This window comes from Lepeophtheirus salmonis, chromosome 7 (genome assembly GCF_016086655.4).
Source record: "Lepeophtheirus salmonis chromosome 7, UVic_Lsal_1.4, whole genome shotgun sequence".
Classification (NCBI taxonomy): Eukaryota; Metazoa; Arthropoda; class Copepoda; order Siphonostomatoida; family Caligidae; genus Lepeophtheirus; species Lepeophtheirus salmonis.
The window spans coordinates 33,340,103-33,484,281 of record NC_052137.2 but is presented as its reverse complement, the minus strand read 5'-3'; the positions used below and the strand labels follow the sequence as shown (position 1 = coordinate 33,484,281).

The following is a 144,179-nucleotide window of genomic DNA, read 5'->3' as shown; positions in this document are numbered from 1 at the left end:
AAACTTGATTAACATTGAACTGAACTTAATTTACAAGCGCTAAGGCGACTTAGACATTTAATTTTTTGTAAACTTTCTTGGAGTTCTTTTAAATTCTTATTATAAAAGAAATCTTACGCATATCGCATTAACTTTTTATATGAGTTATAAGATACGTAGCATGAAAAACGAAGTCTCTAGAGTCTAATAATAACTAATTAATTAAGTTATCTATGTAGATCTAGGCCAAAACAGAGTGTTTCATCATAAAATATAAGGTATCTACTGACGAGTCAATGGTTTTTTTACCATTCTCCAAAGAGCGTTTATATAATCAAGACTTTTGGTGGAATTTATTTTCGACATAATCTTACTGCACTTTTAAATATATAAGATTTATATAGTAAAAACTATTTGATAATTTTAATTTTTTCATATATCATTTTACGGGCAAAGTTAAGCTAGTTTTTACTTATGCAAATAATTATTTTTTCTTAAATACTATGTCATTGTCGAATTTATAACTTCATATATTTAACTATTGATATTGTCCAATGTAAAGTGTATTACACGTGATTGATAGAATTTATGAGAATATATGAAGTGTAAAGAAATACATCCTCAATGTACTTTATATTTCTATACTAAAAATATTTTAATGTTAAATGATTACTTTGGATTTGTTATTCTTTGAAATGATCTGATGCAAAGTTTCAAGGGTTTGGTTTCAGGGTTTTGAAAATATAATAGCAAGGTAAATACTGTCAGTAAAAATTTATGATTACAAGTAAAACGTTGGGCAAGAAGAAGGCTTTAATAAATTCATCACATATTTTAAGCAACTGTGCTAAAAATTGACTCACATGCATGCCTTTAAGATAGTAGTTTTTATACCCAAAAATTTACAATATTAATATTGACGTCCATTTACAAAATTAACATTAGAGATTTTAATCTAAAAAAAATTTTGTTATTAGATTTCGAGAAAAGACGTGTGATTATTTTTTTATATAGTTTTGTAACATTTTAATTAATCTTTTAAAGTAGTGGTTCCCGAAGTGGTGATCGTGGGATACAACGGAGGAATTATTTCCTAAGCAGAAGAATATAATTGAAATTAATTTGCATCTTAACTTAATTAATGTATATATTTTTTGTAAGTCTCTTTTGGATTATTTTAAAGAGTATTTCCCAGAAGATAGTGCTCTACAAAAACATAACTGGATATGCCCCTCTTTCCACCACAGCTAATCATCTTTTGTCTGACATGGAAGATGCTCTTATCGAACTTTCATGTTAGAAACTGTAAAAACAAATTTTGATACTAAAATACTTTATGAATTCTGTAATTATTTGACGAATAAGTACCTTCTGCTAGCCACAACAGCTTTTGATTTACTTATGGTCTTTTGCTAGACTTATTTATGTGAGAAGACCTTGAACATCCACATCCTATTATGTTATTTGTATGTGATCCTCAATTTTGATTTGATTTACCGCAAAAAGATAATCGATAGTAGAGAAATTATTCCAATCAGTACATATATCGCTGATATTATATTTACAATACCTTTAATTATTTATTTGTAGTAGTTCTTATATTTTTCAATATATATGTATAATGAAAATCTTTATTTTTGATCATTGTAGTTAAAAAAAAAATATATTTTTTGCCTCTAGGTTGAACTTTATAGAGTTGGTATGGCGTTTAAGTCATATATTTGCCTAAAATACACTTCAAATATTAAATTCAACTTTCATTGAGAAGTGTAGGGGTCGCACATTTTCTTGCCAAATATTTTATGTGTCCGGACTCAAAAAAGTTTGGGAACCACTGCTCTAAAGAACTATACACTACTTCTATCTTATATAAATCTAATTATTTTACACAGAGTTGTAAATCCTCAGCATTTTTGTTATGTAAAAAAAAAACGAAATTGACATAGTAATCCTGATAATTTGAAGAATTTTTAGAAGGTGAGCAGTTTAGCTGTCATGACGTTTCATTTGATTAACTACAAGAAGTTATGAGCTGAAGGGAATAAACACAAATCCAACTTCGTATCAAGCAATAACATAGGCAGGAATTACTCCGTTGTCAAGCCCCAATTCTACTCTAAGTCCAACAAGGACATACATTAATAATTCCCTAAAAATCATAATTGTTATTCTACGCATTTAATGAGTACAAACACTTTATACTTTGATATAGAATAATCCAAATGTTATTGGTATATTATAAATGTTGTCTTATACTGCGTATTTTATTTGCTCTTACTCTTAGTTTTTAATAATGGTTATTAACATACTATAAATCAATCAAATATTACATGTACATTATTTTTTTAAATATATATTTGTATTTACGGATCTTAAATTAACCATTTATATTATTCTGTATATAAGTACTTTCATACATATATATGAAAAGTACATAGTAAGTGGACATGGCATAGATGTATAATGTGATATATTTATTAGGACGGTTTGTTTGTTAACTTTTTTCGAATTTCGATTAAGGCTAGTGTGGAAAATTTACACCATGCAACAGAATTTTAGCCCATAACTTGAAACCCCCATTTATTATTGTTATTTAAGCCGTAGAATACGAATATGAACATTAAAACTTTCAAAGGATATTGGTTTGGCCTTTATGGTCTTTTCAATACAACCCAGTTTTTAGCGTATAACTACGATTCAGTGCTATATTTCTACATGAAAGAACTATATAGATGAACATCAAAGAAAAAAACAAATTGATACAAACATTTCAGTAATTGAAAAATGAGTAATTTTTTACTTTATCTTCATTACAAATAGATAAAACTGTATATAATAACCAAAAAATCGAGTAAAATGAAGGACCTTACTTAGAAGCTAATATATTTTTTATTTATTTTTCCTGTACTGTATATCCCAGGTAAGGTTATAGAATATACATATATATATATTTCAATTTAAAAATAAATTGCCCTTAAAAAATATCGATTTTGATCGATTTTCATTCCATTTAGTTTTGAATATTTATTTAGAAATTTAAATATAATTTTTAAATTTTTCAACAAAATAATTTAATATTTCATTTTATTTCCCAATAATTTTATATATAATTCTTGAAATTTATTTTTATTTTTGAGAACAACCGGGGTTTTTTTAACTTTTCTCCAAAAATTTAATATTTAAATTTTTATTTCAAAAATTTAATATACATATGTATTTTAATTTTTGATTTTTTTTTCCATATAATTTATAGTTCTGGAATCTGGAATGACATTGGTGTTAAATCATGGAAGAGCTTAGACGGTTGGAAAGAAAAAAGTAGATTCTAAATTTTCTCAGGGCAAAAAAAAAAATCGGCCAAAGTTTTGCTCCTCTCTGATGAAAAAGTTATGAGCTCCTATTTTTGTTGAGAGGAAGGAGCGGCTCAATGCAGATACTTACATTGAACTTCTGGATAAGAAAGTGCTACCTTGTGCCAGAGAAAGGATCGAAATCAACTTTGTTTGTACTCAGGACAGAGCTCCGTGTCATCGCTCCGCAAATACCCAATCTTTTCTGAGAGACAACTTTCCGGTCTTTTGGGACCTCAACATGTGGTCACCCTTCTCTCCAGACGCAAACCCCTTGAACTACTTTATATAGGCGCATCTGGAGGAAAGGTTATTAAGGGGTGGACCAAGCTAGAGTTTGACTAGATAGTCATGGTCTACAAAGGGTTTAGGTCTCGTATTGAGGCAATTAAAGGGTGATTCAAAACGAGCGGTTTTTTCCACTATGGATTTTTTGACAGGCGTGCACGAGTTCTGTCAAATTCATACGTCATTTTTACTCAGTATTGTTTTACAATTCTTCGTGGAAAGATATACGCCACAACAACGTGTACAAATTGTTCAATTGTACTATGAAAATCAGCGTTCTGTGAAAGAAGTTTTTCGCAAATTACGCCCAACTTATGGTCCACATAATCCACCTTCAGAATCCACTATTCGCAGAATAATCGGAAAATTTGAAGTGGGCAGCAACTTGCTGGGATGTCCGGTTGTCTGGTAGGCCACGTAGAGCTCGCAGCGTAGAAAATATTGCGGCCGTAGCCGAAAGTGTAGCCAAAGATCGTGAAGAATCGTGAAGAGACGTTATCGCGCCATGGTAACATACTTTTTGGTACCTCAAATTGAAGCACATGGTCTCCACAATATTGGGGTCCAACCAGATGGTGCCACTTGCCATACAGCGCGCGTAAAAAGCAATTGGTGAGCAATTAATTTCACGTTTTGACCCGGTGAATTGGCCACCAAGATCGTGTTGTATCACGCCTTTGGACTTTTTTCTTTGGGGCTACGTAAAAGTAAAAGTCTAAGTGGATAAACCAGCGACGATTGAAGCATTGGAAGCAAATATTGAGTAAGTTGTTCGTGAGATTCTGGTCACAATGCTCGAACGCGTAATTGAAAATTGCCACGAAAGAATGGACCATTTAAAGGCCAGTTGCGGCCAACATATGAAGGGGATTATTTTCTCAAAATAATTGTAAAGGATTGTTTTTTCGGTTCATAATAAAGAAAGTTCTGACCATAATATAATATTTTATGTGTTTTATTTCAACAATCCAAAAACCGCTCGTTTTGAATCACCCTTTATTAGAGCTGAGGACTCACATATTATATAAAAGTTGTGCAATCACTATTTTCAGATGATTTTATAGAATAAATGTCCTCACAAAAGCTCTTGTTTAAATTTTACCCTTGAAAATTGAAGATAATAAAATGTGTAGCACAAGATACTTATAGTACTCTAAAAAAATAAACAGTGTTATTAATTAAATTGTACAGACACTTTTTTGCAAAAGATATTTACTATAATGTTCTGGAAATTGTAAATACCCTTGTTCAATGTTGGAGTCTATAATTATATTTACAAAGAGCATCGTTTTGTGGCATTTTTTCTAAAAAATTGAAAATTGACGTTTGATGAAAAAAAAAAAAGACAAAAAATGAAAAAAAAAAAAAAATTATTCGGAAAAGGACAGGTATTTGAGTTAAACATCAATTTTTATATGCTAACGAATCTCCAGACAAATTTCTATAACTCAATTATTTTTTTAACAAATCTAATATTTTATTAGAAGGTCATTTTTTCCCCCACCTAAAACAAAAAACAAAATTGGAATTATCACCGATTTCTTATGTTGTCCATGGCTTTTTTGACTTAGAATAAATTTAGAAAATGTAGTTAATCGTATAGTTATTTTCGAGACGCCAATCACTTTTTGATTTTTAACTCAACATCCTATCGAGTAAGGTGGGTCTTACTTTTCATTTTTTCGAAAATCAAAAACCAGTATTGTTTTTTTTTACTATGTTTTTCACGTAGATTTCAAAAATATAATTTTCTAAAAGATAGAACAACCGTATGCTATATCAATTTAACTTTGAAAATTAGAGAAAATGCTCTTTTTTCTATATTTTCCAGTGCGGGCTTTCTTTATATAATTTACAGATATTCATATTTTAGGAATATATATCTATTGTCCTTGATGTGAAGAAATTTTAATCATTAAATCATTCCAGAGAAGATAAGATAAGATATATAGATAAATAAGTAGTAATTTCAATACTATTTTGTTTGGAGAATAATTAAAACCTTTACTTTTATTTATTAACCTTATGATGCATATCTGTTTATGTTATATTTTATTGGTTTGTTTATTTTGATTCTAAATATATAATAAGAGAAAATTTGTACTACAATCCAGGATCATTTATTCATAAAAAGTTTTTGCATAACTTCAGTATTTACAGTAGTGTACACACTTCTTGAGTCTCCTCCAATGGCCATGACTGTTTTATCCAAACTCCTCTCCTCTAACTATTTAAAAACAACCTTTGCAATTTGTGCAGTGTTTGATTCTTCTTTGTTTGTTTTCTCTGATATAAAGTGGAACAAGTAATTACTCCCAGGCCCAATAAAAACACTATAGTGCTCTTGCTTGATCCAACCGTAAATGACTGTTCACTGCCCATTGCTTCCATCACCAAATTAGCCATGTCGATTCTTACATCAAAGAGAATACAAGTGAAAGGGTCCTCCTCTCTACACCTTTTCTCCAACTCGTCTGTTATCTCTTTCATCAACTTCTCCTGCACTCTAACCTTATTTTTGTTCATGATTTACGTTAACCTTTCATTAATTTAAGTCATGACTCTGTTATTATGTGTGCTAACTAATATAAAGTGGATGTAAATTATGTAAAAATAGATTTTGGCTATGGTTTTATAAAATATTTAAAAATTAACTTTAACTACCAGTCATTTGACTTTGATATTTACAATAAGTATAGCAAGATCAAATCGTAAAATTACTTCACTTAAAGTTAAGTTAGGATTTAAAAAAAATATTTTGAAGCTCTTCCAATCCAGCACAATTAATATGCATTACCTTAATATGAATATTTATAAATTACATAAAGAAAACCAGGACTGGAAAATATAGAAAAAAAAACTGCATTTTCTTTAATTTTCCAAGTGAAATTGATGTAGCTTCGAGTTATCTTATCTTTTTGAAAAATATAGTAAACAACACTACCGGTTTTTGATTGGCGAAAAAATGAAACATACGACCCTGCCAGTATCTAGTTTCCTTGAGTTCCAAAATACGGTTTTTGTGTTTTGGTTAGGATACCCCCCCCTCCTAAAAAAAAGAAAAAAAAATTCCGTTTTAGCTTGACCAGGTTTGAAAGAGGTACATTGCAAAATTTTAGCGTCCTAGGTTCAATGGTGGGGTACGCACAAACAAACTCCAATTTTTTTTTATAGGTACAACATTTATTGGAGTCGTAATACAATTTATTTATTTATGCATGGCCTATATTATTATCGATAATGACTTTTTTTTATGTTTTTTTTTTTTCGCTCATGTTTTTACGTGGAGATTGATTGATCATCATCACTTTCCATAGTTTGACACCAATTATAATCTTAATATGAGTTTTACTGCAAAAAATGCTCAATGCCAGCATTCGTTCGTGTATGTAACGAACATAAGCCAATACCAACATATTTTTTATCTTATAAAGTTTCTATCATCCTATATTTACTATTAAGTAACTCTCAAAAAAGTAAACTTATATATTTTCTTTTCAAATAAAATCTAAAATTGTAACAAATATACATTTTTATCAACTTCCTATCAACTTTTATGACAAGTATTTTGTGGTCAACTAACGTTTTTGTTTGTTCATATAAATATCGTACGTACAAGAACATGTAATTATGCATCTAGTATTTATTTGACAGCTGTAAAGCTGTTGACTCCTGTCTCTTATTACTATTCCGTTGAATTCAAATTATTCCATGTTAAGCTGTCAACATACTTCTACATTTTTCATTAACAAATTTTATAGAATGAAATAAATATGCTCACTTCTTTATTATATTACTAGCGGTAGTACCCGGCCTTGCCCAGAGTAATTAGGGGTCAGCTAAAAGGCAAATGTTTCTTTAATAATGAAGAAGATAACTCCATCAGAAATATCCACTGTCACTCTTCGTTTTTTATGAGCATACTCACACGTAACTAATCAATACAATAATACTTATATCTAGTGATGAAAATCCTGTGTATTTATTAGCCGCCCCATTATTTTTGAATTTTTAATCTGAAGAATGAATTTTCTGTTTCTTGCACTTGTGAATATTATTTAATTCCTGAGGAGTTAATTTCCTTTTCTAAAACATCCAATCATAATCAAAACTTGATTGAACATTTCGTCTGTGCTCATAAAAGACGGAGTGTAAGCCTAACGATTTGTTGTGGAGTTATAATTATAAGTACTTGTTGGACTCAGGGTATAATTGGGCTTTGACATTGGAGGTATTCTAACGAATGTCCTTGTTTATATCATTTCCTCCTTCTACCCTTCTCACAGCTGATTGTAGCTGATCCAATGACACGTCATAAGCACTATTGTTTCTCTCCTCCAAAACATTCATAAAATTGTCAGGGTTACCATATTGATTTCCGATTTTTTTCCCATTCTGCACTGGATTTTCATCTCTACTAATATAAATTCAATTGACATGTTCTCTCTTCTAGAATGAAATAATAAGAATAAGAGTTCGAAAAAAATATCCTGGGATGACTGATGAGTACTTTAGTCTATAAGAGCACTCACTAATTTAAAAAAAAACCAACCATTTTAATTATACCAGCATTTATATTTTATTCAAATCTTAGCATATACGCACTTGAGTTATGATTTATGATACACATAAGAGACCAATAACAAACAGAAACAGTGCTCTTGTTATACGGACATGCCTTAAATATTTCATTAATACGACTACATTATTATTTCTTATAGGAAAAATATGAATGTGATATACATCAGGAAGGACTAAATACATTGCACCTTATATTCATGTTTGATGCTTTATGCGCATACCTGCAATATTTCATTAATACAACTACATTGTTATTTCTTGGATCCAAATATGTTTATAATGTACATCATAAACACAATCAACATTGCACCCGGTAACTTTTCGTAATATTTAATACATACTGAAAGACAAAATTCAGTTTAATAATATATTACATAAATATATGTTGTGTGTAAGTATTAAATTGTATAAGCTAATTCTATAGGTGTGTTACAAAAAACTTCGAATTCTATATTTTTTCTTTTTAAACTTGTTTTAATTAATAGATAATGGTAAAAAAGACATTTGATAGCAAAATCATGTCTCTAGCTTCAATATTAAGGAAGTTTTGACGAATTTATCATCGAAATTTCACTCATTTTTCAGTACTGTTTATATTATTACCAAAATCAGTGATCTAATAAAATATGATATTTTTCTATAAAAAAACACAACTTTCTTAAAAATCAAGAGAATTGAATGAAATTTTCATGAATTACAGAATAGAGTATTGTGCAAATACTATAGTTTTAATTGAATTATATAATATGAAATACGAGTATATGAATATCTTCCCACGCTCTCCAGACAATAAATGATAGTTATTAAAAAAAGGAGAGAAATAAATCTTGCTGAGGATAAAATATATTCAAATTTCCTTATCAACGTAACTTTGTACTTTTAGCGTACTTCAGTGTAGCTGGAGTTTTTCAATAATGAAGCTTATGTGGTCGTTATCCTCCAATCCTTCCTCTTCAGTTTTAGACTTTGTACAGTAGTTATTTTACCATTTTTTTTACTGGTGAGATATGCCAGATTTGTTCTTCACGGCATTAAGGATATTGCTAACATTAGAGAATCTTTGAATAGTTTCTGAACTACACATATGACGCATTTCACACTGTAAAACTGGCTTGCCGTGGAAAAACACATTAAAGGACAAATTTCATTGAATTTGAAGACAATAGAAGAGTTCAGGTATGACACAGACAGTGGAAATCGCAAAAAGTATGGCACAGTCCTCGTTGAACGTCTTCTGATGCATGCATAATTTATCAAAATCTTTTTTGATTGTTCCAAAATTGTGAATTATATCCTCCTCAAGAAAATGAGACATCCATTTATCATTCATTTGTTTTCTTTCTCAGCTCTTGAAATACAATACAAAATATTATACTCATACATAAATGAAATCATGTGGGGGTAGCTATTAAAATATATGTATGTTTTGAACATTCACCTTTTTTGAAAAGTGGCTTATGAGGTTGATCCCTCAGCAGCTGGTAACTTTGATAAGTATGCCGTCGCCTCAGGGAATACTGTTGGTATTGCATCTAGTTTGAGCCTTGAAACTTTAAAAGTTGGGCATTTTTAGCTCCTGTAGAGTTCGAGTCCTTTTGAATGACTCGTAGAAATATTTGCTATAGACACGAGAATGCTTCGAGGGAACAAAATCCACAGTTGTTATATATTGATGTCATTTCTTTTTCAATTCCTCGTTCTTCGGAAATAGAAGCCAATAGCCAAAGGAACAGCATTTGCATGTATTTTTAAAGCAGGATAACCATTTCCATAGCTTAGGCAACAACACGTAAGCATTACTGGACAAATTCACCAAACTTTGGGACTAAATAGATCGCAAACGATGAGATGAACAACACTTCAAGGCAGAAAAATTTAATCTAAAATTCGCCTTTATTCGTACTTTAATGGACTCATATTGACGTGAAATAGTACAACAACGTGTTAATTAGAATAAAATTTAATATTTATCATAGTGTCTAACATTCCACTTATATTTTTCACCACCCAAAAAATTCGTTTTTTAATAATATACGGTCTTGTTTCGATTTTCAGTTTTCAGATAGTAGTTTTCTTTACTGTGTGAAAAGGTTTTGTTATTATTTATTTTTGTTAGTCCATAAAAATATTGTCCCCTTCGACAGAAAAAAGAAAGAAGCACAGTAAAGGAATATTTTTATTCCTTTAGTAGGTCAACGTATAAAAAGTACCGGATCCCATATAATATAGTATTCCCTCGATTAATCAACTATGTTAATATCCCTATACAGGACTTTCCTCAAGCCTTAGATATTTTTTTAGCAACACTTAAGTTTTCTGACGGAAATATATTAACTTATTCTTTAAATATTATTAAAGTTTAATTTTTTAAGTATGCAAGGAATTTCAAAAACATATTTTATTTACGAAAGATTTTCCGGGAATTCACTCTAACTATTCACAAATATGTTGTACTGGGTGATCATCAGAAAAGACCATTGTGTTTATTTTGGACATGTTGAAAAAAAAAATATAGAATCAACATGGTAATCCTGATCATTTAAAGAATGTTTTGGATGACATTAGCTTAGCTGTTATGACGTTTCATTGGATCAGAAGCAATCGGCTGTGACGAGGATGAGGAGAAAAAAGAAAGAAACAAAGACATTGCCAAGAACTATTCTAATTTCGATCCCTAAATCCCTAAATATTAGGTTTGGACACGTTCATTCTTTCGTTCATTTTCTGAAAAGTTTCCGTTCTTCGTTCACTTTTTTTCCTTTCATTTTTGAAATATAAAAAAATAAATATATGGAAAATAAAGTTATATTGGAACGATAAAAACTACTGTTCCCCTGACAGGGCAACAAATCCAGTAAAATCAGAGTGTGTCCATATTAGTGTACTAGAGGGGCTACCCTGTATTGGTCGGAGCTATTAAGCATCGATAATCTTTGCTTTTAAAATATAGATATGTACGAGTACTCTCCTTTTTGATAAATTTAAGATGATGAGCTGAGCTTCAGCTACACCTGCTTGTTGCCAACCCTCATATAAAGTCGCATTTATGATTTTTTTAATGATATATTTACAAATTATAATTGTAATCTTTGGGGAAAAAATATTAACTAGAAACAATAAAAATGAACCCTGTTCATTTTTTTACCGTTCATTCGTTCAAAAATGAACGGAAGGTGTGAACACTGTTCATTTTTCCGTACAATCTCTAACTCTGTTAATTCTACTCGAACTCCGACAAGGACTTACAATTATAACCTTGCAACAAATCCTCAAGGTTATTCTTGAATTTTTATTTGCACACACGAATATTACACTAGTATTTAAGAAATAAATGTAAATTGATCTTAAAAGTAATTTATGTATGACATATTTCTTTTATTCGAGTCAAATCAAAAAAAAAAATATGTGACATAGTCAAAAATTCATGCATTGTCATAACAGAAAAGCAATTTTTTAAAAGTAATTTCCCCTAATATACTTATACCTACATACAAATGCATATTCCAAATTAAAAAAAGGGAAACATTGCATTACATTAAAGGATTTAAAAACATTTGTATGAAACATAAATTTAAAGTATTTTTCTTTCTTAAAAGAAGGAAATAATACTACAAAAGTAAGTAAAAATAAAAGTTTATTATTATTTAATGATAAAATTTGTTATTGTTCTTTGTGGTAATTATTATATGTGTTGTTTAGTATTGATCTATTGTAAAAGTTGGTGTTTCTGATGTGTATTATATAGTAGTGATGTAATTGCGATTATTATTTTGCTGATAATCTATGAGAGTATTTAATGTACTTTCTCCTTAGGAGTAAGTTGGGTTTTAGTTGTAGTCAACGATAGTCTAATAAAGCCATTTTCTAATTTACTACAATTTATTAGACTATCTTTTTAAAATTACAAAGTCAAAATAGAAATTGAAAAGTTACTTCGTCCAGACCGATTTGAAGGGGATCATGACTACGATTTAAATTATTGGAAGTTTATTTTCAAGAGTTTTCTTAAGTCCTTACCAGATGGCAAAAAGAGAACAAAGTAAGATGTATGAAACACTATGTGAATTGGTCAAATTAGGAATTTATTAAAGCAACTGGAAGCTATGAAGACGTCATTAGAACTATGGATTGTATGTAATTAAAAAAAAAGAATGAAATAGCAGAAAATCTATTTTTGAAAGTAATTACTCTAATGTACATATGCCTTTCACATAAAAAAAGAAAATGGTGCATTATATTAAAAGATTTAAAAACATTTGCAAGAAATATAGATTTAAAGTATAACAAAACTGTGCCGTATATTCGATGCTACATGAGCAGAACAGGCATGCAATATTTAATTAATACTACTACATTGTTTTTTTGTATTAAAAATATTTATATGATATATATCAGGGATCATTACATACAGTGCACCCTGTATACACGTTTGATGCTATATGCACCAAACCTGTAATAGTTTAGAAATACGACTGTATTGTTATTTCTTCAACGAAAATATGCTTATGATATACATAGGGGCACTATCTATAGTGTATCCGGCGACTGTTTTTCATACTGACAAAAGAAAATTAACTTTTCTTCATTAATATAGGATGATATAAATATGCTGATGCTTCAAAAACTAATAACAACGCTCATGGAATCCAGTATATGCACTGACCAATATCCTAGGGTTCGAAATATGTACAGAATTATTTGTTGTAATGAAGAAAATTGCATGAAAAAAAAGCTGTTATAAATTAAAAAAGTAATTACTTTAATGTCCTAAGTTTATTAGATCCTGAATTCGTCTTTATAATGACAAGTTTCTTATTCATAAAAGAGGAAAGCCAAATATTTACTATTAAAAATAATTAATAATGTAAATAACTTTGAACATAACCAAAAGCTTTATAGATATTAAAATGTTTCATTTGCTTAAAGAAATTCACCTTGGAAAATATTTATGTATCATTTAAACCAGAAATATTTAAATAGTAGGTAGGTTAAAAAGTCTGAAAAAAGTCATAATCTGAATTTGAAAAGGGGTTCTTACGTTTTGCATGGAGTGTATCATCCCATTTAGTACCTCAATTATTAAAATCCATTTCGATTCATTGTGAAATCTGGATAATCGTGATTGAAAAATAAATCCGTCTTTTCCTTGAATCGCACGTACTAAGAACTGGTTTCTTAAGACTGGTGTATTAAATATGACGCACGGAGTTTGATTACACTATGAAACAAAATGAAGGTCTTGGAATGCCTGCTGGCTGAAACCCACAATAATCAATTTTATTTAAGCCGTAGAACACACAAATAACTATTAAAACTTTCTAATTCTAAAGGTCTTTTTCTTAAGTCTTTTTTTTTTTAATCAATGAAAATCATGAAAGAACTATTTAGATGAAAATCAAAGTAAAAAACAAATTGATACAAACATTGAGTATTTGAAAATGAATTACTTATTGCTTTATTTATTATTTATTGAATAAGGTTCGATTTTGATTCATTTATTGTCAATTTAGTTTTTAATATGTATTAAGATATTTAATAAAATATACTAGTTAGGCTACGGTGAATACAAATAACAGAAATATTCCATAGAAAAAAATTAAATCGTTTAAACCTATCAACAGTATAACATCCATAAACTTGTTTTAAGCACCTTACATTCAGATTATTTTTCATATTCGCATATATTATTAATAAAAAAATCAAATTTTTATTCTGGAAATATTATTGTAATTTGTATTCCACGCTTATTTTCTACAAATTCTTCAATAAATATTAAAAACTTAATTGACCAAAAATCAATTAAATTCGACCTTTTTTGAAGGCATTTTTTTGTAAAATTTAAATGTAAGGTATATTCTAAAACTTCAGCTAGGATATAAAGCACTCTAAAAAGAAGAAAAAAAGATATTTCCTTCTAAGTAAAGTCCTTCATTTTATTCGATTTTTTAGTTGTTATTGTCATTTTTATTAATTGCAATCAAGATAAAGTAATAAATAATTCATTTTACAAAATGCTGAATGTTTGAACAAATTTGTTATTTACTATGATTTTTCATGTCAAAATAGGACACTGAATCGTAGCATTACCTTAAAAGTTGATTTTTTTTAAAAGTCTTTAAAGGCCAAACTTGTAGAAGTCGAAAGTTTTAATGATTATTTTCATGTTCTACGGTTTTAATAACAATAATCAATGTAGGCTTCATCCTGCACGTAAAAATACTGTTAATTGGTGTTATTATCATTACAGTCAAATAATGTATCTTTTCATTTAGAACTATCGTTGTTTCAACCACGGAATCTACAATTTCCTAGATGTGAATTGTACGAGGTTTAGAGACCGGATATGAATGAGCATAACACATACATGACATTCCTCTCATAATTTATGATCGTTTACAAACTTCTTCATTTCATCAAAACTGATTCCATTTATCATTTTTGTATAACTTTTTCACTAATGAATAGAAAAATATTTCAGCTTTCTTAAGTTTAAAAAAAATATTTCACTATTAATTACACCAGTCATTTTTGGCCCGAAACATAGAAAACAATTTGAAGATAAAAAATAGTCCTTATATTTATTAGCAACTATAAACTTTTTCATGCCATAGAAACTGATTCCGTGAATCAAATTATATATTTTTACACCAATGAATAGTAAAATATTTAAGCTTTCTTACGTGTTTTTAAAATTTTATCTGTGGACTGGAAGGGGGGATTTTTTGGCCAAAACTGTCATTCAAATCTGCAGTTCATTATATCTTCTATCTATTGGCGATTACAAACGGCTTCATCTCATAAAAACTGATTTTGTCTATCAATTTATATTTTTTTTCTCTAATGAATAAAAAATGTTCAAGCTTCCTTAGGTCCTTAAAAAAATATCTATTAATTAGAAGTGTCATTTTTGGTCCAAAACTTTGAACCAAACTCAGAGGTTATTTAATTATATATTATATCGTATATTGCGACTTTTTCTTGAATTTTTGCAATGACAAAACAGTTTAAACACAACTAGAACATTATTACGCTAATTCTTTTGTAATATCTTTCAGAAAAAGTCAACGAATTTATGATTCAGAAAATATATATATTTATGGCATTTTATGGGTCACAAAACTTCTTATCTATCATATGTTTAAGCAACTTAATACGTAGGGAAGAAAAAAGATTCGAGCACACCATCTTTTGTCACATTCCTATAAATAGTGTTATTGTTAGTGGGACCTGATATATTCAAGGTACACCTAATTGATTATCATTCACCTCTAGCTATAGAGTCAATAATATTTAAATGGAATTAACTTTTAACAAATAAGGAGCGTACCTATTTTCCAAAATATATAATAGGTTTAGTGAAAAGAAATCAATTATTTTTCCAATAGATGGCCATAGTAATTTGTATCTGGCATTCTTATAAGTGCGATCGATTTGCAATAGATGGCGTTAGAAAGATAAGATTTCATTCTAAAAACTTCTCAGACAGTTTTATGATTGTTTGGTTCAGTATTTTTTGAGTGCGCGTCAAAGATAGACACATGCTAGGAGAAAATAGGCCGTATTTTAAAGTTTTTCTTCGAACAAGTCGAAAATACAAGCCAGGTGGCCGAAATTGTTAATGGGGGGGTATGGTTTTGATATTGTTACATTCAAAGTTTCCGTTTGGGTGGTTTTGAGGTCAAAGATGCACCACGATCTGGAAGTTGAGTTGTCGAAAATGTATTTAAGAGTTTAGAGTTTTATGGATTTAAACTGTTCTTAAAGGTTTCATCAGTTGAAAAGCATAGTGTTGTGTTGATTCTTACTGTGGACCACAGACCCCAGCCTAGTTCACTCTGTTCCCACTTTTTGGTCCTTAAAGTAGGTCAAATCTATCCTTCATGGTGTCATTGAGGGTGTGTTTCCTTTTGTTAATTATTCTGCTACACGAATAAATATAATAGAATCAATTATATAACTAAGAATAAATAATACATGTTTGTATTATATTTGGAATTTGAATATTTTTTGCAATATATTTGCAATACTCTTGATAAATATATAATATATTTTATTTGGCTTCATAAGTCATCGACATTTATAAGAAAAATTCCAAGGAACAACATGCCTAACAGGATTAAATTTGGGGAAAAATTGATCATGTGGTTTTAGTTTTGGTCTTGTAGTAATTAAGTTTTTGGAGAACAATTTTTTTCTATTAGTTATTAAATTAACTCAATTTATATTGTATTAGCAGGGGTATCGACAGGGTGTGGGTTGGAAGGGCTGATTTTTTTTTTTTTTTCGTTTGATTTTTGAAATTTTGGGATTTTTTTTTCTAAAAAATTCCAACAAACATATCCCCCATCCCCCTAAAATGTGATATGTGTATAATCCTTCGGACGCCTTTCAGTAAGATATTAACATATTCTTACTATTAAGTACATAGATAATGGCCCAATAGTTGGAAATAATGATTTAATTGGCTTTCTTTTTCTCTTTTTGAAAGAAAGGTTGAGATATTCGATTAAGTCTGATATGTGATGCAGGTTATTTGCACTAAAGGGGTCATTAATCGCATTATAATAATTATTTTGGCTGCTATATGGTATTTGTGAATTTAAAAAAAAAGTAAGAGTCATGTTTCTCCTCTTGAAGGACCCCTGTGATGACTTTTAGCACGACAAGCTTTTTGTTCCCTCGAGACCTCGACTTTCAAAAAGAAAAGAAAAAATAGATAAAAACTTATTGTAGCAATCGGACGTTTTGATATCCTAACGTATATAAGAGGCATTTGAAGATGTAATAATCACATTTTAAAATCATAAATACGAAGAGTCAGCTGCTGAAAAATATAAATAGTCATTAACGAAGCAAGATGAAGAGAAAATCCTTGATATTTCTGTTTATCATGTTAAGATAAGTCGTATAGAAAACAATTATAATGTTCTGTCAAAAAAAATAGTTTCATACAAAAAAAATTGCTCACGTGAACACTTCAATTACTTTCCTTTTCATATATCAGCTGTTACAAAAGTACTTTTAATTATTTAAAAACATAATTACCTGTGTTATTGAAAGGATTATCAAAAGAGATCTTATTAAGATATACTTCATTATAGAAAAATACTCTACAAAATGAGGTTCAAAAAATTTCAATTGAGCAAAATATATAATTTTTTAATTTCTGCAAAAGAATTCCAAATTTTTAGTTCAAAAATTGAATAAATAAGATTAAATGAAGATTTTTATACTATAAATACTACATTACATTTTTTTGGATAAATTGTATTAAAAATCGATCGTTTATTCAGTAAGTGAGCTTGCTTAATTGAATTTTTCCTATACCAAAGTTATGTTTTTCACATAAAAAATAATGTTTTGATATTTTCCTTACTACGTAATTACCAATATCCTTTATACCGGGTAATCCATTGAAATGCAAAAAACACTTATTAATTCAATAACTAATGAAGGTTGAGTGATTAAAATTAATTCATTTTTCGAAATATAAATGACTGAACAGTTAATTACACAACTTACGTACAAGTCGAGAAAATGACACTTGATCGTGATTTCTATTGGTGCACTCCAAGCAGTTCGGCGCCTCTAAGACCACCTTTTACACCTTCAGCAAGTCCGAAACGTTGAAGAGGAAGAACGGCTCTGTCAAATAGGCCAACTGGATTCGAAGGAGTTAAAGAAAAAAGCACAGCTATTTTGGAAACAAAAAAGTTAAGGACTTTTATTTTCAGGTGAGTTACAATTTTAATGGTTCTAGGACACTTTACTGAGCACAACTTTGCCAAAGGACACATTTACAAACAGACAATTTGCCTAAAAAAATAAGAAATATATTTTATAAAGAATATTGGTACATAGCTATCTAATTATCTACTAGACTACTCGAATGAAAAGGACAATGAACTAATTATTAATTTACCAACATTTAATTACTGTAATTTGTGGTAAAAAAATTAAACATTTTATTCTCAACTTCGAGTAGCATAGTTAAATTACAAAAAATGATATTTCTTTGGAGTCAATACAAACAACTCACACTAAGGGTGTATCAATTCCTTGGAATTGGAAAGGATGGGCCTTTTTTGAAGTCTCGGAATTGGCTCAATACTGTCATTTCCACTGATATCTATGCATAATTGCTTATACAGATTACTGGCAGGGGAATGCTCGCATTGCAAGGCTGAATAGAGGTAAATAGAAACAAAAAATGTAGCTAGAAGAAAAGAGACAGATAAAAAGATGTAGAAGGAGATAGCAGGAGGAGAGAAGAGAGTAGGGACAAATAAAAAGAGGTTTTACTTCAGTCAAAAACAGTCCCTTATTGACTTCGGAAGCCCACAAAAATATCATTGGAACATGCTTGGTTATTTGATATGTCTACTTTCTAAATTTAAGGGAGGTTTATTTGACTGGTTTAGATTCCATATTTGATCACAACAAAAACAGACTAATAAATATATATCAAAGATTAAGCAAGAATTTTTTTTTTAATTTAGCTTCCAGTTAGATGAGTCCATTTTATTAGGAAATGAATTTGCAATTCTTGTTTGTGTTTGTCTTGTCAAAGATGGAAAGTTGGTTCAAGAAATGATATTTGTCATAAATATTTTAATGAATACTGAAAGAGAGTCAGTACTTTAAATCATTGATAATTTTTTCCAAGAGAAAAATAACCCATTTACTAACATTCTTCCACTGCAATAGATAGTACACCATCTATGAAAGGTCGTCATTGTTCCTTCACCAGTTTCTTAAAAAGCTGTACCTAGTGTACTTGTAGTAATTTGTACGGACAGCATTTGGTAGGATAAAAATCTAAGTGGTCGACTTCACAAATCAATTCATACTGTTATCATAGCAGTAAAGAAGATATAGGCACATTCCTTCAATGCAAGACTGTTTCGAAAGTCTTGAAGATTTTTAATGTTTGTTGCATCACACAAAAGTAAGTTATTGAAAAGAAATTTAGTCCGCTATGAACTTTAACAGTTTCCAAGCCATATGAATTAGATAAAGAAAATAACTTCTCAAATTATCACCTTCAAGTGTATTGTCCTCTCCTGGAAGGGTTGTAAAGATACATGTCTGAACGATATCAGGATTTTTATAGCTAATAGTACCAAGCTGAGTTGCTAATCCATTTTTAGAAGTCAATGGGGCAGAAAAAAGAGTAGTAGAGTAAGAATTATTTTTAATCAAGAACGATGGGTACATTGTTTAAGTTTCCCTGCACATCATACCCTCCAGATATTCGGTAAAGTTATAATTAAAGGCTACTACAAGTTTTGGGTTCCACTCTGTATATACCTACCGAGTGGTTTATTAAAATATGAACACTTTGAATTTTAAACTCCAACAAGATAAAATTTATTCTTTAACAATAGAATTTCAACAAAATTAATACTATAGATAGATGTGTGTATGAGCTATCTTAATCATAAATATAGCCACCCTCAATAGTAATGATAGCTTCTAGGCGACGACTGAGGAAGGTCTGAACCCACTGCAGTCATGTTGTCCCAGTGCTGACTGACAGTGGCTTTGAGGGCCTTGGTGTTTGTGTGACGGACACTACAGGCTTTCCCCTCGTCATGCACCCAAAAAGAGTAGTCGACGGTATTGGCGTTAGGGCTACGGGGGGTGGGAGTGTCAAAAGAGAGTCAAATCAAAATACTCTTTCAAAACTAATTCAAAAAACTCTTACAACGGAGGAGATGGGTTTCTTCCAACCTAGTGTCAAAAGTAGCCACACTATTCTGCCAAGGCTCTTTCCACCAACTTTTTTGATAGCTCTCTGAAAAGTCTGGCGTGGTCCTGGAGACCCCCGACTGCTTGGAGTACGACAATAGAAATCTGGTAATCGCGTTCAAGTGTCATTTTCTTGAATTATACATAAGCTCGAGAACTCAAGTAATGTTAAGTAACTACCTGGTTATGCTTTAATACATCAAAATATGAATGAATTTAAATCACTCAACCTTCATTAATTATTGAATTAGTAAGTGCTCATATTTCAATGAACCTCCCGATACATACTCATCTATGTACGAATATATGCCTTTTATATACATTTTGTTCAAAATAATATTTATTTATCTGTTGAGTACTTTGAGTTAAAACAGCATACATACTGCATCAAAGAATATTTTAATAAATAAACATGGGGCTTGTAATAATCCTTTATATATGTAGTTATGTTACATAGTAAATGTTATATGTATTTGTGTTAATGTGTTGCATCCTTTCAATGCTATAGCTGCACAAAACTATTGATTTAATTGAATGTGATTTGCAGTTAAATTTCGGTAGTACTCGTATTCAAATGAGAAGGGAGTTTTGTATGCATTTAATGCTTACTGTAAAATAAATGTGAAAGTAAAAGACATTCTTAGTTTTCTTACATAGAGAACATACTAATTGAAATATATACATAGTATAGGACAGTGGTTCTTAACCCTTTTACAACCATTATTACTCAATTTTAGGATCACAATAGAGTTTTTTTAATTAAAGTTAAAATAATTAAACGGCTTCTTTTTGAAAATAAATATTTGGAATAAAAAAAACATTATAATATTTAATCAAGGAAATTATAACTACATTGTTTTTATTGAAAAAATAATAGTATCTTATTTTTAATATAGATGGCGTTAAATATTGGTTATAAATAAGTGGCTTTTTCTAGTTAGCTATAGAAATTTAATTCTAGAGAAGGGAATATTTAATTATTCAGTTATAAGTGTAAGTCCTTCTTGAACTCGGATTAGAATTGAAGATTTAAATCCTTTGTAATTCAATTTGTGTTTATTTCCTATCCCTCACGCTGCTTGCAGCTGATCTAATACAACATTATGACATTCAAGCTGTTCTCCTCCCAAATATTCTTCAAATTGTGAGGATTATCACGTTCATTTTCGTTCTATTTTACTTCTTCATACTAACAGAACATGTTTTATGAATTATGCATCAGTTAAGGTTTTATTAGAACAAGATTTTTTATTCTCCAAAGCTGTTCTTATTAATGTTTAACTCTTGAAGACAGAACATCCTTGTAATGATTAATAATTAGTGTTTGTGCTCATGAAAGATGGAAAGTAAAAATGATGGTCTGCTTGGGATTTATAATTGTAAGTCCATGCTGGAATTGAGGATCAATATCAGAGTAAATTCACCGTAAAAGTCCTCGCTTACGAAGTGTGAATTTGTGTTTATTTCCTTTATCTCAAGGCTGCTTGCAGCTGATCTAATAAAACATCATGAAGACCATGCTGTTCTCTTCCGAAACATTCTTCAAATTGTCAGGACTACACTGTTAATTATAAGGTTTCTTTTATTTTTAAACAGCAGGAGAACATGTTTAATGCATCACTAATTTAGCCAATTTCGGGAATAAATTTGCCATGTTAGAGCTGTAATTTGTTTAACATATTTAAAAAAAGTCTTAAAAAAACAATAATATTTCATAAAAAAACAAAAACCCTTCATTATAGCTTCAAGGCAAGGGTAAAATTGTATTTAATATAAAAATTAGTTAAATATAATAATAAAAAGTCATGAAATTGTACTTGGAAGTAGCTTTTTCACAAAGTATCTTGACCAGTGGAATTATAATAAATCTGACTTTGACATATTTTACAGTTCTTATGAAGCTATATTGTATCTAGGTACGTAAACAGCAGAAGGGTGCATCAAATGTTTTTCCTGTTGAAGGGTAGGGAAGTTTTTTTCTATAAACTTCAAGATTGAAATAGTATCACCATACAACAACATTTTGCTCCGCAGGCTAAAACCGACATTTATTATTGTTATTTAAGCCGTAGAATACAAGTGTGACCATTAAAACTTTCAACAGATATTGGTTTGGCCTTTAATACCTTTTTCAAGAAATCAAGTTTTGGGGTATAACAACGATTCAGTACCATATTTCGACATGAAAGACCATGAACATAAAAAGCAAAAGTAAATATAAATTGATACACACATTTCAGCATTTAAAAAATAAATTATTTATTCTTTATCTTGATTACAATTCATAAAAAAGTATATAACCATCAAAAAATCAAGTGAAATGAAGGGCCTTACATAGAAGCTAATATCTTTATTAGTTATTTTTCTTGTGATGTATGGACCTTATATTTCAATTTAAAAAAATGCCTTAAAAAAGGTTGATCTTTATTTATTTTTGGTCAATTTAGTTTATAATATTTATTTAGAAATTTAAAAATAATAAGTTGGTTAGGTTGCGTGAATAAATATGACAATAATATTCCGGGTGGAAATGAATCACTTATGAGTTACATTAATAAATTATTTTGAATAAGACGCATCTATAAACTTGTTTGAATCCCCTTACATTAATTATTTTTGTAAAAATTATAACAAATGGTTCAATTTTTGTCATTAGAATATTTGTAAAATCTGTAAATATTACATCTATTCTATGAAAAAGATATTATGTTCTTTATTGTGAATCATTGTGGAATTTTGAAATTTCCTTCCAAAAATTAAATTGTTTGTGAATAAAGTGAAAAAAGAAATAAAGATTTTCCTTTCTTTCATTTTCTGTACTGAAGTTAAATTATATGTAAATTATATTTAATAAACGGTTTCGGCGAGATCACTTATTGTTCTCTACAATCCAGGAAATTAAAGTCACAAAATAATTTAGCAAATATCATAATCTTTTTTGTTCATATAAATATTTTATTGTAAAACATGTTTTTAAAATAACTTACTTTTTTTTTTCTTGATTCCTGTTAAGAAATTGCAATTCTGATAGAGGTAACTATTAACCAAATTTGCTAAAATTTGGTATTTTTGTTCTACTTACCTAGCTGCAGTAACAAAATTTGGTTCTACTGATTCTACCACGGATTATTAATTTCGGGGACAACTGCATCACCCTAGCCTACAGCCCCTCCAGACCACCACTTGCGGAAGCTTCTGATAATGTATTTATTTTTATTATGAAATGATTTCCCGAGAGTTATTTGATTATGTCATTTTATATAAATAGTCACCTAAATAAAATTCCTTTTAACTTATCTGTTTTGATTTTGCAGAATTTTATTTTGATTGTTATCAAATGTTATCTTAATCCTTCCATTTGCAAAATTGCTACCTTTTAATTTGATTTAAAAACCAACATTATGACCCTATTTGCTGACACATTTTTATATGACTAATCCAGTCTTATGTTATCATTTTATAAAATCAATTTTATACGGTCTCTGCAGCAATCTTGAATACACAATCGTTCTACTCAAATATCTGAAGAAACTTTGATCCAGACCACTAATTTATTAAAAATGAACATTAATTGAAGTTAATTATGATGTTTTTCAACAAAGAAAATATTGCTTTGTTGGCGTAATACGATATTTTATCTGGTTTACAATTTAAGCTTGATTAAATACAATCAAGGTTTAGAGAACGATTATATTTATGCCCAGTCAGAGACGAATTCTTGACCGAAATTTCGTCAAGAAAATAAATCATTTAAGCTTGAACCAAAGAAAAAATTGGTATTGGGCCAAGTCTCAACACCAGCATGAAAATATGTAGAGAGGGAAGAGAACCAAAAATTGCAATAGCGTATATAAGTTATGAAAACCCTAATTTTTATGGTATCAAGAACAGAGAAAAATCAAAACCCATTTGTGATATGTTTAAGTACTATATAAGACTATATATCTTTTCTTTTTTTTTGATGTGTTCTACTTCAGAAGTAATAAATGCATTGACACTCCACAGAACAGATTTTCAACTATCTGACGTTGAAGTATGTATCCATGGCGTACTATTCATAATGGAAGCTCAGAGCCAATTTAAATTTCGATGAGAGATGCAACATACATTTTTCTCCAAGACACCAGAAATTTTAACCTTTGTTTGAGCCTAAGTATGACTAGGACATTTCATACTTAAATGCAAATGACATAAAAGCATATGGGTTAAAAATGCCCGGGCTTCATACATAAATGTAGCTTTTTTCTTTAAATTCCCCGCATTTTTAGTTAGGACCAACCTTTAAAAAACAGCTGTCAAATTTAATGACAATCTGTTCTTTAAATTGTGAATTATTGAGCTAAGTGTGACGCTACTTTTGTTATTTTCATAACAAAAACAATGGATCAACAAAAATTTTGTAGCTTAATTTTACTTTGCTTCTTGAATAGGGGAACCCCCGTTCAAGCTAAGCAATAATTTGAAAAGTGTTAAGCGGATTCCGCTCCATAAAGTGAATAAAAAAATTTCCAAAATTAAAACCCCCTATTTTGAACGAAAAAAATGTGTTTTTCTTTGTAAAGCCCCGCACTTTTCAGCCAATGTCTTATCGTCAGTCATATTTTGTTAACTCGCCTTAAAGTAAATATATGTTAATTTGCTGTATAAAAATTTGGGTATGTTTAATCCAAATTATCTCTGAAATATATACATATAAACGGTGCACTTAGGAGCCAAAACACTAAAATGGAGTAAATAACAGAATATTTCAATCCTATTAAATTATCAAAGGTATAACCAAGGTGCTCTTTTCTGATGATTCGGTAGGCAAGGATCTAGATAATAGCAATCGTGAAGTCTTAAAGATGACAAGGGTGAACTAGAGAAGGGTTGCAGAGTGGTCCAAGGCCCAAGTGGAAACAAAGGACCCAAGAGGAGGGATTACAAGGAAAGAAGGATTGCTCTCCTGATTTGAATGTTACGGATTATTTTGTCAAAGATCAATAGAGGTCCTGAACCCACCTTGAAGTCCTTGATCGACTCCATCGTTCTGGAATGTAATAATATAGAAGTCTAGTTTCTAGGGCCTGAAGGCAATTCAAGACCGGAATAGAGGTGGTTATTGAGGTCAATGGAGGTTACATTGAGCGAAATATATTTTCAATGACTGTATCTACAGCTCAGTTTTTGTTTTTTTGAGTAAGTCTTCAAAATGACCATTTATGTTAGTTTAAAGTAGATAGATCAAAAGCACTGGATTTCGTTGTTATACCCTGTAAATGGCTAATTAATTAAATAACACTTAGAATAAGTACTATTAATTTAATATGCATTTAATTATGAAATATCCCTACGCAAATATCACAGTTAAAGATAAATCATCTTTTATGCTTGTACTAAAGGGGTCTTTTTGTAGCTGAAATCAAATAGAAGCAAAATAGAGGCCTGACATTCATTCAAATGGATGAAATTCAAGATTTAAACATAAAAAAGTTCATAAAAATAAATTTGGCTTCAGTCGAAGAAAACGAGATGACTTATGAGCTAGAAAAAAGTGACGAAGCTTTTCTTTATGTAATTTCTGGCTATATTGCACGGTCACAAATTTCAAGGCTGAAATGCAATAATTATTTCCACTTTTTTGTATTTTCAAAAAATTTCCCCTTGGTTACTTTCAGTGAATCAGGTCTTGAAGAGTCTAAACATCTAGTATAGGCACAAATAAATAGAGGAAGTCTCTATTCTCCAACATACTTTTATTTTAATATGATCACCAGAGGATTTGTGGTGTATCAAGTTATAATAAGAAATAAAAAATCCACGTCTTAATTTTTTCCTTGTCAAAATTTAGGAAAACTATTTTTTACTCTATGTTGTGAACTTGCTCATGACTTTGGTAACTACATATGCTATAATTGTTCTTTCAATCATTCATTACAAAGTTGGTTTTTTTTCTCATTGTTCGATTCAATTACTTAATATTATGACAAAAAATTATAGTAGAAATCTTAATAGGTACATTATATGAAAAGATCAGCTACACACACCCAAAAAGCTTTAATAAAATTATAAAAATTGTTAAGTTATCGTCCAATCAACAATAATAGTCAAGAATAATAATTCATCCTCATATATTTAAAAAAATTATCTCAGATAAAAAGAAAATGATTACACATTATTTACGACCTATACGTGGTAAATTGATATATCTTTCAACAAAAGAGTATAAAAAGAGGATCTGACCTTCCCCTGAAGCGGTAACAAAAGGTAGTGGGGAGACAGAATCCCAGCCTTCTCTGGGGCTCAAGTAAGCTTCATCCTACTCCGGGGGACTCACGTCTGTTGGATTGACGTTTTGTGAAAGTTAGACTCCATCAATCCAGCAAAGCGTTTACAGAAAGCCCAAGGGATAAAATCCTATTCTCCTCCGGAGGAGTCACGTTATTTCGTTATTTGCTCTGTGAGAGTCCAACTCCGTCTGTTATAATACGAAGAGGCTCAAGTGAGCTGTGAGAGTTCGACTCAGTCAATCAAGGAAACGGTCAAAGAGTGCCTCTGGTATTGAATACCAATGATCCAATATTTTTTTTAATGTAATGTCCTCTAGCACAACATGGAAGCCAGTGGTCCAGGAGAATACAAGGATCCTTGGGTGTAAAGACACACATCACTGATAATAAACAATAAGCATAGGGAAACAAGTAGGAGAGGAACCGTAAGTCTAGAATTCCATGCGTATTGTTTATGCTTTAATATATCGAAATAAGAATTAGTTTCCATAATTAATTATTGAATTAGTAAGGGCTCAGATTTCAATGGACCAGACTGTATTTCTCCATAAATCAAAATATTTACCCCTTAGAAAAAAAATATATAATAATTAACTGAATACCCTGTAAAATCAGCCATGAATAATACTAAACAATTGAATGGCTTGCACATTACAACATTGAACATAATCCCTCTAATTAACTATCCGAGCCTTGATGGATCATTCTCACTTGGGTTGCCAAAAATATATTTTCACTTCTTTGTATTTCAACGATTGATATATATGTTATTTACAATATATTTCTCTATCCCCAGCTACATTTATTTCCGTTCTAGTTAGACATATATTTTCTTACATTATATAATCTACACTTACATGTATAAGTATAATCTTCTTTCATTAAATAAAGTAGCTCCAGATTGAATACTAAAAAATAAAATAATAAAAAAATGAAAAGGAAAGTTACAAAGTTTATAAATTATTTCAATTAATGTTTTCTTTAGAAAAAAGCTTTGAATTATTATTTGTCTTTTGTGTATGTAGAACTTGACTTTTCCTTTCCTTTACATGTTTGTACTCCATAATTAAAGTATATACCTACATAATTTCATTTAAAGGGTCCATAAATAACAGTATATTAAAACGATGCACGCCTTCTCTCATAAACTACAATAAAAAAATTTAAAGGAGATATAAAAATTGAAAATGACATTTTATAGTCATTTTGGTTCATTTTTAATTACTCCCATATGTGAATACAGTCACTAAAAAGAATTAAAAAATATGAGAAAGTAAAAAAAAACCTATTTTGAAATGTGCACGGAAAATATTATTATTATTGTAATTTTGCTTAGATGTCATTACGGGTATTTTTTTTTTTTTTTTTTTTTTTTGAGGGAGGTCTTGGTTTTTCGTTTTTGTTTTTTTTAATCGAAACTGGGGGCCGTGAGGGGAGGCTAAGGGCATAGGAAGATGGAGAATTGAGGATTGCATTCATTCTACACATGTTTCTTATAAAGGGGCCTCAGCTAAAAATGTAATATTGTAGGGGGGGGCATAGTAAAGTTTGAAAAACCTTGGTTTAATGAATATTATAGTGATCATATCATAGGACCCGACAAGTTTAGTAGCGGACCTGGATCAATAATCTACCCCACCCCTTCCCTCTTTTATTTACACCGTGTGGTGCCTAAAACCACTTTTCCAGATGCATAAGAAGCATTTAGCTATTTGGAACTCGAATACAACTGTATCACCCTGTCGACGTTAAAAAATCATTGGAAAATACTGCAATTGAAAAAAAAAAAAACTCGGAAAATTGACTTATTGATTAAAGTTAATTTATTTGTTATAATATATATATTATATTTTATTTTTATATTCGATATAGGAACAAAAGTAGAAGAACCAAGATCGATAACCAATATATATTGTGGTCTCGGTTTGAACTTTGTAGGTTCCAGTTCCAACAGTTAAATAACGGGGACTGCTAGACCGATAAGGGCACAACCTTGATCCTTAGTAGATAAGGAATGAGATTTGGGGTTTTTTCCTTCATCTCACAACAGCTTTTAGCTGATCTAATGTAAACATTTTAACAACCACACTGTTCTCCTTCCAAACGTTTTTCAAAGGGTCAGGGTGAGCACATTTATTTCATGTTTCTTTTTTGAACGTATCGGACGATAATATTATTTGAATCTATGAAGATGAGCAGTGATGCTATTCAGGAGTTTTTGAGCCTGTTAAAAAAAGAAACCGAAAATTAACATGGTAATTCTGACAATTTGAAGAATGATTTGTAGCGGTGTAGCTTAGCAGTCATGATATTGCATTAGATCAGCTACACGCAGCTGTAACGACAGGGAGATGGAAATAAACAAAGGCATTGGCAAGAATTACTACAATGTCGGTCCTCAATTCTACTCTCCGTCCAACAAGGACTTACAATTATAACTCCACAACAAATCTTCAGGGTTACTCTCCATTTTTTTATGAAACACACAAAAGTTTTGTATAAATAAATAATTTGTTCACTCACCAGGAATTAAATAAGAAAATTCACTCTTTGCTTTAGCTAATCTGAAAAAAAAATGGGTTAACTAAAAAATTCAACTAATTTTCATCACTAAGGATGAAACTCTAGCCTGGTGGAGAAAAACAATTGCAAAATCTACAAGAGCCCTACAATGAAAAAGATCCGAAGAGAGAAGGTCTAAACTGTTCAACTAGTACCTGTCCCTCAATCTACTAAATGTATTACTAATAATAATCCCAACAAAGGTATAAGAAATTAAAATCTTTATTATTTAAAGGAAGAAAAATTATTTCTTTATAAATTTGTTAATTTGGAATTTAGAGTTATACTATCCTTCCTATCAATGCAATGTGTATATCCAAATAATCATAGACTCGCCATCAGATATAATGATTAAGATATTATGTTGATCTTAGGCATGTATGTACTCGTATTTTTATTTTCAACGAAGTTAATAAAACTGCTTATTTCTTATTTTCCATCGAGCAAATATATGTAACTTAAAAAAATATATATATATAAAATATATCACAAAACAAACACACTTGTTCACTACAAAAGATAGGAATCAGTAACAAATATAAATGATACAAAAATATATATTAAAATAAATGCATTGGAGATGCGAAGATTTATCTGTCAAATAATGTCTTTACTTTACTTTCCATCATCGTCATCCTATCCACGATTGAAGTAAGAGGAGAAAAATGACTAAACAGGATGTACTCATTATTCAGGAACTGCCAGAAAGAGCTTTTGGAAGAATCGATCAATGCGATCTAAAAAAGAAAAGGCGAAAAAAATATTATTATCGTTGTAAATGTTTAAAAAAATCATTTTAAGATGAAATATGTGCAGTACGTCTCTGCGAATCGTGAATGAAACTCTATAAAAAAAGACTTTACAAAGCTATTTTTTGCTACTATATACAAAAAATTCCATTTCAAAGTGGCCCTGTGGCCTCCATCATGGATTTGATCTAAGGCCTGAAGTCATTGCATTCCTTCTTCACATTTTCCTCCGCTATGTCAGCCCACTCCTTTCCATAGCAGCCTTTAAGGCATCCACATGGGAGATGACACAGGCCCTTTTCTTGCTAAAGATATCATAGTCAAGGTTGTAGTCTGGTGAGAACAGAAGCCACATTGACAGGGCTAGAAATTCGCCAAATTGTATTCATACCACTTTTTTTTTTTTTTTTTTTTTTTGTGGCCTAGTGGCCGGGGTGGAGTTTAGCTGGAAAACATATCTGTCGTAGATGTATTTGTCCTTTAACCAGGGAAAGGCCACTATCTCCATGACCCCCAGGTGCACGCCCACACAAATCTTAAAGCCCTTCGGAACCCAAAAAGTATTGTAAGTCCGCTATCTTTATCTGGTTTTGCCCACACCTCCCAGCCGGCATCTCAAAGGTCTTGTTGTCCCCCGTCAGCTTTTTATTCTTGGTTTCACAAGACTTGTTTGTCTTTATTGTTCCATCAGTTGATATAGGGGGGTGAATGGGTAAATTATTTAGTAAGTCAATGAAACCTCTCCAAAGTTTCCTTCACGATTCGTTGAGACACGCTGTCGATCTCATAGATGAAAAGAATAACAACATTAGAGAATGAAGTCAGCATTAATAAAAGAAAAACCACTTGACTACATACTAATAAGTAATATTATTTATCTATAGACCCAGATGTGTATATTACTCTTAATAATCTTGAAATATAATAAGGGAAGGACCAAATAATTTAATTGAAGTAGGACTTATCTTTGCAAATACATTAACCATTTCCCTCATTATTAGTTTTAGAAAGCAAATATTTATAATAGATTATGTAAGTTGCATACAAAATGTTCTTAGTATAATTTTTTTCTTTAGAGGCCTATTACTAACGACTGCAGTATAATTAAGAGCCTTTTATTCCCTATACACTTTGCCCAAAAAGAAAAGTTTAAAATTATGTATCTATATCAGAAACGTTTATTGATTGGTATGAAAGATTTATTAATATAATACAAAGGTGATCATTTTATGACTACATCATTATAACAGGAACTATATTTCTTTTCTGTTTGAGAAATATTCTCAAAAGGAGGTAAAGTCAAATTTCAGCCCCCAAAAAATTAAAACTTATGCTCTATGTTAAAAAAGAATGAATCTATTCAAACACTTGTATGCCTCGTTCATAAGTTATTAAAAGCTTAGAAATAAGCTTATTCTTTTAAATAGCTTAGCTATTTGAAGCTAAAATTTATGTGGAACCAACATTGATGAATTATTTTTAAGATTTTTTATGCTATTTTACTACTTTTTGAATTCCTATTTATAAATCTAGGACTAGTCTTATTTTTAAGGTAGATTATAGTGTTTATTGGATATTAATTTTTCGATTATTTTTCAACTCTCTGAAGAGTCATTACAAAATTTGGAATGACGCAAGATTAAAAAATATACCTTAAAACAGGGATTCACAACCTTTTTTTAGTGATGTAGCACTTGTAAAATATTTATTTAACCTAAGTACCCCCTTACCAGCACAAAAAATATTTACTACTTGGTGGGACAAGGGCGTTTGCTTGATTAGATATATAAAAATCATAAATATTAAATTTTTTGGAAAAAAAATTATAAATATTAAATTTTTTCTAGAAATATTTAAAAATTCATAGTTATTTACAGAAAATTAAATTAAATTTCAAATATTAAATTTCCTAGTGAAAATCAAAAATTCCTTAATTTGGGGGCTACAGCCCCTCCAACCCTCTGCCTGCAGACGCCCTTATGTTATGTACCATTTGAAAATATCCTTTCAAAATCTAAAGTACCCCAAGGGTTACACGTACTCTAAATTTGAGAACCACTGCCTTAAATCATCGTTATAATTCAATTATAATTTTAGACCCATATTAGACTTAGATTAAGATACCTGACAGGCGATTATAAAAACTATAGCGCCTCGGCGTTTTTGGAATTTTATAGGATCCTATAGGTTGCCAATTGAGCGTTCCTGTGACGTCATGATTGCGTAGGTCGGTCATTTTGGGGGCCTAAACAACCAAGCTTTATAACAATCAAAACCATTTTTTCATTTATATGAAGAAAAATAGTGAATTATTGGATGTGAAAAGGGGACCAAGAAATCGAAGGTCAGATATCTTACTATCTATTATAAATTTATCCCTCTATTGCTTAGTTTTATAGCATATCTGTCCCTAAAATGTATTATAAATATGATTTTACATCGTTATACAACTTTATTTCTATTTTGTATATAACAAATAACTATTTTAATGGAAAGAGTATGATATTTATCTCAAATTATCCTACTTTTGTTGTATCTAATCGATCAAAAAAAGTACACAATCTAGTCATTTTTTAGTAGATATTACTTCGATTTAATTCAAATATCATTGTATATCATTGGAATTAAGTAGTATTTAATGCAGGTCTTTCTTTATTCTTAAAGCCATTTTATGAAGATTCATTATGCTTTATTAGAAATTTTTCAATTTTATGTTGTAAAATATCAACTGTGAGGCCCCAAGATGGCGTTTATTTTTACTATGATGTAATTTATGATGTCAGTGCTTATATATTATGAGCAATGAACAAATTTATAAAATATATATTATCTGCAAGGTGGCGTGACAGTCAGTTGCTATGGAACCTAACATAATTTTTTCAAAGAGCACTTAATGTAAGTAACACCCCTATATTTTATATTAAATAAAATTATATTTAAAGGCATCGGCGCCAGAATGGATTTACAAGTAGGAAGGACAAATTATATCGTGGTGACGTAATCAGCAGGATTTTTCTATTGATACTGGATAGATTTTTTTAATCACAATTTTGACAGATTTTTTTAAACTGCCAAATTTGATTAAATTACTTTTCTTATAGGGTTTTTTAGACAATTTTTATAGTTACATTTTTTTGGAAGGGCCTAAATTCGAACGAATAATATTTTCTTTAAGAAAAGGCAATGAAATTTTTAATTTTATATAAAATGTAACGTTGATATTTTAAAAATTTATGGGGAAGACGATAATTTTATGAGACGATGACGATAAAAATTTTGCAAAAGGGGGCAATAGCCCTATAGTTCCGGTGACACGGATTCAGAGAATTGTATTATTTTGCCGCAGGACAACACCAATCTGTACAGCATTGTTTACAAACTAATATAAGTGAACAACGCTCATGTTCCATTGGTTATAAACCAGTGGTATACCTGGGGCGTTGCTAACTTTCATCATTTTGGGGGGAGTTGGTGTTTAGGCCATAAATTAATAACACCACAATACAAATACTTATATCAATTAGTTTATTATATATGTTGTGTAGAAGTTGCGTTTTTAAACAAATTGCAACCCAAAAAATGAGATGAATAATTTTAAATGAAAAATTACCAGTACCTGGGATGAAGATCATGTAATGTATGTCTCGGATGTCTCTTTAGAAATTTAAACACAGATTATATTTAAAATCACTTAGGAATATTGCAAGGAAACAAAAAAATCATTGAAGAGGCTTCGGTTTTATTGTTTTTTTCTTAATTTGAATTTGACTCACCATTTGAGCTGAGTCCAAAAATCATTGCATCGCATTGATACAACATTACAACTAGTTTTAATATTAAAACACGGATATCTTGTCATTCAAAAGAGTCAAACTGTCTAGTTTAATAGAAATATTGATTAAATTAGAACTTTAAAATGAATATCAATATTTTCAGCTTTGTGACTCAATATTAAAAGCAGAAATCAAACTATTCAACTGATATCATTTACTCTTCATAGTTGTTGTTGCTTTTTTAATTACAAACTTTGCTCTTCAAAAATTTGAGATTTTCATACCAAATCCATTTGTTTTGAATGTATTCTTTAAAAGTAAGTAAATATGTACTCAGAAAAATTGAGGATTAAAACTTATTCATGATGTAGAATATTGTGAGAAGCTTCATTTGAAGGAGACAATGTATTTGCATCACTCTCCTCCATTTCTCATCTCAGATCCTCCTTATATCATTTACGCGTCTTGGGTGATAAAACGCCTATTTGAAGAGAGCATTTTCCTTTACGATTTTGAATATTATGTACACATAAATTTTATACACTTTTTATGAATACAAGGGATCACTTTTTTTTGTATTACACCCTCAGGATATATGTATGTATATGTGTATACATACAAATTACAAAAATAAGATATAAAAACCCCTTCAAGCACCCTTAAGATGTCAAATAGTATTAAACGAGAGGAGGGGAAATCTTATTGATAATTCAAATATTATTATTATCATTTAAAAAGGCTAATAAAGAAATGTGAAGTGGGGATCTTAGAGCCATTTGAGAGGGGGTAAGTAAATAAATAGTAGCAGTCCCGTAACCAGAGGTTAAAAAAATAGGAAATCACACTTCTTTTGTAACTATCTGAAAATAATTTATTATTTTTCAAAGTTGTTAACATTGTTCTTTTATTATTGAAGAGAGAACATATAAGTAATCACTAATAAGTTACAGAAAAATAATAACTCTTAGGATTTGTTGTCGAGTAATAAGTCCTTGTTAGACTAGGAGCCGAAATGAGGGAGTATGTAACTCCTCCTTACCGTATCATTGCCAGATTCGAAGTGGGTGTTTGTCTTTATTTCTCTCACAGCTGCTTATAGCTGATTGAATGAAAAGTCATGACAGCTAAACTACTCTCTTTCAAAACATTCTTCAAATTGTCAGGGTTAAATGTTCATTTTCTGTTCCTTATTTTTAACATGTTGGTGTCTCATACTATACTAATTGAATCTTTGGATATAAGCCATAAATAAACAAAGATCACGTGATCAATATTCGTCCAAATATAGTTGTCTAGAAGACTACTTTTTTGTCCACCAGGGGTGTATTTGAATACTACTCTTACGTTAAAAGTGTAAATCCTTCTAGTACTCTGAGTAGAATTGAATATGTCATTGCAAGGTACGGAGTGGGTGTTTGTGTTTAATGATCTACATATTCTCATAGCTGCTCGCAGCTAATTAAATGAAAACTCATGAAAGCTAAATACCTCTCTTCCCAAACAGTACTCAAATTGTCAAGGTGATTGACCACGGGTATTTTTGGTTTTTTTAACATACCAGTGAATAGCATTTTTTTTAAATATCTGCCTGTAACCAGATCTTTATTTAGGGTTGGTATCTGAACAAAAAAGAAAGCAAAAATTAACATGATAACACTGCCAATTTGAAGAAAATTTGAGAGGAGTGCCGCATAGCTGACATGACGTATCATTAAATTATCTACAAGCAGCTGTGAGATGAAATAAATAAACGCAAGTATATGTTATTTTGACTATAACTTTAGAAAATAAAAATAAAACACTTGTCAAGTTGACAACAACAAAAATTGCACGCTAAAAATGCTTAAGATTTGCAATACTACTTATACTACTATAGACTGAGAAAGTGGAAGGCGGGCAATTGTCATTTTACCTTCATTTAGGAAAAACTAGCAATAATAATGTACATTTAAACAATAATCCATGGTTTTATTTTTTTAAATGTCATCAAAAAATGTCCTTTATAAATTTAAAAAAATCTTAGTCCTAAATATTTTGGAAAAATGTGTTGCTCCCTAATAACTTATCATAATTTATTACCACATTAAAGTTACCAACTGTCTTTTTTTTACATCCAGTCCAGGGATTTTTTTAATATTAAATTGTGAAATATCTGAAAATCGACTTCAATAAAAAGTAAATTTAAATTAAATATTAAAAAAATTCAAAGTCCAAAATATATTTTGTTAAAAGTAAGATACAAAATATTTTTTAACCAAGCAAGAATCATTAACAGTTTATTTTTCAGTTAATTAATATAAAAATATTTACCCCTCCCCCTCCCCCTTTTCATAGACTAAAAAAGACATGGATGTGTCTTCTTTTTGAAAAATCATCAAAAAATCAACCTAGCTCTCCATATCTAAGGAGAGGCACCCCAAACTATAGGAGGGGCCAGCTCTATGATTTTTATTTGCGTGTTAAGAATCTTAGACTACATTTTTTTTTTAAAAGCTAAAATCGCATTTTTTTTTTTTTTTTAAATATATAAGCGAAAACAAAGTCAAATTTGGAATTAAGACATTCGTATATAATAAAAATAGGCGTATAGTCAATGTTCTCTCGTATACCAATCTTTTATTGCATAAAATACTTTGCATAGAAAAACATGAAGTAGGTAAAAAAACCTGCATCAAGTCACTTTTTTTCCTTTCTTTTTTTTTTTTTGTACTAACTGCATGGGACTTTTTCGCGAGAATGAAGAATTTCCATGAGGATTTTTACTTTTAATAGGTACAAATCGTTAGCTTGCGCCCAAAATTTGTGTTCTAAGTTTCTTTTTAAGTTAATTTCACATTACTTTTCAATCAATATGGATACATATTATGAGTGCCACTTGAAAAACACTTTTGCTGAAAGATATACTAAAAATTCTGATGATTTATTAGGATCAGGATCATATCAAACGTTGGTTGCCTCTAAATGGGAAGTTTCAAAAGTTAGTTAATCAATTACATACATATCCAAAAAATTGTGGTTTTTTATATACTTTTTATCTGAAAAACAGCAGTTTCCTTTATCCGGATTGGAATGTATATTGATAGCTAAGCCTCTAACATGGTGCCACTTTCTGTTTATATTTGTTTCGTCATTGAAAACACTATAAAGAGCTATAAGTTATGGCTAAAATTTGGGCTGCAGAATCGGAGTCAGGAGTCGAAAAATAATAGAAACTCCGACAATGGCTATTAGGTAGGTACTATTAATTTATCAAAATTGAAAGTGGAAACTAATTTATAAGTTTACTTCACAAATTTCAATTAGAATAATCAATGGTATCATGGTGAAGTGTAACTTTGCAGTGAGAAGTTATTTAAATTGTCGTTCCTAGGTTACGAGTGCATAAGTTATGTTCAGAAACTTACGAAGAAACTAGAAATATATATATAAGTATTTTGATACATTTAATTTGTTGTTAATCATGTTAAATATTTTATATTCAAAATATTTTTTCAATACCTGTAACAATTATTTACTATACATATAAATTTAAAAAAATTAAATTAAATCTATAATTATAATTTTTACACTCAAATGACTTAATACTGCTTATATATACTATAAAATATATTATTAGCCCTGATTTAAACATCCATGTTATCTTTTAAACTCTTCAGTAGTCGAAGATCATAGGATACATTTGCAATTCTATGATTGTTAAGCCCAAAAATTTAGTATGTAGTCACATACCTGCAGTTATAGTAGAATATAATGTGAATTACGTTCAGTCGGTGGGGACACAAAAATTGTTTTTAAGAGGACACGGCTCTTTAGCTACGTACCTTCCATCGCTTTGATCCATTTAGGCCGATTTTTCCAATAGATGAAAAGGAAGTAAAAGGGAGTTCCGAGGAATACGATCCCTAATGCACCTCCAACAAGGAGTGGATCCACAAATATGGGAAGAATGATGAGAAAGATACAAGTAATTAAAAATATGATTGGAAGGAGTATATTATTCTGAAAAAAAGACAAAATAAGCAGAAATTATGTTAAACAAAATATTAATTAATTCCTTTTATAAATGAAAAATTTTATATTTAAACTATTTATTTTCCAATGAATTTATTTTGAAATTTAATTTTTGATTTTCTAAAAAAATAATTTTTTGAAATTTTTTTCAAAAAATTTAATATTATAATTTTTTCTTTAAATAATTCAATATTTGAAATTAAATTTTTTATTGTCAAAAATAATTTAATTTTTGATATCCCAAAAAATCTAAATTTTTCAAAAAATCTAATTTTTGAATGTATTTTTTCAAAAAAATAATATTTGAATTTCTTTTCAAGTAAATTAATATTTGAAATTCAATTCTTGATTTTCTAAAAAATTTAATACGTGAAATTTAATTTTTGATTTTTTTTTCCAAAAAAAATAATTTACTATAAATGGTTGAGACTTTCTGACATTTTTTTCCTAAAAATTTAATTTCCTGTGAATCGCTACAGGATTTGTGAGTTTTTTTTTCAGAAAAAAGTTAATATTTTGTATATAGCTATAGATTTTTTTAATTTTTTCAAAAAACCTAGTTATATTATCCGGCCGACACCCCAGTAATATGCATGTACATAAATAAAAGAATGACATAAATAGAATTAAATGCACTCTTCAAAAAAGGAAAAATTTCTCGAACAAGGAGGTGAAAAAATATAGATTTTTTTTTTTTTTAAATATATAAAACGTCTCTTCAATGAAATTTGAGCAAACACACATGTACTACTACAAAAGGATAAAATAAAAGAAAGAATTATTTCTTCGAAAGGCTCTTATAAGGAAACAATGGCCTTTTAATGCAAAAACTTTTACCTCCTTGTCTATATATTTTTCTTTCTCTACATAAATAGATTAAGAATAAATAAATCAATCAATTTGTGCAATTACTCAAAAACAAAGTTACTATACATGCAGAATATCTTTAAACCTTCGTTAGTGACCTGGGATATTATACACCCCAGGATTTAAAAAAATGCGTCTTATTCCTTCAACAAAGTATTACCACGCTAACACAAGAATACCCCATGTATTGTGCTATCAGCTGTTGATTCACTCATTTCACTTGATACGTTAGGCTATTCCATAATGTACGACAGGAATACGATTTCTTATTGGTCCTTCTTTATATATATATATAATGCAATTTTTAATTGAGGTTTAGTGAGTTGAATTAATTTTCTTTTTAAAAGTCGTTCATTTGTTTTTACTCTTGATTTCTTGGATTTTTGTTTTTTCTTTTTATTACGAGGAAATGTAATAATATAGTTATTATTTTACATAATACACCCAAGGCTACCAATTTGAATCACCAAATTCGTATCAAATAATACATATTTAAAAGAAACTTATATCAAAAATAAAAATACAATGTTTTTACTCGTGTTATGACAGTCCAATATATTCTTAGGACCGGTCCTTGTGACTGTCGGTCGTAAGGACTGTCAGTACTAGAACTGACTAAAAAAAGAAGAAACAAAGTTGTTCTACGTCAAGGACCAAACAGTTAAAGAGTTAGCACTGATATGTAGGACAAAATTGGCCGGGAATGCAGTTTTCAGTACTAAATAACAAATTACACCGTGTAATTAATTAATTGTTATTTTTGGTGTTTAATTCTTGCCCATTTCACTAAGCTCATTATTTATAAAATGTTAAAACAACCAATATATAAGTAATAAGTATGTACCTTAATGGGCCTCTCTCTGTCTGGTTGAGTGTACCTCAATTTGAGTAGACCAGTTACAGAGATGGCAATGAATGCGGACTCGATGAAAGATGCATAGTTAATGAGCTGATAGACATCAGAAGTCCAACAAAGAGCAACAGTTGTCATTCCTAGAAAAACAAGGCATGGCATGGGAGTTAAGTGACTGTAGTTGATGAGAGCCATGAACTTGGGGAAATGTCCGTTTCGGGCTCCGACAAAGAAGAGGCGACTGCTGGAAAATATTCCTCCATTCACTGCTCCAAAGGTGGAGCATGCGACGAAAACAGGGATGATCCAAGACATGACTCCAAGGATTCTGTTTCCATAGGTCTAGAAATGAAATAAATAAAAATTGGAATAGAAGTTTATTCATGTGTACACTTAAATATTAGTTTTGCAACTCGGTCCAACACCGATTTTTTTTTTTTTTTTTTTTTTTTGGTTTGGGTCTTAGGTTGGTTCTACCAATATATCATTATTGGCAAAAATCGTTCTACCAATGTCTGTGCTTACTTATATACATTATTAAGCAAAAAAAAATATTGTTTTATTATTTCAAAAGGTCAACAACCAGTCAAAGGAAATCAAATCAGGATTTTAGTATAGACTAACCTAGATTTAAGACTAGGGGCTCCTACCTGAAGGGCCCTGGATAAATTTAATTTTTCTTTCATTTATAATTTTAACCTATAATAAATGTTATACTAATGGGCATACATATCAAAATTTAGGTACATCCATTGAAAATGAAATTCTGCTCACTTAGGCAGGCAATATATTTGAGCCTAACAGGAATAAATTGACTCTTGAGTATGGAGAAGAAATAACTTATTTAATCATTCTAATTTATTATTTATTTTATATTTATTATTTACAATAATTTGTAATCATAATTATACAGGATATATTTATGTCTTTTCTCGTCAAGTCCTAATTAATAAATAGTTAAGCATGAAACAAAGTAAATCATTTTCTTATTTATTTTATACATAATATTAATAATGAATCGTTCATAAAGATGGAATCAAAATTAGCTAAAATTTTGTTGTCGACACATTTGTAGTATTAAATAATTTTTTCTAGACTGATGTTTTGGTCCACATTTTGGATCATTTTTTTTCAGTAACACTTATGGATCGATTTTTTAACTGTTACATATATTATAAGGGACCGAAGTTTTTCTTTTCTAGATCAACTTTCATTGATTTTTCCATTATATTATAAAAATATGTTACATAGATTATATATTTAGATATCCTTGAAACTTTAAAAAGTATACGATATGTTCCAGAATAAATGCTGTATACATGTAAAATATATATTAATAATACAACGTAGCACTCTTGGGTACTAATAACAACACAAACTAATGGTTCCTTCAATCTAAAAGTATATTTTAGTAAAGAAATTAGGAATTTCAATATGGGACCCTTATAAACAATTAGAGTAATCAGTTAGTTGATACAATTTGACTGCTCTTTTGCAAAATTGTCGTGCAAAACTCTTTAAAAAGTAACATTGATTCATTTTAAGAGTCATCTAGCGCCTAAAAAATAAGTTGGGATGTTATTTTATATATTATTAAAGCAAAATTTGTATGTTTTTCGACGCCTAATAACTACGTGTAATCCCCGAATAATTTAGAATCTATCCATCCATATATTACAATATGAAATTATAAAAAATAATATATTCAATCATTTGAAATATAGAAATGCTATTAATTCGAGAATTGCTAAGGCCTGTGATCATTATTCATTCAATAAGATTGGATAAAGTGGACTTTTGTGTTCTCCAAGAGTTGAGACCAGCAGACGATAAAGGGAATCGAACGAATATATGTTTAACATGATCATCCATCTCAAGAGATTCCCAAATTCGGAGTGCCATATTTTAGGCGAAACGACGGGAGGAAAGTTCCGCGGAGCTATCTCTGTTCAAACTTCGTATAACGTCATTACACCATGTTCACAATTTGAAAACACATCTTTTTTTCTTTGGACTGATCTAAAGGGAACTTTTTTAAAGGACCGAATGTCTTTGGTCCGCTTAAAGATCTCAGACCGAAACTTAACACTAATAATTAGTTGTGTCATTTATAATTTAAACTTGACTATTTGAAATAATAAAAAGAAAAAGCCATGACTGATTGTTGTTATTGCTTTCTTCGTGAGACTCTCTCTCTCTTGAAACTTTAAGAAAACAAAAAGAATAAAGAAGCTATTTGTTTTGCTTTTTTCAAAGATATTTGTATATTTATATGTATGTAAAATGTAAGTCTACATTTGTTGGAATTTTACAAATTAGAATAATAAATTGGGGAATAAGGGGAAACAACTTGATTAAAGATTTGATGAAGAATATACCATATATAGACAGGGTTGATCTTATCTTGTGATATACATTTTATTATTTTGGATCTGGAATGACATTTGTACAAAATTACAAAAGGAGGAGCACAATACATCTTATATTTGAGAAGAGGAAGCTGAGACAGTTGGAAAAAGCAATGAAGATTCTAAATTTTCTGAGGGCCAAGATCAATTCAGGCAAAGTTTATCTCTTGCCCGAGGATTTTTTGTTTTTTTCATCGTTGATGTCACTCTGAATAAGCAGAACATCCGCTACATCACAACCAAACATCCAGAATATGTCTCAGCTTCACTGAGACATATCTTCAGAACACAAAATTCAGTCAGAACCATTGTCTTGGGCGTTGAGGAGTTTACCCTCCCATTTTTGTGGAAGGAAGGAGTGGCTCAATGCAGATGTTAACATTGTACTTCTGGATTAGAAAGTGCTAACTTGGGCCATATAAAATTTCAGGGACAACTATGTTTTTACTCAATACGAAGCTCTGTGGCTATCCGTATTTATATCTGCAGTCCAGTTCAGTCTCGTTCTGGTATAGATCAGTTCTGCATATCAGTCTTAAAATTCATTAAATTACGTCCTTGGTAACTTCACTCACCTTTATTCTTTTTTCTTTTTTTAATCAGTTCTAGTACTGATAATCTGAAGGACCAACGGTCTTGAGAAACGATTTAAAGGACTGATGGGACCGGTCCTAAGACTAGACCGGACCAAATCAATAAGGACTGGCACAACAATGTTCAGAACTTAATTTATACATAGTTTGAGAATAAACAAATAAGAAAGACCTCTACGTGGTACAACAATACTTTGATGGATCGGTCTAACAAAAATAACACGACTGCAGTCCCTCCAGTCCGCTCCTGATTAATTTTGTTAGTCCTAGAACTGGTTCTTATCGGTTTTTATCGGTCTTTTATGTTAACCACAACTGCTGAAATACGTAGTTACTAGCTATGTAATTTCAGCTGTTTATAATTATCTTTTTCAAAAAATCAAGATACCTAAAGTTTAAAATAGGATATGTATGGCTAGAAAGCATTATACTCAAGTAGTATATGTTCTAGGTATCATTAATTATTTTTATTTTCTTTAATCCTAGCTAGAAATGATGAAAAAAAAAGTTAGCTAGGACTGAAGGACCGACAAATCGGTAGAATTGTTGGAATCGATAAAAAAACGAATTTGATTGATTGAAAGGGATTATATAAAAAAAGGAATAAAACACGTTGGTTGCATCTACTAAACAACTTTTCCTCAGTATTGTACTAATCATCAACAAAGCAACTTCCCCGCACTACTCTCTCCCGTACATCATCACCATGCCGAAGAAAATGTGCCTTTTTTCATGGGTTTCTAACAACGGAGGTACTGATATGTGAAATTATGATTTAGGAAATAAAAGTATATCTTGCCGTTTTTGCGGTTTCTCGTGCCCATCTCGTTCTTTATGGCAAGTAATCTGCAACTCGAAAACCTCCCATCACATCAACAACTTAAAAGTCTTGAATAAACACAACATTCAAGGAGACGAAAGAGAATTAAACGGTGCATCATTCAATTTGGACGTAGCACAGTTAAATGTGTCGTGTAACATCCCTTTAAATGGTCTGGATCATCCCAATTTCTCCAAGTTTATTGAAAAATATAATGAAAAAACTTCTCCAGGTCGATGGGTCGTTAGCAACTTGGTTGGTGAAGTATGTCAAGGAGTTTTGAATAGAATAAAAGAAGAGGTTGAAGAAAAAGATATTTTCGTTGCACTAGTTGGTTCAAGAGATCATCAAGGGAGGTCAATTACTGCAATTTTGATTGGCCCTTTGGACAGACATTTCTTTGGGAGGCCTTACCTTATTGACTTGATTGATATTGAGATTGTAAATGCAAACAATTTAAAGCACATCGTCAGAAGCTCCGTTTAGAAGTTATTGGGAGAAGATTTTGTCCTGTGTAGACTTAAAGTTTTCATCACTGATGCCGCCTCGTATTGTCTCAAAGCAGGAGAAGATCTTCGAAAAAAAAAATCTCGGAATTGATTCACATTACATGTATTGCTCATGGATTACATAGAGTTGCAGATATAGTTCAACAAAAGTTTCCTTTATCGAACGAACTTGTTTCCAATGTGAAGAAGGTGTCTTTGAATTCTGGAAGAAGAAAGAGAGTATTTACTGCTTCGTACGAAATTCCCCTCCCTCCATCACCAATTATAACAAGGTAGGGAGCTAGGTTAAAAGCAGTGGAGTACTACTAATGTTACTTTGACGTCTTCAGAGAATATTTAAACAGCCTTGAGGAAGATTTGGCAGCAACGAGAAGAGCACAAGAAGTAATTAATAGTAGAAAATCTGACTCAAGATTTTTAGGAAGAGCCATTCAAAACCATGTTAAAAGAAGTGCTTCAAAAGAATCCTGGCTACACAAAACTAAATCAACTCTCAACAAGTGAAAACCTTGTATACAAAAATACTCCAATTGTCAATTGTGATACTGAGAGAGTCTTTAGTATGATGAATATCATCAATACGAAAAGGAGGTCCAAACTAAGAACTAAGAAATTTGGGGAATTATTGATCACCAAATGGAATGAATGTTTTGTACTCATTTAATTGTCAATGCGTAAATATTATCAATATTTTTTAAATAATTTGTTACTTTATTGCCTCATTTTTATTCTTTAGATTTCGTGCCAAAGTTATCTATTCATCCTTTGGTGGTCACTAAGAAGTTATAAGTACACTTCCTGTAATGATGGGTTTGATGTTCTCTAACTATCAATATATTTTGTCTTTCATAAATTTACAGAATATAATATACATTTATAAAGTTATTTATAGGGAAGTTAATTATTAATAATATACAACAATCTCTCTTCCTTCATGTGTGAATAAATAAATAATTTAAGTTAAAGATCTATTCTAAACGATACTCTTTTAATTGGGCTGGAATCGATATTTACTTTGAACTCTTGATCCGGCGACAGATAGAATTGCACCACACTCATATGCAGCTATTATATTTTTGAAGTAATTTTCATGGACATTCAACGCATCGATGGGTAATTTATTCAGTTCAAATTTTTGAATAGAGTTGATGATCATAATAGAGTTTTCTTTTAGACACCTGCATACTCTTGCATAGTGGCCTCTCTTATCACATCTTGTGCATTCGATGCTTCTTGCAAGCAAACTTTCCCATTCTTATGTGGAAATTGGAATCCTCACTGTCTACACAATCTTTCTTAGCTCTTGTTCCACGATCTCATAGAGCTTTGACTTCCTCGATATATATTGAATCCCCATGACTGTATTTGCGTTAACACTCTTTGATATTAAATCATTTAGACTATTTTGATTATTCGTTGCCATTTCTACTATTCTCCATTAATATATACTTCACATATTTTATTTGCATCATCAAATAATCTTAATTGCGCTTCACTAAGCTTCCGGACTCCGGTTAATTTGTTAGACGTCATCCTTGAATGTTCTTTCAAATAGAAGTTATATGTATACTTGTATCTCAGGTCTAATGATGATTAGATCCACCTTGTATATTGATATTCTTAACAAAAGTTTTATATTATGGCAATTAATATTTAATACTATTTGTATCATACAATAAATTATAACTAACATTTAGACATTTTCTTGATAATATTATTTTGGTTAAATAGTACCAAGTAAAGCTGTATTTTGGAGAAGGGAAGCTTCTATATGTAGTAATCTTTCAGATAAGCTGTAATGTTATAAAGATATATCAATTATGATTTTTTTTAAGTATGTTCGAAATTACCCATCGGCCATCAAGTATGACTTATGAATAAAGGTTTGTTTATGTCCGAAAGAAAACAGAGGAACCAGATAGTTGAAGTTGTATTCGATTCCAACAACCCTACTGATCGGTCCTTAAGACTGATAAATGGTGAAAAAGACTGAACCAATTTAGAAAAAAACTACCAGTAGTTATGTATCAATTTTTGAATTCAAGTCGGGGTTAAAAAGGAATGGTTATTAATCAAACCTCGAATCTGTTGTGTATTAATTCCCTTTCATTCAAAATTATAATTATATATTCACAAGTCGAAATCAAGACTTAATTCACGCCCAACATTGTTCGTAGAATAATCATAATAATTTATGCATCTAAGAAAACAATGGAATATAATACATATGTATACATACGACTGAGAAAAACTTTGTTGAATGTGAGAAATGTAATTTTTGCAAAATTCCTTAGGGTTTTCTTTTGAAAAAAAAAAGATGATGAAAATAAGGGGGAAGAGGGGAAGGAAGAAAGAAAGAAAGAAGAAAACACGACTCTTCTAGAGTAACAAACACAAATAATACACATCATCCATATATGTACAAAGATGCATCCCTTGAGTGTCTTGATTGTATTGATATTTCATCAAGATAAAAAGGAATGGAACTACTACATAGATATATAATAATACACAAAATGATAAAGGAAAAATAAATAAATAAATAATTTGTCAAAAGTCAAAGAACATATTATTATTATATTCAAAAGAAGTATATTAAGATAAATTAATGATTATCATTCTCCTCCCCTTATGGTTTCATATTAATGGTTTTACTCGAGTACATATATATCTATATTGTACAGATATTGTACTTATTAATCTGCTATACCGTAAATAGTGTTGGATCAGTCTTTAAAAAAATACTAAAAAGACTGCAGTCCAATCAGTTTGGTCCTGATTGATTTTGTCAGTCCTAGGATCGGGATTTATCTGTCTTTTTATGTTAACTACAAGAGTTTAAATGACATAGTTACTAACTACGTCATATGAACTCTTGAAGTTTTATCCTTAACCTCTTTTAAAGAGGCAGAATACCTGAAGTTAAATTAAAGAAGGAATAGAACGTACATATAAACAGAGTTGTTCATTGGGAGCATTTTGGGGGATGTTAAAAAAAGGAACCGTAAATCAACATGATAACCTTTACAATTTGAAGAATTTTTTTGGGTAAAGCAGCTTAGCTGTCAGGTTGCTTCATTAGATCGGTTTAAAGCAACTATGACGAAAGGGAGAGGAAAATAATCAAGAAAAAAGGCAAGAATTACTCCGATGTCTTCCAATAAGACGTGTTATTTTGATATTCAAAGGCAAAATTCTAATCTTTTGAGATGAATGATCAGATGTGTATTTCAATGTAAAGAGAACGGTATGCCGATGATAATGGAAAACAATATAAACCAAATGACCGCCACTGCTACGCTTACAGGACCGTATCCTTTTTGTGAAATATTCTATCACCAAGAGATGATTAATTATTTTTTATGGGCGGAATTCGATGGTTTTGATCTGAACAACATTTACTTTCAACAAGATGGCGCTATGTGCCACAGAAGTAACAAAATCATTGTTTTTTTTACAAAAAGTTTCCGGCCGTAATATCTCTTCAAGAGGTGGTCGCAATTGGCCATCGAAATGTTGTGATTTAACTCCTTGCGACTTCTTCCTTATAGGCCACATGAAAGATAAGCTCTACACCAACTGCCCAGCGTTGATTCAAAATCTCAAAGATGGAATTCATGAAGATGAGAAATTTCATAAAAAGGATACGGACCTGTAAGCGTATGTATAACTCATTATTTTCTCGAATCCCAGCCTAGAGTGAAGAAAATAAAAAGATAACTAGGAACGACTTATTGGCCCTTAGGACTGATGAATTGTGAAAATAGCTACGCCGATGAGGAAAAAAAAGAAAGGGGGAGAAGAAAAAGACCGATAATGAATCAAATCTAACTCCAAGGTATGTTTCCTTTAGAACATTGGATCTATGGCTTACATAAATGGATCCTTCGAATTATTTGTATATTTTAATTAGGGTGTTGGGCTTAAGAATACAGTCGAACCTTTTCCAAAGGTCACTTGTTTTAAGTGTATCACGGGACCAAACAACCATATCCAGTTTACGAATTTAGAAAAATTATAAAACAGGAAATAAGGCGCTTTCCCAGCTTTCCTTATCTGACAGCTTAATACATGTTTAACTGTATTTATGTTAGTGCAAGAAACACTATATACATGGAAAGGGCCCAATCTTTTTTCCTTTCATTTTTTTTTTTAACCATCGAAATGCTATTTTTTATTTATTTTACTATTCGTAGAATAGTTTTGAGATGAAAGAGAAAATTGAATTAAAATAACTCTATTTATTAACTAGCGGGAGTAACCTGCATTCCCAGGAGTTATTAGGGGTCGACCAACAGACACATATTGACCTAATTTAATAGATTTGTTTTATTAATATTTAAGAAAATTTCCCAAAAAATCCTCACTGTTACTTTTTGTTTTTCATGGACAATCCTTACAATTTATACATATATGTTTTTTCATCAAGGCCCAAATAATACTGTTAATTGATAACAGCTTTAGAAAATAAAAAAAAGGCTGTTGAGGTTGTCAATTACAAAAAACTATTTAGTTTGCCAAAAATAAAATAAAAACTCGCAAGTTAATTAATTTTAGGATTTAAAACACTAAATATTTTCTCTCATTTTCTATTTTATATGACACACTAAGCTTTAGCAACACACACTCATTATTTGTTATTTCTTAGATTAAATAATAATACTCAAAAATGAGGTACCGACAAACATCCAGACAAACTTAGCTTTATTAATATAGACAAACTGTGAAAATTCAGTGTAGAATGGGTATGTTAAAAAAAAGAAACCGAAATAAACATGGTAACCCTAAATATTTGAAGAATGTTTCGGAGGAGAGAAAGAATAATGTTCATGACGTTTCATTAAATCAGCTACAATCAGCTGTGACAAGAGAGGAAGGAGAATGGTAGCCCATCTAGCGGTTGCATTTTGAACAACCACTTTTTAACGTTTGACAGCTATAATAACATTCTTATTGTGTCAAATATTTTATAAAAGGTATCCGGTTTACAAAATGATAAAGTTTACGCTCGAAGAAAATTGGGAAATACTGAAGACTTACTTCCAAAATAGAGAGTCTTCAAACGAAACTGCAAGAAAATTACGCATGAAATTCGGTCGAAATAAAGAGCCTTCCAGGAAGTTTGTGGATAAATTTGTGAAGCGTGTGCGCGAAACTGGTTCGTTAATGGATAAAACAACACGTTCACGTGTTCGTCCAGTGCACTCAATCGAAAACATTGCTGCTGTTGCCGAAAGTGTAAGTGAAACCCCATCGACATCCACTCAACACTGTTCGCAGAAATTGGGCATTTCTCGCACGTCTCTGCAAGGAATTTTGAAGAAAGACCTCGGCCTGAAGCCATACCAAATCCAATTAGTGCAGGAACCGAAGCCACACGACCATCCGATGCGTTTTTGGTTCGCCCAATGGGCCGAAGACCGCTTGATCGAAGAGGAGCATTTTTACCGAAAAATCATCTTTTCGGATAAGGCGCATTTCCACCTTGGCGGATATGTCAATAAACAAAACTGCCGAATTTGGGGATCAGAAAATCTGCACGAAACTTTGGAAAAGCCAATGCATCCTCAACAAGCGACTTTTTGGTGTGGAATGTGGACCGGCGGCATCATCAGCCCGTTTTTCTTCGAAAACGAGCAAGGAGGTGCAGTTACGGTCAATGGTGAGCGCTATCGGGCCATGTTGGAAGATTTTTTGTTTCCCCAAATTTAAAAGGAAGACATCGACGACATTTGGTTCCAACAGGACGGCGCTACGTGCCACACAGCTAACGTTACAGTGGATCTTTTGCGCACTGTCTTCGACAATTGCATCATATGCCGAAACAGCAACGTAAACTGGCCACCTCGTATCTGAGATTTTACTCCGTTGGACTATTTTTTGTGAGGAGCCGTCAAGGATAAATGTTACGCCAACCATCCAGAGACGATTGGCGGATTGAAACACGAAATTGAAGTTGCCATTGCAGCTATTGAAGCTCACGCAATCGAAAATGTATTGAAAAATTAGGTCGACAGAATGGGCTACTGTAATGCCAGTTACGACGGTCATATGAATGAAGTGGTGGTCCATCATTCACCGGAATTTGGAGGCTTTCAAATAAAATAAAAATTATTGAAAAATATCCATTTGTCTTTTTTTTATAGCGATATCAGCAGGAAAAAGTAACGTGAGCTACTCTTTACAAGGACATTTGCAAGAATTATTCCAATGTCGATCCCCAATTCTACTCCAACAAGGCCTTCCAATTATAAATCTACAACAAATTTTCCGGGTTACCCTCTTTCTTTTATGAGCTCAAACAGGTTTGAATATAATTGAATCGATTTAAGAAAAGGTGTTTACTACTCAGGAATTAAATAATAATGACAACTGCTATGACAATAAAATTTGTTCTTTATACTACCAATTACAAATTGATGGGTCCGCTAAAAAACACACCGGATTTACATATATGAAAATGGATATGTACTCCTCGTTTCTTTTCCTTTTTTAATGTCACCCACATATGATACAGCATTGTTATTAGTTATATCAAGTTGTCATACAGTTCTAAGAAAGAACAATATTACATCGATCTTGCACATCATATTAAAAAAGAGAAGAGTATATATGTTTAGATTTGTTATAAATAAGATCTCCCATGATGTAAAATAAATAAAATATCCCAAAAAATTTGCATGTTGCAATGAGCGTGTACGCCATCTCAGAACTGTGTAGATACTGGATCTATTAATTAAGAAAGGTTCGACGTGCGTGGGACCCTTATTAAAACCGAAAAAGGAGTATATTTAAGGCGGGCACGTTTGGTGGATTAAATTACTTTTTTGAGATTAAAAAAGGAAAACGGCTATTGCGTGTCCCCTTTCTTCTTTTTTATTTTTTTATTCATTACTTATTATGAAATCTTATAAAACATGACTCCCTAATAAAGGCAATAGTTTTCCGCTTACCTTAGTGCAATATAGAATATAATAATTTTTTTAGCTAAGCGCCTTGAAAAAGTTCCCCTCCCCCTGGATTACAATTCATTGGATCTGAATCCATCCATTTTCCCAAGGGCTTTATATTTTCCATTCGGATATCCTAGCCACACGCCTTCTAATACCCTCTTCCTGTTCTGTTCAAGGGATCCTGTCTCTGTGTGCCTCACTCGATGGATCTCATTTTCTTTAATGGAAGGATGGTTCATTTTGTAGATGTCCCTTCCCATCAAGTTCTAGGATAGTTACTGCTGACATCGTGAATCATTGCTTCTATACTTAAAAACACATAAATTCCTCCAAATATTCTACAGAATAATCGTATACTGCTATAAGAACTAATGAGTTCCTTAAAAATTCGTACAAATTCAAATAAAGTAAATAATAATTATATTTAAAACATTGAAATTCCCTACTCATCGTGAATGGATCTCTTCAAAGTTGCAAACTTTTAATGTTCTTTGTAAGGAAGGAGTCGAATCTGCTCTCTTAAGATGGATGATCAAGTTAGAAGTATTTTTCTTCGATTTTATCTATCTGGGTTTGGTGTTATTTCTTGGAGAACATATCTGAAGAGTTTCCGTATTTTCATCTCATCAAAAATACAAGCCCTAATTTTCGTAGTAATAAGTTAAGCTGTATCTGGATTTACGAACAACGAAGAACAACTGCCTGAATGGTCTCAAAGGGGGTCTTAGCTTCAAATTGTGTATAAGGTGTTTGTCTAACATCCGATTATTTGGGTAAATACTTGGTTATGCTCCATGGATTCGAAAATGTAGATGTACAACTTATTTAAGATAACTTTAAGTCTTTTTAGTGTATTTGAAGTATGATAGAATGAAGCCGGATATTATTTCTAAATAATAATTAGTTTATTTATTTCTGTGTAAAAATGTTTCATTATATTTCGTATATATATAATTTACATTTTAGCTAATAATTTGTAATGTTTAATATTAATAACTTCCAAGTAGTATCATTTGTCATCATTAGTTTGTTTGATTTTCTATGTATAACTTCTTTTAAAGTTTATAAATAATATTTTTTGTAATAGTTAGTCGTTTTTTGAGTTGTTTTTTTATCCATACTTTTTTAACTAAATATCCCAAATATACGATATAACACTTTAATTTATCAATTTCCTAGTAACCTACTGCTACGGTTGAAGTGTTAGCCATTAGTTTTTGAATACTCATTGTATAACATATCATGTTAGCGAAGAAATTTAAGATATATCACTGTTAATAGATCTATAATATAATATAGAAATATGAAATGTTTTTTTATGAGTTTCACGAAGTAAATCAAGAATTCTTTAATTTGAAAATTTCGACTACTTTATATATTAACTGTTATAGTGCTCCTTGAAATATTAAATAATGCCCTTTCTATAGCAGAATCCCGTCATATTCTATCCTCCAAAACCATAACTGTAATCAATAGTGGCATATGTTTGCTCCCGCGTTTTCCTCGCAACTCACTCGATGCCCAGCCCTAAATATATGTATAGACAGTGATAAACATCCGCTGTATTTTTTAGCTGCCCCGTTTTTTTTGTTTTGTTTATTTGAATTGGTTGTCTGAAGAATGAATTTTCATTTCCTTAGCAGTTGTCATCATTATTTAATTCCTGCGTAGTGAACATCCTTCCCTAAATAAATTCAATTATATTAAAAACCTGTTCGTTTGTACTCATAAAAGACGGAGCGTAACCCTGAGGATTTGTTGCAGAGTTATAAATGTAAGTCCATGTTAGACTCAAGAGTAGAATTGGGGATCGACATCGGAGTAATTCTACTAAGAAATGTCATTGTTAATATCTTTTTTTCTTCTTCTCTTGTGACAGCTGATTTTAGCTTATGTAATGAAACGTCATGAGCATTATTCTTTCTCTCCTCCAAAGCATTCTTTAAGTTCTCAGGGATACCATGTTAATTTTCGGTTTCTTTTTTTTTAAATGCCCATTCTACAATGGATTTTATCATTACCTATAGAGTTGTATGAATTATGACCTGCCCCAATTTAAAAATGAATGGAATATTGTAGGTATTTAGGTAAAATCATATTTTATACAACTCTATAGGTACATATATTTCCTTCCCTCTTCTTATTTACTTGACACTCTCGCTCGATGCAGCTTTGTCATTTCTTTCAGAAATGACTTTACGGGACACATCCATCCCGACAAACTTTACTATAGTCATATAGATTATTATTTCCAAAAAATAATTTAATTTCTTAAAAAATTCATTATGCGTACTGTTATTGCCGCAGGGGAGGGAGGGGGACCCCATTCCCCTTGGATTATTAGAGTCCGCATAGACGGGATGTCAGTCGGAAAATTTGTATTACTGTTATTTTGTACTTTGGCCAGGTTTTTTGATTTTTTTCAAAAAAAAAATCCACGAATTAAAAAATTTTTGAAAAAAGTTGGAAATATTAAATTTTTTGGAGACAAATTTTAAACATCCATAAGTATTCACAAAAAATTTACAAAATTAAATTAAATTTCAAATATTACTTTTTTTGAAAAAAAAAATCATTTATTAAATTTTCTAATAAGAAATAAAGCTTCCTTAATTTGGTGGGGAGGGCTACATCCCCTCCAGCCTTCCCCTGTAGACACCCCTGTTAATAAATATATCATGTATCTTCTTCGGCTAATTAAACAATCGTCATTTAAAAAAAAAATCCTAAGACCGACCATTAAGTGCCTATCCCAAGGATTAAAAATCCTAAGGAGCAATAGGACCGTTCCTAAGACTGTACTGGACAGAATAAATAAGGGCCAATACAACACCACTAATAGTATGGCGCTTCTTCCCCTAAAAATGACACTGGTGGGGTAAAGTGTCCTCTTATATCACCAGCCCAATGATAGAAAATGTAGTTACAATATAATATTATGAAGTATTAACTTACCACAGCCACAGCATTTGATGCAAGGATCTCGTCAGGAAGGAGAACAGCGAAATAGGCGATGTTTGTAAGTAAGTATATGATTGTTACGAGTGGAATGGATACGTATATGGCCCGTGGTAAATTTTTATTTGGTTCTTTTAACTCCTCTGTTACAAAATTGAGGTAATTCCATCCCGCATAGGAAAAGAGTCCAGAGTAGAAGGAGAGAGCAAGATAGCCCGGAGAGAATTGACTATTTACAAATACTTTTGAAGGTCTCAAGTTTTCTACATGTCCAAGTCCTAGCCAAACAAATCCAGCGATGATAATCACAATCAGTGCTATTACTTTTGTGGCTGTAAATATATCCTGCACTCTTGTTGCACTCTTTACGTCATGGCAGTTGATTGCTGTTAGTAAACCTTGGATGAAGAACAAGTTAAGCATTCTACTGAATTTATTTATTTAAACGAAATTTGCTTACAAATGATGGCAGTAGCAATGAGTTTTATGGCTTCCTCTGGTGGATCACAAACTGGCCAAAAGGGTTGCAATATGTAGGAAGCAAAAGTTAGAGCAGTGACCGCGCTTCCGGCCGGCATAATTACTAACAAGGAAGACCATAGATATAGAAATGCCGGATATGAACCAAATGACTCGTTTATATATGCATAATCTCCACCAGATTTGGGGATCATTGTACCTATTATCAAAAAAACATTTCATTCATATAATTGATATTTCGATGCAGATTTTAAATTTAAAAATAATATAATAACGCACATCTAAAATATTTTTTTTGTTGATTTTTTTTTTTTTTTTTGAAAAATGAAATAAACAAAATTCATGAAATATGAGAAGAAAAAAAATATATATATAATGTAAATCTTAATCTTTACAAATTTTTGTTTCTTCAAAAAGAAAAAGATAGACAGGATCTGAAATTATAGGATAGTTAGCCAATTCTATTAAGACTTGGACCATTCTTCAATTAATAGCAGGGAATTATTCGTAGCTAAAAAATAGATCATTCAAGTTCTACCAATCAGCGTCCATAACACTAGTAAGAGGGGGGAGTAGAAAATCAACAACTGACCAAAAAAAAAACTTTTTATCAAGTCAATCGCGCTTGTCTGCAGATGCAGGGTGCTAGCATCGCGGCAAAACTCAATAAGATGTGAAAAATTCATGTTCAATGCAAAGTTTATATCACAAGAAAATCATATCACGGAGTAATTTGAATTTTTTAACAGAAATTGACTTCCTCTTAGTGTATACAATTTGAGATATTGTCAGCTTTGACGGGATAGAGGGTTCCCTAGTGGCTATTCTTGTAGATCAAAAAGCTCCTATTGTGAACAATACATTTTATATTTCTTATACCAAAATATTTTACATTGGCTTTTTCTCCATATTAAATATTCCAATAGAACTATTTATTAGAGTACTTTTCTGAATGCCACCCTTAAAAATTCCATTTTTTTTATTAAGGATCTTTCACTAAAAAGTTTGCTTGACCCTGATTTACATAGAAAGTAGAGCATAGAGATAAAAAACATAGAATGAGGATTTGACAAAGAAGTTGACACAGTCGTACTTGACTAAGACATTCAAATTGAAGTATTAATAAATAGGTGTATTCTAACAAAATAGAGGGTGCTTCAAATATTGTTTTATTGCTTGCTGTATTTTACTTTAGTTTATATTTTTCTTTATGTAATTCGTCAGTTTTTGATAGAAGTATGTATAGAATGATTCCATACAAGATTTGGAGTGATTGATGTATAAATAACTATTTTTTCGATTGTTTTGGTCAACTTACTTTCGGTTTCAAAAAGGTTCCCTTGCTTTTGCTCAGCGGAAGCACTCTCTCGGCGTTACCTCACTAACATTAAAATATCCAATGCTATTACGTCGTTACCTTTATTGTATCACGCAACCTTTCCTCAAAACGAAAGATAAAAGTATTTTATTCGATATGGTATCAAATATTGCTTCACAATTTTATATTAAATGTGTAGCTATACATTTGTATTTATATATGATAGCCCCAAAATTTATTCATAGAAATAATATTTATTATTTCTATGAATAAATGAATGATACGACGAGGGATCAGCAAGAAATTGTATTCCTGTCCTTTTCGAAGCGGAGCATAGTTATTGCATAACTTTTAACCACCTTTATTTATCAAAATTAATAAACTATGAAATAACCCTAACGTATCAAGAAGGAGGAGGGAATTGACAGCTGAGAACAAAATGAATAGGGGATCTTTGTGTTAGTGAGGTAATGCGGAGTTATGTAATTTATTGTCAGCTCCGGATTCTCTCATCTCACTTGATACGTCATAACTATTTCATAATTTATTCTTTTTGAGGAATAAAAACATATTTATATGTAAATATACTTCTGCTCTGTTTCCAAAGGAACAGGAATAAAATTTCATATTGATCCCTCACCGTATATATCGGTATTTGACTGTTTCAATAAGAACTCTTACTTTAGAATTTATAAAATAAAATACAAACATTTAATTCAATAAGAACTATTCGGGTGGAATCGCCGTAGATCATGGACAACGCGTTCGGTAGAAGTTAATCTCTTGAATTCAATGCAAGTACGTTCGAGCCCTCGTGACTCCTAGAGAAAGTAATATACTCTATGTATATGGATTTTACCAATAGTCCGTAGTTTAGAAGGAGTAAATGTAATACTATGTATATTGTTTACTTATACTTAATAAGTACAACTCCATCTAACCAATTAAAGCAACTATTTGAGACACATAGGCAGCTTTCGACCTATTGATGGATTCCTCTTTTGGAGTTTCTCTTCTATTCAAAACAAAGCAGTACTTTTCTAAAAATTTGAAAGGACCTTCACACGGAGTATCAATCGTTCCCTTAATAGGAAAACTCATGATGAACGCTTTAGGTGCTTGAAGTAGCTTCTTCTCTTCGGATGAAATTTCATCGTTAACTGAAATATGATGACCAGGCCTAGGATCACTACTTGTTTTCTTCTTATATTCAAACACATCCGGCAGAGATAGTGATCGGATTTCTTCTCCAAATACTTATTGGACCGGAGAAACACCGGTATCACATATAGGAGTTGTTCTCAGATCAAATAACACTATGTAGTGCATTTGTCTAACATTCTTGAGTCTCAGTAAGGCGAGCTCTCAATGCATTTTTTAATGTCCTATGGGCTCTCTTAATTAGTCAATTAGCCTGAGGATGATAAGGCGTGGTATATTTATAATTGATCTGGAGATTACTACAGATTATCTTCCACAATTCTGAGATAAACTGTCTTCCCAGATCAGACATAATAATAGATGAAACTCCAAACCTGAAGATCCAATTAATCTGGAAAGCTTCCATGATGACATGTGTCGTAGTGTTTCTCAGAGGTATTGTTTCTAAACATCTTATACGCCCATCAATTATTGTAATCAAATATCCGTAGGGGGTCCGCAGGAACGACTGTTACCTCGCCTACGTGGTCGATAAGGTTCCACTGGTCAACCAGATTAAGTTTCTCACCTCAGCAATAGTGCTGGGAATCATGGCATCAGCTGGGATTGGTTCCTGAAAGACCTTAAATGGGGCCAAGGAGTATCAGGACGTCTTCAAGGACAGGTAGTCTTGGCCTTGAGGATGTCCAACTACTCAGAGGTAAACTATGTGTTCCAGTAGGACTAAAGACGGCGCTCGCAACACACAAGAGTAGAATTTATTATTTTTAGTGTTCCTTTTGCTTACATTCAAGGATAAATGATACCCTTCGGCTCCATGATTCAGAACTATTGAATTGGTCAAGCTCATACGTTCGAGTTTAGTTAGAGTACTATAAACTTTCATGTTCGATGAGAGCCTTCTAAAAGTACCCACTCAGCCCTCCCCTCCCCCCTGTGCCACTGTCACAAAATAGATATCCCTAACGTTTGTCTCTGTTTTATCAGCCCATTAAATCATATTATTAAAATTTAAAATATATATAAACTTCGATTTCTTGAATTTTTTGTAAGTACTAAAGGAACAGAACGCTACAATCTGATTTTTAGGGTTCCCTGTAACGTTTGGCGTGAAGAATTATTTACGCTTCAAATAATGTATTATAACTCAAAACCATACACTAAATTGAACTAAACGACGACTATCAAACATTCTTCACGTTTGGAGCTATCTATTGCGCACTGAGAGATGTGACAAAGAACACACGTTGGCATTATATTCAGTTGCACTGTAGTGCTTGTCTGGGTAGGTCGTATTTGTCAATTCTCTCATTTTTGTACCCTCTCGCAGCCTCACTTCTAGGTAAGTTACTGTCTCCACATATTTCATGGTAATGAGTTATATAGTGAAACACATATATTTGGTATTGTATCTTCTAAAATAATATATGAAGTCGTATTTATTCATGATTTTTTAAGCGTCAATAATTCTTGACACTCGTCCATGTGATGAAATATTTGAAGCGTCAAGAATTGTTTACGTTCGTCCTATTTATGATATTTATTTATAGTTGCAGAAATGAATACTTCTACTTTTTATGGAAGAGAGTCGAATAGACGTGCTTTACAGAAAGAACTTGGCATATCTGATAGTTCTGATGATGATGTAGAAATTAGTGATGATGGTTATTATTGTTTATTGAAAAAATAATGTTTATTAGACATTTCATCCCGATTACATGCATTCATTTTATATCATTCGTGGAACTGTATTTGATAATGAAACTGTTTTATAAACTGTGATTATATTCCTGAAGAAGAAGATTTGAGAGAAATGATGGAACTAATAGAGGATGACGAACAAAATAATCAGGAAGATGTTGGTGCATTGACACCTGGAAACTCTAAAGATAAGCCAAATTCAGTTCCTAAAAAATCACAACCTAAATCCAAACAAAGAAATCGGCGTGAGACACCTCTGTGGAAATTTGTTAGTACAGGTGAGGATACAGCCAGAGTTATGCCAGAATGGTTGGGTGAACTTGAATTATCTGAAAATGTCAAAAGACCAATAGAGTATTTCGAAGATTTTTTTAGTTCTGATATTCTACTTCATATTGTAGATCAAACAAATTTGTATGCCTTGCAAGAAAACCCCAACAAACCCTTGAAACTCAATGTGAATGAGTTGGAACAATTCATTGGAACCCTTTTAGCTATGTATATAGTAAAATTATCAAACTCTCGACTTTACTGGAGCAATAATCTCCAATGTGAAATGGTTACAGAGGCATTCAGCAGAGATCGATGGGAACAAATAAAGTCAAATCTCCATTGCAATGACAATTCACAAGCTCCAAAATATGGTGATCCTAACTATGACAAACTTTACAAAATAAGGCCTCTGATCAATCATTTGCAAAGTAAATTTAGGAAAATTCCCATGCCACAGATGCTCTGTGTAGATGAACAATTTGTCCTTTCAAAGGAAAATCTTCTTTGAAACATTATATTCCAAGTAAACCACATAAGTGGGGGTATAAAATCATGGCACTTTGCGGTTCAGATGGTGTTTTATATGATTTCCATGTATGTGATAGTCCACTCAAACCGGTTGAGGGAGAACCTGACTTGGGTGCTAGCTCTAATATTGTATTACAGCTTGCACAGACCATACCTGTGGGTTTGAATCATTTGCTGTACCATGATAATTGGTTTACCTCGCTCCCTCTTGTAACAAATCTGGCAAAAAAACAGATTTACTGTTTGGGAACTGTCAGACAAGTTCGTTTACCAGAAGTTCCTTTTCATACTGACAAAGAACTAATGAAGAAAGGAAGAGGGACTCATGAAGAGGTCAGTACATTGGTTGATGGTGTTGAAGTAAGAGCTGTAAAGTGGCTAGACAACAAATGTGTCAATCTATTGTCAACCTTTTCTTCTGCTCTACCACTGGAAGAATGTAAAAGATTTGACAAAAAGAAGAAGGAAATCACAATGATACCATGTCCTGCAATAGTGAAAGTGTATAATAAATTCATGGGAGGGGTGGACTTGATGGATTCACTTATTGCTCTGTACAGGATCCACACTAGATCAAAGAAATTTTACCATAAATTAATATTTCACTTCATGGATGTATCTATAGTAAATGCATGGTTGCTCTACAGAAGAGATTCTAAAGCAATTGGACTTATTGAAAAAAATGTAATGATGCTGCAAGAGTTCAAAATGTTAGTAGCTAAAGCACTTTTACGTCAAGGCCCAGGTAAAACTGCAAATAAACGCGGTCGCCCTTCGACTAGCATTGATTCGATGCATGCGGAGAAAAAACGTAAAGGGCACGCTACCCAAGTTCTTCCTGGATCTGAAATTCGATCCGATGGTCATGATCACATGCCTGAAATTACTGAAGAAGGGGGACGATGCAAATATCCTACATGTAAAGGAGTCACTGTGATGATTTATTGTAGCAAATGTAAGGTGAACCTTTGCCTCACTAAAAATAGAAACTGCTATAAAGAATTCCACAAGAAATAGAAACACCATATTCAATCATTATTTCATTGCTCCAAGTATTTCATATAATTATAAACACTGATTTCACATAATTTTTTGGCTTTAAAATTTATAAGAATAAATGTTAGCCTTTTTGATTGTTCTGAATATGAAAGGATTTATTTTATATAATTATCTACACGGATTTGTTTATGTTTTACAATATTTTCATATGTTTCAATATTTTAACTCAAAGGACGAATGTCAATAAATCTTGACGTTTCAATAATTACATTTTCTCTCTCCATGGACGAATGTCAAGAATTCTTGACTTTTCAGTAAAATGCTCATTTAAAGGCAAAATTTGTTTTTGTTGTTTTATTCTTACTCCCAACCCTCAAATATGATTTAAAAAAAAAAAAATTTTTTGGGGTGCATACAAAAAATTTAGGCGTTATAGGGGTAAAAAGATTCCCTTCCATTCATTGACCGTGTATTGCATGGAACGCGGTTCAATTTTGCGTTCCGTTCACCAGCCTGCATATATGTAATTCATTTGCAAAAATTGTGGAGAAATAATATGACAATGAGAGTCTGGGAGAACTTCCTCGATAAATAGCATTTGGTTCGGATTACTTATTTGGCTAGCCACCAACTGATTTGGGGCCTTTTTTCTGTTTCTTTTTGGAGGAAAATATTGATTTATACAAAAAAGGTAACGACTAGCTCTACGTATTTTATCTCTATGGTATATGGTATGACCATATAGATAAAATACTGGCAGGCAGAGCAGATTTATGAAATAAATCTCTCTTTCTAGTGACATCATTAGGACGAGTCTTGGCTATTGATACTACATATATTTAAAAAGTAAAAGTTAACTAAATGATATCATTATCATAAAATTGGTTACTCGACATTTCTCAAGCGAGATTTTACTAAATATAAAGGCAAAAGTAAATTTTTTAAATTTAATAAATTATGAAACACTAAGGATCAAAATGATGAGCCATATTTTGGCTTCATCAGTACTGAATTCGTTTGTTCTTTGACAAGCGAAAATCCAAGCCTTCCCTCTTCCAAGGTCTTGTAGAAAACAGTGGTATGAAACGCCTTTTGGATTTTCACAAATAGTCACTGCACATACTCTTAGTTACCTAATTAAATTAAATATATTAAAAATCAAAAATATTATATCATATGATTTATTAACATGTATTACGTCTATGTTTTAACAATTTATCAAATTGAATAACCTACTTTTGGCATTACATTTAGTAAAATATCGCTTAAGAAATATCGAGTAACCACAAATTTTTACTTTTTAAATTTACGATGGATTAATAATCAATACTCGTCCCAATGACGCCACCAGAAATAAAGAGACAGATTTATTTAATAAATCAGCTATACTTGCCCACCCATTTTCTTGTTGCTTAGCCCTGTTCTAGTAACATTGAGTTAACCTTATCATTCGAAAACATAGTATTTTCTGTTATAAAATCCAACATTTTTTTTTTCAAATGAAAGACATAATTTTTATCTCATTAGTCGCATCCACCCGCAACTCATTAGTACACTTATCTTATTTTAAAAAGATATATATATATATATAGTTTCAGATTGAACATCCAGACTTTTGTGGCCTATAATTGTACTTTCAGAGCGGCAACTTTTATAAAATCCTCCAAATATCGGAACAATTATCAGATAAATCATGAAGATTGTGACCCCGAGCAAGAAAAGATTCAAGGGGCTTGTAATGGTATTAAGAAGGAGAGTGACGCATGTCCCAAGAAAGAGAATATATGATTTTTGCTGAATAATTTTAATCTTATAACCCATATATATTTTAGGTCTATCAGGAATCTGAATATTTGTATTAAATATCCAGAGGTTCTTCAATACTTTTTTGAATGATCCGTATAAAGGAAAATTTAATTTGGGTTATAGTCTTAAGAACTAGTGGGCATAGACTAAGTATACTGTATTAATCTCTTATTTTAGAACAAGCTTATAAAATATAAATCATTTGGGAAAACGTGAAAGTGAGAGGATTCAAGGGACCAAAGTTCGAAGCATTCTCACGAAACTTATTAAATTTTAGGATCAATAATTATTTACTCTTAAATTGAATTAGAGTCACTATTCAGAATAATCTCCCAAACCTATTATTAATTTTTTGAAAGGCTTAATAAAATTATATTTAAATTTAAAAATTGGAATAAAATATTAATATATTTAATAATAAAATAATATATTCACCAATACTTTTATTAACCCATTGATAGCTCTAAATTTATATAATTATGCTAATAAATTATTATTATTACAATAAACATAAAAAGATAAAGGTATTTGAAGTCCGCTCTATGTTTTTAACATACCTAAATATTACAACTCGAATGTTTTTCTCAACTATTTTTTTCTTTTTTGTGGGCGTTAACTAAATTTTTTTATCATCCCTCATACAGCTACAAAAAAAAATCGGAACATTACTGGAAAGAAAGTTCTCTCAATCTCTAAACATAGATTATAACTAGTGTTGGATTGGTCTAAAACAACTAAAAAGACTATAGGCCTGTCAATTTGGTAATATTTAATTTTGTCAGTCCTAGGATTGGTTCTTATCGGTCTTTTATTTTAACTACGGCTGCTGAAAGAACTTGTTACTAACTACGTCATTTCAGCTCTTAAAATTTTATCATAACCACTTTCAAAAAGACGAAATACCTGTAGTTTAAATTAGGAGTTGTGTAGCTAGGACTAAGTTCTAGCTATCATTATTTATTTTCTTCATTGCTAGATAGGAGTGAGGAAGATAGAAAAATAGCTAGTACCGTAGGACTTAAGGACCGACTTATAATCGGTCCTTAGGACTGATGAATGGTGAAAAAGACCGGACCAATTTAGAAAGAAGACAGAAAGATAGGAAAAATACCAAGGACTGATCCAACACTAATTATAACTATTGTAAATCAGGCATGGAGGTCATAGAACAGTGGTGAAGGACATTAAATTTTATAGCTAAAAAAATAATAATATGAAGAAAATGGCATTCTGAAATGGGGTAAATAATGGAGGTAAAAAGATTAAGGGCCATTGTCATACATAGAAGAAATTATATTATGCAAACATACATACAACTTCCTTTGAATTTATTTCTCGAAAGGCATAAATTACCAATATTTTACTTATATATTTATATTGGATTGGAAATTTTATAATTCCATGATATTTTTTTTTTTTTGTATGTAGAGAGTCAAAACCTGTTTTATTTGGACATAATTTAAATTTGCATAATATACAAGAATATACACACAGATACTCACTCATATACTCTGCGTTGATTATCATAATTATTGTAAGAGGCTAAAAAAATGAGTTCTTCCCTCTAAAAAAATGAACTTTGATCATTCTTCATACACATAATGTGAATATGATTGAATAGGAGTGTAAAAACATAGAACTTCATCATGTGCCGCCAATCACTAATTTTGTCCAAATTAGAGATTGATACTTAATCAACAATCTTTTGAGTTTGAACATAATTAAGCCTCCCAATAATTAATGAACATCCCACTCTCTATAGAATTATAATCAACATTATTTGCTGTTTAATTAGAAATTCATAGAACGTACAATTCCCTTTAAGAGTTAAAACGTACATTATTATGATGGTGTTATAATTTTGAGAAATATAAGCAAATAATATACAAGGCGTGAAAATCAAATAGGCACTTGCGTGCACCGGCGATTTTTTTATGATGGAGCTATCGGATGGCGTCTCTTTTCTGCTCGGCAGAAAAATTGTTAAATCAAAAAACTTTAATGAAATTTCGGGCATCAAATGCAGCTTCAGATATAAAGAAGATTGATTTTACAAAGGACGAATAGCGGTTGCGCCGTGACAATGATTTTTGTCCACAACAATATGGAGATTCGACTCAATAAATCGGGAGCTCTTATTAAATGTATCCTCACAATAGGGTATGAGATAACTAAAATATATATATACCCAAAGTGATGTGACAGTCTGTAGCTTAGAGGCGCAGCATACATTTTTCACAGGGCTATCTATCAGAGTAACACCTATATTTTATATTAAATAATGTAATCATAGAAGGAGTTGTATTATCTTGCCGCATGGTAGCGCCACTTATCTGCCACTTTGTTTACAACGCTCATACCTCATCGTAAAATGAAAATGAATCATTCATCCACCAAATAAAGTACGAACCTTACCCAACTCGGTGTAACATAACGCGCCAATCATGCAAATAAGCCCAGATATTAACCATACTACTAGAGCTAATCCCGTAGAGCCTGCATATAGGAGAACTCCTTTCGGAGATACAAATATGCCGGAGCCCACAATGATTCCGATGATGATGGAAGCACCGTCAAGGAGGCCCAATTCACGTTTAAGATGAGTTCCCTCTTGTTCTTCATTTTGAGGTTCTTCTTGAGCAAGAAAATGATTATCCTCTCCAGGAACTCTGACTGTTTCATTCCTTATCGTCATCTGTAATGATAAAAATATTTATGAAATCATTTAAAGTTATATTGTATAAATAATATTGATTTAAATTCTAATATATATATACGTATTCTACAGGCAAATTATATATTCAATCAAGTCCCAGTGAAAAAGAGTAAAAAACACTATTTTGAGAATTGATCATTACTTCTTGAAACCTGTTTTTAAATCATCATAAATATGATGCAAATTAAATGAAACCCTTGGCACCAGACTATCAATAAATCATTAAATCTTTAAGTCAAAAAGTGTGTGTGTCTGAGAGAGAAAGAAGGAGCCTCAGTTCTTCAAAGACATGCTCAAGTCAAATACTGGGATAAGAGCCAGAACATGAATTATAATACTGAAAAAAATAAAATTGAAGGGAATAGAAATACACAGAGCAGGGAAACACACATAACTATGTATTTGGAAAAAGAAATTCAGAGAGTGTAAACCCTTTTGAACTCATTAAAAGGCATATTTATTTGTTGGATAGTACTCGTATACGTATTTGCTATGCCAACAGTGCAAACACCTACATATAGTCTTAAAGGATTATTTAAAATTCTACATTTTATTGTGTGGGAGTTGATCAGCTTTCACGTCATTGAGTATTACGTGTCAGGGAAAGGACAGTTTTTGAGTGGATTTAGGATTTGGGGCGAAAATAAATACGACTAGCATTTTTATCGAATCGGAACCTGGGCCGTCAAAAGGGAACGAAAAAAAATGGTAGCTATCATTCTTTATTTTCTTTGTTTCAGCGTCATTACTAAAGAAGGGATCTGCGTCAAGAAAAAAACCAAGTATAGCAATTATGAAAGAAAAAACGGTTGATATGTGTTCATTATTAAATAAGTCCTGTCGGTGTTTATATCTCAGCTTTCACATCCTTTAGCATTAAGTATAAGAGTAGGGAGGGTTTTATAGGGAGCAGAATCTAGGCAAAGATAAAAACGACTAGCCCTTTCATCCAATCTCAATTATTTTTATTTTCCTTGTAGCTTGTTGCCGCGTCATTGCAAAAAAAGGGGTCCTTATAAAGAAAAAACTAGTTATAGCAATTAGAAAAGGAAAAACGTGTGCTCTTTCTTCTATTTTGTTCCTTGTGTCATAAATCGTGGGCGTGTTAACATTTCCCTCTAAAAGAATAATTCCAGCCTATCTTTTGGTGTTTGCTTTAAAAAGGCATATTAAATTTAATATTTAAAAAAAAATAGAAGTTTATCTACTTTATAGCAGTAATTAATTTTCTCTGCCCAAAATCATATAAAAGGCAGCTGTTAACTAGGGTATCAATGCAGTATACCATATGTCTCGCTCTCGCCTTTTCCTTGCCCTCTTACAAAAATCCCATCTCTAGGCATTGCCTTGCTACGTCATTTTCCATGTTGCCAATTGTCAATTGTTATTTAAACAATAGTTATTCATTATTAATTAAATTGAAGTGATAATCTGATCAATGACAGAGTATGAAATGACACAAATTCTAAAGTAAGGCCCTTGATTAATATATTAATTAATAAAAAAGTTTCACACCTGGGTATTTATAACAATATCAACTCTTGCTTTTTTAATCTAAAATGATTTCCCATAAACAAAAGAAATTAGGGCATTTCATTGTGTGACCATGAGATACAATGTGAGTACTCAGTGGGTTGATACAATTTGACTGAATTGAGGAGAACGTACCTCCAGTAAGTTAATATAAAAAATATATATTCTATATTATACCTTTTTTGAGTTCATAATACGTAGAGTCAGCTGCGGAAAATCATACAAGAGTCAACTTATAAAAAATAATTAAAACATCTCAAAGGAAAATACATTACATCTTTGGTTTATTTGAAAAAGGGAACCGTGAAATGCGGGGCCATTTTCATCCCTTTTTTTTAAATTTAAATAAAAATATTATCGAGCGGGCTTTTTAGGTATGAATATTTAATCAAATAACTTTTTTTTGAGGAAAATAATATTTTATTTTATTTTTAAAATGTATTTCTATCAAAAAGTTAGTTCTCTTTTAGCTCTTTTGGATCAATTCTCTTCATATATATTGGCATTCTTTTTTATAGAGCAGTTTCTATTTACTTATATAATATGAGCATTTTCGAAAAGATCAATATAATATGGTCTTCATTTAAAAATTTATAATGGGTTTCAATCTAAAAAAAAATAATAATATCTGGCGCAGGGCCTGGGGCAAGTGCCCCCCTCAAACCGGTCAGAGTTGAGTAAAAAAAAGACAAGGCCCTACCTTAATACACCCCTGACGAAGTAATGAATTTCTTAATGAATTGATTTCTTTCTACACACACACACAAAAGCAGGTAAATTATCGTAGTGTTACTTCTTGGGACTCTAAAATGTGAATGAAGACTTTGTAACAAGTGTGTGTTTCTTCTATTTGGACCTATTCAAGGTAGACGAAATAACAGATAGAACATATAGATTTGGACACTCAGTAATAAGTAAGTTCATGGAGAGGAGGTGCAGCTCTTGTTCGTTAATTTGATGCTTGATAGCAATCAAAACTTTTATCTTGTTTATGATATATGTAACAAAAACAATTTTTGAAATAATATCAGCTCTATGATAAATTAAAAAATACGATTTAAAATATTCATAACATCAAAAATTGCAACCTAGCCTTTTCATCCATTTTTTTTTTTTTTCTCAAAATACAAAAAAAAAAACATTATAGTCGAAATCAAATCCAGGAAAACTGTCTATAAATAGTGTTGTGTCGGTCCTACTTAAGGACTGAAGACTGCAGTCCCATCCAATTCAGTCTCGCTCCGCTACAGTTAAGTCCAGCATGTAAATCCTAAAACTTTATTTCGTCTTTCTTAATCAGTTCTTGTACTGAGAGTCTGAAGGACCCACGGTCTTAACGATCGGTACTAAGAATGGACCGGACCGAATAAATAAGGTCCGACACAACACTATCTATAACTAAAAAGAAGTATAAGTATTTTTTTAATTCAAATATGTGGCCCGTCAACACAAAATCAAGCGAGAATGATTTTTTGCAAAATGAATTTGGATTACAATTGTATTCTTCGACTAGTTATCCTCAGTTTTTGTGAAAAAATATTCTAATTTAGCCTTTGGAAGCTCCAAATAGAACTTATGGAGTAAAAATTCATTGTTACAATGAAAGAATGTGAAATTGGACAATTTTAATTGAAGGCCCATGTGATCGAGGGCAACTTAAGTCACATAAATCAAATAAAGGTTCTTAACTAGAGTTACCATGGTTGGATATCTCAACTTATCTCAGACATTTGAGTACAAAGCCAATAATTGATCGAAAAACCGGGTGGTCCATTAAAATCTGAACACTTTGAATTTTAAACTTCAACAAAATTAATAAAATAAATAGATGTCTGCCTGAGCTCCCTTAATCATTAATGTAGTTGCAATGATGGCTTCCAGGCCACGGCGGAAGGCCGGGTAACCACTGTGGACGTAGTCCTCTGTCATGGTGTCCCAATGCTGGCTGACAGTGGCTTTGAGGGCCTCAGTGTTTGGATGAAAAACACTGCAGGCATTCCAAACCAAAAGGTGTAGTCGGGGGATCGGCGTAGGGGTGTCAAAAGTGTCAAAAATAGTTCAAAAGAAATCTAAAGAATAATTCCAAGAGTCTTGCAACAGAGGAGATGAGTTCCTTCATTGTTACAGTCAAAAGTGGTCTCTCCAATCTCATAAGGCTTTCCAACCCACTTTTTTGAATGCTTTCCGGGCATTCTTGTGTGAAACCCAGAGAGATATTGCATGGGCCGTCATTGACTTGTGGATTGGTAGGGGATGTTTGCTTTAAGTTCTCCGATTCCAGTTTATCCTTTTTGACAAAGGTATTCTTCCTTTCCAACGTATAAACTTGCTGATTACTGGAAACGCCCAACTACTTGGAGTGCGCGAATGCAAATTCGTCGATCACGTTCCAGTATCATTTTCTCGAATTGTACTTGTCCTTGTTTTGTAACAAATTGTTTATGCTTTAATATATCAAAATATGGATTAATCTTCATCACTCAAGCTTAATTAATTATTGAATAATTAAGTGCTCAGATTTCAATGGACCAACCGATATGTGTATGAAATATTCGGCTGATTGGGTCTGACGTAAAAAAAAATGGAGCATCTCACCTTTCTTTGATTTTTGTAGAAAAATGTTTTGTGTTAACTTACTATATATATGGGTTAGACTTGCGGTATCGGAATGTATTTTCAAGTGGGAGCATAATATAATGGAAGAGTATCATCAGGGGCGTCCATATTTTTTTTTTTTTTTTCTTGAGAGGGGTATGGTTTTATTGGAAATTATGACGGATAATTTTTTTGGGTTTTTACAAATGGCAAATTTTACAAATAATCTTTAGAGAAGACAAACAACTTTTTTTTTTACAATTTTAGAGTAAAAACTTTAAAAAAGGACTAATTGGAACGAATATATTTTTTTAAATATAGGGAAATTGATTGTTTTCTCCGGAAAATTATGACATTCAAAATTTTTAGACAAGAGTAAATTTTTTTAGTGTGATAACCCTCAAAATTTTGCAACAATGGTAATGGCCCCTTGGCCCTGCAGTTCAGGTACCACTGACACTTACATAAAATGCTAGGTAATAACTAAGAATAAAAAAATACATAAGAAAGTTGAAACCAGTAAGGAGCTTAATTTTGTAGGTCCTTTATACAATAATTCAAAACAAATGTTTCTTTGTCCGGTCTTCAGTCATGTATATAAAAATGTTATTTTTATGAAAGAGTATTATTAATAATCAGTCTAAATTTAAAAACATTAATTAATTGAGTTATTTTCAAACGCCCACCACAAACTCACTGCTTCAAAGGATTTCGGACAAAAACCCGATTTTTATTTTTACTCAGCTTACAAGTAGTTTCAACTACTGAGAATTCAAGAGTAAATAATAAACGTTTCAACTGAATCTGCTTTTTAAAAGTATGCAATTATAAAGATGAACACTTATCAATGTAATGGATTTACAAAATATAAAATTCAATAGAAATCAATTGGAAGTTGACATATAACGACAAACGAACTTGACCCCTGCTGTAGTAGTTATTATTTTAAACTTAACTATCATAGGAATTTGAGTAATTTGATGGAATATTTGTGTAACTAGAAATCTATATATTTTCTAATCCTGGATTTATACAGGGTGTTATGATCAAATCAGTGCATTATACAAAAATATTTAAATTATCACTGAGGCCACATTTTTCGGCGGATTTACTTGAAAATTGGCTTGAATTGTACATATACATTTGTATCTGGCTCAAGTCTGGATCTGAGATTGAATGAAGTATCAGGCGGTGACGAGGTAGTTCATTGGCATGTTAATCATTGTCTCCTAGTTAGAGGCAATCAGAGAGTCATTGATGGGATGATATGTTAGATTTGTTTTAGATTCAGTCTAGCCCAGACAAAATAGTACATCGATTTAAAATCTGGACTGCTATGGGGGGGGGGTGCAAATTTCCTTCACAATGAAGTCATAGCTGTGCTCCCTCAGCCTGTTCAGTGACATGTCTGCAACATGACAAGGTGCTGAGTCTTGTGAGGACACGCAAGGGCAATCTCTAGTGATTTTCTGGATTCAAGGCAGCACAATTTGAAAATCCCCATATTGTAATGGAAAAAAATAATCACAGCGCCACGTTATTGTTCCTCTGTATATTCATTTTCTTTTTTCTGGAGGAGCTGTCGCCATGATACCCAAATATTCACTAAAGTTTGTTGATACAACAACGTTTCTGCTGGCAAAAAAGAGACGCATTATAACAAAATGATGCGCCCACGCAATTGATCTTAACGCCCTGTATATTATAGAATTGTATTTAAATATTGATGTTCAATAAAAATGTGTGACTAAGTTATTATGAATTTTTCCTTGTATAGTATTAAATGAATTAAACAAAAAAATGTAATAACTAGGTAGAGATGGGAAAATAATCAAAAACCTATTGTTCATACATTTAAAAAAAGAGTATAAGTTGGTAACTTCCAAGGTATTAGAACCTTCTAATGTGTCAATAGGTAGTGATGTAAATCGTGTGTTTTTTAAGTTGGCTGTGTTTTTGAAATTGATAATCTGCAGAATGAATGTTCATTTCCTCAGCTGCTGTGTTTATTAATTCACTCCTGAGTAGTGAACTTCATTTCCTACTACATTCAATTAAATTCCAAACCTGATTGAACATCCGTGTATGCACATAAAAGACGAAGAGTAAGCTTGAGGATTTGTTGAGGAGTTATTCTAAGTCATTGTTGGACTTCAAGTAGAATTGAGGATCAGCATTGTAAATATTCTTGCTGATGTCCTTGTTTATTTCCTTCTATCTCTCCTCCCTTGTCATATCTGATTGTAGCTCACCTAATCAAACGCCATGATAGATATGCTACTCTTCTCTAAAACATTCTTCAAATTGTCAGGGTTACCATGTGTTTTTTATTAATCTTATTTTTAACATGCCCAAACTACACACAATTTTTATCACAATTAATAATAAACAGGCATTAAAAAAAGTATGGAATATGAAGATGACGCTCTTATTGTAGTTGCTACCAAAAAAAAACTATTGATAAAAGCTGTCATGATTATTTTTTTTATTTTTGAAGAGAGAACAATAAGTATATAATGATCACTGTTGGAAGATAGACGGAGACTGAGGATTTGCAGTGGAGTCATCAGAGTAAGTCCTGGTTGGACTCAGAGTAGAGTTGAAGATCGACACCACCGTTATTCCTCCCTATATAATTGCCAGATACGGAGTGAGCCGGGGGGGTTTGTATTCTTAACTTCATCTCATAGCTGCTTGCAGCTAATTTAATGAATCGTCGTGTCAACTATCGTGCTGTCCTCCCAAACATTTTTACAATTATCAGTGGGAGCATATACATTTTTGGATTTTTCTGACATAACGGCTTTTCATTTAAAATTTGAATCCCTGGCAAGAAACCAAGTGGAGAAACGGAGACTACATGATCAGTGTTAGTCCAGATTTAGTTGACTACGATACCGGTTATTTGACTCAGAATAGAGTTGAAGATTGACATTGGAGTAATTTCAGTAAATGTCCTTGTCTATTTCATTTTCTCCTTCCTCTCTAGTCACAGCTGATTGAAGCTGATGGAATGAAACATCATGAGCATTATTCTTTCTCTCCTCCAAAAAATTCTTCAAATTGTGAAAGTTATCATGTAGATTTTCGGGTTTTTTTTTTAACACGCCCATTCTACACTCAATTTTCATAACTGCTAATTATAAATACTAGTATCCAGACTCATTCTAATTCCGTTAGATTCCCCTCCCCCTTTCTGTCATAGGTAATTTTTTTGACTGCTATTCCGAAATTTAAACATTCCAGACCGTGAACCGATATTTAATCTATTTCAAATAGAGAAGAGGGTTTTCAGCCTAAATCTATTGATAGATTTTCTTTCATACCCAGTTATACGAGTTGTATTCGTATGAAAAACTTTTAAGTTCATATGACGTCATTGTACCGATGCTCATAATTTGGAAACACACAATAATTCGGTCCATCTTTTTTATTTTTTCGTGGGAATGATCTAAACTGAATTTTGTATTTAGCCAATCCAAAACGAACTTCTTCTTGATAGGGTCGAATTATTTCGGTCTTTAAAAAATTATGACCGTCTCAGAACGGTTTAGAATTTCAATACCGAACGCAACACTATTAAATACATATACCGCTAAAAAAACAGGAGGGGTTTTAAAATCTGGAACAAGTTCAGAGCTTAATATCTTGGCAACCCTGAGATCTATGTTGAAGAAAATGTACTCATCAGATATGGCTTACAAAATTGTACAAGTTTATGTATATATATATAAACAAAATACTCGAAATGTCCTTCGAATACAAAAGCCGTGAGCCCATTATGGTGTGCCGCCGTGCGGATGCACACCCAAGAATGCAAATATCTTGATAGATAATTATGCTAGAGAGCTTCAATTGATGTTAACAGATCCGGTGTTATGCTAAAATGTTCAATTGTTGCATGGAACGACGTAGCTCAATTGACAATGTGCTAGGGAGAAATTATTATCTTCATCTAAATGTGCGTAGATTCGCACGAAGGTCAATCCTAGAGAAGAAAATATAGATTATATATACAGAGTTCAAAGAAGATTCCTAGGTCAGACGGAGTAAAGGTAATAAAAGTATATGTATTTAATAGTGTTGGGTTTCGGTCTTGAAGTTATAAACCGGTCTGAGGCTCTCATAATTTTTTAAAGACCGAAATAATGTTTACTTATACTTAATCAGTGAGACTCCATCTGACAAATTTAAAAAATATATAAAATAAAAAAATTGTGCACTTTGTCCCAATAGGTAATTCAAACAAGATTTATTCCAGAAAAATCAACATTTTTACGACTTGTATGTTTTAGGGATTGGAAATGTGGCCTCGAAACTGGCTGGATCTGAACCCCTGAACTGGAGGTGGTTTGTTTGAGTAATTGACTTGACTTTGGACCCCTTTATGTATGAGCAAAAGATTTGTGAATTCTGAATTAATTTTGGGAAATAAATTTTGATATACTTTATTCTTAAATTTTCCGGATTTAAAATCTCCACCCTGTATAATATATTAATGTATCTCCAAACATCGAAAACAATATATGAAAGAGATAAAATCATGTATTGAAGTAGCTTAGGAAAAGACCTCCTTAATGTTTTGAAGTCATCAAAACAGAAATAATTATGAGATATTTATCAATGTATGCATGTTTATTAATACAAATATCAAATATTCACATCGATATTGAAATTAATTCTTAGCATATACCGGAAATAACATTGAAATCCAGGCTTGTAATCTATCTAACTTAAATTATACATGTATGGTCATTTTTTAAGATTTATTCACAAAACAAAAACTGAGCGCCAGATACAATCATTGAGAATATATTTCACTCAATGTTGCCCCCGTGGGTCTCAATAACGGTCTTCAGTCGTGTCCTGAACCGCTATCAGGCCCTGGAAATCAGATACTGATCTAAATTCTTGCATTCCAGAATGATGGAGTCGATCGAGGACTTCTGAGTGGCGTGAGGGCCTCTGTTACTCAAGGTAGCTCCAGACGAAATAAGCCGTAGGTTTTAGGTCGGGGAAACTAGGAGGCCAAAAATCCGAGGACATCCAATCCAGGCAGTATCCTTATTCAATAGTGAAGACTCAAGTCCCGTTCAGTTCAGTCTCGGTACGGTTCAGTTCCGTCCTGCATATCAGTTCTAAAAACCTATAATGTTCGGTCCTTGATGACGTCCCTCAACATTATTTAGTCTCTGTTTAATCAGTTCTGTTACTGACAGTCCTAAGGACGGACAGACTGAAGGACTGATCCCAAATACCGATAGGACCGGTCTTAAGGCAGGACTCAACTGGACCGAATAAATAATGACCCATACAACACTAGTAATAGGCTTGAAATCTTATGATATTGACTCCATGGCGGTGTTTTGGCTTCTAATTGAAATGGTTATATGTGTATTTCCTCACACAAAAAAAAGCCCTTGCACAATTTTGTCATCATATAAACTGGAAAAATCCGCAAATACCAAGCACCAGATTTCGTCTTCATACCTTGTATGTCAAATATGACGTGCACAAGAACAAAATTCGTACATAAATATTGTAAACGTATTAATAATTGTTTTGTTTTTTTATATTTAAATGAAAGATAATTGTATAAAGCTTGAATGTTATGCATTGAATCAATAGAACTTTGTATTTATTCAAATAATAGTTCCACAAATATTTTTCCAATGATTTAATGAAACTTGTTTTTTTAATCGTATCAAGAGTAAATGTCCAGGTAAGGGTTTATCGAGTTCTCAATTTAGTAGTTGTATTCAACTGGAAATGTGTAGTTTCATGATAACACCACTTGCTACAACTGGGAAAAGATATAACTTTTTCTCTTAGTGCATTTTTGCATTGACTTAATTTATAGTTCAAGTTTTTAATGTTTAAAAGGTTCTTACCAATATATAATTAAAACTGCACAATCATGATCCTACGAATAGAGTATACCTACAAATAAACTTGTTAAATTATGTATGTATGAAGTTTCTTGAACCCCTTTTCGGACAATTTAATGATGCAAACTAGTGCTGGGTAGAGGTCTGCAAATCCTAGACCATTCTGAGATCTATATAATTTATCTTGAACGGAACTGATTCGGTTTAGATTGGTTCCACAAAAAGGCATATAGATCTTAATCGGTCTCATTTAAAATTGTTCCACACGGATTTTGTAAATTCATTTTTGATGACGTCATTGTGCTTCCAAATTGTGCGCATTGGTGAATTAATATCAAATGAATTATTAAGTGTTTTAAACATCCCATGGTTACTTTTATCATATCTTGCAACCTATAATCCAAAAAGAAACAGAAAAAATGGTCCTTTTTCAATTGATAGTTAACCAATTCTTCCTTTTAGCTATTGTGATGTTGAAATTATTAATTAACCGAAGTCAAAAAAAATATTACTGCTTTAAATATCTTTGGAATTCCACATTCAATTTTAGTAGTACTTGACAACCGCATCATGAATTTCTAGTTAGTTTTTCCGTACCAAATCTGGTTTTCAATAATTTTAGACTCAAATTTTTAGAGTATTTTCTTATGGGTTTGATACAGCTTATAAGGAAAAAATAAAATCATTAACCCTTATAAAAATATAATTATTTTGTGCATAATTTTATGGACATTTTAAATAATTGCTATTACTTTATATGCGAGGATCCCATCAATGCAATTTCAAGATAAAAAAACAGTATATTTTATGAATTTTGTTTGAAAAGCAATAACACCTTTATTTTTCAACTGTTTTTACTTCAAAAGAGGTCATTTGAAGCATATACAGGGTGAGGAATCAAAAATAAATAAAAAATAAACTCCCACTTTTACTTCTACATATATTATTTCGTGTCATTTTTATGGTAAACGTTTGGGCACAAGTTGGTAATTGAACAATTTTCTACACTTCTTATTCAATACATATGTACATATACAAAAAAAAAGTAAATTTTTGTGTTCGCGATGTAACATCGTGACGTGTACAACTGGATCAATTGAATAGAAGAAAAAATCTACCTTCAATTAGAAAACGATTAGATTTCGGTACACTATTTCATACTGAAGTTACAACCGAAATATTGGTCTAAATCCTTACAGAAAATATCTCTTTAGTGGTAATTAATTTGTTTTTATCTCAAACTGAGTCTCAACAATTATCCAACTCATCTATAATTTGATTTTGGAACATATATGTTTTTTTTAATAAAAAAATCAATTTGATCATTGCCGGTAATATTTACATTAAGATACTATGTTAATACAATATGACTATGCCCATAACTTTGGAAACTAAATTTCTGGTTAAAGTATCGTTTTAACCTGTATCAGCTTTGATTTTTCATTTTTTTGGAACTATTCTGGATATGATATACATACAATATTTGGGTACACTATATAAGTTTACCCACACGTTATCCTTACTCTTTCTATCTCAAAATTGAAGATAGGGACTGCGCACTCTTGAAATTCAATTATAGCAAACTTTTAACTAGAATAGTCACTGGTAGAGTTCAAACCCTCCGCCATAAGTCCGAGTGAGTGGTTATGATCGATTATGCATTTTTAACATTTTGTGCAACTTTGATCTTTCAAAATTTAATAGCCTTTTTCTGTGATCATATATAATCTTTGTACCAAGTTTGATCAAAATCGATTTGTAACTTTTGGTGTAATCCATCCTGGTGACTAACAAACAAACAGAGGCTAAAACATAGCCTCCATTCAACTTCGTTGGCGGTGATAAAAACAAAGGAACTCATTTCTACAATTGAGGCGAAGCGATGTGTGATACTTAATTATATAATATATTAATATAATCACTCTTTAAGTGAGTTAATGGATAATCAAGGAAAAAAAGTACCGAAATGGACAGAGAGAGAAGGATTTACACAGTTCAACTCCCGTACAAGATACTCTTGGTTGTAGTTATAATATAACGATTCAAGGCAGATACAAGAAAAAGTCGTAGTGCCTTACATAATGAGATATGATCTCCTCTTGCCTCATCTTTTAGTCTACAAATAGACTCCAAGTCTCCCCCTCAAAAAATAGTCCCATTTTCTTGTATGATCCTCGAAAGTCTTAATTGTTCGAATATATCAAAAAAGTAGGGATCCCTCTCCTCCAGTAATATATTTTTCGTTTAACAGAGTTATTTCCTTACTTTTAAAACAATAACTAAATTTCAACTATCAGCAGTCACTGTCGCCAATTTCGAGAAAGAAAAAGATAGTGTGACGTGCAGGAAAAGTTATAAAACGTACCCTTCAAAAAGTGATGGACTTATTTGCCCGACCTAGTATCTCACGATTCCTAAATATTGAATGAGACCTATAATGAGACTTTCCACTTTCTTTCATGATCTTCCAAAGTGCTAATTGTCCGAATATCTCAAAAAGTCGAGATCCCTCTCCATATATTCTATTAATATATTCTTCGCTTCATGAAATTATTTCTGTATTATTAAAATGTTGCGATACCTAATTTAATTTCAACTATCCCCTGTTGCTGTCTCCAATTTCGAGATAAAAAAGAAGGTACCTACGAGCAAACTTATACAGTGTAGCCCAAAATTTGAATGATATTATTTTGTTCGATAACAAAATTCCACATTATTTTCTCTAAAAAAAAGAGATTGATATTATGAAAACAACTGTTCTCCCTTTTAAATAATAAAAAAAAGTTGGACATTAGGCACAAAAAAACTACAACAAAGCATACAATCAAGTCCTAAACAAACTTAAAAAAAGACGATAAAGCAATAATAGAAATTGCATTAATATTAATACGTATTTGGGGGGGAAAACATCAATAAAATAACAAAACAAAAGAACAAAAGATTTTTAACTCATTAAAATTGCGAATAATTTTATGTAAAATCATCAAATATCTTGCTGAGAGTGAGGGGTGAAGTTATATTAGATCTACAACCTATTTTCATTTTGCAATATTATCATCTGTAATTTTAGTTGTAAGCTCGGTATAGTGAGTAGGTGCAGGTATTTTAATTTCTCTTATGTGACCCACTTTTACAGTTGTCGAAAATGTCCGTTTATACGCGATAAGAGTCCTCCCATTTAAAATGAGTAAATCTAGTGCTTGTTGATATTTTTTTTTTTTTTTTTTTGAGTATTAACTTTCCTTGGTCATGACCCAAAATCATAGAATTAAAGAGACATTCGATGCTGCAATTCCCTTCAACTTGAATAGAAGAAAATTATTTCAGGATATGATAATTAATAAATTCATTGATAACTGTTAAATAGTTTGTCGCTGACTTTACTAGGAGAGTTAAAATGAACACACCTTTTTCTTTTTTTTTTAAATCAAAAATCTAAAGAATGATTTTAATCCTGAGTAGTGAACTTCGTTTCCTACTATATTCATTTAAATTCAAAACCTAATTGAAAATTCGTGTATGCATATAAAAGACTGAGAGTAACCTTGAAAATTTTGTGTGGAGTTATAATTCCAAGTCCTTGAGTAGAATCGAGGATCCACACTGGATTAATTCCTACCAATTACCTTGTTCGATATAATTGTTGCCAAGAGTACGAATCCTCTGCATAATTGATATTTAGGTCTACGTAGGGCAGAAATACAAAACTTATGAAAAATATCAGATTTAATCAGAAAAAACCTACTATGAAAAATATTTTCTCAAGCATACATCATTTTCAAATATTCCATAAATATACAATTTGCAACTGATTCCGTGAACATAAGGAAAAAAACTGGATCTATATTGACCTTGGATTTTAGAAAAAAGTTTGATTCCATTTTACAAGAGCATATTCTCCTTTTGCTAAAACGATTTTTGGCAAAGCGTAAATTTAATTCAATTTTTAAGGAACATCAGTTAATTATTACAGAGAAAGGGAGATCGATAGAGTGGTCTTATTTTTTCAGAACCTAGTTAAGAATGTCCCTCTGTTCCTTTTCTGTTTGTCATGGACATATTTATATCATCATATAAATATGATGGATATGGGATAACTTTTAGAGATTTATAATATTAAATAAATATATATATACTGATGACATGACATAACAGGATTTGTAGAGATAATAATGAATTGAAAGTAGTTTTGTCTTATTTCAAGATGGTTGACGATAAAATTTGCAGTCAACTTAAATTATAAAAATCCTAGTGCCCTCCCAATTGGCTTTGGTATCCTATTAAAAGTATCACATTTGTCAGCTTTCCTAATACCTTAGATGTGTAAAATATGACATAGAAAGCGGAGTGGTTTTTTCTAGTTGGTAAATCTGTACAGGATTTGCTGAGTTTCCAAAGAATCTTCTTATTCTAGTGCCCTATTACCAACAAACAGAAATGCTGAGGTAGCTCTTGAATGTAATGTGGCAGAAGTTGGAGCTGAAGATGATATGGAAATTGAAATTGGAAAGTACACTGTTACTCTTAACACTGAGGGTGAATACAACACTTGGTATATTGCTTCTTATGAGAACAGGAATGATGATGGCACATTCCAATTGGATCATCTTGCAAGAGTGAAAAAGGGTAACAATTTCATATGGAAACATCCTAGAAAACCAGACACTCCAGATTTGCACTAAGCTTCTATTCTGGAGTGTGATGTAGATGGTGAATGGGATGTTTCAAATAACAGATTTATGACATTTTCCCTAAGAAATCATAATGCCATCAATTCTATGTTTGAGAAGGCATCACTTCAAAAGGTCAAATAAAAGTTATTGATCCACTCAATTTTTTTACAAGTATTATGAACATTATTTTCTATTATTAGATATTATATACAACATAGTAACACTGATTCACATATTATTTTCACAAGAGCTATGCCTAATGACCAGTAATACTTGCAATTTGTGCTTATATAAATGCAAAAAAACATATTTAGAGGTACAACTAGCTTACATCAGTCATACAAGTAAAGAATTTTTAAGCTGGGGGATGATTTTTTTTACAAAAAGATTAAAAACTAACAGTTAATTAGTGAAACAATGGGTTGCTGTTGAACATTTTCTCAGAAATTTCTAAATCTACCAAAGATCGGACAAAACTAATCCCACATTTGGAATCCTTGGTTTATAATTAGTAAGAATAGAGTCATCAAACAACTTTTTGAGAGGTTTACTGCCGATTTTATTGAAGAATAAAGTGACATGATGAATTTTTAGGGGAAATTATGGCTCGTTTCAGTTTTTTAGGGTGCAAACCGCAAAATAAAAAAAATCAATTTTTTTTTCATATTTGGCTTAATTGGACTAAAATACAACCAAAAAAAGACAGGCTATCTGGTTTTGAAAATATGACCCAAAGTTCACACAGTACTACCCCTATCCTAAATTGACTAATTTTTCAACAATTTTTAATTCAATATAATTCTAATAACAATTAACTTCAAAAAAACCTTTAATTATTTAAAAGGAAGGAATATTATATTTTGTTTATAGATCAATGTCAGTGGCAACAGTGATATTGATTTTGTTATTTTTCTAGAAAAGTTGAATTTTCGTCTTGTTTCCCCTCCCTCCTTCTAAGTGATGAAACTTCTTAAATAACCACCCACTAGAACAGGGTTTTTCGCAGAGCACCATCTAATGTACCTCGAAGGCAGTGGTAATAAATTACTTTTATTAATATTTAGCAAAGTGAACAGGTAAATTTTGAAGAAGATACGATGCCAGCTGCTGTAAAACCAAAGCCAATTGAAGGAGGTTGAAACACAGGCAGACAGAGTTATTTTTTTGCGTATAACCATAGATGAGAAATATGATAATGGAGGAGGGAGGGATTTTATAGTTTCAATCTGAAATGGTGTTTGTTATTTTACAAAGCTTTCATCATGACTCGGTGTGTCAACCATTCATTCATATCACAACAACTTGATCCCGCGTTATTTCAAGAATCTGAGGATATGTATATTACTCATTAGAGCTCAGAGTGGCACAACACATATCTACGGCCCAGATTATTATTTGTTGTATAAATAAACATCCTAGGTTTTCTACTCCCTTATTTAGAAAAGTGTACCTTGGAAGAGTTTGGACAAACACAAGTGAGCCTTCAGATACAAAAGGTTGATACCCCCTGCCTTAGAGTATACCACTCAACTGTAGTATTTGTTGAATGAGGAGGGGGCTGGACATACTGTCAGGCCGCCCTTGATCAAAATACATAGAGTTTTAACTATATCCATGGTGACCAGTCCTCCTTTTTTTCATGTTCAGAGTGTCCAGAACTTATTTATTATTCATGAGAGGTAGGATTTTTTTTTTTTTTTTGGTTAAGTTGATTTTCAAATTTACTTAAATCGACCAAAACATGTCATACATTTTTTTTTTATTATAGTTTTATTTTTTATGCTAACACCCCCCTTCTTCTCAAATAGACACTCTCTATACTATACACCCAACCTCGTTAAAGGGACCTTACAAATAAATCATTCTTTCATTAAATAATGAAACAGAAGAATAAATTTTTGTTAAAAAAGTGATGAATCATGAACACACAGACTCATTCAAAACCCTCATTTGTGATGTAAGTAATAAATCATGGAGCTCTGGAACGATGAACGATTTTGTCGATAAATTTCGTTTTTTTGGGGGTGAAACTTGAAAGAGTGCTCCAAAAGCAATTATTAAGTGTGATTCAATTTTGTCAAAGGCCAAGAGGATTTTTTTACATATAATCCACTTCTATTCCTGTCAGATTCTACACCTAAGCCCATATCTCATTTATTAGTGAGTAAAGAGGAAAAGACCTCTTATTAAATCTTATTATATTTAATAAGACATTTTTTCAAGGAGTATCCATGTATTATCAGTTCCTTCGTTGGTCATCATATTTCTCTTGTATTGGAGAAGATCGTATCTTGATTAACCTTTTTTATCAATGGATTACTTTACCTTAAAGAGATAAAACAAAATAATTCATTGAATCAAAACAATTATGGGGCTAGTAGAGAGGTTGTGTGATTTTAAAAGATATATTAGCCATGTATGTACTTAAGTAAATAAAAGGCTAGACAGAGGACGTAAAACACAAAATACCGTGTATCTATGTATTATAAGGTAATATGTAGGTATAAGTATCTCATATCGTCTAACTTAAGAAAAGCTATTAATAAATAAAAACATTATATGTACATATATACACATTAGACTGTTTCAAAATTCAGTTTCAATGAAATTTGAATGGAGAAACGCATTTTCTCTTAACTTGGGGCAGTCTAAGAAAATTTAGATAAATAAAATTTGTCAAATGGAAGTGACGTAACTCAATAGACAACCTGATACGGAGAAATTATTATCTTGAACTCAATGTGTGTAGGTTCGCGCCCAAGTCATTCCAAGAGAAATAAATATATATTATGTACAATATGGATTTCACACGAGATTTCTAGGCCAGATGGAGAAGATGTATTACTATAATGTTTACTGATTCTTAATCAGTGCAACTTCATCTGATTAGTTAATGGAACATTGCAAAAAATGTCGCAAAATAAAGGAAATATAAAGATTTTAAGAACACTGAACAAGTTTTTTTCTTTATTTTATCATTCAACCTTTATTCCGAATGGGTTCTTTGAGGAGCGCAAATCTCGGCCTATCGTCCTTTTTTGTTAATGATATATTGTTTCTTCTCTATGTTTGAATGAAAAATTTGTGATCTTTAACATGTTGTATTTATAAAAAAATTATATTTATTGCATTCATCCTTTAATATTGGCCACAATGAGATTATTTCAGCTCGGTATCTCAATTTGTCCAAAGACAAGGTCAATTATATGTTTTTGAAATTTTATGGGACTTTGACCTTTAATCTTGACCTTGGAGTTTTGGCCATATGAAGCATCTTTATTAAACCAACATAATGATACCAATTTGAGCTATTTACCTCAATCCGTTCCAAAGTTATTGACGATTATGTGTATTTATCGAATTTTTCAAGATATTAGGACAATTAAGACTTTGGATGATCATGAAAGCAAATTATGTGGAAGAGGTTGTGAGTCGATCTATGGACTGAGGAATGAGGATGAAGAATATAACTTCTCATTAAGTAGAGCACAACTGATTTTTCTTGTATTTACCACGACCCATAACAGTATAATTATGGGAGGAACGTTATAGGTATCATGGAGAGGAACTTCTATCTCATCAAATCCATTAACTCTTTAGAATTACTAAAAAATAAATAAATAGAAATATACTAAAATGATTGTTTAATTTAGGGTAGAAACCTATTCGAGCAATTGTGATCTCGATCATTCTCCTCCAACAATAAATATTCTTCACTTTACAAAGTTATTTCCATATTATTAAAAAGTTGCAAATAATTGAATTGTAACTAGCCACTGTCTCCAATTTCAAAATAAAAAGAGAAAGTATGACGTGTGGCCAAAGTTATAAAATGTACCCTTCAAAAATTTAAGGCCGTATTGACCCGATCTCGTATCCCACTATTCCAAAATATTTAACCTTAATTCTCTCTATCAATATTAACATCTCAGAAGCATTATTTATATACATGATCTTCAATGGATTCAAACAATTATAAAGTACTGTCCTTTATTCAAAATTCCACTCTGACTGCATTTTGAAGCAGTCTAATATACATATATCTACATTTATTCGTACGTCTTTACAAAAGTTAATGGAGGATACTAATATTGATGCGTAATTGGGAGAAGGATTTTAAGGAATACATTGTTGAGTACAAGTCAAAGAGTAGGTACAGTATTGTACAACATATTATGTATTATATGAGGAGATAAATCTCTTACTCAAAAAATGATTACATGGAAGAAGATGAAGAGAATCATGGAAGGGTCAAAAGTAAACATTTACTATATTACTATGAATTTAAGAAGGATAATGAAAAAAAAAAAAAAAAAAAAATAGTGCATTCTCATCTATGTAATAAATATGTACATAGCAAACCTCCCAGTTGTCCAAAAGATTAATCAAAATAAAGGGAGAAAAATTAGAAAACTTTTCTCATTATTGGATGATAAAGTATGTAAAACTTATTAATTGAAGAATAAGAATAAAATATAGCTTCACTCAACTCTACTTTTTTTTTTTTTTTGAGCAATTCTTTTACTTTCATCCACAGACAATTTTTGATTATATATATTTTTTTTTTTTGCAACATTACTCTAAATTAAGAGTTTGACTTCATCATGCAGTACTAGTCTGCATTTAACTCCTTAATAATCTACCAAGAATACTTCCCCTATTTCAAAACTATATAAATTAGCCAAACTCCTGTCTGTCTGAATGCCTGTAAATATGACAACAAGTCACCGAGTGCACTGTATATAGTGTTCTCTGAAGTAAATAATATATATTTTTTGGATATAAGCATAGGTGAAAATCCAATGTGGAATGGGCATGTTAAAAAAATAAACCGAAAATCAACATGGTAACACTAACAATTTGAAGAATGTTTTGGAGGAGAGAAAAATAATGCTAATGATGTCTTATTCGATCAGCTACAATCAGCTATGACAAGAGAGGAAGGAGAAAAGGAGTTAAGCATTTGCTGGGAGTACTCCGATGTCGAACCCCCAATTCTACTCCAACAAGGACTTACAATTACATCTCCACAACAAATCCTCAGGGTTACGCTCCGTCTTTTATAAGCATACTCGAACGTTCAAATATGTTTTGAATATAATTGAGTCTATTTAGGAAAGGATGTCTCAGGACTTCTCAGGAATTAAATAATGAGGACAACTCCTAAGGAAAATCAAATTCGTTCTTTATACTACCAATTAACGGGACAGTTAAAAAACCCACTGGATTAACATGTATGTATATAAGACAAAATAATGTAATATTGCAGGCGTGTGAATCGATAACAAGAGCAATGTTTCTCTTTAATTTTCTGATTGGTATCTTATATATATCATAAATCATGTGCATATTCAGTATATGTTAAGATCTGAATTAAATATTAACACTTTTTTGTTAAAATGATTTTTTTGTTTATAACAGTCAGTGCTCTTAAGACTAAAGTACTCAACGGTCCTCCCATCATATTATTATTATTTATTTATTTTTGTGAACACTCTCATCATTATTCTTTCATTCTTGAGGAGAGAACACGTCATATGAATTGATATAAGTATTGAGTAGTTACATGTGAGGGTGTTCCTAAAAACGGAGATAAAAACTGAGGATATCTTGGGCAGTTATATTCTATACTGTTAAAGAAAAAGTTGTTTATTAACCGTCACCTAATTATTCTAGACAATGCCAGGTACTTCTGCCAGTTTATAATAAATATCAGGGATCTCCAAAGTAGTCGATATTGGCCCATGGATAATGTTGTGTCATTCCTTATTTAGGACCATAGTCTCATCCAGTCCAGTCTAGAGATAGGTGGATCTTGGACCTGGATCTAAAGTACTCGATACGTTATAAATCATATTATTCGAAAATATCTTAGCCAGCTTGCAGTACCTAAGCTTTTACAGATCATAAAAATGAACCGGAGGATATTTCCGATCTTAAAAAGCTTATAGTATTTGTTATTACTTAATCCTAGTTATAAAAATGATATGATTCATATCAAACGTTCATTCTATTTATCTTGATAACTGATTGGAGCCACATTTACATAAAAAGTTGTTATTCCACACGGTGATACCTCATAAACAAACACCAAAAATGTACACTATATTTGGTTGTCAGCTGTTGAAGTTTATTCTTCCTTTCCTCTAATTAGTGTTCTTCACATTGATTGCTTGGATACGAATGAGTTAAAGTTAAATTTATTCATTTATTCTCAGTTGAAAAACTAAAAAAACTTTCTTGAAATATCCGTTAGTTCTCCCTATAATTTAGTTAAACACTGTGTCAACGCTATCTATTTTATCAAACATTGGAACTGGGTCATTCCATACCAAATAGTTTTAACATTATCTGCGATATAATTTTACAAATAGTTTAAAAATACATAAAAACTCAAAAATTTGTGCTTTCTTTGACCTTCATTTAATTAGTTAATTTCTCTTGCATTGTTTTTGCTTCTAAAAAGAAGTTGCTGGGAGTTTCTTGATTGTTCAATTAGAAGTAGAAAAATCCCCGACATAGAGACCCAATGAACAATCTTTATTATAAAGCCTTGATAAATCTCTCAATGGACTAACTTGTATAGTTATTTATTAATATCGAAATTAATTTTAACTTAACCTTCTTTGTTAAAAATAAAACAGGTTCTGCATGTGAACTGATGGTATCCGAGATTTGTCAAATTCCACCGTTGTGGCTTCTTTGAGCATCAAGGACCCCTTCTAACCATCTATAATCCCCCTTGGCCCACAGATTGTGCAGATGACCTACTAAGTATGAATGATCCCTTGCAATATGCTATAATACACCCCACCTCACGGGCTGTGGAGGTGAACCACTGGGCTCGAAGGCCAAATCTGTTTTATAGCTTCAAGCTTAGCGTACTAGTGTAACCTGCCTTGGGGCCCAGTAGTTCACCTGTATAACCTGATGGCAGGGGCGTATTATGTGACATTAAATGTGTTCTTTCATACATGTTTCTTCATCGCTCAATAGTTTTATCGTCCGAATATAATATAAATTGTAACACAATTGCAAATGATAATTTTGTATTGCAATAAAATTACTCACAATCATATAGCATACAATGATGTTGCTTAACGAGGATATTACCCACAACAATTATGTCTCACACTAATAATATAGCCCCCAATTTATCATGCAATGATATTACACAAAGGATTTTGTTTCTTAGGGGTCGTCCGTGAGGAAAAAGGAGGATACGTTGTAAAAAAAGTAAACGTATTTTTGTCAATGCATTTTTTTATAAAAACATTCAATATTTGTACATATGTACATTGAAAAAATTATATTGCAAGAGTATATACAGCCGCTAAATCCATTTGGGAGTCACTACTAAAATAATGAAAAATGATCCCAGGAATATGAGTAGAGTGACTAAAGAGAAACCTAGAGATATGTAATTGAACATAGTGCTCTACAGAGTAAGTACAAAGTCTGAAAAAACACAATTTGCTATTTGTTTCATATATATATACTTTACATACACATTACCCATAGAAAATTAATCTCCCTAAATATGTGAACAATGTATGTTGCTTCATAATATATTTTTAATTTTACATTTTACCTATTTCTCAAATTAAATATATAAAATGAAATGAAATAGTCATGATATTGTATTGCATAATATTTTTTATCGCTTCACAAACAACATCACTTTATAAAAAACATATGCTTGTCTACTCTTACATTAATTTCCTTAAATGCTTTGAACTGATGTATAGGGTAGGGATTTTAAATCCAGAAAATGTAAGGATAATGTATATTACAACTATATCTCTAAAATTAATTCAGCAATTCACAAATCTTTTGCTGCTAGATGAAGGGGTCCACAGTGAAGTCAATAACTCAAACAAACCACATCGAGCTTCAACCACAGCTACAAATCTGGATACTTGTCCATGTTGCTCACTTTTATTGGACTCTCTCTCTCTAGGACGCCCCAAACATAGTAGTCCAAGGGGTTCGGATCAGAGGCCACATTTCCTTTGCCGAAAACATGTCCATACACCAAAGATGGGAAGTGTTGACCGGAGCCCCGAAGATATATGGCCTTCCAGCTGCCACCAGGTCCATCCACACATTTGCAAACGTCCCTCAGGACATCCATGTAGACGTCCTTGGTGATGGTTTGCTTCTTGGACAAGAAGTGCGGGTTCATGATATCACCCTCGCTGGATACAAGGAGGAGACGTGGACTAAGGCTGAAAACATGGTCCTTCCTATGATTGGGGCATCCTCATGGTCACACTCAATCTACCTAGCATTCCTCCTGTTGACCTGGGTATCCAGACAAAAGATCTTCTCGTCGGAGAAGAACCGAATCATACCAGCTGCTTCATACTAATTTTCTTAAAAAATTTAATTTTTTAAGAAAAGCTATTGATATGTGTATTTTTTCAAAAAAAAAAATGCAAAATCTAATCATTCTATAGTTACTTATAATGTTTATTATTTATTATTATTAACATCTTTTTTTTCGACAGATTTTTTAATTGCGCTGTATTTGTGGATTAAATTTGTTGGGCAACCAAAGATAAAATAGAAAACTTAAAATACAATGTGGTAAAAGCATTAGTTTCTAAGATACTATTCTTTTTTAGCAACATAATAAAATATATAAAATGGCTCTATGGTCTATATATGAGGCAATGAGACATACTGATTGGGCTAGTATTTGCCATGGCTTTGTGGATGTTTCATATATTGTTGGGAGGTTTCCAAATCCCCAATTGGTAGAAGTTGCATCTAGAGCTGGCACAACTTTGGATTTTGGGATGGATGTGTCAAACTTTGGACAGATCTCCCATTATTAGGAGCTGCATCCAGAGCTGGCACAACTTTGAATTTTAGCATGGATGTGTCAAACTTTGGACAGTAGGAAGTAGCCTACATTTAGCCTAATAAACACTTGTCCATATTATATGTACTGTTTAAAATCAAATCATATAATACTGTTTATGCAATATTACCTTATTAGTGCCTAAATAAAAATAGTTAATAAATTTAGTTTCATTTATACTTATGCAACTTTGATGGCCTGTATTACTCTGAACATGGGGAAATATAGCTCAATTACAAGTGTATGAAAATAGGCCTCCCATTTTAACTTTTTGTGTGTTAGAGATAAGTAGAAAGAATGTTTAGTGTACAACTTCTCTGAAATTTGAAAAAGCGTCTCAAACTTTACATTTAGCTGGACCCCTTCTATATAGTAAGTAGCATTTAGTTCAATTTACGGAATTCGTTTGGATTGTACTCTTTTTCTGTTAGCCTCTAGCGTTTAATAAATGCAAACTTGGATCCTCCAGGTAATTTTATAAATTTAACATTTAGCTGGATCCCTTCTACCTATTAAGTGTCATTTAGTTCAATTTACGGAATTCGTTTGGATTGTACTCTTTTTCTGTTAGCCTCTAGCGTTTAATAAATGCAAACTTGGATCCTCCAGGTAATTTTATAAATTTAACATTTAGCTGGATCCCTTCTACATATTAAGTGTCATTTAGGTTAATTTACAGTATCCACATGGATAACACTCTCTTTATGTTAGCCTCTATTATTTAATTTGGCACACTCCAGGTAAGTCTTATAAACTTAAAATTTAGCTGGACCCCTTCTATATATTAAGTGATAATTTAGTTCAATTTAAGGTATCCATATGTATTAAACTTTGTTTAAGTTGGTGTCTATTTTTTAATAAATGTAAACATAATACACTCCAGGTAAGTCTTATAAACTTTTCATTTAGTTGGACCCTTTCTATAAATAAAGTGTTTATGCAGTTAAATTTACGGCATTTGCAAGGATTGCACTCTCTTTATATTAGGCTCTATTATCTAATAAATGCAAATTTGCACCAGTTATAGCTACAAGCAAAATATTTTCTTTTAATTTATGGATCAATAATGATTCAACTCATGAATCAACATAATCCCCCATTTCATAGTTATACAGACTAAATACAAATGATAAAAGTTCCAGGACAAGATCTTACCTCCTATCACTCCTCCTTCGTTTAGGACCACAGATGACAACAAAATGACTATTATTAAGAAGAGTCGTATGTAACAGTTGTATAAGTACCTAGATGAAAAGTATTGACAAGAAAGCACGTTGAACCTTACTCCCTGCACTTGTATAAAGTAATTCCAAAGGGCTTAAGTATATTTATATCCTGTCTCCTTCACTTTTTTTTATTATTCTGAACTAGTGATGGGACGATTAATCGGAATAGGAAATCGGAGAATCGGATGGGTTTTTTTTGGAATTGGGATCATCATCGGGAAAAGAATGTTTAATTTGTAATTCCGATTCTTTTTTATGACTGGTATTTAACTATTTATTACTTTTCTAAGTTATGCAAAATAAAAATATACTATTAAAGGATCTGAATCGGCATCGGAATTTTTTTAGAATCGTTCCATCACTAATCTGAACATTGCATATACTTAGTATGTTTTCTTTCAGCATTAGTCTAATATACATACATAGTAAGTAATTTACAGTTGAAAGATTCTCTTAACTTTTTATGCATTACTTCATGATCGAGAAAAATATAGAAAGGCGTTCAATTCTATTCATATAATTTGCCTACCAAGAGGCCAATCCATGCATTCATCTGAAAGATCCCTTTATTTTTTCTTAATCATTCGTAAAATACCCTGACCAGTCTATCGATTCTACTTTATTATTGAACTAGCGGTGGTATTTGGCATTGTTCGGAGTAATTAGGCGTCGGCTAAAAAACCGCTTTAATTATTAAATTAATTTTAATATTTGCTTTATTAATATGGAAGCTAACTCCCAACGGAATCATCAGTATTACTCTCCAGTTTTCATGAGCACACTCAATACTTTCAATTCAATTTTCAATTCATAAGACGTGTATTCACCTCAAGAATGAAAGACTAATAATAAGAGTTTGAGAGAGATAAATAATGGATCAATACAAAAACAGTGCTCCCTGTATCCTACATACAAATCCTTACGAGACTTAATTAATTTTTGCAAGCAAGCATTGTGATATACATCAGAGAGCAATAACAAAAACGGTTGTAAGGGTCTTAACCCCCCCCGACCAACTAACCCCCGTTCTTTAACCCCAGATCAGCTACCTCCTTTTAATCCCAAGCTTTTCACCCCCCAGACCATCTACCCCCAGCAATTCACCCCCTATTACAATAAATAACAACTATACGACCAAACATTTAACCCTTTAACAACTATACAAACGTAATTATTAATTTAACCAAAGAGTCCATGATTTAACTTAATGACGTAAATATTAGTGATACGTACTATTATTAATTAATATCTCTCATGAAATACGAGATAATAATTTTATGCATCTAAGTCAATATTTTGAATCTTTCCATTACAAATATGCCGTTGATATTACTTGAGTTATTTATTATAACATCATGTGTATACATGTTCAATATAATCAATCCCTAAATTCCTCGTATAAATAACCTACTAAAACTCAATGTTTTACGGACTTTTTGTCATGGGACTAAGGCAATTAAATTAGGTATTATTCTAAATATTTTTTGTATCTTATATATCATGTCTATGGTTAAATAATCAGCTTAAGTATTTATTTTTATTTATTTTAGTATTAAAAATTTAGATGATTAATAGAACTCACAATTACTTTCCGTATCGAACTTGAAAGTTTTATAGCTCAACAACCGTTCCAGACAACCATAACATTCATTTATTAGTTTGGCCCCTATCATTTACTAACTGTACTTATCAATAATAAAAATAGAAAAGGAAAGGGGGGTTGTAAAGGGCTCAGGGGTATTTGGTCGGGTTAAAGGGCGAGGGATAGTTGAACGGGGGGGGGTAGCCTGTTCCCAAGAAAAACAGTTCTCCTTGTGTACATGCACACTACACATGCCTACAATATACCATTAATACGACTACATTGTTATTTCTTAGATCAAAGTATATTTAGGATATACATCAGGGATCACTACGTACAGTACACCCTGTATACACGCTCAATGATACATGCAAAGCGACTGCGATATCTACATTGACTCAATTGTTATGATCAAAAATGCCTTCATTTGGTTCAATGATTCAAACATATACACAGATAAACTTTTCTTTATTAATATAGTTGTTTTTGTCAACATATGGCTTGATTTTAATTGAGATTGCATCATAAGTCAAATTATATAAACAATATATCCTAAATATCATTGGAAAAAAAAAGTTATATAAAAAAATGAAATTGAGTCGATTGAAAATAACTTGTTAATAAAAAAACATAGAAACATACAAATCGATTTATATATTTTTTAACAAATATGAGGGTCAAATTTGTACTCTACTTGCATTTACAGATTGGTAAACTCTTACCATCACTAAAGAAATCATGTGGATTTTTAACCAGATAACTCATGTATTTCAAAAGGAAATTCGTTGAAATTTAATATGAAAATTTATTAAGGCTTTTTAACTTTTATTTCTCAAATGGTAAGCATTGCCCTCCACAAACAGCACTAACTTCTTCTTGAAGCCAGAGTACACCCTCGGGACGAAGAAGTCTTTAGACATTGTCACCCCCTCCAGGTCTACGGCAGCCTTCAGTTCTTACTTTCAATTGCACCCCAGATGCCATAGTTAAGAGACTTGAGATCGAGGGAAGATGGGGCCACATTTTGCTCTACAATAAGTCGGCCAGGTTTTAAGAGAGCCACTTTTGTGTCTTCTTTGCTGTGTGGCTTTGTGTTCCATCCTGCTGCCAGATATATGACAACTTTGAATTTTAAACTTTCAAAAGATCTAATTTATTAATTAACAATAGAATTACAAGAAAATTAATAAACAATAAATAGATGTGTGTTTGAGCTCTCTTAATCATTAATGTAGCGGTAATGATGGCTTCCACGGGGCGCTGGAAGGCCTGGGACCCACGCTGCAGATATAGTCTTCTGTCAAGGTATCCCAGTCCTGGCTGAAAGTGGCTTTGAGGGCCTCGGTGTTTGGATGAAAGACACTACATGCCTTTCATTTTAGGAGTATAATGAGTGGTTTGGCGTAGACGTGGTCCTAGAGACACCCAACTGCTTGGAGTGCGCGAATTGAAATTCCTCAATCACGTTCAAGTGGCATTTACTCCACTTGTACGTAGGCCTGAGAGCTCAGGTTTATTTTTGTTAGTAATTATTTATGCTTTAATATATCGAAATAGGAATTAGTTTCTATCCCTCAACTTTCACTGATTATTGAATTAGTAAGTGTTCAGATTTCAATGGACCATCTGGGACAATAATTTCCAAAGGAAAACAGGACATGGACAAAACAAAATCTTCCTCATTGCTAAAAATCTACGTAAAACAATCGATAAAAAAAAAGATCCAACTCTTGACATACATAAAAAAATGGAAATAACCGGTACAAAAAAGAAGCTCATATTGGATATAATTTACTAAATGTCTTGAAGAATGTTGCAAAAGAATGTTTTGATTCTTTTTTTTTTTTTCCGACGTCCACACATTATTCAACTTTTCCAAATTTTGTAGAAATCCTTTGTTTACCTTTGCCTTTGGAACTTTACGTTCCCTTTTAACTCTGATCCTGTCTGAGCACAACCGACAGATTTTTTATACCCCATTTGATTTTTGAGATCTTCGTTAATATTAAAATTGAGCAATTTGTACAATTTGTGTTTGTGAATGGGGTAAAAAATAAAATCACTCTTGAGCACTTCGATCAGATAAGGAGGATTACCACCAACAGTCTGGATGGCAACTTTAAAAATATAGCTCGGAATTGATGAGCAAATTACAGTCATTAGTATTATAATATGTATGATTAAAAATATTCAGATTTTAATTACTTTTATCATATTTATATTATCTTTTGTCCAATTAAAATTAAAGCCAATTTTCAATAGTGTGGCCCAACTTATTTTGGCTAACACTCAAAAACTATTTAGAATGTTTGCAGTTATTTTGAACAACAAGAATTTATTTTTAATTTGGATAACTAGCCAGGTATGTGATTAGTAGCCAGATTTCTTTATTATAACCAATCTAGCGACGCCATTGGTTACCTTAACAAAAAATTGACAAAATTAAAATTGGTATTACAATTACGACTATTAAATACTTTATGAAACTTGTGCTAAAAGTTGTACATTAATTTGTAGCTTGCAAAAAAGAAATCAAGTCTCAATATCACTTCAACATCTGGAGTAATATAAATAACTTTTGTGTCAACACACCCCTTTCCCTCCTTCTACATACGCGCATACATTGTGAAAAAGATATCAAATTATATGTTGTGTTCAGGGATGCTAATCAGTAGTGATGAAAGTCCGGTATTTTTTAGCTCGCCCTATGTGATTTTGTTTTATTGAATTGGTAATCTGAGGAATTTCTCAGATGTGGAGTGGTCGCTTGAAGTCCATGAGAACACCAAGGTTGATTGAGACAAAGAGGTGGATTGAGACAAGGAGGTTGATTGAGACAAAGATGTTGATTGAGACAAGGAGGTTGAAATTCAATCGCAAAAAGAAGCGCTCCTTGAGAAAAATGGATCATGAGGCTTGTACGTTTTGAGAAACCATGTGTAGGGTGGTCAGGAAGAACCTGAGGATGAATCCGTAGCATTTACAAAAGAGGCAGCTTCTCAGCGAGGCAACAATGGCCAAGAGGCAAGCCTTGGCGAAGGTACTTTCGAAATTCCTCAATTATTGTACGCACGTTTCAATCATTTGAACTAACAAAAAGATCTTCCCCTTATAGCTGGCTTACAACAACCACAACGACCAGGTTCTGAGCCGGAGCAACGAGGACATTCCCTTGAACGTGCGTAGCGTATTCAAAATCCAAAAAACGCCATCAGGACGAAAACACCCTGGATATTCATTCCCAAATGTATGAAGGTCAATCAATTTGTCTATCTGGACATTTTACCATCCCAAGTACTTCCTGGATCAAGAAACGTTACTGGGAAGGGGCTTACTGCTTCCAGTAGGACGGAGCACATTCACATACTGGGCCAGAGTAGTTCCAACCCACTTTCGAGCACTTTTGGAGCAAGGACATGTGGCCCCTCTTCTTCCCCAGATCTCAACGTAATGGACTTCTCCATATAGCCCATTCTAGAGAAGAAGATTAGTGTGACTTCCTCGCGCAGCGTCGACGACTTGAAGGCCGCCATAGTTTCCGCATAGGACAGCATGTCGGAGGAGACCATCCATACAGAGTGTAAAATATGCAGTTCCGAAGCGTTTGGGAGCAGTAGTTGCTGCAAATAGTTGCCATGTGGAATGAACTGGCACTGATTTTGAAGGAAATTTCCCGTTGATAGCAATGGCGTAAAAAGATATTTCGAAAAATAAATATTAATGTACTTTCTTGACTGTTGAAGCTCTGCATAACTTATGGGTCACTCTTTATATACGTCAATCAAGTTTGGATCAAAGTTCAAGCCTTAGAATATGATACAAAAGCATTTCCTCTTTGCAAAAGGGGTCAAGCTCAAGTTCTTCCTCCTAGATAATATATGATTCTAAGAATTTTATAAATATAAATCATCTCTTTTAAGATATACATACATATGTATATTGACAATCTCGTATATTAATATTCCCATTATACTACTTCAACCACTTTTCTTTTGTATCCATAACCAAATTGATTCATATTTTTTTTAAATATTCCCCTAATCCCCATGAGTGCGTGTGTGTGTGTGTGTGTGTAAAAGCCCATTAAAATAAGTCAATGAAAGAGGGGGGAAGGTTATTTTATTCACTCATAATTAGTGATGGGACGATTAATCGGAATCGGAGAACCGGGTGTTTTTTTTTTCTGTAATCGACATCGGGAAAATAATGTTTAATTTGTGATTCCAATTCTTATTTATAATGGGTATTTAACTATTTATTACTTTCCTAAGTTATGAGGAAAAAAATAGCTGTCCCCAAAAATTAAGGAATTTTTGCTTTTTACCAGAAAATATAATATTTGAAAAAAAATTTCAAAAAATGAAATATTTCATTTTTTTTCAAAAAATTTATATTAGAAATTTAATTTAGAAAAAATTAACCATTTTCTTAGGGATTTTGACATTTTTTCTAAATAAAAATAATTTTTTTTGTGAACATCAGTGGATTTTGGAAATTTTATCCAAAAAATTTCATTTTTCCGAAAAATTTCATTTTTTGCGAATTTATTATTTTTTTAAATTTTTTGTATACAACTGTTAACTTTTGAAATTTTTTGTGAATAGTTTTGGATTTTTGAAAAAAAAAAAAATCAAAATTGTGTATTCGAAATTTTTTTGAAAAGTTTACATATTAGATATTTAATTTTTTAAACTTTTTTTAAACAAAATTAAATTTTTCAAATTTTCGGATTTTTTTTTTTTTCAAAATGGTATTTTTTATCTATTATTAAAATATTAAATAAAAGGAATCGACATTCCGATTTTTTCAAAAAACCTATGAGAATCGGTATCAGAATTTTTTTCTAATCGCCCCATCACTATTCATAATAAATAGAAACAGTATTTCATCATTGTTACATTCAATATGAATACGAGCCCTTCCAAGTTCCATCATCCCCTTTCCTTTACTTAACAATCCTCGTTCTCTCTCTCTCTACATAAAAATATAAATATGTAAATCCATTCATACCCCTTGCTTTCGTCATTATTTCATTATGACTTTCATTTTCATAGACTCAATTTCCGCAAAAATACAACCAAAAAGCAATTTCCTTTACTCGGATATACATATTAACAAAGAAGAAAATAAGATTCCATCACATTTCCTTGCATCCTTGTGTGTACTTATTGTGCATACCTTCTTATATGATCATTCTACTTACTATATCAATGGGAATATATTGTTCAGCCAGTGCAAAAATTGCTATCTGGACATTAACTGAGATATTTGGGTATCTTCACCAATATTAAAGCCTGGTGATTTGGATGTTTCTACAATCATTGGCAATATTGGGGATTCCGGCATATTGTTATTATTATTTATTTTTTTAGGAGGGGTGGGGATTTCTTTTGAAAAAAAATCCTAAAATTAAATTTTGCCCAAAAAAAAAAATTCAAAAATATATATTTCAAAAATATTTTTTTGAAAAAAAAAATCAAAATTTAAATACTAATATTGAGTTTCTTGAAAAAATAATTTAATATTACACTTAATGGAAAAAAAATCCAAAATTAACAGTTAATTTTTTTGGAAAAAAATTAAAATATTAATCTTTTTTTTAAGTCTACAAAATCCAAAGCTGTTTACAAAAATTATTTTTTCGAAAATTACATTTTTTCGAGAAAATTTTAAAAATGAAAATTCAAATATTAAATTTTTTCGTAAAAAGATATAGCAATTTGCAAAAAGTTAAATTTTTGAGAAAAAATTTCAAAAATCCACAGCTATTCACAAAAATAATAATTTTTTTGATAAAAGGTACCAATATTAAATTTTTTGAAAAAGAAATCAAAATTAAATGTACAATTTTTTTTTCAAAAATCCATAGCTATTCACAAAATATTTCAAAATTTAAAATTGTTAAAAAAAATTTCAAAATTTAATTTCCAATATTAAACTTTATGGACAAAAAAACCAAAATCCACATTTGTTTACAAAACTATAAATTTTTGGGAAAAAAATTTGAATATTTTTTTTAAGCCTCCAAAATCTAAAGTTGTCCAAAAAGTTAGATTGTTTTGAAATTTTTTTGAAAATTAAATTTTTTGAAGAATAACTTAAAAAATGAGATTTCAAATATAAAATTTTTCCTGAAAATATTATAGTAATTTGCAAAAAATTAAATTTTTAAGAAAAAATTTCAAAAATCCGCAGCTATTAATAATAATTTTTTGGAAAAAAATTTGTAATATTAATTTTTTTAATTATTAAATCTACAAAATCCAAAGATGCTCACAAAAAATTAAATTTTTGTAAAAAAAAATTTCGTAAATTACATTTTTCGGTGAAAATTTAAAAAATGAAATTTCAAATATTATATTTTTTCAGAAAAAAGTATTGAAAATTCATAGCTGTTCAAAAAAAAAAAAAAAAATACGATAACATTTCAAAACTCTTCAGCTATTCACAAAAAAAAAAAAATTTTGGAAAGAAATTATCTTTATTTTTTGTAAAAAAAATTCATCTATAGCAAAAATATTAACTAGTAAAAAGGAATAATTCCTTAATTTGGGGGCTACAGGCCACCTCCTGCGGATGTCCCTGCATCATCACATGATATTCACTTTTTAGTCGTTTTTACTGTTATAAATATGTACTAAATTTATTAAATACATTTACTAGATAGTATCTTTTTGCAGGCAAAATATATTAAATTCAGTGCTACACTGTGATCTCTTGTTTAAATTCTTTAATGAAGCTTACAAAAGAAGAGGTGTTTGAAGAGTCTTTGACCACTTTGATTGCGCTACAAATAACCATGCACAAAAGATCCGAATGAAGTTGTACAGGAAATATCTTAAAATACTTTTTTATTTAAACATTGCGAAGATTATTATTTATGAATTTAATTTCCACCAACTACAATTAAAGCTAGTACATTATTTAGCAATGTAATTCCGGGACACCCTCCTCGAATAGGTTTTGAGGTTGTTAATGTAGCTGCAGCGAACTCTACAGGCTTTTTACTCAATATGCCACCATATTGAAAAGTTCAAAGGATTCAGATCAGAGGACTGGGGAGGCTAAAAGATTTAAGGCCATGAATTCATGTTTTTTGGTTCCAATTTTATTTTTCTACCACTTCTAGGCCGATCCCTGAAGATGTTTTTTATCCTCCAGAAGCTTTCTGACTTTGTACATTGTATGACGGTTAACCTTCTGCTTTTTCATAATGTCAGAGTTGTAATGGCCAGTGTGGACCAATGTGACAATCTATAACCTTTATGCTTCCATTTTTATTAACCAAACATTGTTTCATCACTTTTTCATCATCTACGAAATCCAGTTTCAGCTGATATAAATGGAAAAATTTGATTGGAATATAAGCTCTTAAATTGTGGTTATATAGATGGTCAAAGACTTTTAGAACACCCAGTTTTATTGTATTAAGAGATTGTACAGTTTGCTAAAAATGTTGTTGCATAATATTACTATTGGCTATTGAAGTAAAAAAAAGTTATAATTATATTTGTTAAAAGCTGATGATATGATTTGCACATCCTTGCAGCTAATAGTCAGTTTAAAATAACCACAATTTTCATCACTTTATAAGTTTGGAAATGAGAGATTTCCCGTAGTACCTGTCATCTCCACTCATGTTACTTTATAAGTTTTAGCTTTTGGCACCAACAGGTTTCCAATCCCTGAATGTAAAAATTTGTTTCTTCAAAATTTTGTTTAAAAAAAAAGTAATTCGGGCAAATTAAAATGTAAAAAATTAAATATTTGATTTTTTTTTTTGTAAATAACTATGAATTTTTGAAACTTTTGTCTACAAAAATGTATTTTTTTTTTAATAATTGTAGATTTTGAAATTTTTTTTCGAAAAAATTTAATAATTTTGTAAATATTTAACTTTTGTAAATAGCGGTGGATTTTTGAAAAAAAAATCAACAAAATTTAATATTTAAAATTTTTTTCTACAAATTTAATTTTCTATGAATAACTTGATTTTTGAAATTTCTTTCAAAAATTGCAGTTAGCTTATTTTCGTTTCTAGAATATGGCAAAATATTTACTTTAGAGGAAAAAAATTGGGAATCAGAATTCCCCCCCCCAAAAAAAAAAAAAGAAGTTATTAAACTCTTTTTTTTATGTTACTAGTTTTTTGCACTGGGTCAAGATATGTTAATGTGTTGTGTATGAATAATAACTTTGCGTTGCATAACCTCATATATATTTCCTAATTACTACCTTTGATTTCATGTTATCATTTCAAATAGATCTACTCCTACTAATATCACTCGCGCATATTTATTGCATATTATTATGGAGTGATTGAACTCTTGATCAAAAATTTCCTAATATGCCTTATAATATAGAGTGATTTTTAGACTGTCCCGTTCTTGGGCTAATTTTTGTTTCCCTAATACTGTTCCTCCTTTTTGTTTAACAATCATTTATCACCATAGATGAATTTAATACTTCCCAACGATATGTAAAAAAAAATCAAATTTTACCCTGACAATTTGAAGAATGTTTGGGAGTAGAGCTGCTTAGCTGCTATGATGTTTTATTGGATCAGCTGTAAGCAGCCCTGAGAAATAAACACAAACCCACTCCAAGACCAACAAGAAAATACAGTGATAGCTCCTTAGCATTTCTCTCAGTCATTCGTGAGCAAACAAATTCGTGGTTACACTTTATAGTTTATACCAATGAAATAATTTATTGTTTATACGTTAAATATGTTCTCTCTTCAAGAATGAAAGAATAATGAAAACAGCTTTAGAAAAAACCCTATATTCACCTAACAACTATAAAAAGCCTTCCATTATAGTATTATTTTTGGTAATACAAATCTTGGTTATTTTGGGCATGTCAAAAAAAGAAACCGAAAATTAACATGGTCACCCTCACAATTTGCAAAATGTTTTGGAGGATAGCAGATGAGCTGTCAAAACGTTTCATTAGATCAGCTACAATCAGCTGGGGCAATAGAGGAAAGAAAAAAGGATATAAACAATGAACTTTCCTGGTATTACTCCAATGTCGATTCTCACTTCTATTCGGAGTACAACAAGGACTGGCAATTATAACTCCGCAACTCCGCTCATAAGAATATGCAATTAGGTTTCGAATATAATTGAATATAGTATGAAAGGAAGTTCACTACTCAGGAGAAAAAAATAATGACAACACCTAAGGAAAAGAAAATCACTCTTCAGATTACCGATTCCAAAAAAACCGGACAGGTAAAAAATACACACCATTTAGATGATTAATTACTTTCAGCCATGATTATCCCTTTAACTAGGGATTAATTTTGCAATGTTAAGTCAGACAAAACGGGGAAACAGCGACAGTCTAAAATAACTAATTACATGATACTTTTTGCAAGTACCTGATGCAAATTCCTCATTTCAAATGAATTATTTAATTTTTTGATGACAACTACAACAGAAAACTCGTAATTGAACACAATATTTGTATGCGAATAGATTACATATTATATGCAAGTAAAAACAACGCTTTGAATTAAGGACATTTTAATATATACCAAAATATTAGAAGATTCCAAAATAATGTTATTAATTTGGCAGATTTATTTTTGCTATTTATCAATTAAGATATGAATTTTGCAAATTGTATGTATTTAAGAAAAATGAAATGTCTCACAGGAAAATCATATCTTTTTTTTCTCATGAAATTTATATAATAATAATTATATAATGGTAAATTATTCTCGTTGAAAAGAGCTTAACTTTTATGTGGACTTATTTATTTAAATTGACGTATATTATAAATTATATTGTTATTATGCAGTTTAACATAAAGAAGTACGAACACAAATTTTTAACATGATAATTTTTGACCTATAATATGTCTCAGAAATTATGTATAAGGTTATGTCATATGATGAAAATCGTCTATATTTTAGGAATATTAAAAAAAAGAAACCGAAAATTAACATGGGCATCCAGACAATTTGAAGAATACTTTAGAGAAAAGCAGTAGTATGTGACAATTTGACAAATATACATCTTGTATGTGAAAATTTTATATGTGATCACATATTTTTCAGATCCCAAAGTGGTCAATATTGCCCCCTAGGAGTCGATATGGATATGTATGAGGTCTATGTTATCAAAATAAAAATTTGGGGGTCTATATATTTTTGCAGGTCACGAAATTACACAAAACGTAAATTTTGCTTACTTCATACCTATAATAAATTAATATTTTGCATATTTATACATAAATATTAATAACGTTTACTAAAATTATTTAAATGCCTATTTTATTTCTGATGTGCTTCGTTGCAGCCCTTATCGTAAAATTGATTTGATGAAGTAGAAAATAGGAAGGCGTAAATTTTCCGACTTGTCATCGACCAGGATGATGACGTTTTTTTCTACGTTCAATATGTAAATGTCCTTTGTGCAGATTTTAAAACCGGGTGTGGTGATTTTTTTGTTTATGAACATGCCACTATGAAAGATCACTCCATACAATTAAATTGAAGAACAGATGTCATGTTATAAGAAGAACTCATCGGAATACACTCTTACGAAGAACTTACGTAAAGTGCCTTTCAGAAAGGGATATCAGTAGTTCTGGCTTCAAAAATAAATCCACGTCGAGTATCCTACTTAATGGGGAAGAAAAAAAATATACAAGCTTTTCCATTTCATATCTGGTGGAAGGAGCTTTAGCGTCTTACGAAAAGATGAAATAGATTAAATTATTGAACGCGATACTTGAGATTACAAATACACAGGATTCAACTTTATTAGCATGTCGTTCTTTTTGCCTCATTACTTAGATACTACACTTTATGTTCAGAATTTGGTACTTAGATGATAACAAGAGGATACATTTCATAAGTAAAGACCCATGCCAATTTTTGAATCCATTTCCTCTATTAAGTTTTACTTTTGTTACAACGTAACATACAGTGATTGACTATAATTTGATTAAATTATATAATTCAATAGTACGTCATTTGAAATGACATCATGAAATAATTAAGTTATAGACACTTATACAATATTCATAACCATCAATAAAAATACAACTGTTCGATTTATTAATACATATTATGTAATGGGTATTTATGTACCGGTGCCGTAATCACAGTTTTGTTATTGGGGCTGTGATTTTATTTATTTATTGGTCGGTGATTTTGATCTTATAAAGATATGCAATTTAAAATGGAGTTGTTTCAATAAAATTTGGAATTAGTTCACTTTGTAGGCCCCTTAAATGTCCCCAACTTGATTATATGAAATATAAGCCAGAAAGGAAAGGATTTTCCTTGATCAGGGCTTTGTATTTAGATGCGCCATTGCCTTTCACTAAAATATGCTGTTATTTTTGTGTATAAACGAAAATATATCATTCTCATTCAACGAAATTTTATATGAATGTTTAAATTGTTCAAAATAAGTGTGGTTATGAATCACCGCTACATAATTAAATAATATTACATTGAATTGAACGTATTAACATCAATTGTTTTATTTATAAACGGATGAAACATTGAGACAAACAGGTTTACCTTTACAAAAAGTGAAGGGATTGCATGAAAACTTCCCTTAATTTAGCTCGTTTATGTAGTGGTATAGTAAGTCTGTATAATTAGCAAGCCAAGTCAAGATTCACTATAAGAGCAATAGGTAATACTACTACTTGTATAATGAATCTTTGTTTCAAAAAGGTACATTACTCATAATTTTTGAAGCATAGCGAAACACAACTAAAGATAAACTAATCACCATATTTTGCAATGTAATTCAATACTTTTAATCGAATTATTCAACTTCCCTCAAATGGTTGATGATAAGAAAAAAATATTCAATGGCATGTCAAGGCCTCAATTACATATCGTAAATATATAGATTAGCAAAAATGTGAAGGCTCTAAAAAAAGCGAAGGAGTTAAGAGGTAGAAAAGATAAATACATATCTACACACAATTCAAAAATGGGGGAGGTAGTTTCATCGAAATGATGGAAACCTAATCACTCAAATTTCCATTACAATTGTCTTTTCATGCATTTAGAATAGAAAGAGTGGATAATGTCTAGTATTTTGTCGGTCTGAGTTTATTCGGTCAAGTCTTAAGACTAGCCCTATCGGTCTTTGGGACCGGTCCTTAGAACTATTAGTACTAGAACTGATTAAACAAAGAAGTCATCAAGGATCGAACTTTATAAGTTTTTAGGACTGATATGCAGGACTAAACTGCACCAGACCGAAACTGAACTGGAAGAGACTGCAGTTTTCAGTCCTAAATAAACACAGACACAATACTAATAATGGTCCACCCCTTTTTCCGGCCACATAGCACATATTATTTACTCATAAGCAATCTAATTCCAAATAAATGGTACATATTATCAGGGAATTCTATAGATATTGTACCTAGAATTCCATGAAATTATGTACATTAAAATAGTAAAAAAAAAATTGCATGTAGATATATATATGTATGATCTGCACTAAACCCTAAAAGATGTAAGTGATGTAACAGTTTTCTTCACTTAAATAGTCATGTTGACATTTCAATTACACACTAAATACAATAATAAAGAGATATAATCTCGCTATAAATATCAACATTAATTTTACAAAAATACTGCTCCCAATATGGGAATTAAGATCCTGACTAGAAAATATTTATTAAATTTATATAAAAAAGTGTACATATTCAAAACTGTTATAAAACTAAAATGGGAGAATTAGTTTTGCTTGTTAAGAAATCAAGGATATTTATGAAAATATCTTACCTTTAATGAGAGAATACCAGACAGAACTTCGTTTGTGAATGTATTTAAATATAAGTAACAAATAAACTATTATTTATTTCACTTTCAAGGAATTCAGAACCAGGGGAAGGAAAATTTAATGAATGATATACGAATAATATTTTATATGATAACACCGTCCTATCCTCCAAGAGCATTTATTTTCCTCGCGATAGAAAACTCCAACGAACAAGGCTACTATAACATAATGTGCTCGCTTTTTTATTTATTTGAAAACGTAATCAACAGACTCGCAGCGTCGTTTCAATAATAAAACACTTGAAAATAATATTTTGGTATAGTCTTGTTAAAAAGCTCATTGTACATAAGTTTCATATGATATTATCATATGAATTGGCAAGTAGAAAATAAAAAATAAATGTATATAATAAATTGTAAGACCAGATCAAATCAATAAGTTCTTGTATTAAGTCAGGTTGGAGTCAAACTCTCTAAATAACACAATCAAAAAGTTAGTAGAACGTCAAACTTTTGTCATCCATTTACTAAAGATTTAAAATTATTTATGGATTTATTATTATTGAAAGAAAGATTTAGTGGTATAGTATATGCCCATTTAATGTAAAACATTAAAATTGATATCTATTGAGTTGATTTAACAAATTGATAGTGCATGAATTTAAAGACAAATGACATGGTTATTTAGACAGAATAAACCCAAGTATAATTCAAGAATGTTAAGATAACACACAATAATAAATGTTCATCTTGCAACTCTTTTAACAAAATAAATAAATTAATAATAAACCAAAATTATTACAAACAATGTATAGATATAGATAATATATAATATGTATCCTTCATAATTAACAATAAAATAGAATTAAAAATCACACTATAGAATAACGGAATGTATTTGTAATAAAATTGAAATGCTAGTAATATTGTAAAATTTAATGCGTTTTTAATGACTTTTTTTAAATCAATGATTTAAACCTATGTAGTTCCTAATAAAAAAAAGCCCATTATGACTCTAATCCTACTTTTTCAACTCCCTGATGCAAGTTGACAATAGGGAGCTCAACATAAAAACACATAAGAATGGTTTTAAGGTTTAAATACTTATCCTTATTTTTAATCTTGAAAGTAAAAAGAGAGAAAAATTAATCATTTCTAGCTTTTTTTTAATAGTAGTAACTATATATCTTTTTTGTATATTTAGGAATTGAAACGACTTTCAGCTCCATCAGGTAGGAGTAGAGTGACTGTTTTAAAACCATTCCATACAAGTTTTGGCATATGATTGGGTGTCCATTGACTCGATTTCGATGACGGATTAACATTATAGGACTTAGTACAGCGTGTTTGCGCATTGCCAAGTCCAAACATCCCAGTTGATGTCTGCCAAAAGTGAAGCTTATTATCAGAATCCGAAAACGTAGCAAGATTTTTTCCATCGGGAGAAAAGGAAACAGCAATTATGCTCCCAGAGTGTGCTGGTATTGATTGTAACTTAGAGGCTCGTAGGTCATACATAACTAAACTACCAGTTTTTGTACCAACGGCTAATCGCCTTGTCTGCATACAATGCGATATTTGTGGAAAGTATGAAATTGGAGGGAAAATATCCCCCATACATTTGTTCTTCAAATGATTGCCATCGATACAATGGAGAGCTATATCCGTCACATTTACAAGTAAATCTATCAGATCTTGCTTATTTGTTTCAATCAAAACCTCTATTAAGTGAAGGATTTCAGCTTTTGAACGAGTTAACACGTGTTGATTCAAATTGACATTAAGGGATTGAGAGTTTGCAGCAAGATTATTAAACCTTGAAATTTCTCTTGCAATAGACGTAACAAATGCTCCTGGCCGCGCTTTAGCAATTTGCATTAAAGCATGACGAGATGTTCGACAAGAATCGCCAGAAGGGGTGAGTGGAAGACCATATTTAGTAGAAGGAACCCACCAATCTGCTTCAGAACACATTTCTAATAAGCTCAACAGTACTTTAGATACTTCTAAATGTGGTTCCCATAAACAAAATCCCCTAGCTATTAAATCAATCGCTGCACGTCTTAAAGCTGAAGTCGACCCCCCAGCTTTATTGGAGCCAAAATTCCCATCTCCTTTAGGACACAAAACTAGATACATCAAAGCTTTTGCAGTTAAACGAATCATGTTGCTACCGAGAGCATGCTCAGAATTTTTACTTCCATCAATATCAAACAGCGCACCGATCACACCTAGAAGTATGACGGATGTTGTCTGATTTCTTCGCGCTTCAACGGCAGCATCATCTTTTTCATCCTCATAGAAATCCTCATCATCTTCCTCTAGAACATTATTTTCTTGTCCATTTGTAGTTGGGGTTGTAGAAGGCTGAAACGGTGGATCCCCATACTTGGGTAAATACAAACCCCATACTTCGACAAGTTTCTTCCTTCCTTCTAACCCCATATTTTTTAATTCTGCAACAAGTAACTCCTGTGCAGCTAATCGAACTTGCAAGCAACGATCTTGCCATCGTATGGCCAATAGCTCAACTAAAGGCTTCTTAAACGATATTGAAGTTTTTAATTTTTCAGGAATTAAAAAACAATGCAATGTACTCAACAGACTCCATCCTTGTTGAATTTGCTCCTGCTGGTGGCTGAATACAGATGAATCTTCGCCTGCAGGTAACTCCATTGCTCCGTGAGTTGCTTGGCGAACCAATTTTCGTTTTCTTTCTTGTTCGGGTATGAACGAAGCATTTGAAACGGATATTAGAGTGTTTGTTATTGATATAACTGATAGTAAATGATTGGTTGTAAGAGTATGCGAGAGTTCCCAATGCCCCATAGACGTAAAAAATTGAGTGTTATAAGCATTATCCTTCACACTTGTATCTCCAAGATGATAGGTTGGTAGAGAGAGTGACATAACTCCTCCACCTTTAGATAGTATTCCAAATGACACTGGTACTTTGGGACGAAGTAGACCAAGCTTGGAGGTAGCTACTTTATCAAGATCTTTATCTAATCCCCAAGCGTGCAATAAGGATAATAGAAGTTGACCAATTTCAAGAGTAAGATTAATTTCGAGATGAAGTGAAGATGGCCGAATAACGCCATTTTCTGAATCTTCCTCATTCTTGATATTCAAACCACTTTCATCAAGAGCTCCTGCCCTCTTTTCAATTTCCCGTTTGGCATGCTCAAGCTCTCCTTTAGCTTTTTCAGCTCCCTCTTTAACTTTAGACATAAAACCAGTAAGTTTTCTCTGAGTCTCGGGACTTGCTGAAGATGAAATTGAATTTAATCGGTCGTCAGCTTTATCTTTAACTTTGTTGAGAAAGCCAGATATTTTTTTAACTGTATCAGGAGATGCCGGCTTTGTTAAAGCCCATATACGATCATAGTCCTTTTGATTAGTAAAACCTTGAGTCTCCATAGTACCCGGGGTCATGGTTTGATACTCTTCTGATAACAACTGAACAATTAATGCCTCCACATCAAAAAACAATATATGACTCTCAAAGTTTTTAGGATTAGTCCTGAATCCATTTACAATGAGGGGATAAGAACGATTTTTCTCTTGAATAGCAGCATGAGCATTGCCCCTTTGACCCTGTTGAATTTGTGACATTCCTGTTTGTGTAGCAATTTTCATAGCTGCAAGATTCCGATGACGAAGACCACGAAAGAAATGCAAAGCTGGATTGGCACCAACACTTTCACCGATATTAATTGTCGGTGCATTTTCATCACAAGCAGCAAGTATTTCATCCCCTGAATGCCCATGTACAACTCTATCCAGATGACCTATGTAAACAAAATTGTCAACCTAAATGTTGGATAATTTTTAGAAGTGCATACCTGTTTCCATTTGCCAAACGTAAGTTGTTCCATCAGAACATCCGACAATAAGAAAATCATCGAAGGGGCGCCATTTTATTGTAGTCACAGGGTATAAATGTCTGGAAGCTAGCATAACACATCTCCTTTCCTTCAGAGACAACAACGTTACAGAATTGTCACTGGCTACTGAGCAAATGCAATGTTGAATACGAGGACTGCAAGTAGGTGGAGGTACATAGAGACTCATAACTTCACCCCCATGAGAACTAAACGTGTGAAGTAGAGTGCCAGTGTAAATATCCCATAGACATACTGAAAAATCGACAGAGCCAGAGACAAGATATGATACATCGTATCTCGGATGATCATTATTTGGATATAAAAGACAATTAACTCGACCACTATGTCCAATCAGCATTTGCTGATGGGGCCAATTAGAATATTTTTGATGACGCCCAGATAGAAGATGTAGCATTATAGTCTGAGTTGCAGGGACCATGACAATAGAGCCATCATCTCGGCCACAAACTAATCGGCATTGCATAGGTAAAAATATCGTTGAAGTTATTTCGGGTGCATCGTTACCCAATTGACCCAATATACCCAGAGGACACTCTGACAATCCTTTCCATTTTTCTTCCAGGGAAGTAGTTTGTATAGGTAGCAAACCTTTGGTATTTTCATCACTGCCAGAAATATCCGAAATATTCCATATTGAAACACATCCATCGCAATCACCACTTAAGAGAAATTTCAAAGACTTATCTTTACGAACTATCTTAAAAAAATCAAATGCAGGTGGGCAGTGGAGAGCCTTTTCCTTGGCTTCAAGTTTGTGTAATAGTACTGACTTTGAAGATTCCTTTGATTTGTTATGAAAATCCTTGGATTCCACAATACAATTTGTAGGTAATTTATAAATATAAGCCTTTCCATCATCACTCCATATACAAACACGATCACCACTGACAAACTCTCCTCCCGACCAACGCTCACCTTTACGACAATGCATCGTCAATAAACAAGTGAAATCTCCTGCGTCATATATATTCCAATATTTTGAACAAACAATGAGAACAGTACGCATATTATAGGCACAACAAGACAAGCGAACAGAATTGACACAACGGATCTGCTTTGACTCATTCTCAAGTACAGATTGCTCAGAAGACTCTTCATTTCCAGTTAGGGTCCACACTTTCACAGTACCTGATGTGGTTAAAGCCAGAACAACGTCATCTTTACGATTAGGCGGTCTTAAAACGTGAAACGAAGAAATCCAATCAGGATTGACTCTGCTTGAAAGTTGAAACAAGACCTCCAATGAAGTAGAATCAAACGCAACAATTTCTTCATAAAGACCACAAGAGAATAATTTAACTCTGAAAGGATAGGATGTACAATTATAGTAAGAGCTTCGGGCTCACTTCAAAATTCAAGTAATAAAAAGTAAATGACATTAGATGCCACACTTTGAATCTTCTGCATGAGTAACATACATTGGGATTCAATGACGAGAGACTCAGTACTGTGCCTCAGAGTGTGGCATATCTGCCAATTTCAAACAAGTCTTGCTCGCCCGAACCCTCCAACTTAATTGTAACCTATTATTGGCTGGAGATCTGTAGGATTGAACCCAAGAATGGACAAGGTGGGGGTATTTTTTGGATTCGATGCAAGACCCGTCCACGGGATCCCAAAGATTCAACTCCCCATTTTCTGAGGCTGAAACTAAATATTGTCCTGTTTTAGTTAAGCATCGAATACCCGAAGAGTGTCCCACAAGTAAATGCCTTGGAGTCAGATTCCAATTGTGGTCCATATCCCAGAGGATGATTTCCCCATCTTGCCCACCCGTTGCAAGAGTTTTATTCTCATGAAGGACTGTAATGGAGGAAATGCAGTGGCTTGGGGGGCTTCGGCCCCACATAATCAGGGGAACCACCAAGGAAGACGTGGATGTCATTTTTAAGCCTTACAATCCAATTCCTTGATACGTTACAACCGCCACTCACATGACGAAAACAAAACATAGAAATAATATCGATTGACTTTCCTCTACAGTTTTTGTATTCAGTTCAGTTGTTGTTGTATCAGGACGGATCATTCAGTTATCACGTCAGACGTAGCAAACTCTTTCTCACGCCTTCTTCTAGCTCCTTTCCTTCTTGCGCGCTGCATCAATTCATAGTATTATTATGTATTAGAGTAGGGAAGACGGGGGTAGGTTACCATTAACACGAAATGGAATCCAAATAATGGATACATTCATAAATCATACATATGTATAATCTGGACTAAAAATACATTCCCCCACCAAAGGACGTCCAAATCTAATTACTTTCATATTTATTTTATAATACTTTATGAAATGGCAATATAATTGCAGTACAAGAATGGGCACCTCAGTAGAGTGCAAACTTCCGCCTAGGGTCATTTTTTCTAAATGAAATATCTTTCTTCTCTATGTCTAAGACAAAAATGTACGATGTTGAATTTAATGAAATTTAATATGTACTGCCTTCATACTTAAATATATGCTATGTTATACATCCATAAGTAAAGTGCAAGGAAAACCATAATTAGTTTTTAACAATGTGAATTTTATTCTTAACTTACTTATAACAATAACAATTTGTTCTAGAGATAATGTCATGACTCATGTCAATATTCCTTTGTTGTAGTACAGATAATGTCAACATGCTGAGTCAGCTCTATTTCTTTGTTCAAGAGATTATTCCAGCTCTATATCTCAATTTTTTCAAAAGTGATGATTGATTATGCATTTTGTTTTCCTTTAAGCTTGACCTAAAATTTTTGCTATTTGAAGCATATTTATCAAACTATCATAACGACTCCAATTTGTGCTCTGTACTCCAAAATGTTCCACAGCTATTGTCAACCATGCATTTTTCATTAACATTTTGAGTTACCTTGACCATTGACCTTTCAAAATTTAATATATTAATTATGATTATACTATTAATAACTATGACTATTCGTACCAAGTTGGATACCAATTGATCTCTAACTTTTACGTTATCATGGTGACAAACAAAAATACAAACAGATCCAGAAACATAACTTGCTTACAACTTTGTTGGCGGATATAATAATGAGTTACATCTCAAAAGTTACTTGTTGATATTTACAAGGTAGACAATTTGGTTGTTTTCAAAATTATTGTATAATACTAATGATTTTTAGGTATGTTACATTTAATTATTTTTTTTGGGGTGAAACAGAGTCTAAGGAAATGTTGCATTGACATAGATAAATAAATACATTATCTATATGAATACATATATAATGAATAATAAATCAAAAATTCAATGTGTAAAGTTTACTTCATAAATATTAACAAGTAGTCTATTTTCAGATAAACTATAAAATGTGTCCTCAACAATCAAATCCACAATGACAATGTAACTCTTTGATAATACAACCACTATGGACTTGAAATTCGAAGATAAGAGCTGGAGTAATCTCTATGTGAATTTCAAATTCAATCAATATTAAATATTGAGATAGTGATTTCAAAAGTTGACAAGTTTCCCCTAGACTTTCAGCTCCTGCCATAATAGACTTCATTCTTTCTACTTTGTTTCTCTCTTGTCTATGACATCACCAGGGGTATTGTACTACTCTTTCACCTCTTAATGCCAACACATCTATCTTACCTGATTACGGATTATTTTGGCTAAGAAATTTTTAATTTAGTTTCTACACTAACATTTTCCATATTATATTTTCTTTAACAAAAAAGATGGACTTCATTTAGTAGCTAATGTTTCATTTTTATTTATCTAATTTGTATTTTGAGCAAATCAATTGTAAAATCATGTATTCATATTCATTCTTTCCCTCATATTGTTCCTGTTGATGCTCGAAAATAAACTCATACTTCAAATCAAAGTCACTGGTTAGTTAGACTTAGGAAAATATAAATAGTTATGACTGACACTATAATTGAAGGAGACGCCATTTTGGGGGCTCAAAGTTGTTATTTTACTGCATGGAATGGAGGAATTTCCAATAAATCTTAATTTAAACTTCATCCAATAGTTTTATAAAAAATAAAAAAGACTTAACACCTGCATTGAATACCACTTTATGCGAATGAGAAACACTCTTGTTTGAATGGAATCAAAGTATTATGTACTGAAAATCCCCAAGAATGGCCAGATTTGTTCAATTTTTTTTCAAAAGGTCTGATCGATTAGGAATGAGAAAAGTGGAATAGGCGGAGAAAAATATCTTAATCGTTCTATATTAGTTTTTAATTTGTACCTACAATATGGAAGTAAGTATAATAAAACAAGGTAATTAAGGCATGAAATTTTGATAGTAAAGTTTTTGTCCTTTTATTTGTAAGTCCCATTTGGACATTGAATAGTTTTCATTTTCGTGAAACTTGATTGTTTAAAATGGACGATATGAAAATTGTGACGTCACGCTGTAAGGAATGAGAACTAGAGAAGTAATTGTGGGCGGCCATAAATGAAGGCCGTGAGTGATGAGTATTTTCAATTCTACCAACTGCTGTATTACATTAATAAAATGTATAAGTTTTACTACGAGTGATATGAGGATATGGGATTCGGCGTCTCCTTTGGACTTGAGTTTTAAATTAGAAGAAGCATGATTAGTGAGAAGAAGTTGAAGGCCTTTGTCCTCGGAGGCGTTGGACGGCGAGGGAGCACCAAGAAAGATGTGGAAGAAGCCAAGCAGAAAGAAGAGAAGGAAGCCGTGGGAAAGGCTTATCAGGAGTTCGTGGATACGTTCCAGGGGAGTGGGACCGGGAAAACATGGATTAAGGCTGGAACATTTGATGCTGGGAAGCAAAAACATGACAGCTCTGGAAAAGGAAGTCTATATAGACCCAAGAGTAAACTCAGCTCCATGGATAAAGAGATGAGCCACGGTTCTGTGGAATCCAGTAAAAGTACCAGCAGTGGCGCTAGCGCTAGCTCTGGAGGTGGAAGCGGTGGTGGCGGCGGCGGCAGCAGCAGCAGTACCTACAGAAGACCCGAAAAACCTGGATCCAAAAAGAAAATCCAGGAAAAAAAGAAGTCTAATTTAGGTTATTAATTCTTCTTCTCTGGATTTGTGATCCCCCCTATCTTAGTCTCTGATATCGCGTACTAAATATCATTTTTCAAAGGAGTTAAATTCTTTTCTATTTATGATGAACGTTTGAAATCCAACTCGTGGGACCTGTATTTCATATCTCTCCCTTTTTATTCATAATTTCCAAAGTCCCCTTAACATAAATGCAACAAATTTAAGGCCAAGTTTTGATATTTACGTTATTTCTCTTATAGAATCCTTCAAGGAAGAATTGAAAGCCATTCAAGAGGAAAGAGAAGAGCGTCATCGTGTGAAATCCATGTTAAAGTCCTCCTCTTCTACCACTACTCCACCAGCTCCTCCTGGACCAACCATAGTTGAACCTGTGCCTGTACCTGTTCCATCACCTCCTCTCTGTTCTGGCAAGGATCAGCGTAACGCTTTAGACTGTGGAGATCCTACTTCGACTAATCTTTACTTAGGGAATTTGAGCCCGAGACTCACAGAACAACAATTGATGGAAATTTTTGGGAAATATGGCCCTCTAGCATCTATAAAAATTATGTGGCCTAGGACTGAAGATGAAAAATCACGAGGAAGGAATTGTGGTTTTGTGGCATATATGAGTAGAGTTGATGGTGAAAGGGCTTTGAATAATTTGTCTGGAAAGGATGTGGATGGATTTGAAATGAAAATGGGTTGGGGAAAGCCCGTCCCGATTCCTCTTTTCCCTCTTTATATTCCCCCTAAATTATTAAAACTTACCCTCCCTCCTCCAACTACAGGTTTACCATTCAATTGTCAATGTAGCGAGGAACAACTAAACAAGTAAGTCATCTTCACGTGATACTATGATTTACTCATTGTATTCTTATATTTAGATCGCACAATTATAATCCTCCGAAAAATGCCTCAGATCAAGAAAAGTTTGATAAATTATTATTTCGCTCAACGGTAAAAGTAGTTATTCCTACAGACAGAACTAAGTTATGTCTCATAAATCGAATGATTGAATTCGTTATACGAGAAGGGCCCATGTTTGAGGCTATGATAATGAATCGAGAAATGAATAACCCAAATTTTCGATTTTTATTTGAAAATAAGTCTCATGATCATATTTACTATCGATGGAGACTTTATAGCATTATGCAGGTGAAGTGATTCAACGCTATTTCTTTTCAACTAATTCAAGGATTATGATTTAGGGAGACTCTAAAGAAAATTGGTCCACCGATGACTTTAGAATGTTTAAAGGAGGATCCATTTGGAAACCCCCACCCTTAAATTTGTTTGCAGCAGGAGTTCCTGAAGAATTATTGGACGACGACGTGATAATCCCACAACGTCGTAATAATAAGACTAGCGACCCCCCTAATCCTAAAAAAGAGGATTCAGAAGAATATCAGGAAGAGCTTGCTCGTAACAATAAGCGAGGGCTATCTGATTCACAGAGAGATCGTTTTGAGGAAATGCTACGAAATCTTGTTCCTGACCGTAATCCAATTGCTGAGTCGATGGTTTGGTGTATTGAACATGCAGATGCAGGTGAAGAAATTGTAGATTGTATCTACGAATCTCTTTCCATTCCTGAAACTCCATTAGCTAAAAAGATAGCACGCTTGTACCTCATATCGGATATTTTACACAATTGTAGTGTTAAGGGTATTACCAATGTTTCTTACTTTAGAAAAGGGTTTCAAGTGAAGTTGCCAGAAGTTTTTGATCATTTGTATGAGTGCCATAAGAGCATAGAGTCTCGTATTAAGGCCGAGTCTTTTAAGCAAAGAATTATGTTATGTTTTCGAGCTTGGGAAGATTGGGCTTTATATCCCCAGGATTTTTTAATTAATTTGCAAAACAAATTTCTTGGATTAATGGGCGATCAATACATGGTAAATGATGTTACACCAACACAAATCGACGAAGGTAGTGACGAAGAAGATGTGGATGGTATTCCTTTAGACGGGGCTGCACTTCTAAAATCTGCAGCAAAAACTGGTAATGAATTTTCTATTTATTTATATAAATTATTCCTCATTATTGAATTTATCTCTTCCAGAGTCTGATAAAGTTAAACTTCCTATAACCAAAGATTCTGATGATTCTGACTTAGATGGTGCACCTTTGGACGACCCATCCTCCTTAAATCCTTCTTCTAATCGGGGGGGTGTCTGGTATGATTATTTTATTTTTTTGTCATTTTAACTTTTCGCATTTCCTAAAATCGAGCATGAATTTATTTAAATAGGATTTTTACCTTCTAAATGGGAGACAGTTGATCCTGAAGATGTCCAAGCTCAGGCTGTCACGTCAAAATGGGATATATTTGATGAGTATGACAAAGAAAAACAAAAAAAAAGAGAAGAAGACGATGATGATATCGACGGTAATGTCATCTTCTATATCTTATAACCCAATAAAAAGTTTATTTCAAAAAGGTATTCCAATGCAACTTGATGACGATGAAATAGACATGAGAGTTTCGGAGAGTAGGCGTTCAAAATTACGGGATATTGAAATTAAAGTAATGTCATTTCAAGATGAACTAGAAACTGGAAAAAAACCATCCAAATCAGGATGGACAATATCAGAACAGGTAATTTCTCAATTTATGATACTAATTAAATTTATCTTTGACTTTTGTAGGTCGAGCATTTTCGCAAAAAACTAATGAGGAAAGAGTTCCGCTCGGTTGAGGATGATGAACGACATTCTAGATCAAGAAAAAGGAAAAACTCAAAAAGAAAAGGTGGTCGTAGTTCAAGTTCATCGAGATCAAGGTACGAAATAGATACACAAAATGGTGATAACACCATTTTACTCACTGCTTGAATTTTAGATCCAGGGAGAGAAGCCGTCGAAGAAGAAGGCGCAGTAGTTCGTCGAATAGTAGTTCTGCGTACGAAAGTAGCAAAAAATCTCGTTCTAAATCTCCTAGAAAATCTAGTAGGCGTTCGCGTTCCCGCTCGCCTAAGAAACATAAGAAGAAACGGCACTAATAGGTTACTAATTACAAAATAAACTCAGACTCAATTATATAAAAATGACGTAAAGTTTCGTCGGTTTATTATTTATGTTTAAATATTGACGATATGCCTGTGATATAAGTATGTGCTTTTTCATAGATCGTTGAACTCCGGATTGGTCTTTGACATCATTCCCATAACTGCCGTAAGGGTGTCTTCACTTTGTAACATGAGGCTATTCCATCGAGCCTAAGATAATACAAAAAACATCTAAATATGAAATTTTATTAATAAGTTATCACTATTCACTTGATATTCCAAACTCTCGTCGACTGTATGATCTCTCGCGTGTAAAATATTTATTTTAGTTCCTTGTACAGCTACGGGACTTTTCTCTGCAATTTTGGAAGCAGTGCTAGTAGCTTTCTCCATCATACTATAATGTAATATCACGAAATAAAATACATCGTGTTATAAGAATACCTGACTTGACTCATTTAAGTTCACATGCTAATATTATTACCTCGAGACATCAGGTGCGACGTTGTTCACGAAACCCAGAGAAGATGCTTCGGAGCTGTTCATTTTCCTTGCTGTATAACAGAGCTCTCTTGCCAAACTTTCGTTACCTACAACTTTGGGAAATCTCTGCAGAGTTCCAACATCAGCAGCTAGGCCCAAATCGACTTCCTTAATTTGAAAATATGCATCTTCGGTACAATAACGAATGTCAGCAGTACTAATAAGATCAACACCAGCTCCAATACAAGCGTTATGTACTGCAGCTATGACTGGTTTCGGACACTGTAAATAATTAGAGTTTGAACTAATTAAAATATGAAAACACTTTGCCGTGTGGTGGGTTTATTCCCCAATATTCCAGCTCCAGTACAATCCTGTTTCTTATACCAAGGGATGCAACTCACCTTTTCAACTGCAGAAATGCATTGCTGATATACAACAATGAACTCGTATAGAAATTTAGCTTTTACAGAAATGTCTTTTTCAGCAGTCAGCTCTGGGAGGAGTTTTGAAAATCCCATGATATCAATTCCTGCAGTGAATATTCTACCATTGCCTGACAAAACGATACTCCTGCACTTGGGATCCTTTCCCAGCTCATCGAAAACAGATCTAATTTCTCTCCACATTCGATCATTGAGTGCGTTAAGTTTGTCAGGGCGGTTCAAAGCCACACCGTACACGTATGGCTCAAGCTCGGATATTTTAAGAGTTTGAAACCCTTGAATCGTTTCATTTGACAGAAGCCTCTTGCCAATAACTGAGACATTCTCAATCAGAGTTCCTAAGGTACAAATATTAAATATTTTATTTAAAAGTTGAAACTAAAAACTGTTTTTCATTCATTCAGATTTTTAACTTACCAGTTCGTGAAAAAAAGTTTCCTCACAGTATATGCCATGAATATATAATTTGAATAAGTAATAACTTAAAAAGTTATAATTTTAAATTGATTAATTATTATATTATAGAGTATAAACGGAAGAGTGATGAAAACTTCCTATAGCTGGAGTTTTACTACTAAATGTAAGATACTTAAAGACACTAGGAAAGCAGCATGACGTCATTGTAGGCATATAAGTTAGTGTCATGGACTGTCATTTTAATTGTGTAGGAATTATCTAAAGCTATAAAATGCCGGTGTTGTGTAGTCAGCTCTTGCTCATCTGTTCTACCTTGCTTGTGCTAAGCTGGTCATAGATAAACCTTTAAAAAAAATTCTACCCTAAAGAAACTAAAAAAGTCTTATACTCATAGTCCCTTTATTCTACCCTAAAGCATTAAACCCAAGGTACTATGACATGAAAGAAAAATTCGATTACGTCTAATTCTTAGGACTATATTTTGATTCACAAAACCTTTGGGCGCGTGTAGATAGGAAATGGAATTCCATTGCTTAGCAGAAGAAGGGAGGGAGGTGAGAGAAGTGTGTGGAAAGATATTTAATCCATGATCTTTTGAATGGTTCTTTCCTACAACTCAATCGGATAGATGGAGCTGCAAACTAATTGTTAGTGCAGTTTTAAATACATTCTATCTGTGATAAATTTGAAAAGATAACCTCTTCACACTCACATTAAGATGTATCAAGTTTAATAGTTTCACATTCACTTATCTTGCTGAGGTTAATAGAAAATTTAATTTTAAGAAGTAAATGTTGGAAAGTATTTTTGTTCGATGTCCCCCATCATTTTGTTGAGCAGTCATTGAATTGCTATTATTTTACATATAAAAACAACAAACCATTTTGGAAACACTTAATTAAATCTTTTTAAATTATAGTTTGTGTAATAATACTTAATAAAATAATTTCATATATTAAATCATAGACTAAATCGAGTTCCGCCAATAAAAAATCATGAATTTTCTGGCATATATATGTAATAAATAATTGCAATGTTATTATTTAGTTTTTTAAATGTACTTTTGGTTTATCAAATATTTAAAAAAATATACAAAATACAGTATATTTCATAATTTAAAATAAAATATTAAAAATACTTGTAATTGTGAATATCTTAGCCGTTCAAAAACACATGGTAAATATGATAAAAGGCAAAATTAAATCATAATATTCAGTAAAAAAATGATAACGGCACGCACACAATACTGTCTACTATAATATTAATATTATTAATCAAATAATAATTAAGTCAACCTTCCGATCCTCTATCCTTTATTTCTTCATTTTCTGCTAAAGATTCACGTTATATATATTGTACATCCTTCACCAAAAAGATGACTTTTAACTTTAACGGATAACATTTTTGATCTTAACTTTATTTTTGGTAATTTTTTTATAATTGACTTGTAGAAAAATGTTAAAGGTAATATCTGTATCAATCCAGATTGAAACACTTACTCTACACACATTCTTATTTCAGTTCAAAAATGTTGTCTTGGTGGAAGACAACATTTATCTCAAATATATATCATATATATGTATATTTTAAAAAAAAATCACTTAGCAGTTCCAAATAATTATTTATATCTAATAGAAAAATAGAATATGCGTTGTAGAGCAAAATATCGAGAAAAGAAAACTGCAAACTACTCTTAGCAATATGAAAGTGGGGATGCTTTAGAAAATTTGATTTCCTGAGTATTATTCAAATATTTACAAATATTTCATAATATACCCTTGTATCTTTAAAAAAATAACTTTTATTAATACGGTAGACAACTACTAGATAAACCTTTCTACTAGTTGCCTTGTAACTTTGAACGACTGCTTCTGAGTCATTTCACAAATTTTCTGTTCAAGCTGAAACCTTCGTAAGCATACAAGATGAACTAAATCTGAAGGATGCATGAGGCCTCTTCTAGGAACAATATGAATAAATTTCAATCTAATAAAAATAATTTCATATGTTTGCTCGTTAGAAAGATTTATAAATTCATGGATTATATCAACAAATATAATGTACTACTTGACTATAAAAACTAATTGAAACAATGTTTATTTTAGTATCTTATACAGCAAAAGGCAAAAATAGTCACAAACTAAACAACATTTTGAATACAATCTATTTAAATGTTCAATTTGTTTGTCAAAAAAGTCAAATTTATTCCGCTAAGAAATAAAACAATTTTTGATGTAAAAACAAGTTAGAACAACGAATCAATAAACTCTAATCATCAATGTTATATTAAAAAAACTACATAGACAGATACTTTATCAAAACAAATTTAGCGATTGATGAAAGATCTTTAATAGTATAGATCCAACTGACTCGAATATCAAATTGTCCAAATTTTATCAGAATCAAGTTTTTGATTTCTTATCCGTAAAAAAATACAAAGCATAGTTAATAGGTCATATTTTTTTATTTCATTTTGTTTAAGATTTTCATTCAGAATAATAAAATTGCAATAAGTATTTAATATATTTATAATCATATGTAAGTAATCATAGTATACATTTCATTGATTTTTAACTTGGGTAAAGTAAAAAAATAAAAAAGTTTACATAACATAACAAAATATGGATTAATATATACTTCTAGCAATTTATGACACATTTAAATTACGAGGATTTGTAATTATAATTGTAAATACTATTACTGTAGAAATGATGAATGTTAAATTGATTATGTATATGTCCAGGAGTTGATGATTGAATTGCCCTGATACTCAACCCCTTGAGTTTTAAAATGGAAAATGAAACATCTTATTCATTGAGATCATCATGAACATATAAGCTGGGCATAGCTCCAAGCATGCCCATATTTATAAATTCCCTAGTGGCATACTCAAAAAAGTATATGTAGGTTTATTCAATATATCCTCTTGCCTCTGAGATCTTAGAACTACGTTCGACCCTCGATATATGATGACTAATTAAAAGTGGAAAATAAATACCTTAATTTACCGCAAAATATTAGGATTGAAGTGTTTCTAAACAGTTATAAGTGAAAAGTTTTTTATGATTATCGTAGCAAATCATATCCCATATAAAAGTTATTCACAAACAATAATATACACATATTCATAGCCGATATTAAAAGTTGTAACACAACTTCTTTAAAATTAGGACGTGTCAAATATAATGTCCATGGGCTATGGGCTATGGCTGAGAGAGGGAACACTGAATTGTCAAATGAATATCTTCTTTTGGCGTGCTCTTATTTTGACTACAGTGCAAGTAATTTTTTCATAATATTTTATTTCTACTGAAATGCAAAATAATTTTCCCATATTTATTAAGTAAATATTATAAATTGAAATTTTAACATTTTCATATCTAAGCCATTTCAAAAAGGAACTAAACTTTATTGATTAAGTTTAACTGTTAATCAATTATCATTTCAATGACATTATTAAGTTTATTTAATTTAACTCAATTTTATAATGAAACATATAATTATGTCCAATATACAATTTAACACCGAAGATAAAATGGAGATATTCACAATTCAATAAAACTTTTGGAATAAAAAAATTAACATTTAAATATTTTTTTTACAGTTTTCTATTTTTTATTTGCATGAAGTTGGCTGATTGCATCAGAAACACAAATTTTAACTTATATATTGAAGAACTTGGATGCAATTTGATTTAAAAAAAAATGCTGAGTAGGTGATTATTTCTGCATGACAATTTTGGAAACCATGTTAGTTAGATATAGAATTAACTTGCTCTTGCTCATTTATAAAACTTGCCTGGGATACATATTTTGTAATAGTGTATATAGTACATTACAGTAAAACAAGGGATTTGTTATTTGGAATTTAAAAAAAAAATAAAAAAATTTGGAAACTTATTTTACCCCAATTTTCTCGTTAAATGTTTGCATCCTCCGCAACTTTTTTTTATTGTAAAAAGCAAAAATTCCTAGTTTTTTTTTTTTTTTTTGGGGGGGGCTACAGCCCCTCCAGCCTCCCATCTGGACGCCCCTGAGTACATATGATTTGTTGGAGAGTTATCTTTTATATTATTAAATCAAAGTTTGTCTGTTCGTTGACACCTAATTTCTTGGAGTGTTACCGTTAGTTAGTAATATATTAGATCCTCATTTAGAAGCTAAATATTTCCTACTCATTTTCATTCATTTAACTATATTTCTAAATTTTACTGATACAATTAGCTAGAAGGATATTAGTTTTGTTAATTTGCTTTCTTTAGAAAATCGTTTAATCTGTATGGGGAAGTACTATATTTCAATTTAATGAGTTTATTAGCCCAAATTTAGAGCTTAAATAAAAAAAATCAAATGTGAAGGAAGTAAATTTAGTCGGATCTGTAAAAATGTCCTTACTACATGGCGAAATAAACTAGGTAATTTTATTATAAAATGTGGTACCCACTAACATATTATTTTTTTTCAGACTTCAGACTATGGCGCGTTTGGTTAAAAGAGAATACTTTAATTTAGTTGTTTTTATATTACAAACTAGCAGTAGAATCGGGCATTGCCCGTAGCTAGTAGGCGTCGACAAACAAACACACTTTGCTTCGATTATATAGATTTGCTATATTAATATATTCCTAAAAGATAACTCCCTAAGAAATTATTAGTTTTACTTTACGTTTGTCATGAGCACATTCACACGTAATTACTCAATACTGAGAAGTTATCTCCTCAAGAATATATGTAGAAGGATAGGATATTGAGTAATTAAAGAAACACTATTCAGATTGACTGAGAAAAAAACCCAAATGAAATTGATAAAATAGGCTCAAGATTCATCTAAATGCACTCCCCTTTTCTTTTCTTTTCCCCCAATCCATTAGATACTCAGAAACTACTTAACAAATTATTTGGCAAGCAATGGAACTTGTGTCCGAAGCTCAAATTCGGGAAACTTCTAATCCATTCCTTGAAATTGTAGTGAGTTTTTATTTCCTGATAGTGCTAAAGTAACTATCGAGTAAGTAATTCTTCGTTTATGATGATAGTTTTAGGGTTTAAGTAAGAATTTGAATTACCATTTTAGCAACAAATCACAATTTGTAAATTTTGGAGAAATCAAAAATTTGTTTTTCTCATGGGACATTTAATATTTCCCATCAATATTTTCTAACTCCTGACCATTCATACCTTATATAATGGTTTCATGATACCATGTGTGTTAGCCCACTTCCCAAAAAAGAGACAAGGCACTTACATTAAGGTTCTTAGAGCACTGCATACTCTAAGAACGAATTTATTACCTCGCACTTTAATGATGGATCTATTCCAGTCAACATTTCCAGTGTTATTCTTTAAAGGATGCTTCTTCCCCTTACTGCAGTCTTTATTAAGAAAAGTCCAGAAATCAGGATTGTAAATTGAATTTATGGAAAATTAAAATGTCAACAGCTTTGGTCTTCATACCATCAAAAGAAGTCATTGATGCATTTTAAATTCTATACAATGTCATGCCAAAAATTTCAATCCCCCTATGATCCCAATCGTTGATTACTTTGATGATACTTATACTGGCCGCCTTCCCAATATTGGTATGGAACGTTCAAGATACGATTGAAAATCGTCTTCCTTGCACAAATAACACATTGAAGGATGGCAGGGGCACTTTCAAACGAATTTTGAGGCTCTTCATTCAAAATATATAGGATTTTATAAATGTAATTCAGCTGGAACAGCCGATAAACAATGCTACTATTGCTCAGATAAGGGCTGGGGAAGCCTCCAAAGCAAAAAATATGTATATATTAAGATAAGACTAAAAAACTATGGATATTTTTAATAAAGAAACTAAATTTAGAATTTTTAACTGGTGTAGCTCATAACATTCATTTTCGCAATTTTTATCATTATGTCAATGTCTATATTTTATTGAATAAATTGGTATTTGTTATATTTGACAGTGTGATCTTTTTAGGTTTAGCATTCTTTAGGATGCGAGTTTTTGTTGTTGTTGAAACCCTGAACGATGTTTCTTATTTTCATAAGCTGTTATTTTTATTATTGAGGAGAGAAAACCTAAGTATTGAATAACTACGTGTGAGTTTACGTACCAAAAACGGAGAATAACACTGACGATTTGCTGGAGAGGTATCTTCTACATTAATACATCAATTTTTGTAATTTAGACTTATAATTGTTTCAAATTATCTAGACTTCTGTTATATATTTTTAAAATACATTTTTGAATTAATTATATCGTTTGGAAGTTCAATTATTTATTGTAGAATTCTAATAATTCAGGCGATTAAGCGTTGAGTTTCATATTTTATAAATTATTGTTACTCAGATCCTTTTAGGCAAGGAATGATTAACAACATTTAATCCACTATAAAAATATTAACTGAACTATGTAATATTGTATCCTAAAAAACATAATTACTTCAAATATGCGGGAATTGAACAAAAGATGCATTGTTAAGAACAACAAAGATAAATGTACAGTTTAATCAGTATTACTAAAACTATGTAGCTGCTCCAGGTAAAATAAAAAACTCGCGTAAAATTTATCTATTATAAAAAATGAGCTTATAAAAACAATTATTATGATAAACTTGCTATGTTTGAGTGATATTTGTATTGTTTTTATCAATTTTACATGTTTTGTAAACATGATGTCCCGTCGAGGTTGTCGGAGTGCGGGACAAAGACTGCTTCTTTGTCTTATAGTGCGCATCATTCTCTTGATATTTTTTATGACAGGTAATTTAGCTGCAGCGGCTTGGCTGCATCCTTCAAAAGCAGTTGAAGGTATTATGCTGAGAGATTCTATTGTTTCAACAGTCTTCAATCTGATGTTTTGGTAGATGGTTTTAAACTCTACTTTTGCTGCATCTCCAAGATGATTATGTTCTCCAACTATTTTAACAATTTCCTCTTTAGCTAAGTGAATCCGGGCTAGACATGTGTTTTTTAGTACATTTCACATTTCCAAAAGACTAATTCGCATATTAATCTCATCTTTAAATTATAATTGCCCCTTGAAATAAAGCTTGTTTCGAACTTTTTCACTCTTAATGTATGAATATTACATGGTTACTCCTGAGAGTCTTCACAAACACGAACAAAATTACAAATAATAAATTTTCATTGGGATCATCATTTAAATTTTTAAGTTATATACGTCTTAGCAAGTAAATCGATTATATTGGTGAAATCAAGATACTTAGAGAGTCTAATTATCTTGGGTGAAATGTCATATGGCAATTGGCTGAACGTAATCCCTATGTAGTGTACTGCGAACACTACCAACAGACGGAAGTAACGGACCGGAGCAAAGGCAACAAAAAGACCTTCAGATTGGGGGTACAATCATACACTAAATATATTTTCTGTAAGGGATTAATACTAAAAAGATGTACATAGACATATCACATAAATGATAAAATGTACAAAAACGTAAAATCTACTTAATAAAAAGGTACACCACTATCTATTTAAAACAAATCCCTACGTCATGAGATAAAAGTAAATAAAAGACAATATATAACACCCTGTATAGACAATTTGCCCAAGATGAGTAGGGATATGAAAATTATCTATATTCTTGATTCAAAATCAAAAATAAAAATGTTTCGGCAAGTTTGATAGACGACATATCACTATAAAAACTCTAGTACTCTTAGCTGGCTAATACGCTAGAATTTTCAAAATAGAGACAAATAATTTGTAAGAGCAATTAATAATTTGTTACTTATTCTTTTTTAAATGTATGCAGATTGGGATTATCGACAATTTTCACATCTCTAATGGTGTGAAACTGAAAAAATGTCTACCAATGGGGTTTGTCATCATAAAAGCAATGTTGAATAAAAGTCAAGAAAATGAGAATATCCCAATTTATTTTATTACTATATAAAATATATATTAGGGGAGAGTGAGGATACTTGTAACGGAGGAGACATGTTACACCGCTAGTAACTTTAAAATGGAAAGTTATATGACCACCTTGTTCTAAAACAATTGAATGTCTTCATTTGTTTATCAAATCAACATGAAATCCGGTTGCCTAATGTTTACAGTTACAGAGAATTTCGACATTGAAATTTTTGACACACAAAGTAAACATTTTAGGTGAGAGTTTGTTAAGATATATTTTTATTAGAAAAAATTGGATTTTAATTTTATTTTATTAAAGTGTCAAAGTCTAGCATGTTTTTCAATTAATGAACATGCTTGTAATACATATATTATTAGTCTCAATATTCAGTTCACATCATTTATTCTCATTCCAATACTATGGAGGAGACTTGTTACAGCCCATTTTTAAAAAATATATACTCGTACTATATATATATATATATATAGTATATTTAATAATGTTTAGTTTTTTTGTGTAATTTCATGTATACTTTAATTATCAATCCCAGCAAATAGTCAAAAAGATATTTTTTAAATTTTATTATTAAGTATGCTCTATTTCTGTCAATGTTTATCTTATATATGTAATTATTATTATTACTTTATGCTGACAAACTGTAATAAAAAGTAAAATAAATGCTTGAATATAACAAATCGCAGTTTTTATATGTTTCATCCTGTTGTATAATGTATAATCCTACCCTGTACGTCGTCTCCTCCTACCTTGTATCATGTCCCCTCCTGGTATATCAAGTATCTTAATTTTGGTTAGTTTCGAAAACACCAATAAATGGCTATTAATTATTACACTACATCAAAAATACTTTGGGATTTTTTGTCTTAGGAAACTACCTATGTTTTGTTGCTCGGGCGTTGAATTATCTTTTATATTGTGAAACTTATGACAATTTAAAAGAATAAATGATTTTTTGTAGCATGTATCCTCACTCTATATACCCAATATTTCATAGACTTATTTGAGTCAATTATAGGATCTGTATTTAAATTGGTGGGATGAGTTAAGATATGAAAGAATTTTAGCTATAGTTAAGAAGCTTTATTTGATTTTAAAGACTTATATTTGCTCCAACATGGCTTTTCATATCAAGTCTGTCAATTATTCATTCTTTCATTGTGACGATCAATTTTGGCTACTTCATTTGAAAACAACAAATTCAAGTAGGAAAAAAAACAAAAAAACAACTGATGTAAAATAGATTTTGTAATGTAAAAAGGTTTTTATTGATTCTGTATCTTGTTTTGAACTCGACATATTACATTTTAGGCGAATGGAAGTCTACTTCTTCTTGTATGAATGTATGAAGAATGATCATAGGCCTTAACAATTCTCAAATTAAGAATATATTTAAATTTCATATTTTACATCCAGAACATTTTATCTGACATACATACAGAACAGGAACGCGTGGTATCATTATAGCCTTTTAATGTAAACTTCCAAGAATAGGAAATATCAGATAGCACAAAAACTTGATGTGATGGATCAAATCAAGGCGTATATTCGAAATCAACAGCCTAAACTCTATAAGAATACGTCGTCAAAGTCTATGAAAGAAAAAATTATAAACTAGTGTAATAAAGGAGATATGGGAGATTTCTACTTCTCTGACGTCAAAAGGCCACCTCGTATTCAGGAACGAAATATGGATAAATGAAAAATTCATGGCGCAACCAAGAGTACAAGTGAATGAATCTACAATACCTGATACCAGGGGCTCAACTTTGCCTTCGGGGACAGGAAGATTTTTTCAAAACCGGCTTACGGGTGCAAGACCTTACAAAAGTTCAAGATCAAGCTATGGCAGTGAATGGGGGAAAAAAGCGATAGTGCTGTTTTACTTCGCATATCAATAGAGAGTAAAGATAAGATTAGGAATAGTGGAGCAATGGTCTACGCAAGTCTACAAGCTAGGATTCTATACTTATCAATGGATTTATTGAGGCAGCTGAAGGGAATTGACAGGTCATTTCCAAGTACATTAAACGCTGTGATGGTGAAGGAAAAACATAGAAAATGGGCCGAATGTGGGTGTTTGAGTTGCACGGTACTTCCAGAGAAACCTTTTGAAGCTGTTGAATCGAATATTCCTCTAATGAGAAAATGGATAATTGACGGATATGCAATATCTACTTTTAATACATGTCCACATCAACCTTTACCCAATGTTGAGAGTCCACCAATTGAAATAATATTGGAGCCAAATTATATCCCTAGAGCTGTAAATACACCAGTGCCCATTCATTGGAAAGTGGAAGTAGATTTAAGAAATTACGAGAGGATAGGTATCATAGAAAGCGTACCAATGAGAGAATCAAGTGAATGTGTTGCGTCTTGACGAGGGAGAGACACAAGCTTATTTATAATAGGAGAGATCCAGGATGACCGGGAGAGATGAGAGGAAGAAGAATTCACGTGGAGGAATAATGTGACACTAGATCATGTGTGTTCTAACTATACTCTAATATATTTACAAAAGACGACACTATTTATAATACGTAAAACTCAGTACTTATAATACATAGACGAATATACAAGAAGATAAAAACCAGAAAGGACATATTAAATACATAACAGAATGGTAGTCACTAGGAAACCTTATGAAAATCCTAGACGACGGTGGATTTGTCTCCACTCAATAAGTATTGTAAGAGAGAACCCCATGCCATGAAGTCTCCTTTCCATATGGCAGATCCATACTTGCAGATACCTTCAAAACAGTCACTGACGCATGGAATGACTTCCACTGTGTTCTAATTCGATATCAAGCCAGTAACATGACAACGTTTATCACAACTATAGGAAGATTCCAATATAAGAGAGCACCTCAGGATTTTTTGTCGAGTGGGGACGGTTATAATCGACGTCTTGATGATATCATGGCTGGCTTTAATAGAAAAGTTCGTTGATTTGACGTTACTCTAATGTATTATACACAACTGGAGGATCATTGGTGGAGGACAAACGATTTTCTAAAGCACATGTGGATATCAGTTGTCCTACTAAACGAAAAGAAATTCCAATTTTGTAATAAGATTGTTGACTTTGTAGGATTCAGAATATCTGATAATCGAATAGAATCCTAACCCAAATTTATTGAATCGATTCCATATTTTTTATACACATATGAAAGACAGTTTGCCTCGTTTGGACTAAAAAGAATAATTTTTTAAAATTCCAATGTTACCCTCAAATAGCGAGAAGCGTGGTGCCTAAAGGAAAAGCGATGAGAGCGAGGGAAATAAGGCTTTTGCTCTTTAAGGATTATATCAGTTGTATAATTTTCAAGATTTATTGCTTATTTTATAATAAGTATATTAATATTGATTGTTTGATCTACATAAAGGAATTATCCTACAGGCCAAGGAAATATTCCCATGGGATGTGGAATCTAACCAATGATCAATAGAGTTTGTAATTCCAAAATCAGAATATAAATATTCATACTATATATTTTTTTTTAAATTATGTCGTACTGATTTGAAAAAATAGCAGTATTTCTTATTTGTAGAGGGTTGGGTAGCAAAACGTGGACTGCTAATTAATGTTAATTTTCTCATTATTATAGGAAGGTTAAGTGATGTTTTTTTGATATTCTAATTTAGCCATCCTTTGTGCATAAACAAACTATAAGAAACATCTCGTCATCATGAGTGAGTAAGAAGCCAAAAGGAAGGACATCTCAGATCTTCTAGATGTTGAAGTGGAGGCGGTGAGGGTTATGAACATTTTTAAACGCTGCAGGAACCTGTTTTTCAAGGAGGTAAGGATGAAAAATGATGGATAAGATCTCACTAGGTAAGGACGAATTGGAAGCAATAATTTAATAATATATGTTTGATTTGATCAAGTGGATCATTTCTTCTTTTTCTACTTGTTATTATTATTATTTATCTAGAACATAATCAGTAGATATTTGAACTTTAAATACTTTACATTGGTGACCCCGACGTTATTCGAAGAATGCCCCGAAAGCAAAATTCACCACCTGTGTCTCCCCAAAAACAAGCATGGTTGATTAAAACGGAAGAGGCAAATTTAGCAATGGCCGTTGCGGAACTCCACCTTCCTAGGTTCTGTTCTTCAGATGCTAAGAACTTGTGTTGAGGGGGATTTGTCATACCAAAGTTAAATATAGTCTTATTGCCGATGAAGGTTTTCATTATTATTCCTATTAGTGAGGAGAGTCTGACTTATCAGGGAGCAAAGACATCCATATTAGTCCGATATGGGCTATCATCTTCGCCTAGGATAAAAATGATGGTTGATACTTCCGGGCTCTCGAGCATGGATGTAAAAGATGAGGTTGAACGTCTTCTGGATGAGGAATACCTAAAGGATTTGCGTGAAAGTTTGATTAAAGAGGCACTAATAAGGAATGCTCTAAAGAAACAACAGGGATATTTGAGAGAACAATCAACACTTACGAATAAGAATTTAGCAGATATGTGTACAGCTACGAAAGAAGTCACAAATATTTCTATTTCCAAGTATCCATCTTCTTCTCCCACTGTCGCACCTTTGATTAAGAAGATACCTTGTGAAGTTTTTTCGAAGTCCTCAACATCTGCAAAATTTAAAAAAGTATGCTGTTATCATTCAAAATTTGGTTTGAATGCCACCGTGTGCTCTGGTACAGATTGTCATTTTAATTCATCGATTCAAAAAAACTAAATTGTCCTCGGTTGAATGGGACCGAGGGATTAAATAATTCTCTCAAATTTCTTATTAATTAAAGACAATATAAATTCAATTAATTTTCTTTTAAATACGGGTGCCCAGGTATCCGTTCTATCCCCGACGAATTTTAATGATTTCATTCGTGTTAAAATACCACCTATATTTGGTTATGGAGGGAATCCAGTAGAAGTTCTCGGTACTAAAACTCTAAGGGTAAATAACATAACGGATCTAGATCGATATTATCTTCCAAATTTAAGGGATTTCGTGGCCAACCAAAGAGGCATGACATTTTTTAGTAACATGGACTTGCACTGAGCTTACAAATACCCATGAGTGAAGACTCTATCAATAAAACAGCTATCATTACGCCATTTGGGTTGTATGAGTACTTGAGAATGCCGTTTGGGCTTAAAAATCTGCCCGGACATTCCAATGACTCATCAATTCTGGTTTGAGGGGAATTAAAAATGTCGTCGTGTATCTTGATGATATATTGATTGCTTCTCGGAAAAGGGATTAACATTGGCAGTCCATAAATGTAGTTTTGTTGCAGCTTAAAACTTCTGGCTTGGTACTTTCTCTTGAAAAATGTGAGTTTTTCAGTGACTCTGTTGAGTTCCTTGGACATTCTATTTCACCGGAGGGGTTTAAACCTCTTAAATTGAAAGTTGAAGTTATTGCAAAAATTTCATCTCTAAAATCGAAATAAGATTCATAGAGATTTTTAGGCATGGCTCAATTCCATTCACAATTCATCAAAAATTCGTCAAAATGGACAGTGATGTTATTTCCAGTTTTAAATAAAAAATTTAAATTCATATGGAAAGATGAATGTGAAAGAGGATTTCAAGGTATAAAATACAGTTTACCCTCAAGTACTCAACTTTCACTCCGGGACAACCCGTTACCTTTAGCCCTTACAACAGATGCGTCTGATACTGGAATGGGGGCCATTCTGGAACAGAAAGTGAACTGACACTGGCAACCACTAGCATTTTGGTCTAAAGCCTTATCTGAAACGCAAAGGAAATATTCAACTGTTGATAGGGAACTACTTGCTATTAAGGAAATCATTAACCATTTTCTGTGGGCATTAGATGGACAAAATTTTAGAGTATTCACAGATCATAAGCCTTTAGTGTCGGCGATAGACATCCACAATCCCGCCTGGACTCCAAGACAATTCCGTACATTTGCATATGTAGCAGAGTTTAATTGCAGAATTGAGTATGCTTCAGGGAAATTAAACCCCACCACGGATATTCTTTCTAGAAATGTCAACAACATCAAATTAAGTCCCAATTTTCTTCAGGATGTCATTGAAGGTGAAAGACTCCATGACCCTTAATTGTTAAATTTTAAAGTTAAACCTTGTCTCAAGTGTGTTTCAGGAACTTTACTTGCAGGCTTCGGGAACAAAGACTTCTTTCGTGTCGTAGTGTCCTCTCCAAAACTTCGCCGACGAAATATTCATTCAAGCCACAAAGATAATCATAAGGTTGGAGAAAAAGTAATTTCGCCTTTCCCATATTTTTTAAACTAAGTGTATTTTTTTATTGGTCATATCGGATCATACGATAAGGTGGTGTAAAAGTGTGAGTATATACTATAAATACTGTATTAACAGTATTGGCTTGGTCAGTTCAGTCGTGAATTATTGTGCGTCAAGTATGGAGGTCACAAAGGAAGAAATTCGCCATATTTTAAAATATCATAGACCGAATTTCTTAACTGCAAATCGCTGTTAAATCGAAACAAAGTTGATCTATTTTTGAAGTGGGTTGTATTCTATTTCCAGGATTGTTACGAGTCTCCTGTTATTAATATTCTTAATTTTCTTTCGGAAACAAAGATATCCTTCTCCCCTTTTAAGATTCGTGGATCCCTTTTCCGAAAAAGTTTTCGCTGAATAGTTCTGCTAAAATTCCCGACAACTCTGGCAAGGCTTGGCAGAATTATCCATTGAATTCTGAATATCCAGAAGCCTTTTTTTAACTTTGTTTTAACGTACTCTCATACTTCTTTCGCTGTGAATATTTTTGAAAGCGTTTTTCTATCTTATAGGTCAATATGGTCTTTCTCTACTTTCTGATGATAATCCAATATCTTCGATGTATAGAATTCCTGATAATATCCCTGAATGTACTTTCCAATTTTCCTCCTCATCATCTATCTCTAATGATATCATTTTCGATGTTTCTCTTCTTTCTTCCAAGCATCTTAGTAAGTTATAATTTTTGAATTTATATCATGTAAAAGACATCGTGTACTTATTTGACCTCCCTTTATTTTTATATTCGTCCATTCTTCCAACTCCTAATTCTACACAGTGTCTTCTTTCAGAGCTAGTTCCTTCCCAATTTCCTTGTCCCTTCGTCTTCTTTTCTCAGCCTCACGTCTTCTTACTAAAGTTTTTTTTAGGCACTCAGGTAAAACATATCCAATCCTTCTCTCATTTGACGACCACCATTTATATCTCTTTGAACCACATCTATGTCCTCCCTCAATGCTTCCATCACATCTGTGTGCTAGAGTAGTTTATTATTTAGTTCCCATCTTGTTTTCCTATATAATTTGTTTTTGTAATCATTAAAAATGAAAATAAAATTTTCCACGTTTTGCTGTACATACGTATTAATAATAAAATTAATTAATTATTGTAGTACTTATTGTTTGTAGGTACGTTTTGTAAGGAATGTATAAACATATGAGCATAATAAGAATATTTTCTTCAAAGAGCCTTAATATAAAGTTGTAAAAAAATCTACTTGAGAAACCAACAATATTCTAAAGAATAATATAAACAAAACAATATCAGAAAAAACGCATGAAAACACAAATTGTAAGATAACTTCCTACTAAAAATGTTTGTAGCACACTAAAAAGAAAAGTATACTTTTAAAGTGTCAGTACAATTTTATGTGTTCAGTTTAATTCTTTTGCTCACTGAACTGGAAGTAATACACGTATTATTAGTTGCTGAATCAACTAATTTCTTTTCTGAGTTTTCTGTAGATGTATATAGTTGTTTGAAACTTTATTGAAATATTTGAATGGAACTTGACTAATCAAATTTCTTAAAAAATGTCCTTTGGGGACATTTGTTGGAGTATGTTATGTTATACAGATATTGCAGAATAAATATTGACCAACAAGAGTCTGGGATTCTTGAAAACAAATATCGGGCAAACCATTACTATTTACCGATTTTAACACACGAAGTATTGAAGTACATGGTAGGATCCTGGTTGAATTAGGAAACAAGTTTATTAACTATTAATTGAAACCCAAAGAACATGTTTTAGTCAATGTATCCACCCTCAGATTTGATAGTGAGCTCAAGGCAGTGGTGGAAGCTGCTGTATGCACTCTCGATGCACTGGGCCCTCATGAAGACATATGCCTTGTTGAAAAAGGTATTCAGGGTATGAGTACTGTGTGACGTCTCCCGTAGACCTTGGACTCTACGTGTACCTAGATGGAACAGTCTAGGGGGTTGAGGTCTGTGCTCTGCAGCAGTCAGAAGTCATCTACCCAAAAGCGCATGTTGGGTTTTCTTTGTGGTGTGAGGAGGTGCTCCATCTAGTTGGAAAACCCAGAGAGAATTACCAACGATGGATTTGATCAATTGGAGAACTTTGGTATCTAGAATTCTGATTTACTCAGTTTTCTTCAGTCTGTATCCTAAAGGGAACCAGATGGGATTTATAAACTTCCCGTTGGACGCAACCAGGCCCAACAACATCACTGAGTGTTTGGTGGGGATACATATTGGTGCTCTTCTCTTCTTGAAGACAAGGTCAACCATGAAGGTCTTCTCATCAGAAGGGATGAAAATTACTTCACATGTTCCCTGTTTCCTCCTGCCTTTTTAAAGCCCTGATACCACTGATGGGTACATGTTCATCTTCCTGATCATATCAACAATGGAAAAATTTAGCTTTTTCTTGGAGGGCCACTTCAGGTGGTTGACGGACTGGATGATTCTTTCCTCCTCCTGGAGAGTGTCTGAGGTCCTCCCCGACCTTTAACGGTATAGACATATCTTCCAGATGGCATCATTTTGATGTCTTTTTGCTAAAACAATTCATAATTAACATAATGAAAGAGGAGATTTACGTTAAATATTGTACTATTCAAGGATAATAGAAATACAAGGTTAGACCATCATGTAATCGGCCTTGCTAGAATTTTCAATCAGATGTCTTATACCGACTGCTGGGCAATACAGGCAGATTTTGACAAAACACGCAACCACTCATAGTTCAAGATGTCAATATTGCTAAAATTTCCAATTTCCATTTATCGTACCGTCTGCTGGGTAAGAAAAACAGATTTTGACAAAACACTCAACCACTCATCTACTATGACGTCCATATCAAAGCGTGGTAGAAGTTAAACATTAGTCGTACACATTTTATGGTATAACCTTGCATTTCTATTAACCTTGGTCCTGCTGAACATCTCAGAATGATGTTACTGTAATTAATAGTGATCGGGATTTCAAGGATGAAAGTGAAAGCAAAACTTATTGTACTACTGAATTATAATCCTTCTTAACATCAGCTGTCATTTATATGATTTTGGAGGGGGAAAATGTATTATTGCTATGGAGAGGATAACTTTCAAGATTTAAAATAGTATTCGTGTCGGAAAAATATCGTTGTAAGGCTACATTTAAGTATAAATACTATTATTTTATTATGGATTTAAAAGAAAAATAAGCTAAACTTCTCTAACAAGTTTTTCTTCTCTTTACGTGCTGAAGAGAAGAGACGTTAATTTTAGCCGCTAGTGATTTATTTCAATTTGAGTGGTTTAAAAACAGTTAAATTGCCCTGAAGGGCGTCAATAATAGTGAATACCATACTTTGAATAGCTAGTGTCAAAACAGGGGCCTCTAAATCGGCTTTGGGCATGGAAAACAACCGAAATGATACGTCATTATATGCTCAGGTAACGAAGAATGATCAAGACACTTTTAAGACAATGAATAGTCAGGAATGTAGAAGCAGACAAAGAGAAAGGAGTGAGTGAGTGAGTAAATACATTTTTGTTTTTGAATTCAAAGAAATTAGAAAAGGAAAATCGGTTGTTGTTCTTTCTTCTTTTTTTACATTATTTAATGAGTCGTTGTGGGGTTAACTTCTGCCTCATTAGATTGTTTAAAAATATCTAATAAAATAAATGCATTGAATGTATATATCATTGATATTAACAAGGGTATTGATTCAGTAGTACCAAATGTCTGGCTCTTTTTTCCCTTACAAAAAGGTAAACTCTAGGTATTACTGAATTAAGGCCCTTGTTAACATAGATTCATATAATATGAACTGCTGCTATATTAAGAAAAATAAATCAAAAAGTAACGTGGCCACTCTGAAGGTTGTTTGGGAGGAGAGTAGCTTATCTTTCATGACGTTTAATTAAATTGGCTGCAAACAGATATCAGATGAGAGAATTGAATACAAATCCCCAAACTGTATCTAGAAATGATATTGATAGAAATTTCAATGATGGCGATCCTTAATTTTGCTCTTAGTCCAACTGGGACTTATACTTATAACTCCAAAACAAATCCTCATTGTCATTTTTCACCTTTCATTCACTATTGACTACGTTATACATATTGTTCTCTCTTCAACAATAAAAACATATTGATAACACATTTAGAAAATAAAATCCTTTTACGAGTACAATTACAAAAGTAAAGCAATCTTCAATTTTCACATTTTTTATCATATACTTGTTAACATCAGCTGCCTGTCATATGATGTGGGGATAAAAGAAGGAAATAAACTTCTATAATTAAAATAGCATTTGTCCCAGGAAAATATTGGAGTTATATTTCGCATTTTTTTAAAAATTACACCAAAGATAAGCAGGAATTCTTCCATCAAGGATAGATAGTAACAACACACCGATCTTTTTAAGAATGAACAAAAAAAAAGAAAGAAAAAAATAGAACACAGACCAACTGTTTTTTCTTTTCCTAATTTCCATATGGTATTTCTTCTTTACAAAAATCCCGTCCCTCGGTAGTACATACACAACATATCATGCATTACCTCATTAACATTAAAATATATAGCTTATTTTCTTGTCATAGGTTGAATTAGAATAATCTATTTTTAATATATGTATAATTCCCAACAATTGTTGAATTATAATTCCATTGTTGGGAAGAATTGGCTAACTATTAGTTATGAGACTCAGTCCGAGTTTAAATTTTTTTACCGGTTCAGTCTTAAGAGATTTTTTCTAGACCGATTTTGACCGATGCTTGTCTAATGACTCATTTATTAATTATCCAAAGTATCATTTTACTTTAATTTATGTGAAGGGGAGGTACAAAGGCATTTTAATAAAGATTTAATTATTCGCTACACGTCCCACGAACCAAGTACTTGCAACCTCCCAAGAGGGGTTCTGATGAACGGATTTCTTGTGTTCATCAGCTACATTTCTAGAGCAGTGATATATACCTTTTCATTACTGCATAACCCCTAGACCTATTTGTGTTTTATGTGTGTGTGTGCGGAGTATGTAATTCTACATACAAATTTAAATCGTTGTAAATTAATTCAATTGTTATTAAGTATTGATGTCATTAGCGTTTTGAACGTGTTGTTCTAATTTACTCGAATTAAATCTTGCGAAGTTGATTAAAATAGGGAGGGGTGTTAATTTTTGTGAAAAAGCAAAATCAATTTCAGCCTAACTTCTCTAGTACCTACATATTTTGTGAGTACTTTGGTAAAAATAAAATTGGCCCAAAAAGTTCCCCCCTCCTCACCCAGACACCAAAATTAATATTTCAACTCTGCGTATTTTTTACGAATTTTCAAATTCATAAACATCATTATACTTTTATACTTGGTGCAATAGCTTTATAATAGTTTAAAATTAAAAAATATAATTTTTACGTCATGTTTAAGGTAATAAAAAGGTGAACTTCTTCCAAACTTTTATTTTAGCGTCTATACAAGGTTGTCCAATTTTTAAGGTAATTTGTTATTAGGATCTTCTGTTGTCTATTTACAAACAAATTGTGTTTGAAAAGTTTCAGTCTTTAATGATTGTTTTTGAGACCTGTACCCATTGCAAAAATTGTTTTTTAAATGAAATTCTCAATTTGTAGAGGAATTTGGAGGTATAGATTTTAAAGATATCATGCTGAATTTTAATAGTTTCATAAGTGCTCTTTTCTTCACGTGATTCAGAAGAATGTAATCCTGATTTCAATTTTTAAGAAAATCAAATTGTAACCCAATGAATTATTTCGGTTTTACGAAGAGAAAAATGTACGGACCTCCAAATTGAATCAAATAATCATCAAAGCTCAGTCCTATATTTTATTGGAAGTGACTGAATTAAAAGAAATTTCCCCATTAAATGTACACAGAATGGGACAACCTATTATAAGGGAAACTGTTTATGAAATGACAGACGAAATAGAAAATAAATTTCATTGAAAAATACACAATGCTCATTGATACCCCCCTCCCCTGAAAATTTGTACCCTCGTCTTAGCCTGACCAGGGTCAAAAGATGGGACCATGCAAATTTCAGCATCTTCTGTCCAGGAGTATGAGTACCCTTAAAGGACACACGCACCCAAATTCTATTATATATGTATACAAGTAGAGCTTGGGATATGATTCAGAATAAGTAACTAGTTCCAGTATATTTATAGTCCACTCAGAAAAGAAAATGTAAGCAAGACTTCTTGAGTCATGTACATATTTTGAGTGAAATGATCAAATATAAACATTAGACCTATTCAAAAATATGCTTTTTTGAATTTTTTTATTTTTTCCCGTGCTTTAAGATGTGAGAATCTTGAAAATCATTTTTTTAGGGATCTAAGTATGTCCTATAACCTCCGTAATCGGCCTTAAAGTTTTTTCAAAATGCCTTTTCTGATGATTTTGCGTAGTTTATGGCCAAAAGTATGTATGAAACAGACCATTGAATGCTAAAAAAAAGATATTAGACTAAAATTTAACCAATTTTGAATAATACTTTTTATATACTTTACTTTATTATCTAAGTATCAAGATTATTGTCCACTGCAATGAAAGTAAATAGACACGTATAGGTGCGTGGACCGCAGTACTAAGATTGTATACTCCCATCTGTTATTTTCTCTTACATCTACCCATTTTTAGTGGAAAAGAGATTCATATTTTCCAAAAATTATACACTTACTTCCATTTCTTCTTTAAAAATAATTTATTCCTTACCAGTTTGAAAATCAGAATAATGTGCATTTTATATATATTTTTTACAGTTCTATTACCATATCCGTAAAATTGAGCATAACCTCAAACTCTATTTATATTTGCAGCACTAACCATAAGTTAGAAGCTCTCCTTCCAACTATTCTTCCTTTAAGAATTTATATTACTTGTACGAAAATAAGTTATTGAACTAAGTTATTAATGAACTAGTTTAGACGTTAATAGGAAGGGAGGATTTTCGAGGTAGGTGTGGCCTTTTAAGAGCAAATTAATTCACCCCCTCCCTCCACTAAAAATACTTATAATATGCTCTTGCATACGAATTTAATTTGATATTACCATATCTCCTTAGTATAAAATATCAAACAACGGCCAATTTCGACCAAAAATCCTAGTTTAAAAACTAAAATGGCCATCTTTGACCTAAAAATCCCATTTTAAAAACAAAAATGCCCTCTACCTCGCCATAAATGGTCCAGCAGTTTTTAAATTTTGCAAAATTTATTTTGGATTCTGTCTAGTAGTAAATACCAATTTGCAAGAAAAAAATATTTATTCGAAAACAAGATTGATCTCCGGAAAATGAATTATGAATACGTTACAATATACTCGTATAATGAGTACAGGCCATGCTCGAATAAGTTTGTATTGTGCCAAACTGTTTATGTGTAAATAAAGGATGATATGTTGAATTGTAACAATGATTCATTCATTTATTTAAGATAGATTTATTTAGTCTTCTACACTATTAAAGTAGATGACACGTTCTAGAGTTTGAATATACATATATACCTATTATCTATACAGAGTGGGATCCCTAACCTTGCAGCAGCATGGTTTTACAATTTAATCCCCGTTATTTTTAATTACAAGGTCTCATTACGAAGCAAAAAAGGACAGCTGAATAAAAAATAAGCAAGTTTTGTTTTTAATCCATGTCTTTTACAGTAAAAATGACGGCGTAACAACGAAAAAGCCAACACGTGTGCGATCTCCTCCTTACAAGTAGTGTCAGTGCTGTGCAGGCTGTAGAGACCGTTGGCATCAAGTAGTCCATTCAGGAGCACCCATATAGCCAAGAAGAATCAAAACTTATGCAGCAACAGTGACCTCTGGTTTGCCTCCATGTGACCCTCCTCTAGCATTGACCTCAAACTCATGTAGTTTAAAGTGTCTTAGAGAACAATGTCGGCCACACCTCTCGTCTAAATTTGTATTTGCTCCGAGGTGCCATCTTGGGATTGTGGTAACTCATAGATACAGCTTTCATTGTCAAAAGCGGCCAGTGTCGAGGCATTTATTGCTTGTAAAGTAAGGGATATTAAATACGAAATATAGTATTTCAACATTTCACAAATTCATTTTGAGCTGTATCTTCTTGATTCCATAAAATCTTGTTTTTCGTCATGTAGACATAACTAGGTTGTTCTCTCTCGCAATTTTTTTTTTTTTTGTAAAGTTAAATCAATTAAGGAAAGGAGCAGAAGGAAAATACCCCGTACATTTACCTTTGCATTAGGCCCCGTTCATTTACCTTTGCATTAGGCCCCGTTCATGCTAAAACAGGTATGTCTATATGTATATCGTATAATTAATATTCTATCAATTTTGTTATGAAAGCATGACACATGTTTCTGAAAAATACACTTGAAGTAACGGAAAAATCATACGTTTGAATTCGACATTAAAGTAACCGCATTAAAAAGACCATTATGTACCAAGGTATACATTGTTAGTTTTAAATGAATAGCAAAAAAAAAATATTTTCTTTTAACGAAGTTTTTCAGCTTTTGTCAAAAACTAATGATATTAAAAAATATATATACACATTTATAATATAACATTACGTAAATAAAAAAAGGAATTGTGAAATGATAATTATGCAATATTAATCTATTCATAATATTAGTTCAATCTGTCCTAGGTATTTGATTTATAAAAAATATACAAATAAATTGATTTATATACACATACGGATAAAAAACAGCAGAGTGAGTTATATATGCGTGTGAATTCTACATAATCATTCACACAATTTATGTACCACATGAGTAATATTTAACTTTACACTTAAATTAATACTCACAGCTCGAGTTTTGATAGGAATTTTTATCAAAGTGAGATTTTGTTACATTTAAATAATCATTTGCAATTATTTCTATATAAAAATATGGACTGTATCTTCAAAGACGACAAAATGGAAGACAAAATAATTCTCGTGCTCGAAATACTCGCACGCCAGAAGAATTCAAACGAAATTGCCAATGAACTCAGGATCCGCTGGACGGATTGAGCGACTGTACACAAATCCTAAGTCCTCTAATAGGTAATTTAATGTAACAAATTTAATTCAAATCGAATGGGGAAAAAAGTTCAATTGTAAATTTTTTATAAAATGAAGCATAAATAGGGTTGATCTTATCTAGTGTTACACATTTTATTATTTTCCAGGGGGTCGCGTCTAAAGAGGAGGGCCTCCACATGCTGAGGTCCCATAGTCTGTCTCTCCAGAAGGCCTGATTCTCAGCAGTGCAATGACACGGAGCTTCGTCTTAAGTGAAAACAAAGCTTCCTTGAACTTTTTTCTAGGCCAAGGAAACACTTTCTTATGGTTCCCGGACTTTATGGAGACAGTTTTTATGTAAATTTTTTTCTCTCTATGTTGTCCGTTTTCCCAACCCGAAATCTTTAATTGGCACCCTCTACTGCTACAATCTGTTACAAAGAATCATCGGTATTCCTATGCCGTTTATTTCTTCATCAAAAGACTATAAAAAAATATTGAATTATTTACTTGCATCAAGGATTGAACTCGTACTAGAGTTGTAGTCATGGATCAAGATGCAAGCCTCGTCCATGAACGTCTACATGGATTAGTGTATATTACATATCAGTTAATTATATTTTATTTTGTTTTAAAATATGTGCACCAATTCGTTAATTTGTAGCAATTATCCATATACCTATTACTGTGAGGATTTTGGATCCTAATGTATGGAAGAAAAACATATTTTTTAGACATTTCCGAAATAAAACAGCCTTTGTAGTTGTTGATAAATACAAGAATACGATTGATCTGTTCAGCTGTCTAGCTTTGACGATTGAATAGTATAAAGAGATCTTTAAAGTTTGAGGTTTAAAGTTGGAATATATTTTATTATTAAAATTGGTTTCTTAAAGAGCGAATCGACATCTATTATAATATTTTTCCAAATATATTCATCTTAGCCCCACTTAATAAGAATGACATATTTGATGTAGCACAGAGAGTAAATTTTCTTACAAGATTCGATGGAATAAAGGATATGTAAGCTCCAGTGTCGATAAGAGTATAAATGATAAGAAATTAGTATTCTGTCTATTAGTATTACTTGTAATATATCTTTGGATATATTAAATATAATGTTGTGATTAGTTTTTGTAAATGTAAATTATATCAATAGAATAATGTCACAATTTTCTATAAATTTTTAACAGAGTACAAATTGGCAATCAGCTAATTGTAAGTCAAAATTTAGAATATAAAAACTCAAACGAACCTTCCAATTTTTTATCTGAACGTTTGTCCGAGGGTGTAAACCTTTTCTGGTAATCTGATTTTCTGTTATGTATTGATGAAAAATAAGTATTTGAAAAGGTATAGTCTTCAAAGGCCGTTTTTGTAACCTCTAGTCATTTGAAAAGAACATATTTTTAATAGGAATTACATATTTGTAAAGAGATTGAGAAATTTCACTTATAAAGTTATGTTGCTGAATTTAAAATGTTTCATTAAGATTCCTTTGTATACTACAACAAATTGTGGAATATTTAACTCTAAATTCTCTTTTAAAAGAAGTGGTATTTATCATTAAAAGTAATTGCTCAATATTAACAGAAATGTTTAAGGGGAATTCCCCTGACACAGAATCATTTTATGCATACAATAACAACAACTAGTGTAGCTATTGAAATAATTGTTTAATTATAAGCACGAAGAACACTAGTATATAATATATAAAAGTCATAATGTCTTTCTGCAACGATTTCCTCAATATTATTGATTTAAAATATCCAAAATGACCAAAATATCGTCCCCCTTCTCTTCTATAAGGACGTGTAGCTCCTATACTTCATGATACCACTACGCCTTTAGAGTACACGACTGAGAAGAAAGGATCCCTGAATGTAATAATCAGTGATCATTGGTACTCTAAGGACAAGCAGAGGAACCAAAAGTCCTACTGGAAATGTGTACTCTACCACCAATGGTTACTCTGATGGGAGTCATCCCTACCAATGACCCAGTTCCATGTAATGGAGAGCAGCAGTCTGGACTTGAAGTTCATAGGAGGAAAAAGAAGCTGAAAGACAATGCCATCTCTACTCATATGACAACTAAAATTCTCCAAGCCACAGCAGTTGCCGGACTGGGCCATGAATCCAATGCTAAGCTTAACTGTGATAACTTATAATGCCAAGAACGGTTCGTTGTGTCCGACAAAGTTATCAAAGTATCCAGCTAATCTAGTATCCCTGCAAGATCTTTATATTCCTCCTGCGTATCTAAAGTCTGAGAGGCCTTTTTACCCTGAAACTATTCTGGGCGACAACGAGAAGGGGCTACAGAACGCCATCCTATCAATTTGGCCCAACATTTCACTGCGTGGATGTTAATTTCACTTTAAGCAGCGTATGTGGAGAAAGTTTGTGGTACATGATCTCGTCTTGGAGTACCAGGATCTCAACTTTGAGATCTGCACCGTCTTCCAGAATATAGGTGCCGGGTCATTTGTTCCCCTCGAGTCTTGAGGTTTATCAAGCCGACTCTGTCATCAGACACGGAAGTATTTTCCAGATATTTTGAAGACACATGGATAGGGACCTCTTCCACCGATCTACTTTTTAACAAATGCGCATGGAATCAATACGATCCCTGCCAAGCTGGAATCCCACGATTCAGTAATATCGTGGAAGGCTGGTATCATGGTTTCCAGTCACTGGTTAACTGTGCTGAGCCTACAATATGGAACCCCATGAATACGATTAGGCTTGAGCACGTCCTCATAGATAATAAAATATGTCAACACCTATTCAGGAAATCTCCTCCATCCAAAAAGAGAAAATGGATTCAGTTTTATCTCCAATTAAAAACTATTATCGATGACTTTGACAATAATGATTTACTGGATTATGTTAAAACTCTAGGGTGTGTGGTTGTTAATGAGAGATTCTCTTAAAGGAATAAAACTTTCCCAACTTTTATAAATTAATTGGTTAATTTATATATGCTATTGATCTTTTTATTATATCAATATTACAGACAAAAATGTGTCTTTAAATGTGGTCATCTACCAAACTGATTAGAGACTGGAAGCATAAATAATATTTTTAATTAAACAAAACCTTTAAGACATAAAATTGTCATTACGGCTGTGGGCTGTCACTGCTAATAGAAGCCACCTTGTAGCCGATATCAAATGCTCAACCAATTATAATTTTAATTATGATAGAAAAAATCTTCTTACGATCAATCAAATTTACAGTTAGGTGAAATTCCACTACATGTTTCCCCCTTGTCTGAATTTGTGTCAGCATAAAACATGCGTTACTAGAAAACATTTTTGTCAGTAGTCTGACCAACAATAGTAGGTCGGACTCCTCTGCTATCTGCATTCTCAACTTAATGGAATTTGTTTGTAGTCCTTGACACCTTCGAAAATATAAATTGCATGGTATGGGTCCAGGTAAAAGACGCTTCCTTCTTCTGCTGGAAGCTTTGTTTTGAACATGTGAATGCCATCACCCTCTACTTGAGCTACCCAGGGATCATTGTAAACATTACGATCTAGTTTACTTCATCCCTCGCCCATTGAACTTCATTTGTTGAACAATGTTTTATAATTTGTGGCATTGCTGACTTTTAAAGGTGTGTCGTTTATAGGCCTTTATCTTTAATTCTAAATAAATGGCTCTGGGGACAGTTACATGGCTCTCATTCTATTTTTTAGACAGGATAAGGAAATGATTTCAGGATTTGACCTGCTGGATAGTTTTAGGTCAGCAAGAAAGATAGGGGTCATTTTCTTGTCAAAATTTCGTTTAATAGACTTTCCTAACATTCTTTCTAGCAATAAATGGTGCTCTCGGACGGGGAAGTTAATTATTGCAATTGGACAGTAACCCGCGTGAGCTAATTTAACCACTTTATATATTTGCTTATTTCTGTCACCTATATACTGATTGCTGATATATATGAGTTAAAAAATTTGTTCTCAAATTCCAAATCTCATTCTTTCAAAAAAATTCTGTCACTTGATTTAGATTAAGTTTTTTATGAGATATCAAACGTTCAGAAAATAGCAATTGATATGAAAAGTAAAAAAAAAAAAAAATCTGTGAACAAAATATCAAATAAATTATCATTTTTTTGGAATGAGATTAGACAATACAGATGTACCACTCAATTCGTACATTTGGGTTTTTAGATTGAGGATTTTGTATATTAATAAAAAAAAGTTAACCGAAAATATAGAAAATTGACATTAACTAAAATGCATCAGGATGACATTAATATCGTTTTGGACTGATTTTCTAATCAGTATCTCCCCCCGCCCCTTAAGTCTTTTTATCGTCAGTTGAATCTATTTTAGAGAGGGAGAAAATGAAATACTTTTATAAAGAGAAGAATCTTCTATTTTTAAATAGCATTATT

The 144,179-nt window shown here is 31.8% G+C and overlaps 5 protein-coding genes and 1 long non-coding RNA gene across 13 annotated transcripts; 2 read left to right on the top strand and 4 right to left on the bottom strand.

Moving 5' to 3' along the window:
* Nucleotides 1-28,984: 28,984 nt before the first annotated feature.
* On the bottom strand, nucleotides 28,985-103,625 carry mnd (L-type amino acid transporter minidiscs). 5 transcript variants are annotated; one of them, XM_040717080.2, is made up of 7 exons: nucleotides 103,392-103,625; nucleotides 63,956-64,235; nucleotides 53,735-53,953; nucleotides 53,272-53,672; nucleotides 39,025-39,375; nucleotides 37,124-37,301; nucleotides 28,985-29,517 (listed from the first exon to the last, which is right to left on the bottom strand). In XM_040717080.2, exons 2-7 carry the CDS (start codon nucleotides 64,233-64,235, stop codon nucleotides 29,468-29,470), a joined length of 1,479 nt encoding a protein of 492 aa, XP_040573014.1. In that variant the 5' UTR covers nucleotides 103,392-103,625; the 3' UTR covers nucleotides 28,985-29,467. The 5 variants fall into 5 exon arrangements, with proteins under 5 accessions (XP_040573014.1, XP_040573017.1, XP_040573016.1 ...); XM_040717083.2 differs by having other exon boundaries at nucleotides 63,951-64,235; nucleotides 103,392-103,578; XM_040717082.2 differs by lacking the exon at nucleotides 103,392-103,625 and adding an exon at nucleotides 88,967-89,011.
* Nucleotides 57,389-59,878, top strand: LOC121122075 (piggyBac transposable element-derived protein 3-like). 3 transcript variants are annotated; one of them, XM_071890040.1, is made up of 3 exons: nucleotides 57,440-57,575; nucleotides 57,784-58,212; nucleotides 58,336-59,878. In XM_071890040.1, the coding sequence occupies exon 3, from the start codon at nucleotides 58,760-58,762 to the stop codon at nucleotides 59,750-59,752; it is 993 nt and encodes a 330-aa protein (XP_071746141.1). In that variant the 5' UTR covers nucleotides 57,440-57,575; nucleotides 57,784-58,212; nucleotides 58,336-58,759; the 3' UTR covers nucleotides 59,753-59,878. The 3 variants fall into 2 exon arrangements, with proteins under 3 accessions (XP_040573018.2, XP_071746141.1, XP_040573019.1); XM_040717084.2 differs by having other exon boundaries at nucleotides 57,389-57,575; nucleotides 57,784-59,878.
* Nucleotides 103,626-103,695: 70 nt separating the features above from the next.
* Nucleotides 103,696-109,345, bottom strand: Rbcn-3B (WD repeat-containing protein Rbcn-3B). Its single transcript, XM_040717079.2, has 3 exons — nucleotides 108,820-109,345; nucleotides 107,234-108,597; nucleotides 103,696-107,179 (listed from the first exon to the last, which is right to left on the bottom strand). Exons 1-3 carry the CDS (start codon nucleotides 109,179-109,181, stop codon nucleotides 104,589-104,591), a joined length of 4,317 nt encoding a protein of 1,438 aa, XP_040573013.1. The 5' UTR covers nucleotides 109,182-109,345; the 3' UTR covers nucleotides 103,696-104,588.
* Nucleotides 109,346-110,021: 676 nt separating this feature from the next.
* Nucleotides 110,022-110,627, bottom strand: LOC139905932 (uncharacterized). 2 transcript variants are annotated; one of them, XR_011781085.1, is made up of 3 exons: nucleotides 110,578-110,627; nucleotides 110,221-110,310; nucleotides 110,022-110,161 (listed from the first exon to the last, which is right to left on the bottom strand). It is a non-coding gene; the product is annotated as an uncharacterized lncRNA (long non-coding RNA). The 2 variants fall into 2 exon arrangements; XR_011781086.1 differs by having other exon boundaries at nucleotides 110,601-110,627.
* Nucleotides 110,628-111,711: 1,084 nt separating this feature from the next.
* On the top strand, nucleotides 111,712-115,733 carry LOC121122234 (U2 snRNP-associated SURP motif-containing protein). The gene is given in 10 exon segments (XM_071889939.1): nucleotides 111,712-112,298; nucleotides 112,540-113,113; nucleotides 113,167-113,437; nucleotides 113,491-114,283; nucleotides 114,345-114,454; nucleotides 114,456-114,459; nucleotides 114,534-114,671; nucleotides 114,724-114,881; nucleotides 114,932-115,065; nucleotides 115,125-115,733. Coding segments are annotated over 10 exon segments (2,784 nt in total). The 5' UTR covers nucleotides 111,712-111,856; the 3' UTR covers nucleotides 115,285-115,733.
* Nucleotides 115,319-116,794, bottom strand: LOC121121200 (delta(3,5)-Delta(2,4)-dienoyl-CoA isomerase, mitochondrial). The gene is given in 6 exon segments (XM_040716076.2): nucleotides 115,319-115,500; nucleotides 115,561-115,687; nucleotides 115,775-116,055; nucleotides 116,178-116,557; nucleotides 116,637-116,649; nucleotides 116,651-116,794. Coding segments are annotated over 6 exon segments (921 nt in total). The 5' UTR covers nucleotides 116,675-116,794; the 3' UTR covers nucleotides 115,319-115,404.
* Nucleotides 116,795-144,179: the final 27,385 nt, after the last annotated feature.

Excerpts from the sequence above, each read along its gene's own strand:
- LOC121122075 (XM_040717084.2), top strand. The coding sequence starts at position 58,760 with ATGGCACTTTGCGGTTCAGATGGTGTTTTATATGATTTCCATGTATGT.
- mnd (XM_040717080.2), bottom strand. The coding sequence starts at position 64,235 with ATGACGATAAGGAATGAAACAGTCAGAGTTCCTGGAGAGGATAATCAT. Across the intron at positions 53,673-53,734 it reads CATTGCTACTGCCATCATTT|GTTTACTAACAGCAATCAAC; the intron begins GTAAGCAAATTT and ends TCTTCATCCAAG. Across the intron at positions 37,302-39,024 it reads ACAGAGAGAGGCCCATTAAG|AATAATATACTCCTTCCAAT; the intron begins GTACATACTTAT and ends TCTTTTTTTCAG.
- Rbcn-3B (XM_040717079.2), bottom strand. The coding sequence starts at position 109,181 with ATGACATCCACGTCTTCCTTGGTGGTTCCCCTGATTATGTGGGGCCGA. Across the intron at positions 108,598-108,819 it reads AGATCTCCAGCCAATAATAG|AGTTAAATTATTCTCTTGTG; the intron begins GTTACAATTAAG and ends CTATCCTTTCAG. Across the intron at positions 107,180-107,233 it reads CGTTTGGCAAATGGAAACAG|GTCATCTGGATAGAGTTGTA; the intron begins GTATGCACTTCT and ends TTGTTTACATAG.